Genomic DNA, 144,179 nt, shown 5'->3' with positions numbered 1-144,179 from the left:
ACTTAAAATTATTATATTTCACATGCAATATTTGCGGATAAATTGAATCGTGTAAACCTATATTGAAAATGAAGTAAATTTGTAGAATAATTTAGGAGAAATATCTGTACACAGACGAAGAGACAGAAGGCATGCCAAAAGTACCTTTTCAACACTTACGCAAAATCTCGCAGTCATTCATTTAGATATATATTTTGATTGCACAACTTTGTGGCTTCATATTTGGTAAAGTTCTTATTTAAACAACTTTCCTGGTTAATTCAAGCTATGCTAGTAATTTACCTCAGTTAATGACTAGTTTGACTTGATGTCGGTCATCTTCAGATTTCTATTGAGGTCCTTGCTTGTGTCCGGTTTCTTCTTTTGGTGCCCTGATGGTGGTGCGTTTATGATTGGTAGCGTTGCGTCAAATAGGGTGTGCGTTCTGTAATTCGATTGTGTAATGATGATACGTTGTGGATTTATTTTTGTATGTCTGTATATTTCGAATTGATCTAGTGTGTTCACGGTTCATTAGGTAGGATTTCCATATCTGTTTCTATGTAGTCGTAGTTGTGGCTGGTGTCAGTGATGTATTCTGCATGTGTGGACTTATTGTGTGGTTTTGTTATGGCTGTGATATGTTCCTTGTATCGTGTTTAAAAGGATCTCCCAGTTTGTCCGATGAACTCGTTACAACAATTGCATGTTAATTCGTACACTCCTGGTAGATTGTTTTCGTTTATTTGTCTTGTTTGTGTGTTGAGAGTTTTTTGTGGTGTGTTTTATGATCTGTATGCAATGTTGTAATTTAATTTCCTGACTGAAGATGCGATCTTATGTGTGATTTTGTTTCCGTGTGTTAGTGTGACCATCACAACACATTCTCTTCGTATTCCGTATACTGAATGAATACGTAGTAGAGGAAAATAGAACTTAAGATGATGAAAATAGTTAAAAATTATTCTTGAAAAGAGACTTAAAACTTAAACGACTTGTGATAATAATGTTGATAATGATGGTGGTGGTGATAGTGATGATAACGACGAGAAAACGCTAAGGAGATTAACATTTTACTCTTACAATGATACAAAACTTGGGGAAAGAATACTGTTTGAAGAAACTTAAAATTTATTGGATAAAAGTGCATCCCTGTTCCTTGAGCGTAAAGATACTCACATTTTCATTTGCGTGGTAAATCGAGATCCAGCCGGCAGAACGAGAGAGGAATTCTGCTGTACCGTATTCTGGTCGGTCTCTGCCTATTAGATGCACGTGCGGTTCCGGAACACGCGCGTGTGTTGTGTTGCATAACGAGTAGGGGGCAGCATGTAGGAAGTCGAGCCTAATGATAGTATTTAGTGTGCACTCACTAGAAAAAATGCTTTTGAATAATTTTTTATTCAGCGGGTTCTTGTACAAAAATGTAGTCGTACCATACGGTCGTATAGTATAAAATTATATGAGATTTTTTACCATATAAAATCCAAGTGACACTGTTGGCTAGAGGGTTGGGAGATGACAGCGAAAGGCATTTCAAACCAGACGTGCGTATAACAGAATTCCTCGTCAAAGAGAAGTTCAGCGCACAGAAACGCGGAGCCCACAATATTCATCACAAAACAATAGTCACAATTAGTCCTGCTGTTCCGTCACTCTTGTAGCTAATTTTTTGTCCTTGTAAGACGTGAACAATAAAAAATTAGACGGACAAATAAATTGAGTACATATATCCAAAACCTCTCTAAATAAGAATATGAGATAAAATGATAGATTTTGAACTATACGTGACAATAATATAAATTAAGAATTTATAAGCTGTTTGAATACTAACCGAAAATTCTGTGCAAAATCGTCAGTCAAAACTTTCATGAATCAAATACTATTACAATAAATATAATTTTAAAATTTGACAACATGATACGAGATATCACGTTCTTATACCGTACGATTGGTATAGAAAACAAACGTGATAATAATGGAAATTAAACATTTTGTACACTCTGTGAATATTGACCTAAATTCTGTGCATAATCGTGAGCCATAAATGTTTACATGTATCAGGAACTAATTGGTGTAAGTTTATAGGGTAAAAGTTGGTAATATTGTGAAATGAGTAATATTGTGATATTATGTTTGAGAGCTTATCATGGTTTTTACTGAGCGAGAGAGGGACCAGTGTTTTTGCAGCAACTTGTCCATGAACATTCCTTTAATACGTTGACGCAAAAAACCGATCTTCCTCTCGCTCAGTAAAGTTGTAATAAATTCTCAAAAAATCTATCACAATGTTACTCATATCACGATATTGCCAACTTTTACCCTATATACTTTTAAAATGTCACATTGTTTAACATGGTATGAGATTTCACGTTCTTGTACCACACCATTGAATTAGAAAAATCTAAAGTTTTGAGCTAAGTAACGATTTCTTCATAATGAAATTTGATAGAGGGGAACGGACTGCTTCCCTCGTAATATGCGGGCAACACTTCTTGCGTTGTGGTCGGCAAAGATTACGTCATATAAATGCAGTCCACAATGCACAGGAGAGGGACAGACAGAGAGGATACCCGAACTACTTACCTTTGAATGAACAAGTGATGAAGGGGATAAAGCGTGCCTTATCCCTCCGCCCTGCTTGTGTATTAAGGGTTTGACTCAAGGAAATACCGCTGACATATTTTCCTGTTAGAGACTGAGTGAAATATAGATTTATAGTACAGTCGGATGGATTAGATCAGGATGCAGAACTGGAGAAGATAGGGGTGGAAGCATGAGGAAAGAGTTTGTTCCCCTTCCACAATCCCCCGGCCTTGTATTACGTATCTGTGACGTCGGCAAGTACACTAAATACATATTATTTCCTCTCCCCTACCATATCCAATGACGTGTGTGGGTGAAAGGAAGGGATGTGTCACGTGTTCCGGCTTGTGACGTTTGCCACAATTGTAGCATACTTTTGCACCCCTGGATTCGATCAATGGAGAAAGTTAATGACCAAAATCGAAACCGAAATCTTCCGGCTTGAAACAAAACGACTTAATCACGAATCTACCGCGCACCACATTAGTTGAAAATAAAACATATCAACTACCAATTGAGCAAGTGAGACTTAAAGTTTTCTGCTGATTTTATCTCAGAACTATTCTGCTGGGTCCGTAATGTAATCGCAGTTTTAATTGTATTTTTAATATGATATTTGGAATCCCCTGTTAGAGGTGAAAAGAAGGCCTGATCCCTTATCTCCACCAGGTTAATTAAAATTCTAAATACTAATCCGTGATTAATGGACGTTTCTTATCATGGTAATTTATTAAACGTATGTTGTTGTCTAAGAGGAGTTATTTGATGAAGTTTATAGAGCTTTCGTGAGTTATTCTATCAATTAATGGCAAATATTCTATAACAAATACGTAGCGAGATGATAATTGAAAGGTTTCTGGCAGAAACAGCCAATGTCAAAAAAATTCTGAAAATGAGATATTAGCATTCGCCTACTGTAAGAACAGAAACTGTATTTTTCTATATGCATAATGTATTCTACAAAAACAGCCATAGTTATGCAGTTAGACGGCCATGAAATATTGGTATTTCTGTAAAAAGGACCAATGTCAGTTAGCTTTCCCGTGATATTTTATGTTCCAGCACTGCTCTTCCACCAGCAAAGTTGCAAGACATAAAGCGATAAATACATTCCTTCAAAAGCCAGAAAATAGGCTCTTATAGAGACAGATGGAGAAGAGTCCACACGAGACAGATGATGGTGGTATTGATGTAGATGAAGAGGAGAATAGCGATGGAGGCATTGAGTGAAAACATACAAGTGAACTACGGAATTTAGTTATTCAATCCTACATGAAGGCTAGTGAAGATCACCGCTAACTAAAGTAACTTATATTGTTAAATATATTTGCCTAAAATTTGGTAGAGAAATGCATAAAAGTTTAAGGATAAGTGTGTTTACAAAGTATAAGGATATATTTTGTTTCATGAAGTAAATAAATAAGATTATTTTTAAATGGTTATGGTTTAAATGGTGTTTACAAAGTATAAGGATATATTTTGTTTCATGAAGTAAATAAATAAGATTATTTTTAAGTAGTTATTTCAGGAAAAAAGAACCATTGTCAAGATGTTTCTATTTTTAAGGGTGTAATTTTTAATTTTCAGTGACAACACTTCTGCAATATTATTTGTGTCTTTTGAACAAAATGTATGAATATATTACCAGACTTCATTGTGCCTTACAATCAAATTTACACTGTATTTTGTTCCTCTTGAAAATTTTACTATTTTTATATTGGTTGTTTGTGCTAAAAACCATTCAATTTATTACTTTATTCAAGAAATTAAAAATTAACATTTGGTTAGCGTTCATACAGTAATGATTATGAAATTTATCTTAAGGAATCAGTAGTGTAATAGACCCATCAAAGTACTGTAAATCGAAATGGGTTTAAAATCCAAAATACTTCTTCTGAATTTAATACCCTTAGCTGTGACTCACTTAATAACATTACAATCGAAGACCTACATTTTTCGATTTGCATTTTATTCAATCTAAGTGCGGTATTTCCATATGAGAATATCATACTAAATGAGTCTTGAGGTTGCTCAATTACAATTGCACCGAAAAATTGTGTCGGACGTATCTCCACAAACATTTCACAGTGTTTTTCATGAATATCTCAAACAATTGTTTTTGGCACTTAGACCGTTTACGAACATAGTTCTTCACTCACCAAACATTGCTTCTGTTTTCAGAAAGTAGTTGCAGATTTGTTTCTTTTTCTATGAGGCCGGGAGGGGAACATCCCTATGCACCGCGTATCTGTTGTGCGCCCCAGGGATGAGAGTACCATTCCACCCCAACAGCCCCCCCCACATTCCCCCCTCAAACGGTCTGAGGTGTACGCTACCCCTTCCGATTGGCCAACGGTCTGAGGTGTAGGCCACCCCTCCCGACGGGAATATGTGAGTGGGTTCCGCTAGCTGGGTCACCAACTACAATGCTAATTGCAGATTTACTTTTCGTCATTATGGAGAATGACTTTTTGTCCCTTTTCATGTGATATCATATTAATTGATGGTAACTAGAGTGCATAACTACTTGTGATGACCTGATTTTGGTTCAAAATAATTAACAGAGTACTAACGAAATGGGCCAAAGAGTCCCATTTTTTAAGTAGATGACAGTGGTTGTGGGTGAAGGAAGTGGTAATGATAATAGTGATGACGATATTTACAGCACTCATACAATTTTTTTTTTTTTTTTTTAGTCATTCTATGTGAGTTAATTTGTGTTGGTATACCTATCCTTAAACACACACGACGGTCAGGCACTATTCAAAAACGTAATACACCATCACCTTTAAGAAATTCTTTTTGTGCTGATCTATTTTCCGACTTTCTTCATATTTTCAGTGTTCGCCGCCCTCCCCCTATCAGAAGAACCCACTCACATACTCGCTCCCCGCCAAATGCGCCACGGGGCACTCTCACACACCGCACTTGATATGGAGTACGTGTGAAACCCAATATTGCTTACACGCTCGCGGCTAAGATAACGTATGTTCCAAAACTTCTCATCTGAGCAACTCAATACAAGCTGCAAGCAAGAGATCCACAACAGAGATACCCCTGTTTCCTTTCACTCCTTGTTGCTTCTGTCTTATTTGTAACAAGGAAATGGATTGCTTGTCGTGTCTCTGCTTAAAAAAAAACTAGACTAAATGTAACATTTTGTCATCTTTTAGTGTCATAAAAAGCTTCTCAAACGACTATGAAGATCCTAAGATGGTTTTTCATTTTAATTTTTTTACAATTATAAACTACGACATCATAAAATAAAATTATGCCGGATTTAAATAGTGACGTATGGTATTTAAAAATTGACAAATGCCTTATATGGGTTCACCATAACATAATATGAATAACAATAGTGATGGATGCAGTGGAACCGTGTAGAGTGTAGATAGTTCACCTACGGATGCTTGCTGAACTGTTAGAGAATGTAGTTACCAACATTGAAAATCATACCCTTTAGCGAACGTCAGAGAATGTGGTGCGACGGACGCAATTCTGATTGGCTGAAGGTGGAGAAAACTACCAACATTTTCTGTAACATGGAGGGAGATATGTCCGATCATCCAATAGTTACTCTATGTTTCAGAAGTGAATTAATAGATTTTGTTGTTTTATTCAGAAGTTATAAGTGATTGAAATGGTAAACGTTCATATAAATCACTCTATATAAATACATCGAATTACTTCTTCGAAATAATTACAGAGCTTTTGGATTTCGTCTTGACATTGTTCTTTCAGATTTCACATTTTCTTGGACGTTCGAAATCTCTCAACCCTTTATACGGTTGTATTGTGCAATCAGTATTGGTACACTTAAGTTGTCCATACTGTAGATGTAATAACTTGAAGTTTTTTGTGCTTCTTTTCATCACATAAGGTCTATATATTTAGTTAAACTTGTATATCCATGTAATGTATTTTCTTGAAATACATTAACCCTTTGAGGCATAGTGGCTTAATTTGAATCTACCACACTTTCTGTTTTGCTTTATTGTCTTAAAGTTGTACCATAGTGGCTTCAAATAAAGCTCCTCCTAATTTTTATGCAAATTTATTAATATACAAATTGTTTGCAACGTTCATCTCTATTTTATGTATTTTATTTCATTTCAACAATATCCATATCAAATCTGTTAATTAAGCTTCTGTGCCTCAAAGGAATAAGCGTCTTAAAACTCGCATTTCCGCAGCATGTATTTTACTCTTTATCTCTTAGCAACCGACGAACAGTTTCATATGCGATCTAATTGCTTTATATACTGGTTTGTGTTTTTTTGCGATTTTATAAGTAATGTTCTAAGTTATTTATTATCCGGCACTAAAATTTGTTTAGTTCCTATATTTAAGTTCCTATTAAAGACTACGTTTTCTACTGTTCTCAGTGGTCTTATTTGATAATTTAAATCGTTTTATGATTTATATATTTCAATAAACTGTAGTTTCGTAGTCTTGAAACTATGAAAATTCCATTGATATAAATTTTAATACTGTACTCGATATCAGTTGAAATATAAGATAAAATAAAAGAACACAAATGAAATATATGCATTATTATCTGAATAATCTCAATATGTTTGTGATTTTGGCTAGGTTTATTATGTGAGGATTAGTCTTGCTTTCCAGTAAGACTTTGGTATTGTTGTTGCTTCTAAAATTCAAAATGTGGTTCCAATAACGTTATTCAGGCTCTCTCCCATTATCTAAGTTCTACGCTTGGCATGACAAGCGAGTCTATGTTCAGCCATTTTTCATGAAGCTTTGCATTCAATTTCGTGTGTTTGGGATACGGAAAATATTTGCTTACTAGCGACAGGACAATTCTGTGTAACAAAGACTGTTGTGTACTTACAGTATACTTTCCGTGGAACCAATGTATATAATATTAAACATACTGAGCTGGAATTTAAACCATGTTTCAGTTCAAGAGAGTCAACAACTTTTTTCTCATAATCGACATTCATGTAACAATACTCTCCTTCAGGTCTTTCAATATGATACACAACGCAGGTATAAGACACATGTAAGTGAAATAGAGACAAATAGCTGTCTATGTAGCAATCAGTTCTCTGGTTCCGAGGCAAAAGGTGATATGTCCATTTTTGGCGAAAATGAGATTTTGCGATATGTTGCAAATTCTGATTTTATATTTATGGTGGCAAAAGATAACATGTATATTCTATTATTTTCCTCTTTAACCCGTTCTTATAAACATGAGTACTATAATTTTTATACAGTCGTTCAAACTTAAACTTAAAGGTTCGCTCCTGAAAAACAGCAAGAAATTGAAGGGTTCAGAACCATAGTGGGCCAAGCTCCATTTATTAAAAATGGAGAAAGCAGGGTTAAAGTTAATTGAAAATCATAGTTTAATGAAGATTGACATATAATTTAGTTTTAATGTCTATACGTTATACTACTTGCTATGTGTTTATATGTTTCCATTGAATTATGGTAATAAGTTCATTTTAACTCTTGTTTTATACGGTTTTAGTAAATGGCGCTTGGCCCACTATGGTTCTGAATCCTACAATTACACATATTATTTTCTTGGAGCCATAGAATATTATTATTTAAATAAGTATTTCATGTACATATTTGGGTCCACACCTGTGGGTTAACGATTAGCGCGTCTAGCCGCGAAACCATGTGGCCCGGGTTTGATTCCACGTCGGGGTAAGTTAACTGGTTGAGGTTTTCACCGGGGTTTTCCCTAAACCCAATATGAGAAAATGCTGGGTAACTTTCGGTGTTGGACCCCGGACTCATTTCACAGGCATTATCACCTTCATCTCAATCAGACGCTAAATAACCTAAGATGTTGATAAAGCGTCGTGATATAACTACTAAATAAAAATAAAAATACATATTTGGCGTTAATATTTCAAAGCAGTCGCTGATTTATATATAAGAGGTTTCTTTCTTCAATCCAATGGAATGTACTTGAGTTTATGTGATTGAAGCCATGCTTCCCCTTCTATGAGTGACGCACAGAATTTGTAGTTGTTTTTGCCACCGTAGATGTTGCCCTCATTGGAACATGGCAGGTACACTACACAGCACCGTATTGTGATGATTAATGAAAACATGATGGAATGCCAATAAGGAAAATGGGAGTATCCCACGAAAATTTTCCATTAATTATTATCATGCCTTCTCTATCACAAATTTCATTTGGTCGCGTTGGGATTCAAACCCAGGTTATGAGCGTCGTAAGCCGACACTCTAGGCGTTTAGCGTTAGCCAGAAGGTTCAAGGTATTATATTTGGATTTATCATTCCTATATAAACATACTATCAGACACTATCAGTTCTTTCTCAGATATAATTTTCTTATAAACAGGAAGGCGTATCTAGTTTTCAAAATGTTTTAAATTGTTATACTAACCCTTAAAATAATACCGTTGTAACTACCAAAAGTTATTCCGGGGCCGGGTATAGATCCCGGGTATCGATCCCGGGACCTCTGGTTGAACGTACCAGCGCTCTGCCAACTGAGCTACCCGGGAACTCCACCCGACACCGTCTCAATTCTTCCCTTTATATCCACACAACTTGCGTGGGCTGACGAAACGCCAGAGACCCACATCGAGTGCACTCAATCTCTGTGTGACTTGGAATTGTGGTTTTCTGTTAACGTACACAGCGACGTATATATATGACGTATATATATATATATATATATATATATATATATACAGTGACGTATATATATGACGTATATATATAATATATACGTACAGAGTGACGTATATATATATATATATATATATATATATATAATATATACGTCACTGTGTACGTTAACAGAAAACCACAATTCCAAGTCACACAGAGATCGTGTGCACTCGATGTGGGTCTCTGGCGTTTCGTCAGCCCACGCAAGTTGTGTGGATATAAAGGGAAGAATTGAGACGGTGTCGGGTGGAGTTCCCGGGTAGCTCAGTTGGCAGAGCGCTGGTACGTTCAACCAGAGGTCCCGGGATCTATACCCGGCCCCGGAACAATTTTTCCCTTGAAATTATTCAAATCTGCTTCACAGGGAGCTTTACCTGAAAGACTAGATTTACCAAAAGTTAGTTCTCAGTTAATGCAAGATAAACATTTGAAAGTCGTGTGAAAACTCAGGATTACCAAGTATGAGCCCTGCATCTTAAAAACTGTAGAGCTATCTTTAACCATTATTTGTGTACATATAATAACTGTATATATATATATATATATATATATATATATATATATATATATATATATATCCGTAGCATACCGCTTGGTAAATTAGGATTCTCTTGAGTGGATATTTAATAATAATAATAATAATAATAATAATAATAATAATAATAATAATAATAATAATAATAATAATAATCAGACATCGGATTCTAGGGCAAATGCCTATTTTGTTTCTTTAGGAGAAAAGTAAAAATAATTATTAATATTTGTGTTTCATGGAAATTGAAAGGTATTCAAAGAGTTTTATAGTGCCCTAAAATATCCTAAAACGGTTATTAGAGCCTAATTTGTTAATATTCGCCTAAAAATGCCTAACTCACTGTAAAGTTTCGCATTTTACTCTTACTTTTTATAATTTATACATGCATTCACTGCGAAATTTAAGGCATTTAAAAAGTGGAAAGTTTGCTTCACACCGGCCATGAAACCATTGATAAAGGAAACAAAATGTTTTGAATCTCACGACACTCGCAATAGATTTCACCGAATTTAACATGTTTGGAGGCATAAATGCCGACAAAGAACCAACCTTAGTTTTGAAGCAGGCAACAATCACAACATGTGCTGCTACCGATTCAGAGATATACTATACTATAAAAATGACTGTTTTCGGTCTGAAACCGATTAGCTGTACTGCCCTTCAGAGTGTCATAAAATCACAATTTTTGGAGAAAGAGTGTTTTTGAAATATTTATGAAAAGTCGTAAAACTGCGAATTAGTAGGGTAAACCGTTACAAAATATTTAAAAGAATGGCCCTCCTAGTGTTAACACTACCAGGAAATGCAACAATAAGTGGAACTTTGTATTTTTGTCCAATTGAATCTCAATAACAACGGTTCATTTGGATGCTCGTTAACAGTTGCTCTTTCCCTCACCTTATTTGTGTTGAGAAGTTTTGAGCGGTAGGACGTTTTCCTGTGAAGTTTAACGCGATAATGCCGAAAAATATAAGTGTAAAATCTACATTGATCCGGCAATGACTAACAGAATGTTCAGAATTCACTTATGATGGAAAAATAATATTCTGCAAGATTTGTAGCAAACAGGTATGTAACAATAATTGAAATATATAAATTCTATTAATTTTAATGAGTAGGCCTATAATATTTATACATTGACTGAGCTATCCTGAGGTATAATTCTTTTTAAGACCACTACACTTTAACCTTCTAAATTCCGATAGTTAATGTATTTGCAGGTCATTAAAATTTTGATTGTTCGAACCCACTAACTTTGTGATAGAAATACGGCAATACAACAATTAGGATTTTATTTCAATTCAGTTTACTTTACATTTTTAGATTTCGCAAGAAAAGAAGTGCCACCTAAAGCAGCATGTGCAAGGAGCGGCTCATAAGGCTAAAGCTCAGCAGAAAAATCAACTGCAACAAACTTTACTAACACAGCCTACTTCATCCAATCTCAGCAGCAATTTCTATGCTGATTTAACCAGAGCGTTTGTTGCTGCTAACATTCCCTGGAATGCAATTGAAAATCCGGTTTTAAGACAGTTTTTACAAAAATACTGCAAACAAAATATCCCATCTGAGTCGACCCTAAGAAAAAATTACTTAGACAGAATATACAATGAAACTTTAGCTTCCATTCGGGAGGATATAGGTGATTCTTACATATGGGTCTCTGTGGATGAAACCTCAGATCCTATGAATAGGTATATAGCAAATATGGTACTAGGAAAACTTGATCCTGATGGACCTTCGATTCCACACCTCGTATGTGTTAAGGAACTTTCGAAAGTGAATAGCCAAGCCATTGCTTATTTTGTAAATAAAGGCCTACAGTCTTTATACTTAGGTAATATAGACGATTCTAAAGTTCTGTTGTTTTGTACTGATGCTGCCACATACATGGTTGCTGCAGCTCCACTTCCTAAAACATTTTATCCTAACCTCACGCATGTAACCTGTCTAGCACATGGCCTTCACAGGGTTTCTGAAACAATCCGGAATGAATTTCCTCTTGTCAATTCGTTTATTTCTAACACAAAAAAAATGTTTTTTGTAAAGCCCCATCCAGGATTTCAATATTCAGAGAGAACTTTCCAGATATCCCACTCCCACCTCAGCCGGTTGTTACACGATGGGGAACCTGGATTCAGTCAGTGGTGTATTATTCTAAGTATTTTAAAGAAGTGGTCACAGTTATTGATAAATTACCTGAAACTGATAGTGCAGCGTGTGTGAAAGCAGTGAAAGATTGTCTGAATGACTCACGAGTGAAAAACGATATTGCCTACATAACATCAAACTTTTCTTTCATACCTGGAAATATTGAACAATTAGAACGTGAAAAACAATCTCTTTGTAGCCAAATAGCAATAGTAAAGGAAGCTCAAGTGAACATACATTCTGCTTTGGGCGAAACTGGGAAAAAAGTTAAAAATAAGTGGGACAACGTATTAAATAAGAATGTAGGATTTTCATTGTTGGAAAAAGTATCAAGAGTGATATCGGGGGAAAGTGTAAACGTTCCAGTAAGTATTGATGTTTCTATTGTACCTAATTTAAAATTTGCGCCTCTCACATCAGTTTCGGTTGAAAGAAGTTTTTCTGCTTTCAAAATGATTCTCAGTGACAAAAGGCAAAGGTTAACTGTGGAGAATTTAGAAAAAATTCTGGTGGTGTACTGTGCAGATAATTATAATAAAGTCTGAGCATGGAACTGAATTTCAATAACTTAAAATGAGTAATCTTGATATCAATAATCATTATTTCATTAGTTTCAATATATTAAATTTGTGCAGCTCTGTTTATAAATATAATATAGTATTCTTTTTTAATGTTTAAACATACTTTTTTGTGCGTATTTTAGTGTATAACTAAAAATTTCAGTGAAAGAAATAAGTATGATACCTTGATGTGCCTAAAATGCCTATTTTCATTAAAGTAGAGCCTAATTTTACTAATTTTGAGCTTATTTTAGGCGCCTAAAACTGCAATTTTTAGTGCCTAAAAATCCGATGTATAATAATAATAATAATAATAATAATAATAATAATAATAATAATAATAATAATAATAATAATAATAATAATAATAATAATAATAATAATAATAATAATGACGATAATAATAATAATTGCAATAATAATAATAATAATAATAATAATATAAACCCTGCAAACTTTACACTTGAACTTAGAGATACGACAGTTCTACTGTTTGATAGAGGATTGAATAAATATTACAGAACTGTCTGTAACTAAAAATTCAATTTTTGGGAGTTGCAACAGTATTATTTTAGGGGTGAAATATACTTCACCAAAAATGGTAGAATTTCAGTCTAAGTATGCATTCTCTAAATAAAATAAGTAAATTCTATTTTCCTGATGGTGACTGAAATAAATTTAATATAATATAAAAAGCGAAAATAGTATTTTAATTTTACGTTTATGCCTATTCTGTTTTCTTGTATTAAAGATTTTCATTTCTATAAAATATGGAAACTTCATTTTATTGCAAATCGCACATCAACTCTAGCATAATGATGAAGATTTCCGAAATCTCACTTGAAATATTTGATCACCGTAACAGTGAAGACGTATTTTATCCTATCATTCCAGTCATCAAACGAAATAGTCATAGCACGCGAACATGCCGCTCACTGATTTTGTTAATTAAAATTTGGGTCTGCAGTGAGCTGTAGTTATGTTGCACAAGTAAATCAATCTAAATTTTCCAATGTTATTAACAGAAATCTGTATAATATGTAATTCTACCTAGCGAACATTTCAAATCAATTAAAAGTTCGTATCTGATACGCAAAATCAAAAACAAAATTACACGCATTAATTTATAAGCGCGTAAAGTAATTCTTTCGGAAACAGAACTTACATCACAAATTTATAAAGAAAAAAATTGTGTTTTAACGTTAACGTAGAAAATTATAAATTCCATCAGTCGCTATAGATGAAACAATCAGTACACATCCCTGATTTAACTTATTCTAGTTACTAATATATTTACGTTAATTGTAAACATTAATTCGAATATACTTGCTACAACATCTACTTCAGAAGATTATTTTTTATACATCACTCTGTAAAAAACCATTCAGGCTCCCACACTGTGCACTTGTTATTCTATAATGTGTCCAATCTTATATCATTCAACTCTGCTATTCATAGCCCCATAAAATGTGTTTTAATTCATCAGTCACATGACTTTGCATCCCAGTATTTAAAATATATTTTTTGCTTTACTTCTACACAAATAACCAAAATTTAATTATGTTTCATATTAAGGAGAAAAGATGATTTTAATATGATGAAAAACCAATTAAATTTCCTTTTTTGATTTAAGTACACTTCGATAATGAAACATACAATTATATATTATATAAACTTTAATTCACATTCATAACATTGTCAGCTACGACGCTATTTTTAAAGCTCTAGTGCCCAGAGTTTTCTATGGGAAGAAATTGTTAAATGTTGTGGAAAACCAGTAAATATAAAAATAAGTTTTATTTGATGTATTCTTTTATATGTAAAAACATATTACATAAACTTTAAAGCACATTTATGACCTTGTTAGCTGTTGTGACGCCATTTTAAAACTCTGGCGCACTAGACCTTTAAATGACATTAAACTTTAATTCAAATTTCCAGTGAATTCAAATTTTTTGCTTTATCCTCATGCAAAAAAGTTACACATCTTCGGAACTATCAATGCTACATGCACGGTATTTAGAACACATTCTTTAGATTGTTAGGAAACTTTTGTCTGAAAAAAAAATGTTGTTTTGTTGCATTTGAAAAATACCCCTCAATATAAAAGTACCTTTGAAATTAGTTCTTAAAGAGTAACCGTTTTTTTAAATACTTTGAAAGTCAATATCAAAATTAAGCTCCATATATTTTAAAGACTATGTTTTTATGGTAAAATGTCAAAGAGATGCTGCATTTGTCTAAAAAATTTACTGAGATACTGTATATTCATTTTAGTGAGTTACTGTATTGTGTTTTTTTTTTTTCAAAAGTTGGGCCTCAATTTTATGTAAAAAAATTAATCCCGAATTTTAATTGTTATAACAATGCTATTTCTTTTTTCAAAAAATGAAAAATATGCATTAATACTGAAAAATGATTCAAATTATACGATTTTCTCCTCTTAAATAATATGTTTACACGAGCAGTTCTTAAGAGAGCAGTTGCATTAAATTCTATTGTTCTGTAAATCTACCAGACTCTATGCTTACTACTCGCGGTATATCTTATTAGCTACCATTACATTAGAAGAGAGTGATAGCTATTGCGCATGCGTTACACTGATATTTACATTATAGCTACAACAAATCGAATACATTGAAGAGGTGTGTTGCAGTTGCATTAAATTCTATGGTTCTGTAAATCTACCATACACTATGCCTACTACTCGCAGTATATCTTATTAGCTACCATTACATTGGAAGAGAGTGATAGCTATTGCGCATACGTTACACTGATATTTACATTATAGCTACAACACATCGAATACATTTAAGAGGTATGTGATCAATGTCGGTAGTTTGCCGCAAAGGAATGCCCGTATTTACTTATTTGTAACGTACGTTGAAATCACCCAGCACTCAAGATATACCGCGAGATGTGTCTTATATTTCGAACTGAAAAAATAGTTAGGGATATGTGTATTGCTACAATGTTTAAATGAGTGAAATTTTAATAATTTCTGACGGTCCAGAATCTTCTCCATTTGTTTGTTCTTTTTCTATGAAGCACATAGATATATATTAGATTCTATACTGCTTACAAACAGCTTCCCATTCAGCACAGTCGAAGAGTTAAATATTTTTTTCCCAATATTATCATAAAAATTCACGTAGCTTGAAGTAATACGATGATTATTGCTAGCAATTTTGAAATTTTTGTGTCACCTTGTGTAATATACTGTATAGTGTATCTGTGAAGTGCTTCGGCATAATCTAGGAGATAATTTCTTACACAAAAGCTATTAAGGGGTTAGGTACAGCTTACAGTAGTAAAATTTTTGGAAATATTCAACATTTTTTCCTCTATTTCTGTATCTTGTACAATAATGAAAATTGGTATGTATAAAACACAGTCCTTTTGCTATATGAAAGAAATATTTTACGGTTTAAAGAAATTATTCATTTTTTTTTTCCAAAATTAAAAATGATGGTAGTTCACTGTGCAGTGATGAAGCGTTTCCCTCATAACTCATAAACTTGTTAACGTTTTCATGTTCTCTCTCTTTTATTTTATTCCTGAAACTCATGTTTACAATATCATGCTCTTTCAACTACATCCCTTAATAATAAATATTTTTTTTTGCGTTAGAAGAAAATACTGATATGTTACCATTTTTTTACATTAATTTATTTTTACCGGACAATCTATCAAAGATAGAGAAGTATTTTGCAATAATATTGTAGATATGTTATGCATAAATACACACAAAAAATTTCATCACAGAATGTTGAATAGGTTTTGAGTTATGAGGGAAACGCTTCATCACTGCACAGTGAACTGCCACCATTTTGAATTTTGAAAAAGAAATGAAAATAATTTTTTTAATCGTAAAAATACTTTTTATCGTATAGCAAAAGAACAGTGTTTTATACGTGCTAATTTTCATTATTGTATACAAGATACAGTACTGTAGGAAAAAATGTTGAATATTTCCAAACTTTTACTGGTGTAAGCTGTACCTAACCCCTCAAAGTTATGTGTAAACTTGTGTCCAAAATCATACTTGAAACAGCAATACTTCATTTTACATATGGGACGTACATACTTTGAATATCAATCGAACTGTTGCTCCGCTGGTTTATTTTATTCATGCTCAGTATCTTATGATGAATTAAACAAATCCTGAAATGACTGACATTGTTTTGTATAGATAATGTGAGAGCAGCTGTTCGCATTTACGAGAAACGAGACCTAGAATGTACGATTTGACATCATAAAACATTCAGCAGTGTTTATCAGCATCTCAGAAAATATGTATAATTAATTGCAAGGTGGAAAATATGGCTCATTTTGTACAATAGAATATGTCTCTTGTGGACTATGGATATATGATGCGTCTGTTAGCCCTACTTGGTCTCCTTTCTAACAGATGTCAATACATTCGAATTTGTCTTATACGTATTATGATATATTTAGTTAGTGATGACTTTTAGTTTATTCTACCCCGAACCTTTCTCGAAACTTTGCAATAGAATATCATTGAAAGATTTGTAACAATTCCTCAAATATCAAGAATATTGAATCGTGTACGACGGTCAATACTGCATCGTGCTGCGAGCTATGTTGTGACATGTTAATCGGATTCGAATATCCACTCTGAAACATTCCATACATAAGTGTCAACACATATCTATCAGAAGGGCGCCTTCCAAAGTTTGTTCAAATATTTCACAGATATCTTCTTGTACAACTAAGAGATATACTTTCAATTAATTTAAAATCAATTTTAAAACTTGATATTCGGCTATCTCATTTGAAAAATTATTTTAGTAAATCATTTTAAACATCCCCACATTACCAACTTGTGATCGATATAGGCTAGCAACATCAGTCAGTTGATAGGGTAAACATTGGTAATTTCGTGGCAGTGGTTATTCGTGATACTTTTTCTTTGCTCTTTTGTGAACTAACCAATGGTGTTACGAGATCCAAATTTCCGCCAAGGGATTGCATATGTTGTCCAGTTTCCAGAAACATACAGCTAAGCTTTGTGTGACTATTGTAGTTGCTCCAGTGAGCTTTTATGCTTGGAAAGAGTTAGTTTGCGTCGACTTCTCAGGCGTACACATTTTGTGGATGTTTATAATTACATTACAGCCTTATTACTAAAGGTAAGCATATGATATCTGGTACAAAGATTTATTGTATCTTCATGAAATTTTAGGAAATATTTTTGGAATTTTAGATACTTACATCTGTAGTCACCATATAGGCTTAGCTTTACTCATAGAAACCTTAGCTGTTTGAGGCGAAATTTTGTTGAGCATTAAGTGTTACATTTTATACTATTTTAAAAATTGTATTACAATAGGAATTTTAGAAATCTGAAGACAAGATGTGATAACAAAAAAGAAAACGGAGACGCAATGGGTTCAGTGTACCTTCTGTTTGAATTGTTATCATGCTAAGTGTCAATGATAAGTGCTAGATGACTTACTTCCAAGAATTGTGACAGAAGATGGAACATGGCTCCACCATTTTGGACCGGAGACAGAGGAAGACAATGGTGTGGCATCATGCAAATTCACCAAAGAAATAGAAATTCAAAAGTACACCTTCGGCAGGAAACGTTATGGCTACTGTGTTTTTCGATTCAGAAGGACTCTTGCTTGTGGACATCATGCCACACGGAACCACCATTAATTCTGACGGGTATGTTGCAACTCTCAAGAAACTTCAAGTTCGACTGAGTCGTGTTCGACGACATCGGGAGAAGCAGGATGTTCTGCTATTGCACGACAACGCACAGCCATATGTCAGTCACAAGACCACAGACCAGATCAGAAAATTCGGATAGACAACACTGAAACGTCCTCCTTACAGTCCTGAATTGGCACCGTGCGATTACCATCTCTTTGGTAAACTGAAGGATCCCTTCGCGGAACGAGGTTAGAAGATGACTCCCTTGTGCACGCTGCTAAAGAGTGACTCAGACGTGTTGGTCCAGACTTTTACCGTGCTGGTCTACAGGCCCTCGTTCCTAGGTTACGTAAGGCAGTTGAAAGGGACGGGGATTATGTGGAAATGTGACATTCTATTCCTTAAGGATGCATCTACATTCTGTGAAAATAGCAAAGCTGTAGGATAAAAATATAATTTTTAAACAAACGTTATGCATTACTTTTGGAGTTACCCTAGTAATATAGGCTATAGTAAAGTCCGTAATAAAAGTGTTAACCCTTTCAGGGCAAAGAAGATCCCTTTTCAATTTCAATTTTTACTTTGATTTCATTCTTATTATGTGTTGATATTTATTTCTATGTTTTCTTGCTATGAATATTAGACGGAATTACTATGTTTGAAGTCTTGTAACAATAAATGAGAATTTCAGTTCACTTTAATGAACTTTTCCACAATACTTCTACCACTCACGAAATTATCAATGCAATATCACGAAATTACCAAGGTTATCACGAAATAACTAACCCTTTAGCTTAAGTTGTAAAAGTGGTTTTTGGCACATATTCAAGAACGTATCCAATCTTTTATGTCTTCAGATATGTACAGCAAGTTATCGGAATAAGGTTATATTTACACATTTGCATTTTAAATTAGCTTTCATGAAATTATCACGAAATTACCAATGTTTACCCTATATGCTTTTCGTTTTTTTTACACTCTCCTATATCTTAATAATTTTTATCAGTAATTAAATATTGATAGAATTTTGTACATAAGTAAATGCCATTATAAAATATGTTTATTCAATTTTCGTTGAGAAAGACTTTCAGTATGAGGCAATAATGAAATATAACTAATTTATTGATTTGGGGCAGGAATTTTGTAGTCTAATATTATTGAAATAAGAGTTAAAGAAATGTTGCTGAAAGCTGAAATTATCAGTCGGTTGATGTATAGATTTCTACTACTTTTCACATTTGCTTTATTTTCTTTGTAATCTAGCCTATTAATAGATATTAATTTTATTGACACTCTAACTGTGCAGCAAATTCGAGTTACCAGGATTAGTAAAGATTAGGTGCAACGGGGATTTTCAATAACAACGATAGATCATAAGAGAAGCTAGAATGTTCCTGTAACTTACTTTTTAAATCTTTAGTGTTTAAAAGAATCGCCATTTTTATGGCAGTTAAATACAAGTATTTCTCCAGAATTGTCTTGTTTGCCTTGATTTCGAGAAGAGTTTTTTTCCTCCATTTCAAATTCTGCCATTAGCTTAGTAGCCAATTCTTCCTCCTACAATGTCTCAATAATTTCTAATTGCCAGGATTACTTCCTTCATTATTTTCATCCGTGATAAGCTACATGAAACAGAAAAATACTTCCTCCTAGATATAGTAGACATTATCTCGATGTGTAATTTGAATTTTCTAAACGTGCAGGCATCGAATCTTTTATCTTTGCGAACTAGCGATGACAATGCTAATGGCATGGAAATCTATCTTTCAGGTAAATTCCCTGGAATCAGACTTAAATAATTTCAAGAGAAAAATTGTTCTGGAGACGGGTATCGATTCTGGGATCTTTGGCTGAACACACCAATGCTCCACCAACTGAGCTACCCAGGAACTCCACCCGACATCGTCTCAATTTTTAGATAGCCTGCCCCGGAACAATTTTTCTCTTGAAATTATTCAAGTCTGCTTCACAGGGAGCTTTACGTGAAAGCCAGATTTGCATAATATAGGCTATACGTTACTGTAGTTACGTTAACAGAAAACCACAATATTTCAAATCATACACAGTTTGTTTGCACTCGATGTGGGTTTCTGGCGTCTTGTCAGACCACTCGAATTATTTAGATATAAAGGGAAAAATTGGGACTGTTCGGGTGGAGTTCCTGGGTAGCTCAGTCGGTAGAGTATTGGTCCGTTCAGCCAAAAGTCCCGGGGTCGAAACCCCCAATTTTCCCCTTGAAATTATTCAAGTCTCCTTCACAGACAGTTCTACCTGAAAGCCAGACTTGCATAATATATCTTACTGTAGTTATGTTAACAGAAAACCACAATATTTCAAGTCACACAGTTTGTGTGCACTCCATGTGGGTTTCTGGCGTATTGTCAGCCCACTCGAGTTATGTAGATATAAAGGGAAAAATTGGGACTGTTCGGGTGGAGTTCCTGGGTAGCTCGGTCGGTAGAGTGTTGGTCCGTTCAGCCAAAGGTCCTGGGATCGATACCCGGCCCCAGAACCATTTTTATCTTGAAATTATTCAATGGCAATGGTACGAGGGTTATTCATAAAGTAACTTCCGTTTTCATGTAGCGTGCATAACAACAGAAACAGTGGCGCCGCTCTTGCGGTGGAGTGTACCTTGAAGCAGTACGCGTCGAGCAGGGGTAGAGTCAAGGTCGTGTCTTTGTTCCTCTCTGAGCCACGTGGTGTCAAAATGTGTGCTGCAATCGCAAGTCCCGCCAGGTGCGAGGTACGACCTGTAATAAGATTTCTTGTGGCCAAAAACTGCAAAGGTAGTGAAACCTATCGCCAACTTTGTGAAGTTTATGGGCCAAACGAAATGAGTGAAGGTGGTGTAAGACAATGGTGCCGTATGTTCAAAAATTGGCGAACCATTGTCCATGATGAAGAAAGAAGTGGTCGACCGAGTATCGTCATGCAGATCTCATTCGTTTGGTTGACGAAAGGTTAGAGCAAACCGCAGGTTCACGATGTCGGAGCTTAGTGAGGATTTTCCACAGATTAGTCGTACTTTTCTGTACAAAGTGATTACCGAAGATTTGGGCTACCAGAACTTTCTGCCAGATGGGTGTCTAAACTCCTTTCTGAGCAACAAAAGACTCAGCGGATGGGAGCAGCACTGCCCTTTCTTGAGCGTTACGAAAGAGAAGGTGATGCTTTTCTCGATCAGATTGTGACAGGAGATTGTGACAGGAGGTATGTGAATGCAGAAATAAAGCTTCAATCAATGCAGTGGGGCCATACTCACTCGCCGAAAAGACCCACAAAGTATCGTCAAACACTTTCCACGAGGAAACTCATGGCAACTGTCTTCTGGGAAAGAAAAGGAGTTTTGCTAGTGGAGTTCTTGTAGAGGAATGTCACAATTAACGTTGAGCGTTACTGTAACACACTAACAAACTTGAAAAGGGCCATTCAAAACAAACGTCGTGGCATGTTGAGCTCTGGGGTGATTTTCCTGCACGATAACTCCCGGCCGCATTCAGCGCGTCGTACTGCAACCAAACTGGGAAGTATTGGATCATCCTCCCTATAGCCCAGATTTGGCGCCTAGCGATTACCATTTCTTCATGCACATGAAGACGTGGCTTGGCTCGAAGCGCTTTGACGATGACGAAGAGTTGAAAGCTAGCGTCGTAGGTTGGCTTCAGTCGCAGGCGGCCGAATTCTACGATTGCGGAATTTCAAAGCTCGTCAAACGCTACGACAAGTGTCTCAATGTGACTGGAAACTATGTGGTAAAATAAAGTAGAGTGTATACTTTCAAACGTATTGTAACCCAATAATGTAACGCCATTCACATGTTTGTAAAAAATAAACGGAAGTTACTTTATGAATAGTCCTCGTACTTATCTAAGAAGTTATAAATTAATCGGAATAGGGTAATAGGGTTTGGCATGTAATAAATTAGGGTGGGCTTATTTACGGCACAAGTTTTATCGTAGGTCTACATGTTAAAACAAAACAAAATAAATAATAATAATAATAATAATAGTAATAATAATAATAATAATAAAATAAATAAAATGGGGGTGTACGAATAGCCCAGAAATCGAACAATGTTCGCATGTATAATTAGTATATTATTATTATTATTATTATTATTATTATTATTATTATTATTATTATTATTATTAATTATAATGATACACGTGTAGCTTACATAGCATATATGCACTCAGGTTCGTCAATTACACATACAAATATTCAAATTTATTGCCTTAGGAGAAACAAAAATCATATAATAATGTAGATTGTATTAAAAAAATGTTTCCTTCTCATTATGGGACATAATATAGAAAAAAATATTGTGATGCTGCAAAAAAAAAAGTAAGATGTACGAGTATACACTAATTATGCTAGATTACGTGAAAATGTAGTAGGCCTCATTTTCTACATATCTATTACTGAAATAGTTTTTTTCAGCATTCCATGCCTGTCTGCAATGATATATCTTAAAATGTGCAGGAATATGAAATATATAACAGTTTCAGTGAAAATAGTTCGATATTTGAAATCAAGAGCAAAGCTGCCAAACAGTTCAATAATCGGAAGACAACTTTCTTTCTTCGTCGATTTTGCATTATGCAGAATGTACTGAAAAATGAAGCGGTAAAGTTAGTATCGACTGAGATATGTTTAGCTAATAATTATATTATATATAATAAGTGAGAGCCCTTACGTTTCTTTTCTATTGCGGCCAAAATTGGACGATCACAAGAGCTCAATCAAGAAGAATAGAATCGGCAGAGATGAAATACTTATAACTTTCTAGCATAATACTTATTAAGAGATCACGAAACCAATAATGTCATTATGCAAGAAAATTATATGTTCAGTGCATCACAGACATAACCAAAGGATACAGAAATAACTGGAAAGAATATTTACAATATAAGCCAAGAGTGAGAATGGCGAAATCTGCACTTCTCTGCCAACCTAACGGAAGACGGAAGCATGGAACGACCACTGGATGGATGGCGTAATATGTCTTAGGGAATCGGAACTGATCAACCGGCCTAATCCATAATATCGATGATCATTATATCAAACTTAATATATATTCTTTTGCCAAATCCATGCACTTTGTTGTTAATAGGTTTATCGTTACTAGCAGTGAAAACATTTTCATACACGTGATATAATCACTGAAGAAAGAGTTCTTTAAGAATCTACAGGGAACATCACTATATGCCACAAATAACGGTCATCAATCAAGTTGATCCGGCAGTGTTTTGTCATCGACAAAACGCTGCATCATTCGGTAGTTAGTTATGGTTTTCATAACTTCATTGGCGTACTTATTTTATTTACCAAATCATATAGAATTCTCATATTATATAATATTATGGAATGAACCCGCACAGAGCAATAAATGTGTCAAACTAGCACTACACAACAACTCAACTGCGCAGGAAACCTCTTTTCAGCTCGTAAGACTCACAGGGTCGATCTTACTATGCCGGAAAAACAGTTAAATAAGTTTCGGATGTTTTCGATCTATCCAATCGGCTGACAATCGATATATTTGAACATTTTTGGTACTTTAAAATACATATTTTCGAAAATAGAAAATACCGTCACTCTTTATAACAAAATAATAGGTAGAAATAATGATATATATTTGTGTAAAATCGAACATACTGTATTTATATAATAACAAATATCAAAATATGATATTTATATAGCAAAGCAGTGGAATTTATAAATTTAGTTAATTACCTTAATTTTGGGATTATACGAATACTTTTTTTTGTATATGTATTCAATTCTGAAAATGGAAATCTATCTTCTTATTTTGGCGTTTAATAAATGATTTGATATATGCATATATTTGAATAATTGTTCGCCAAATAATCTGTGGACTCATATATCATTGGTAACCGAAATGTAGGAGCTGAAAAGCATATAAGGAAGTAGGCCTGATAGCCATGTTCTTGACACTTTTGAAGATATATGAACATATAGAGCACTTCCAATATAATATACACAGTAGCTGAGTAACTAAGTGTTTGTAGGCTGATCCATGTAGAATGGGAGATGATATGTTATGGATATTATTATTATTATTATTATTATTATTATTATTACTACTATTATTATTATTATTATTATTATTACTAAAATAATGGCATATTATTATTATTATTTTTATTATTATTATTATTATTATTATTATTATTATTATTATTATTATTATTATTATTATTACTAAAATAATAATGGCAAGTTACTTTACATGAAATCTTCAACATAATCGTAAAACAGATTGATAATGAAGTATTATACGTTGATATGACGTCGTTAATTTAATGAACGGGGAAAAAGCATTAGCAGAATGCGAGATGCGACCTTGACCTGGGAGCGAACGAGCGTGGTGTAGCGCAGCACGATATTGTGGGCACAAGCTGTGTTCCATCACGTCTTCTCTCCCAGGAATCACTCGCTCTCTGTATCGGTAGCAATAACCTAAGCACGTGGATCGTGGCCCACACGACCAACTTATATTCGATAAATTACAACACAAGGAAGGTCTTCAAGTACGGTTTAATATAGCGTGGCTCAGAGACCCAACCCTTTCCCTCATTCTCGACTCTGATACGTGTGAAACTTACTCCCAGTCCCTTGGTGTTAATATACAAACAGAGCACCTGACTACAGTCTCGATTAATTAACAGTATTCCATGTTTTGTAGCCGCTTTAAAAACACAATTGCACTGTAGAACACATTGGGTGATTTCACCTTTAAATGGATATTGATTAGTCAGTTAAGGGGATTTGAATGTACGAACGCACGGGACAAATCATTATAAATGTGCCAGTGTTTAAGCTATAAATGAAAGCCTACTGAAAGATTCAGTCACAATTTTCATGTAATTTCTAAGAAACTGTAATAGCCTACTGTACATCATTTAGGAATATATATTTTTTTTTTAAGAATTAGGTGCATATTTTTCTTTGAATACTGTTCCTTAATTACTCTATCAAATAAATAAATAAATAAATAAATAAATAAATAAATAAATAAATAAATAAATAAATAAATAAATAAGAAATAAGTAAGTAAGTAAGTAAGTAAGAAAGGAAGTAAGTAAGTAACTAATAAATAATTAAATAAATTATTCTAAAATTTGAATTTACTGCCTACCGTACCACGAAAACAAATAACGTCATAAAGTTTGTATTGACTTTCAGAACTCAAGTAGTTTAAAAGTATACTGTTGTATAAAGTTGTTACGCTATTCATGTGAGAATTTAAAATTATTTTAGAGAAATTATACATTTGATGAAAGTTATTTTGCATAATGGAATGAAAAAAAAAAACAACTAATCACTAACACATTATTATAATAGTATTTTTTTTTCAAATATTTCTATTTTAGGAACTACCAGTAATAAAATCGAAATCCTTACGTAACTTGTTTTTGAGGTTAAGCATTCATACTCATGTACGGAAATTTAAACGTACTATTCACATTGTTTGTAATAGTGAATAAAGATAAAGTATAGGCCTATACATAATAATAATAATAATAATAATAATAATAATAATAATAATAATAATAATAATAATTAAAGTCATTGGGAATTAGAAGATTGGCCGTTTTCGGTTTGGGTGTGTCATTTTTGGTAAGGATACTGAAGTCTCTTTTCCTTTCCGGTTTATAAAAGTTGATATGAATTATAATTTATTACTTTCGCCCTAATAAAGTTATCTGCTTATAAAAAATTGTGACCAATTAGGCCTATTTCTTATATGCATGGAAATAAATTAGATTCTTTTGGTAAGTCTGTATTTCTGTTTAATTTTGTACAGTAATGAAATCATGCAATGGAACTATAATTATGGGCTGGTAACAATTAACATTTAACTATAATATTAAGCTACCCTATACTGTATTTTTTACCTATACTGATGTACAATAATTATCACACTCATTGAAATAGCTAATTTGTTAAATTATATTCCGAAATAAATCTTTGTTGGATAGAAAAATTCTGGAAAGGATTTCCTAATAACCTTAAGTATCACCACTGCTAACATAGCCATCCATCACCATCATTATCACAAAAATTATCACCCAAAAATTACTGCCATTTAATCGTTCCGTTCTCATAAACTAAAAATTGCCAAACAACAATTATTAGACATCCATTAAGGAGTTAGGTACAGCTTCCAGCAGTAAAATTTTGGAAATATTCAACATTTTCCTCCCATTACTGTATCTTATGCAACAATGAAAATTAGTATGTGTAAAATATTGTCCTTCTGCTATATGAAAAAAATATTTCTACGATTTAAAAATAAAATATTTACTTTTTCTTTTTCAAAATTTAGCAGTATTTTCTTCAAACACAAAATAAAAAATATATTATTTATTCAGGAATGCAGTTGAAAGAGCATGATATTGTAAAGATGAGTTTCAGCAATAAAATAAAAGAGGGAGAACATGAAAAAGTTAACAGGTTTATGAGTTATGAGGTAAACGCTTCATCACTGCAGAGTGAACTACCACCATTATGAATTTTGATATATATATATATATATATATATATATATATATATATAGTGTTTTACACATACCAATTTTCATTATTGTACAAGATAGAGTAATGGAGGAAAAAAATGTTGAATATTTCCAAACATTTTCTGTTGTAAGCTGTACCTAACCCCTTAAGTGACCTAAGTCCCTGCCTGTGTATTCAGATTGGCCACACGTCTACTTAACACAGCAAAAGGCAAGTAAGGGACGCTCATTCAGTTCCTAAATAAAGAAATATTTCTTCACTTCCCTGCCGGGAATCCAATTAATATCAATTTTATTTCTAGCCAGCAAGCTACAAGTTGAGCCACAACTCAAAACTTACTTCTTATTACTCAGCTCTTGTATAAGATATTAATATTGTTAGATAATATATCAACTAACGAAATAAAGTTGAGAGTTTTAAGTACTAATTGTTAACACAATGAAGACACCAGAGCAACTCAGGCTGAATGTGTTTGAACAGGCTATCCAGTCAATCATTTCGCGATGATTAAATTTTTGCTGTTAATTTTAATTAAAACAGCATTTATATACCGTGTGTATAAACTTGAGTAAATCAGAAATTAACTTTGTCAAATTAATATGCTTAAAACCCATTAAAGTCGATTGAAAACTTTGGCGTGAACTTCAAGTCGGGTCAGAGGCGAACCGAGCCCCAAACTATGATGTTGCTTATGATACATTCCCATTGGTGTGGGGGGAAGAGTATCGTACTCCTCAGAGCCCATTAGGCTTCCACGCCTCCAGGGATGAGGCACTGAACATGGATCTACTCTCTGAGAAGCTGGCGTACCAAGTATTTACACCGTCATGAGAGCTATATTGCATTAACTGCCTGCGAACACAAATGTAATCACACGTCTATACTTTTTGGAAACCTAATACCGAATCATATCACTCGACTGAAACTGATTTCAGGCATAATAAACGGTGTCACGTAAGTGGCACTTTGAACATTGTAATCAGTAAATAAGAAGTAACAAATGTTTCAGTAAATATTAAATGAATATATTAAGCGAGGGCATTTTTTATCCTATCCATATTTTGTTATCTGAAAGATTTTATTGCAGCTATTACAATTTCTAAAATATTTTTATAGAAGAAAATTCGTTGCTTAATTTCCGTGTATTTTGTAACAACAAATTCTAGAAGAGAAGATTACAACAATTTCATTCTTGTCGACTTTTAGAAAACAAGAAAAAATGTTAAGAAAAATCGTCATTTAATTAAGGATATAACACTTTACCAACAGAAAAATAATCTGATTACATGTATATGTGAATAGTCATCTAATAAATAATTCTTTAATTATAAGTGTTACAAATCTGAAGATTCATCTTGTACGAAACTGTAAAGGGGGGAAATAAAAAACTATAATAAATTTCCTACTTATTCACGGATTTTTCTCCTTTTTACCAATATAGGCTAAGCATTTTTTTTTTAAGTTCGTTACACATATTAACTAGAATTCGATGAAAAATAATTGAACTGTACCTTCTTTCTGCATTATGCTCAATTACATATCATTAGGTTTGCACATTGGAACGAAATTTCAGTTGTGAAGGCTTTGTCATGACTTAAAGGAATGTAATTATATTATTGTAATTTTGGCCTAAATGTGTAATTTTGGAATTGAAAGAAAGTATATAACCTACTGTTTCATTTCGCACTATTTATTATTTTATGATGGAGGAAATAATTTATTCATTATTGGGGTAGAATTGAACTAAGTAATGAATTTGTATTATTTTATTAGCTGTATTTCAGGGGTGTTATAATTTAAATCGAGCCTTTAAAAATTAAAATTGATTCTTACATACTAAGTAACAGAATCATAACCGCACTAATAAGTTGGGAAAATACGCTGTAAAGAGACAAACACTGAAAAATAGCAGCACAAAAACAATTTTCTCTGAGCGAAAATATAGGGTAAAGGTTGGTAATATTGTAATACGAGTAATATTGTGATATTTCTTTTCGAGAATTTATTGCAATTTCACTAAACGAGAGAACGACCAGTTTTGTGCAGAAACTTGTCCACGAACATTACCTTAATACGTTGACGCAAAAAACCGATCTTCCTCTCGCTCAGTAAAATTGTAATGAATTCTCAACAAGAACTATCACAATATTACCAACCTTTAGCCTATATATATATATATATATATATATATATATATATATATTGTTAACAAAACAAAATAGACATTCGGTGACATTGCAATGATCATTGTTACTCCTCTGAACAATTTGTTCGGACACTGAAGAGGTTATCATGATACAATCGATACTCGAAGGAAAGCATACGTTGACGCAATATTGTTTAGAGTTGACAAGGTAATCATTTCTATGTCAGAGGATTATCTCCAAACAATAGTACGGTACTTACGGTAAAAAAATTATATTAAATATTTCCAATGGAAACCAAAATTGTGACATTTGGAAGACAGGAACCAATTAGGAGAGTAATCAGCATTGACAATATTTCAATTGAGTAATTAAATACATTTAAGTGTTATTATTATTATTGTTATTATTTACTTGCTTACGACTTTTAAGAAATCCGGAGGTTTATTGCCGTCCTCACATATAAGCTCGCCATCGGTCCCTATCCTGAGCATGATTAATCCAGTCTCTATCATTATATCCCACATCCCTTAAGTCCATTTTAATATTATCCTCCCATCTACGTCCCGGCCTCCCCAAAGGTCTTTTTCCCTTCTGCCTCCCAACTAACATTACATGCATTTCTTGATTTGTCCATAAGAGCTACATGACCTACCAATCTCAAACGTCTGGATTTAAATTATTATTATTATTATTATTATTATTATTATTATTATTATTATTATTACTACTTCTACTACTACTACTACTACTACTACTACTACTACTACTACTACTACTACTACTACTACTACTACTTCTACTACTACTACTACTACTACCAACAGTACAGTTATTTCATTTGTATTGTTTATATTCAACTGTTTTTACATTTTGTGTCAATATTATTTTATATCTCTTGTAATTTAGAACATTTTATGTATTGCAACAAACTGTTGCTCATGACATTAATAAATGATTGATTGATTGATTGATTGATTGATTGGTTGGTTGATATGAAAGCTCTTCACACTCAACTTAAAGTAAAATACCCTCGTAGTCTCCCTCTGTACAAATATTTTTCCACTCGTGGCAATTTTAACATCTTCACGTATTTTTTCCAAGTTATAAAAATATACAAATCTTGGTCTTTCCAATGTATGCGTCCATGTACTAATTATTCGAGAACTCCTTATATTTTTCTCCCGGTGTTCTTTCTACACTTCAGCACTTTAGCTCAGTTTTTAATACATAATTATGTTTTGTTCTCTATAGGGACTGTAAACTTCTTAGTTACTCTTGTCTGTTCTAAACTGTAAAACATATTTTATCGAACATTTTATGTTCTAAGATAGGTTCTGTTCATTTCTTTTTGCAATTATCCAAGCGTCAGAATTATAAATCAGTGTTGCAGCAAATCATCAATTGCATACAAGGAAATTTTACTTCTCCAAATTAAATTATCTTTGAAAATGTTTAATAAACCATATTATCACCTACATGCATTATGAATTCTACTGCAAATTTATTTTTATATAGGTGTTAATCGAATTTATTTGTGGCCCTAGTTATTTAAAATCACCAACTCTTTCAAATGTAATGTGTTAGTGTTGTAGGGAATTGCATGAAGGTGGAATCAACGAAGCTAATAAATATTTTGTCTTGTTATTACTTTTGGGATCTGTCTTTTATGTCGACCTAGTAATTAAGTTTTATTCCATACTTAGTGTGGAGTGATTTTTACTTCCCTGCACGCCACTTCCTGCTTTCTTATTAGCTGTGCAGTATTGTAAAACACGTCCAACGAAGCGCTTTGAGAATGGAGGCCTATATCGTCGGAGTTACTCCCGGGAGAACTGAGGAGTCACCCACAACTGTCTACTCCTACGTTGTAACCCCGATTACAGCGCCACCGACATCTCTCCCACGCACTCCCTAGTCATCCCTCGGGCTCTCTTTTTCCGTACCTTCCATCGCCGAAGGCGTTTGTTGTGGGAATTTCGATCGAACAGGTACCGATCACGAGACAGGGCAGAACCCCGAACCGGACGCAGCCAGAACAAGTCAGAGTCCCTGGAGATGAACCGGCATGGGATTTATACCAGATGCGAGTGAAAGAAACGAAAAACAACGGAAAACAAATAAAACAAAACACACAAAGTTTCCCATAGTGTCAGCAAGTCCTGATTCTCATTCTCTTGTTCCAGAGATGAGTTCTGTTTTCCTTCCTTTTTCAAATGACGGAGTCCAATCAGGTAACTTCTCTTTCTAAAGTGATCGCGATTCCATCTCCAACAGACTGTATAAGAATTTAGTTAGGGAAATGGATGTATTTAGGTCAGATATATTCTGAGTAGACAGATTTACCCTGTTATAATGTTAAATCTTTACTCCAACATCGCGATACTATATATTTAAAAAAATATAGCATTTGTAGTTAGATAAGTATTTTGAAAAAACCACCTCACCTGTTTACGTAACGGTTGTATGTCTTTAAACAGCCTGAAGGAGAGAAATGGACAAGTACTGTACTCCAACCACGAGAAAGTATCTGCGGAATGAGACGAAGCGGGGTAATGCTGTGAATGATTGTTGATGTCATAAGATGTAATAAGGTCACACACGTGGGTACTCGTATCTCTATTGGCTGGCTCTCACATCACAAACAATAACATTGATACATACATATTTATACTACCCTAGTTACAAAATTAGATCACTGTTAATCTCCTGGTCTTTTAATCCCTCCATACAGGAAATAACATATCCAGGAGAGCGCATGGTTTTTAAACTGACGTTATAACGATAATATTATCTATCTACTTCGCCCCAATAGAAGACGCAATAGTAAGCACATTCCTTTCACGGTTGAGCTCCTGGTTGGAGAACAGTAACAGCCCGCTTAGCGGTGATCAGTGCGTCAACTCTCAGAACTAAAAATTTCGCTATTTACGCCACATTACTATAGATGTAAATTATTGGTCTACTTTGTAATAAGTGCAGGAGCTGTCAATCATTCTAATTCATATTTCACATCTTCTGAAAATATTGCTATTTTATCTTCATAATATGGCTCAATATCAAATAAACTGTAATTCGTTAAATTATACGTAGGCTATCTGGCGCTATCTCAGAAACAGATAGATTGAAATATTATTTTGTTGATAATGATGATGATCATCATTCATTCATTCATTCATTTAGTATTCTGCCCAAGGGCAGACACATAGACTGCAATATTATTTTGTTGTTTATTGTTTATTGTTTATTGTTAATAAAATAACATTAACAGAAATACAATCTTAGTTCTTCCCTGAAGGAGTAAAAAACTCGTGCTCAGGGAGATATCTAAACACAAAGATAAACACAAACATAATTTTTTGACACAAACTGGGTCAAGAAAAAAAAATACAGGATTAAATTAAATTTAAAAATACAATTTCAATTTTAACAATTTAAGTCATACAAATACATATACATATTAAATCAATATTTATTCTTTAAAAATTAAATTCCTAACGCTATTTTTGAAATTCCTGATATTAAAATTTTGCAAATCTGGATATTTATGAATTATTTTATTGTATAACCTTGGACCAAAGTAGGTACCATGGCTCAGAGCTGTGCTTGTGAAACACTTTGGTTCCTCTAGTCGTATAAAATCGGATCTTTTAGTTTCATATTTATGATGATACAACTTGAATTTATTACGATTTTTATGTATGAAGATTAATAAGGCAATATAATAAATCTGTTTAATTTTCAAAACATTAAAATCAGTAAACAAAAGCTCAGATGAATAATCAATTGGTTTATTAAGGCATATTTTAATGATTCTTTTCTGAATAAGTATTAGTGGAGTGAGATTAGAATTACAAGCATTTCCCCACCCTAAAATTCCATACTGGAGAATGGATTGAAATAAAGCTAAATAAATGAGACGTAAAATATTAATTTGTAAATATGACCGAAGTATAACAAAGATATAAATTGTTTTACGTAATCTATTGCATAAATATGTAATATATTTGTTCCATCGTAAGTGTTGGTCGATCGTAATGCCTAAATACTTAACTTCTGAGGATTCGGTTAATATGAGACAATCACAATTTTGAGAAGAACAATCTGAATGATGAATTTTGAGCCTAAAGGAAGATTGAGGAGCTTGAAGACCACTGGACCTTAGTGAAAATGGAACAACAGTTGTTTTGGATGTGTTTAAGGAAAGAGCGTTTGAATCAAACCACTCTTTAATTACCTGTAATCCATTACTCGCATTAATATAAGTGCCTTCCCAAGATTGTTCACCAAAAAGAATTACGGTATCATCCGCATATGAATATATAACCCCATTATATTTGCGTAAATCTGTTAATAACAAATCATTTATATAAATCAAGAATAAAATTGGACCAAGAACTGTGCCCTGAGGGACCCGTACTTTTATGTTTTGAGTAAAACTAAAATCATTATCAATTTTAGTTACTTGATTTCTGTTATTCAAATATGACTTAAATAAACTTAGAACATGACCATTAATGCCTAACAAGTTTAATTTCTCTAATAAAGTATCATGGTCAACGGTATCAAATGCTTTTCGAATATCCAAAAATATACCCAAGCATTTATTCCCTCGGTCTAACTCACATATGATTTTGTTTGTAACACATGAAATAGCGTCATCTGTGCCAAGTTTATTTCTAAAACCGAATTGATTTGAAGAAAGTACGTTGTATTTCTCCAAATAATTTAATAGACGACTTTTTATGCATTTTTCTAAGAGTTTAGATATACATGAGAGTAAAGATATTGGTCGGTAATTGTTCATGCATTTTTTATATCCTGATTTGAAAATAGGGACAATTATAGCATTTTTCAATTTATCTGGAAATTTAGCATGTAAGAAGCACAAATTAAATACATGAACAAGCGGTTTAGCCAAGAAAATACTGAACAGTTTAAATATTTTGGAGGGTATAGCATTTTCACCAGGGCTTATGTTATTTTTTAATGAGGTAATATGTTTAATTATTTCACTTTCTGTTACAGGGAACAGAAACATAGAAGACTGTAGTTGTTTCATATTATTACAAAAATTACCACTCTTCCTAGTTCTTACACTAGAAGCAATTTCAATGCCAATATTTGAAAAATAATTATTAAACTCCTGAGCTATTTCAAATTTGTCCGTAATTAATACACCATCTTTATTATACAATTCCGTAATATCATCTTTCACTTTCGGTTCTAAGTTAGTTGCCTCTCTAATTGTCTGCCAAAATTTTTTAGGGTCAGTTAGATTGTTTTCTAGTTTTTCGGAATAATAGCTAATTTTCCTGGATTTTATAACATTTGTTAGAATATTTCGATATTTTTTGTATTTATATTTAAGTTCAGTATTGAATGGTTCTTTATGTACTTTCTTAGCTAGTTTATCTCTAGTTCGTATAGACCTCACGATACCAACTGTGATCCAAGGCTTTATTTTTTTATATTTACTAGATTGTTTAATAAATTTATTCGTAGTATTTTTACTAATAACCGTATTCAAAATTTCATAAAAATTATCAAGACTAATATCAGGATTCTCGCACTTAATAACATTATCCCAAGTTTCATTTTTTTATGTCAGATAACACATTTTCATAATCTATTTTTTTAACACATGTAGATAAATCATATTGCACAAACGTAGTGTTATTAATGAAGTTAATGAGAGCAAACGTACAATAATGATCTGTCAATGCACTACAATAGACTCCAGAATCAAAATTGAGAAAATTTGTACAACTTTTAAAAAAAATATGATCAAGACACGATAACGATAACTGTCTAGTTGATAATGATCATTCATTCATTCATTCATTTAGTATTCTGCCCAAGGGCAGGTCTTTCACTGTAATCTCAGCTTTCTCCAATCATTCATATTTTCTGCCTTCCTCTTTGTCTCCTTATATGATCCATATATCTTAATGTCGTCTATCATCTGATATCATCTTCTGCTCCGAACTCTTCTCCCGTTCACCATTCCTTCCAGTGCATCCTTCAGTAGGCAGTTTCTTTTCAACTAGTGACCCAACCAATTCCGTTTCCTTCTCCTGATCATTTTCACCATCATTCTTTCTTCACCCACTCTCTCCAGCACAGTTTAATTTCTTATTCTGTCTGTCCAATTCACACTTTCCATTTTTCTCCAAATCCATTTTTCAAATGCTTGTATTCGCTTCTCTTCACTTCGTCGTAATGTCCACGTTTCTGTCTTATACAATGCCGCACTCCATACAAAGCACTTCACTAGTCTCTTCCTTAATTCTTTTTCTTGAGGTCCGCATAAGATGCTCCTTTTTCTATTAAAAGCTTCCTTGGCCATTGCTATCCTTCTTTTTTTACTTCCTGGCAGCAGCGCATTTTACTGCTTATAGTACACTCCTAGTATTTGAAGCTGTCCACTTGCTCTACTGCCTCATTTAGAATTTGCAAGTTTACCTTCATTATTTTTCTTCCTATGACCATGGTCTTCATCTTATTAGCACTTATCTTCATCCCATACTGTTCACAGCTGTCATTTAGCTCCTGTAGCATATCCCTTAGTAGCCTATCATCTCTTCTGTTTTTTTAGTAGGTCATTTTACGACTCTGTATCAACATCTGAGGTTATTTAGGGATTCGAATCCGGGCCACCTGGTTTCGCTGCCAGAGTCGCTAACCGTATCTCTTCTGTTAACAAAGCGATTATTATTATTATTATTATTATTATTATTATTATTATTATTATTATTATTATTATTATTATTATTATTTGTAGACGAATAGAGTTTACATACATAATTTTAAATTTAAACATCAGACCAGAAACATTGGCAGACAAAGGACCCTGAATTCTAGAAAACAGAAGTTTCTGAATGTTTCAAGAACGGTGTAAGTGGTATATAAATTTTGAAAAAAAGTGATAACAAACTTAAAATTAAAACTTAAAATAAAATAATGCCCATAAGAAGATTAATCAGATACACTTCATATTACTATAACAATGAGACACACACACACACACACACACACACACACATATATATATATATATATATATATATATATATATATATATATATATATATATATATAAATGTTCAAGGAAACTTTGATAAGAATTGTGAATATATTTCCACTCAAAAATGGCATTTTATTCTTCCAACAATAATTCCTTTCTACAATTCCCTTAAACGCTCTCGTCAACAATTGGATTTTCACTCAACACAGTATTCGTTATAGCACTCCACCGACGACAATGACAATTTACTTGGACTATTACGAACAACAATCAACTGTTGATCTTAACTAATATTTACAAAGCACTATTTACAAATCAGAACTATTAGTTCTCAGTTCACAGTTCTTCTAGCTCAGTCACTCGAGTTCACCGTATCTCGTACCACAGACCTTCAGAGACAGTTCACTGTACTCGAACTCAGGTCCCTCCAACTGCGGTCCACTGCACTCGAACTCAGGTCCCTCCAACTGCGGTCCACTGCACTCGACCTCAGGCCTTCGGATGCTGGCACAGTTGCGGACGCACACTCGAGCCGAACTCCGGTACACAAGACTGGCTTGCTTGCTCTGGCTTACTCACTGACTGGCTGACTAATCAACTGAAAACTGCTCGAGTTCGCTGGCGTTTCTGCTTTTATAATCACAGCGACGTAGCCTCGAAAGTTCGACGCGTCTCCAGAGATTGCACTCCAGAAAAATCCAGAGCCCTCTCCTCTCTACCAGCACCAGATGCGCGCGCACTCTCGTCGAGTTGACGTAATACACCCCCTCTCTTTTCTCCGCCGCGCGTCGTCCCAAAGTGCTCCGCGCGATCTTCTCTCTTGCGGGACGCTGGTCGTGAGTTCGAATCTCACGTCGCTGTCACATTGCTCCCTCCTTAGGGCTGCTCGTCCCGGGCAGTCCCTTGGTAGGCTGCTAATCGGTCCAGATGCACCACCATCATCTTCCCTCGAGGTTGTCGCTGGATGCGGTACACCACGTCGTTGATCCGGGTCACCACGCGGTATGGTCCATGCCAGGCACGCTGCAGCGTTGGTGATTTCCCTTTGGTCCTGGTAGGTCGATACAGCCACACCAGGTCGCCCTCCTGGAATCCTGCAGAGTTGGCTAATCTGTCGTAGCGCACCTTCATCCTGTCACTGGCCATCTTGACGTGCTCTCTGGCCAGTTGATGAACTCCATTCAACTTCTCGGTGAGTTCTGCCACATAGTCAGTCGCTGGCTGGTCGGCGCTGGGTGGCGTGCCAAACAGCAGATCACAGGGCAGGCGCAGATCTCTCCCGAAGACCATGTTTGCCGGCGTCATCCCTGTTGTATCGTGGACCGAAGCTCTGTAGGCCAAGAGGAACAGTGGGACTCTGGCATCCCAGTCTCGCTGATGGTTGGACACCACCTTCCGCAGGTGCTCCTCCACGGTTTTGATGTATCGTTCCACCATGCCGTCGGACTGTGGGTGGAGGGGAGTGGTCCTGGTTTTATGCACCCCCAGACGCTTGAGCAATTCTCCCATTAGGTTGGATTCGAAGTTGCGCCCCTGATCGCTATGCAATTCCCGGGGCACCCCGAATCGGCAGATGAAGTTGTCAAGCAGCGCGTCGGCCACCGTCGAAGCCTCTTGGTTGGGAATCGCGTACACCTCTGGCCATTTTCTGAAGTAATCCATGGCGACTAGCAGGTAGCGGTTCCCGCGATCCGTGACCGGGAACGGTCCAGCAACGTCGATGGCGATCCTCTCGAAATGAGCTCCCACGTTGTACTGCTGCATGGCTCCCCTGCTGCGTGTCCTTGGTCCGCGACTGGCTGCACAGTTGTCGCATCTTCGGCACCATTGTTCCGTGTCGGTTCTCTGATGAAACCAATAGAACCTCTGCCTTAATTTGTCCAGCGTCCTGTTGGCTCCCAGGTGGCCTCCAGTCACTCCAGCATGAGTCTCCTCCAGTACTTCCTTCACCTTGCTCCTGGGCAGGACAAGTTGTTCTATGCTGGTCCTTCCATCGCCCGACTCCCAAATCCTCTTCAGGATACCGTCCTTGACAGTGAAGTATTCCCACTAGGCCCAGTAGCTCTTGTAAGTGGTGCTACGGTTGGCGATATCGGCCCATACTGGTCTCTGGCCGGACTCCACATCACGCAGTAGCTGTCCAATGTTTGAGTCCTCCAGCTGCTCCCTCTTTATGGCGGCGTTATCCCATCCTGGGCTCGGCTGGGCGGCAATTGCTCGGACTGCGTGGGCGCCATCCCGCTCTTCTACTTTCAGGCAGTGTTTGCAGCCATCCGGGCACGGACGTCGTGATAGGGCATCAGCGTTGGAATGTTTCTTCCCTTGTCGGTGTTCAGAGGTGAAGCTGTACTCCTGCAGACGTTGAACCCAACGGGCGGTCTGCCCCTCCAGATTCTTGAAGCCCAATAGCCAGGTGAGTGCAGAATGGTCTGTCCTCAGATGGAATTCCGCACCATACAAATATTTGTGGAAATGCTTCAGGGCTTCCACAATGGCAAGAAGTTCTCTACGCGTCACACAGTAGTTTCTCTCAGCCTTGGATAGTGTTCGGCTGAAGTAGGCAATCACCCTCTCGTGCCCGTCCTGTTCCTGAGAGAGTACTCCGCCGATGCCTACGTTGCTAGCGTCCGTGTCGAGCGTGAACTTCCTTCCAGGGATGGGATATACCAGAACAGGAGCAGTGCAGAGCGCCTCTTTCAGCGACTGGAAGGATGACTCCGCTTCGTCCGTCCACTGGAATTGTCGTTTCTCCTCGGTCAGCTGGGTTAGAGGCTTAGCGATGTTGGCATACCCAGCTACGAACCTTCTGTAATAAGTGCAGAGGCCGAGAAAGCGGCGCAGCTCCTCCTTGTCCCTCGTTCTCGGCCATCCTCTGACGGCTTGTAGCTTCTCCGGGTCCGTGGCCACTCCATTGGTCCCTACTACGTGCCCCAGGTAGCTGACCTTCTTCTGGAACAGATGACATTTCTTCGGGTTCAACTTCAGCCTGGCTTGTCGCAGTCTCTCGAACACATTCCTCAGGTTCGACAGTTGTTCGCCGAATTTCTTGCCGACCACGATTACGTCATCAAGGTACAGCAAACAGGTGTCGTATGTCAGGCCTCTCATTACGGACTCCATTAGTCTCTGGAATGTAGCCGGGGCGTTGCAGAGGCCGAATGGCATAACGGTGAACTGCCATAGTCCCTGGCCTGTAGAGAATGCCGTTTTCTCCTTGTCCTCAGGATGTTGCGCCACCTGCCAGTATCCTGACTTGAGATCCAACGTCGAGAACCACTCTGCTCCGGCCAGGGTGTCCAAGGTTTCATCAATTCGTGGAAGCGGAAAGCAGTCCTTCTTGGTGACGTCATTCAGTCTTCTGTAGTCCACGCAGAAACGCAGGTCCCCATTCTTCTTCTTCACCAGCACCACAGGTGATGACCAAGGGCTGTCGGATTCCTCGATGACCCCTCTTGCTTTCATGCCCTCCAGTTGGCTGTCAATCTCCCTCTGTTCAGCTAGAGGGACGCGTCGAGGAGGTTGTCTGATTGGACGAGCATTTCCGGTGTCGATGCGGTGCTGAACTTTCTCCGTTCTCCCGTAGTCATTTTCAGACAGACTGAACACGTCCTGAAATTCTGTCAGTAGATCGTGGACTTGTCTTCTTTCTTTTTTTGCTTAAATTCGCCGGCAATTCTCGAGCCAGCTCTTTCAGCGATGGGTCTAGATTTGGACGTGGTCTGTGACACTCCTCGTTTTCTGCCAGCGACGTCACAGATACCACCGGCTCGACGTTACCTAGTACAGTACCACTAGGCACCTCCTTGTGCCGATTGGTGACATTCAGGACCCTCACCGGTACCACCTTCTGATTCGGGAGTAGGGATCTGGCCAAATAAACTCCATCTATCGGAGTTGTTTGCGAATCGAGGAGCAGGTTTCTCTTAGGTTGTCCGTCCAGTCTTGCCGTCACCATCATCTCTCAGCCTGCCGGGATTATCACGGCCATGGGTTGGTCTTCGACGTCCCTCAGGAACATTTCATCCTAACCAAAACGGAGGATACGGCGCCGGACGTCCACCGTTGCATCGAAGATCCGCATGGCGTCGAGTCCCAGGATGACGTCTTCAGTGATGTTAGCGACGAACACCCACATCTCTAGTCTCCTCTTTCCCAAGGTCAAATCCAGGAAAACCTCTTTTTGAATGGGCAGGCTTTCGCCTGAGGCTGTACGTAGCTCATATCGGCGCAGCGGCGTCCTCCCAGGTAGGCCACGCACGACTTCCGGTCTGGCGATGGTGAGCGACGCCCCGGTGTCTACCAGTACTCTGCATGGGCGGCCTCTTATCCATCCGTCAGCAATCAGCCCATCGTCGCATCTTCTGTTAACTGTCTTCAAGATCAGCCGAGGGGATAGTGATGACGGCGCCGACGTGCCCCTCATCGCATCGGCCCCTTTTAGTTTTCCTCTTTGTGACCAGATCGGTCACAGTCCCTCCTCAGGTGTCCAGGTTCGCCGCAGGACCAGCAGGTGGGCACTCCTCGTCTTCGTCGCTCGGGTAATTTCTGTTGACGCTCCTCGACGTCGGCCGCCGCGACGCTCCTAATCCGGTGCGACGTCGAGACGTTCGCCGTCAATTTGGCTGCCTGCATCCTGAGGGCCGCTGCCAGAGCTGCGTTGATGGTGCGATGCTCTGCTAAGTGTAGCTGATGTCTTATTTCCGGGTCTCGAACTCCGCGCCCGAAGGTGTAGGCCGCCTCTCCAGCGATGAAGTCAGTAGGCAGGCCCCTGAGGGCCTTATGGGCAAGTTGTTCCACCGCCATCGCGAATTCTTCCAGGGACTCGCCTGACTGTTGGACCCTCGTTTTCAGTTGGGTCCTGAATGCTGCAGCAAGTTGATGGTCACCATAACGTCCCTCCAAGACCGTCATTATCTCAGCAGCTGTCCCATTTTCTGGAACGCTGTGAAGAATCTCCGACGCCTGCCCCTGAAGCACGGTCAACAGCTGGGTAGTCTTCTCCGCTGGCGTCCACCCATTATGTGCCGCGGTGGCCTCGAACTGGCGACGGAATATCGCCCAAGACGTCGTACCGTCGAACTTCGGCGTCTTGACGTTGCAATGTCTGGCTGAGGGCGATGGTTCCACATGGCCACTAAATGAGGTCCTCAATTCTGTCGTCGATCTTTCCACGGCCCGTTGAACTTCCTCGGCAATTATCTGTTTCTGTTCTCTAGCCTGGCGATCCACCAACGCGAGAATGTGCTTGTTTCCTCGGCGTGTTTGTCCATCATCTCACTCGTCTTGTCAGGCAACTCGCTCGTCTGCTCTTGACGACGCTCGAGATCGCGGATTTTGCCGTCGAAATAGTCTACATGCTGTCTCAACTCGGCTACTGTCTCGTTTATAGTTGTAAAATTCTGGTTTAGTTTATCCAAATCGGCCTTAAGTTCGTCTTTCACGATGGCGACAATTCCATCTACGTGGGCCGAAACGCTTTCAATTTGCGTAGTGACGTAATCTTTCACTCCGCTTATATCATTTTTCATCTCAGTTTTCACCTCACTTATGTCACTTTTCATCTCCGTTTACACTTCACTTATATCGTTCTTAACCTCACTGATGTGCTTGTTCATGTCGTTCATGTCGTCTTTCATTTCTGCTTTTACGTCACTTATGTCCTTTTTCATTTCAGCTTTCATTTCCTCGATGGCTTGCAGGATTTGCTGTAGGTTCTCCATTGTCGATAATGTCCCGATTCTGACACCAATGTGAATTTATTTCCACTCAACAATAGAATTTTATTCTTCCAACAATAATTCCTTTCTACTATTCCCTTAAACGCTCTCGTCAACAATTGGATTTTCACTCAACACAGTATTCGTTATAGCACTCCACCGACGACAATGACAATTTACTTGGACTATTACGAACAACAATCAACTGTCAATCTTATCTAATATTTACAAAGCACTATTTACAAATCAGAACCATCAGTTCTCAGTTCACAGTTCTTCTAGCTCAGTCACTCGAGTTCACCGTATCTCGAACCACAGACCTTCAGAGACAGTCCACTGTACTCGAACTCAGGTCCCTCCAACTGCGGTCCACTGCACTCGAACTCAGGCCTTCGGATGCTGGCACAGTTGCGGACGCACACTCGAGCCGAACTCCGGTACACAAGACTGGCTTGCTTGCTCTGGCTTACTCACTGACTGGCTGACTAATCAACTGAAAACTGCTCGAGTTCGCTGGCGTTTCTGCTTTTATAATCACAGCGACGTAGCCTCGAAAGTTCGACGCGTCTCCAGAGATTGCACTCCAGAAAAATCCAGAGCCCTCTCCTCTCTACTAGCACCAGATGCGCGCGCACTCTCGTCGCGTTGACGTAATACACCCCCTCTCTTCTCTCCGCCGCGCGTCGTCCCAAAGTGCTCCGCGCGATCTTCTCTCTTGCGGGACGCTGGTAGTGAGTTCGAATCTCACGTCGCTGTCACAGTATATAATATTTTTTTTGATGTTGAATACCTAACGTTTTTAATATGTCCGATGTAAATTTGGATATACTACCCCTACTACCAGAGAGTAGTCCCATGACTGATCAGTTATTTAGGAGGTACAACGTAACGGATGTACAAGTCAGGAAAATTGAGATACATTTTTAAATTTAAAAGCGGGTTTGGGGTCAAGGGATGGAAGAGAAAATTCAATTATCAGTGGTTTTGAACTTCCCTCTTGGAAACTAAATCGACTCCTTTTTCCTGAAAATATTGTCCACTGCAGATATAAAATTACTCAAGGTGGAATGTTTTGAAATCATCCTTGGTAGTGTGGAGGTAAATATACTTTTCAAGTCTCGGAGATTGGCTGATTCAAATGAGGCACAGGCAATGGATTTTTAAGGGAAATGAAAATTCATAGCATGACTGTCTTCTGAAGAAAAGCAAAGGTGGTGCTCCCGTGCACGTAAGAGAAACTTGTCCTTGAATGAGACATTTCCAGATAATATTTGTCGGTCATTTCTAGCCCACGTAAATTTTGGGAGATATCACTATTATTGACAAATCTCAGTGGCCTAAAACATATGGATTTTTCCCGCTCTTCTCTTGCTATCTGTATTATACGCTAGAGCCCGATCGCAATCTCGTGCCACCAACATGCGAGAGCTTCTTTCTCAGGCTTCGAAGTGGGGGATTCTGTGTGTGCGGTCGACTGCTTACTCATACAGCGTACTGTTCAAATACTCCCCCTCCCCCCCAGCAAGACTCTTGGGCGAGTCCATGTAAGTGGATGCCAATTCGTCTTTCGCGCAGGTGCCACGATTTTGCGATCGGGCTCTACTAGCTACTATCCTAGATCATATATACCCAGATTGGTCGGCCTTATAGGCTTCCAGGTTAACAACTTTTGTCAGGTTTATTACGCTGCCATCTAGTTGTTACATAAGGAGTCACGTCATAATTCCCATTTGAATTGCATTAGCGACTGTACTGCCATCTCGTGTTCGTTTACGGCGGACGGGTGGCGATTCTGGCGGTTGTTCTCTTCAAAGTGCTGCCGATTTTAACATAGCGATGAGTTATCTGTTACATATATGATCTAGGCTACTATCTATCTATTATCGTCGCATTCATAGGACACTCCTTTGATACTCAAGTTTACTACGCTCACCATATGTTTTTTATTTTACTCGTGTTTTTCTTTTTCGCCTAGCGAATTATTATTATTATTATTATTATTATTATTATTATTATTATTATTATTATTATTATTATTATTATTATTATTCTTATTATTATTATTATTATTATACAAAAAAGTTTTATGGATCAGTGAAGAGAGAAGTCGAGATCAGCAATCACGTCTTGTCTTCACCTTAGAAGCTTGATGCGTATCGGATGACTTGTAGTAAACAAAACAATCATCCAGTGTTGCATGTAAGATCTGCGAGTGTTTATTTGCGGTATTAATACAGTGATCATTAGGCCTAACTTTTTGACTTGCCGACTTTAACCATTTGAGTGAGACGATAATACACTTTACACGGAATAATTTTATTTATAACATTACCTATCTACAAGAACTGAATAAGCCCTCAAGAGGAATTCAAAAGACAGCAAGTCTCTTATAATTATAATGCATACGCCAATTGGAGAAGATTATGGAACTCGTGTTTTGTGCTGAACACGAAGTATCCTTTGACGTCACGGGCAGTAGTATGTTTGAAACATTGTAACAGAGTAAACATTCGGTTGCCACATGTTTCCTATTACTGTTGTTCTGTTGTTGAGAATTATTTACTTTCTGATACATAGGTGGATGAGGAACTGAAGGGTGAGATTAAAACAAACAGCCTCGCTTTCATAACATAAATTCCCCCTTTATCAGGCCATTCAAGTCTATGTGGAGGCCAAACATGGTTTGTGTTCCTTTCATATCACAGATAGCGACATGTGTCTATAGCGGCGGTTGGAAAGAGGAGCTCATTACATTATGGTTTGTCTGGTGGGTTGCTGTTTGAACAGAGTTCTGCATTGGAACGTCTCCGTGTAATTAAGTAAATACCATTAGTGTTGACAGTTATTGGTCGTACGATGTACCACATTTTTATACAACGTAATTGTGAATGATAGATAGTGTGTCTAGTTGTAGCCTACCAACTGTGCTGGCGTCATGACATGATGACGTGACGTTCCTGGTTTTGGGAAAGAGGGACGTAATGTATTGCTTCTAGAATACACTTTCATTTGATTTGAAGCCAGAACGTACGAAAAATGATTAAGCGAGAAATGCAATTACTTTCATCAAAAAGAAATGGTTAAATACATGAACGTAATACTTACTCCCTATTCATATACAGTATTTTAAGTGAGGGTTTAGACGACTACACTGGTCAGTGGCCGTTTATCGCAATTCAAACACTGTCCTCTTTTATCTTCCCACACACATCTCCATATCTCCATTTAGATAGACAGGCAGATAGATAGATAGATAGATAGATAGATAGATAGATAGATAGATAGATAGATAGATAGATAGATAGATAGATAGACAGACAGACAGACAGACAGACAGACAGACAGACAGACAGACAGACAGACAGACAGACAGACAGACAGACAGACAGACAGACAGACAGACAGACAGACAGACAGATAGATAGATAGATAGATAGATAGATAGATAGATAGATAGATAGATAGATAGATAGATAGATAGATAGATAGATAGATAGATAGATAGATAGATAGATAGATAGATAGATACTTTATTAATGCTGAAGACATTACAAATAATGCATAGCAACGTCAATAAAAACATTAAAAATTCATATAACGGAATTCATCAAGACTATATAAAGTGTTTAAAGTCAAATAATATGTCTTGAGTTTACGTGTAGGAGCATTGATGGGCAATTCCCTTACATAATTAGGTACACTATTAAAAAGTTTAACTGATACTGTTTCAAAACTATTTTGAGAAGTGTTGAATTTGTTTTGTTTAAGACAAATGTTTGAACAATTTCATATTGGATAATTATCTAAATTAGAACGAAAAATGTATTTAGACAAATCATTCTTCAAATAAACAGGGCAACTCAAGGCATATAAAGACGTCATTGTTCATATACCAAGATTGGAAAATAATGATCTACATTGGGTGCGAGGAGCAACACCTCAGAGCCACCGGTCTCAAGTTGCGCTCAGGCGCGGGTTCGATCCCCGCATGGGCTGATTACCTGGTTGGGTTTTTCCGAGATTTTCCCCAACCATAAGTTGAATGCCAGGTAATCTATGGCGAATCCTCGGCCCCATCTCGCCAAATACCATCTCGCTGTCCAAATCTCATCGACGCTAAATGACCTCGTAGTTGATACAGCGTCGTTAAATAACCAACTAAAAAACACCACAGATAATCGTCATAGCTCTCTTCTGTAAAATAAATTTTTTTTTAGACGAATTAAGGTTACCTCAAAGCAGAATACCATAACTAATATGGCTGTGCCTATGAGCATAATAAACTGAAGTAAGTGAATTATGACTGAGAAATTCTTAACATAATTATTCTTTACTTATTTTGTCTGCAATAAAGTCAATGTGAGATTGCCACTCCAAGTTTGATTGTAGGTAAATACCTAAAAATCTATTCGAATTACCATGAACGAAATTGCTTCGATTGAGACTGAAATTGATTTTAACAGTCTTATTATTATTGAGACACAACTTATTAGCACTACACCATTCAATAGTTTCATCCCTTCTGAAATCTAGCACATCATAGAAAACAGGTTCTACTTCCCTTATCTTTCGTGTCTCATTCCTATCATACATTTCTTCTGTTTTATTTCATGCAGCTGCTCTCTATCATTGCAATCTCTTATTTTCTATAACTAGTTAAATGTTTTATTTTTAATTTGTTTCCGCTTTCCTGAATTACTACATTTTATATTTAGGGTATTGTGAAGAATTTGCGCGCCACACTATTTTCTAGCAGCAGCATTTGTTAAACTCGAGTAGAGAAGATCTTTTGTCACATCGTTACAGGTACCTAGATGTTTCTGATGCATTGATTCTATCAGACATTCGTTTTTTATGTAATTCTATTCATCGATTTACCAATGGCAAGATGGAGAAACTGCTATTCTCAGGAATTCGATTGTTATTGTATCAAGAATAAGCACGTGATCTAGCACAACGTCAGCTGTGCATTCATAAACACTAGTCGCGTGATACCCCTCTTATCTCCCTGCGGTAGGCGTGAAAGCATGCTGGGAACGGGAGCATACGTCATCTGCACGAGATCGTCACGCCCGCTGGTTTCTGCGCACTGAGTTTTCCTTGTCGGATGCCTATACATTAAATTATGCCCTAGCAATACTACTATGGAACTAATTAAATCAAATAATAAGGAACAATGCTAACGAAATAAACACGCTGGCATTGGACACTGCATGTTGTTTATGTTTAGTCAACTTCCGAAGACACCAATAATGCGTCACTTATGAGGCAAGTAAGTCAGGAGATAATGGCTACTCCAGTTCCTTTCCCCCTCCATTGCAAACATCGCTGACTAGTAACATATTACACTTATCAGACTTCAGATGTAGGGTAAACCCGGGCAAAGCGAATAAGCTAAGAATAAACAATGCCATCGGCTATATTTTGGTGCTCCCGAAATAAAAACTTCATGACATTGGTTGTGACACATGTTGTCCACATATCTAAAAAACAGCAATTTGTGTCCCGTACTTACGGACAGTGATATGATTTGAGAAAGAAAATATAGTTAATTATTCGCTTAGCCCGGGTAAACGGGCAAGGCGAATAATTAACCCGGGCAAAGTGAATATACCTATAACATTTTCACGTTTCTGTTCAATTTTTATTCACTGATAATAAAATTAAATCAACACATGAACACGATGTTAATGAGTCATATTAGACGATAAGAAATTTAAATTACAACCCTTTACAGCACGTTAGATTAGAACAAAATACAAATTTGAACAAGTCGACGTTTCACTGGCACTGAAGGCTTGGATTTCTTCTGCTTTTGCTTTTGCCCATAAGTTACTTCTCTTTCAACGTTTTTAATCTGTACAGATGTAAGAGCTTCAGAGCGCTGACATTTTCTTCGTTTAAATCGTATCTTTCGAGCATCCACTTTTGGCACATGGTCTAAATCAAAAGAACTGACTTTGGTTCTCCTGCTGACGATGTTGAGGGCTTTTGTTTACCCGGAACTGAAAATCTGAGTGTAATTGATGTATTGAATATTCCTTCAATCTCTGAAGATAACGACATCACAGAGGTGGTTGATTCTGAGTGAGCATTAATTGTTTCTTCAGCCGCTGAAGAAGCTGGCACCGCAAAATTTGTTAAATCTGAGCCAGCTGTCGTTTCGCTGATTTTTATCTCAAGTGGGCGATCTGTAAGTTGATCCGGAGCAAAATCTTCATCAGCAAACACGTTATGGTTGTATGGCCAGATAGCAGAAACATTTATTGGAAGATTTTATTTCTTCAAGTACTTTCTTCATGGCTTCTTCAGACCATTTGGCTTGTTCCGTCTTCCTCTTGAAAAATTAAACCATCTGAAAACACATTACGATCTTTTTAAGTAAAAATTAAGATCATTGTTACTGCTTTATAGTTTAATTAGTGTGACTTAATTCCTGCACTATGTAAAATGATCTAATACGCTTTATTACAATAGACAAATACATACAAAATACAGCTAACACTTATATAGTCAAATGAAGGTGGCAGGGCAAAGCGGATAAGTTATCCACTTTGCCCTATTCACTTTGCCCGCAGACGCCATTTCGCTTTTCATTTAAGGTTTTACAAACATAAGCATCAATAATCTTCTTCGTAAGTACGACACTTTAGAAGTAATCGTATCGCCCATATATTACTATCACATAACAAAAAGTTTCTGCAGTATTGTGTGTTGTACATATGTTTCTCTTACCTTGAAATATTTTAAGAAAACAGTCAATTTTCTTCAAACACACCCTTACTTTTCCTCTCACTAGCTAGAATCACGAAAAGTCAGTTCCAAAAGCAAAATCTGGTTGGGATTCTTCCCCAACATAGCAGAAAGCGCTACCTGTTGGCGTTTCTAAGAAATAGGCATTATTCTCTTTGCCCGGGTTATTCGTTTTGCCCGGGTCTCCCCTACTGTTATGCTTCCTGTGACATCATCAAGTGAGATGTAGGTACTGCTTGGTAATTCACTAAACTTTATCCTAAATTAATTAATGCGATATAATGAAAGTGAATGAAGTGGTGGAATGGCTAAGTGTAGGAGAAAGAATCGTTTCAGTATAAAAGAAAGAATAGCTTCAGGCCAGGTGAGTGAGTGCGAATGTCTGCAAGATGAGGTAGGCCGATTATTCGTTCGAAATCGGTAGATGTAAACCTTTTGACACGGAAGTTGGTCGCCGTTCAGAGATTATGTCCCACCTCGAAATAGCTCGGGAATCGTGACATATAAAAATGTCGCTGCTACGCATTTCCTTCATCCTCGGACCTCGATGCTTAATATTTCCCATGTGAACCTCGCGTTAACCCGAACGACACAGATAAATTCACTCTGCAGGAGATCGACCATTTTCCGTGTCAAAGGATGTACATATCATCCAGAATTTCAATCAGAGGTGACACTACATGTATAATGGTTAAATTAGTACCCATCTAATGAGAACATCTGGATTATTACACTTGCTACCCTTTACCTACACTCATCTGGAACCATTTCTCATCAGTGTTTATTTGCTTGCATGTTTCTTTTTCTCTGTTGTTATTGTGTTATTTATTTATGTTCTTCTATATTAGTTTTTTTTCCACACTATAAAAAACTCTATACCTGCGTATGTTGTTTGTATTTTTGTTCCTTTTTTTTTCTCTAATTTTTTAATTAAACTAAAAAAAAAATGGAGAAAAATGGGAGTATAAGGGTACAGTACATCAGTTATTCATAGATTTCAAAAAGGCGTATGACTCGGTTAAGAGAGAAGTTTTATATAATATTCTCATTGAATTTGGTATTGCCAAGAAACTAGTTCGATTAATTAAAATGTGTCTTAGTGAAACTTACAGCAGAGCCCGTATAGACCAGTTTCTATTTGATGCTTTTCCAATTCACTGCGGGCTAAAGCAGGGAGATGCACTATCACCTTTACTTTTTAACTTCGTTCTAGAAATTGCCATTAGGAAAGTTCAGGATAATATACAGGGTTTGGAGTTGAATGGGTTACATCACCTTCTTATCTATGCGGATGACGTGAATATGCTAGGGGAAAATCCACAAACGATTAGGGAAAACACGGAAATTCTAGTTGAAGCAAGTAAAGCGATAGGGTTGGAAGTAAATCCCGGAAAGACTAAGTATATGATTATGTCTCGTGACCAGAATATTGTACGAAATGGAACTATAAAAATTGGAGATTTATCTTTCGAAGAGGTGGAAAAATTCAAATATCTTGGAGCAACAGTAACAAATATAAATGACACTCGGGAGGAAATTAAACGCAGAATAAATATGAGAAATGCGTGTTATTATTCGGTTGAGAAGCTTTTGTCATCTAGTCTTCTGTCAAAAAATCTGAAAGTTAGAATTTATAAAACAGTTATATTACCGGTTGTTCTGTATGGTTGTGAAACTTGGACTCTCACTTTGAGAGAGGAACAGAGATTAAGGGTGTTTGAGAATAAGGTTCTTAGGAAAATATTTGGGGCTAAGAGGGATGAAGTTACAGGAGAATGGAGAAAGTTACACAACGCAGAGCTGCACGCATTGTACTCTTCACCTGACATAATTAGGAAGATAAGATCCAGACATTTGAGATGGGCAGGACATGTAGTACGTATGGGCGAATCCAGAATGCATATAGAGTGTAGTTGGGAGGCCAGAGGGAAAAAGACCTTTGGGGAGGCCGAGACGTAGGTGGGAAGATAATATTAAAATGGATTTGAGGGAGGTGGGATATGATGGTAGAGATTGGATTAATCTTGCTCAGGGTAGGGACCAATGGCGGGCTTATGTGAGGGCGGCAATGAACCTCCGGATTCCTTAAAAGCCAGTAAGTATAATATAGTATAGTATAGTATAGTATAGTATGTTTGTGTATAATGATTTATTTCAATTTCCCTTTTCACTTCACTCCTACATTATTTTAGTCCTTTCTTATTTATTCCTTCTCTTTTTTCTTCTTTACTATCTGTAGTATTTACAGTCCTTGATGAACTGTACTAAGAGCCCCAAAACAATTCGGACATCTCTTTTTCATTCCAATTATTCAGTTCATTGATCGATAGGAGTCGCAGTTTCTTAAGAGCAGCTTATAAACGCTGTTATGTAATGTATACAAACAACGGAAATTACTGTACATACAAACACGCTAATTACATAGGTATTTAGTGTGAAATCCGTAATTGTGATTTATATGGACTTACGAAGAAAACAATTACACGCGCAACAATTGCAAACTGCGGATATTGACTCTTGCATAGAGGCACTTCCTTTAAGCGAGCTGGAGCCGAAACTAAACACAGTTAATTAGCAGAATAAATGCATGACTGTAATCTTTGTTGTGTAACACATCGTCATGTAATCACACTTCCCTGTGCGGGCTCTACCTCAATTTGTGTAATCCACCCGCGTACTCATTATCAGAAATGCACCGTAATTAATACCCAATAACCTCCTAACCTAACGCGGGACAGAGGCTTGGTCATTTGATGTTGAATCACCACAATGAATCCCCCCCTGTGAAATAACATTTAGTCATTGGATCTGTGTTAATTAGGACCAGTTCATTATGATTACACGATAGTGGCATCATCACTATGATGTCATAAATCCTCACAAGCTATCCCGCCTACTTTATTTACATGCTGGTACAGTAACCAAGGTTCAAGTTTTGACTTCGAAACTCTCCGATCCGATACTTTGGAAATATCCATTAACGTTTACCCTTCATAGTGATCCTCAGAAGTCTTTACTGGTGTCGCCTCTCCTCTATGTGCTCTGATACAATTCGCCTCTCCTATGTGCTTAGCATTTATTCAACAAAGTACACGACTGTTAATGTGTATGGAGAACAGTGCAGGATATGTGTTTAATGGCATCAGCGCAAACTGAATGTCCACACATAAACCTAAGTGAATTAGAGTCCTAATTCTGTAACCAGACCTAAGTGAATGATGTAATATCCGTTTAAACTCCCTACACACTTTCTTATACGAAATAAAACACAGTGGGTTTCTTGTGCACCCATTTTATTTCCTTGGATATAAATGACACTTTTATTGTCCACTACTATGCTATCGAACTCCTCATGCTGCCCATAAGAATCTCGAAACAATATCTTTTACATAAAACCTCGTCATTATAATGAATAAGTGTGTGAAAAGTTATATGACTAGTTGTTAATGTTATTACATTAAAAATAAAAATTAAGTACTTAATGTTATTTTGAAACGTTTACACGAACTGTTATTTCGTTTAGTGTTTCCTATGTCAAAACAGATCACCGCCTCCTTCATTTTTTGTCTTGTATACTTATAGTCTTAGTTTTATAACGAGATTATGCACTCATACGATTACTAAGAACTTTCAAATGTAGAAAATTTACTAGATTATATTAACCATTCGTCCGGCAGGCTACTTAGATTGGCAGCATTACTAATTTAAGGAATTTCATGTTGTGCGAGTTGTAATATGCCAATTTTAGTAGAGCCCGATCGCAAACTCGTGGCACCAACATGCGCGAGCTTCTTTCTCACTCTTCGGAATGAGGGGTTCTGTGTGTGCAAGCGACTGCTTACTCATACAGCATACTGTTCAAACAACCCCCCCCCCCTCCCAGAAGGACTCTTGGGCGAGTCCATATAAGTGGATGCAAATTCGTCTTTCGCACAGGTGCCACGAGTTTGCGATCGGGCTCTACATTGATCAGTCTATTGTACTTGAAAAATATGGCGCTATGATGATTGTTGAAAATGACTGAATTTTTAATAAGGTATAAATGCTGCGTGGCACAGTATGAAATTTTCCCAATCTAGGTGAACAGTTATCAAATTTCAGGCATAGGTGAATATGAATTCATGTCTTTTAACATTTGGAGAATGCTGTGAGAAACAGCTTTTACTGTTTTATTAACTGCAAGCTATATTTAGAAGGATATGAGCAAGGAGTTGTTTTAACAGATCTAGCTCCGGTTCAGTCGTAGACAGAGAGGCTTACTATGTGGGTGAATAAGTGCCAATTGTTAGTGATTTATTGTGTTGTGAGACATGTTGTCTGTTCAGATAGGTACGTTCTTACTAATGTAACTTCGATTTCAATTTTGCAAATTATTTTTCTTCTTATATTACAGTTTAAATATTACAATTGAAAAAAATATATAATGTGACTTTTAGTATAGTTGGTCACGTCCGGTTACAACAATTTTTTACCATTTAATACAGCATCATTAGAGTGTTGAATCCTTATTTTAAAGTTTGCGCGGCAACTTTTTACATTTGGTTTAACAGTAGAAAATAATAATGAAATAAGGAAAATGTTAATCACTGTGTGAATGTTGAGCCTGCAAAATTATTCACATGACATCGAACATCAGGTTAAAAATACATCGGGCACATTTTTATCTAATCTTAACAAACTCACCGTGGATCAGAACGCAAATCTAATAGTTGAACGAAATTAATAATTTCTCTGGCATTATAGCAGATTTTTTTTAAACCTTTGTACAGCCTTACAGGTGGCACATATTTGTTGTGTAAAACTCTGATACGTTTGCACAAGAAAAACTACCCCTTTATGGCGGGTGCATTTAGACAAGATTAATAACTTCTCTTATTTAACAGATTTTTATGAAAATTTATACAGAAGTTAGAGGTAACATATATATTTTTGTCTACGAAGTCTGATTTTGTTTCTATAAGAGGAACTGGTCCTTTATAGTGATGAATTTAGACAAAGTAAATAACTTCTCTCCTATATAATATATTTTTATGAAACTTTATACAACAATTAGGCCTACAGGTGGCATACAGATGAGATCAGAGTTTGTACACAAAATAGGCCTATATATGCTACCAGAACTCGATAAAAATCTGTTAAGTAGGAGAGAAGTTAATTTTGTGTAAATGCACCCCTATAAAGAGCTAGTTCGTCTTATTGAACCTTAAATATACAGTAGTTTATACACAAAAAATATATGCTATCTGTAAATTCCGAAAAATATTTCATAATTTTGTCTAAAATCACTCCCTATGAAGGGGTAGTTCCTCTTACTCAAACGTAATCGGAGTTTGTACACAAAACATATGTGTTACCTATAAGATCTGTACAAAGTTTCATAAGAAGCTGTTGAAATCCAGAGACGTTATTAATTTTGTCTATCTAGGTTTGTGTTTTGCGCACTGTGCGCCGTCTAACAGACGAGTGTTTATTGGTAATGTAGTGCAAATTTTTACACTATCAGCAAATTGTGATGAAATTAAAATCTCTAAAATTAATCAGAAACCTGATACTTCATTCCCTATTGTATAGGATCATAAACAATTTGCGCATTTGTGTCACAATTTTGTGTAGAAATACCTAATTCTTTTGTTGCTTTTGCTCTAGAGACACTGTTAAAAGAAGAAGCTGTTGTGAATGGGAGGAAAGATTCAAAGAAATGAAAACCTGTTAAAATATTTAATTAGTAAGAAGGCTTAAATTAACTTGCCCATTGTAATTATTGAAGTATATCTGTCCACAATAAGTAAGTAATCTCTCAGACGAATGTTTAGCACTAATATCCGCCAAACAAAAATTATGTAATGTAAGGTCAAAAAAGGTGTTGACTGGAATTTTTTTCATTTCTGGTCAAGAGGAAGGAAATCATATCATAACGTTGCCTCCATCTTCGTCTCCAGGTGCTTAAAATGAAGTTCCTACTCGTTGTGGCCATTACAAATAGCTATCTACTTGACAAGGCCATTTTTGTTCACATAAGCCAATCTTCTAAACGTTACGTTGTGATTTCCCTTTTTGATCACGAGCAATGGAAAAATTATAGTCTACGCCTCTTGCAAAGAAATTAAACATTGCATTTCTTTTATGTTTTCAATCTTGTAATGCAACCCACATTTTCCCCATAAATACATTGCGGGATATTTAAAGGGATATTTAAATTGTTGACACTGATTTGAATTAAGAAAAATACTGTTTATAAGTTTAATAACACTCTGATTGAGGCTTTAGCTGATAAGTACATATATTATCAGACATTACAATATGTGTCAGAGGAAAAACTATTCTTTGCATGCATCTGAAGTCTGATTTGTGTAATATGTAGCTAGCTAATCGGTGATGTATGCAATGGAAGGAGAAAGAAACTGGTCACCCTACCCCATTTTATCCTGGAATAGTTGCCTCATAAGTTGTGCCTTCTTGGTATCATTAGTGAGGTTCAGCTATGTCTTCGGACAGTTGACTAAACAATAACATCTGGTGTATGAATGTCCACTGTCCTTGGGTATGAGATGACTTGTAGAGGTTTGCACTGGATTTCTTGAGGTATCGAGGTCTGTTGCGTTCTTGGAATCTGAATTTGGCGAGAAGATGAACAGTCATCTGGTTGATTTTTCACATGGTAATTTTTGAGATAGTGTTTTGCCTGTTGTGTATAAGTAGTATTGTAGGAATTTACAGTTGTTAGGAACTGCGTGAAGGTAAAAGTTGGAAGAATTAGATTAAGATTTGTGAAAAAGAGTTCTGCGTTCAAGACTTTAGGATAGGATGTGTTGATTCTAGCGGTTTCTGTAGTAGAGTCCTTTCGTTTGCAGAGTGATAAGGGAAATCATTGTGTTCTGTTTTCTGAAGTCAATATTGTCACAAAATCATATATTGCCCAGTGTGTTCTCAGATTCAATGAAATGTTACTTAGGTGTTTGTAAGAATATTACAACTATACTTTTTATTGAGTTATACAATAAATTAAGCAAGCAACAATTAAGACTTCATATCAAGAAAGGTTTTACCTACAATGTCAAACTACTAATAAATAATATGCATAAATATTTTCATTACGTTCTGAGAAATAGTTTTTTATATACCCTCATTTAATCCTCCAGTGGTCACGTGGTTCACAATAGTGATCCAGCACTTAATTTTTGATTAGTGATCAGAGATATCGGCACTTATCGCACTGGGTACATTTTCTTTGTAAATTTCTTTACTCCCTCAGTTTTTCGTTGTAATTTACAGGTATTCAGTAAAACTTTTTTGGCGCGTAATTAAGTTGGTGGATTCTTGGATCACGATTGTGCTCCCTGGAAACTTCCTTAGCCTCTAAATTAATATTATAGGTATATTAATTTGTCCTACAGAATTTATCTGTAATGTTGACATTTCTTTTTTTTTGTGTCAACATTACAGATAAATTCTGTAGGACAAATTAATATATCTATAATATTCTCTTAGCTAGCAGTGCATAATAACTGCGGATTCCCGGCCAACAAGTCACTCAGCTGAGTGCGCTCCTAGTATAATGGCAGTTGACATTGGATACACCTCAGCATATATATGCCTAACTTGGAGTCAGGCCACAAAGGGAAACATCGAAGGAGGAAGGTTCAGTCCGCTGCTGTAGATTAAATTCGGCGCAGCTCAGTGGTCAGAGCGCTTGGTACGTAGGACCAAGGACCCGGGTTCAATCCCCGGTGCTGGAGCAAATTTTTCTCCTAAAATATTAACTCTAAATTAATGTTTTCACAATATTTATTATAATAAGTATTTGGATAAACAGTTGTTTTGTGAATAATGATAAATGAATGCAGTTATACCTTGTTAATGAGTACCGTAATAATTAATAATTAACCAAATTTACAAAATAAAATAAAATTACAGGTATAAATATTAATTTAAAATACGGACCATAACACTGATCCCTCGACCACTAACGTTGCATTTGAGTGTGCGTCCACTGGAGGGTTAAATCAATAAAGAAGTTAATGAGCATATTAGAAACATGACGACCCGCTGCTATAGGTATACGAGTAGTAAACTGAGCAACATAATTCCAACCACATTGCAAAACAAATTCTCGTTCGTAATGTCGTACTCATACATATCCAGCAGGAAACGTAACTCCTTTTCATAAAAACTGAATGTCTCCATATTTTTGTGTTTGTTCTGTATGACCCTATTGTTGCTTCAGGCTTTCTTACACTGCATATACAGCGTGTTGTGTATAAAGTTCTGTCATTATAAAACTGCATAATTGCCGCTTAATGATAAGAAAATAAAAAAGTTGCACTGTAAAATGTTCATCATCCGTTGCTGCTCCAGTGTTAGCTTATCTGGCTATTCCAGTATACTTGGGTTCGATATTCATCAAATAAAATGAAAATTTTTGGCAGATTTTCGGTTTAATATCCTTTGTACTCGTAGACATTAATATAACCATGATTTTAATTTCAGTGCTTAGGTTAGTAATAGTGGAGCTCTGAAATGTTCGCCTACCCCATTCCAGTTCTTCAGGATAGCTAATAGGCCTACAGGTGAAAAGTTCAAAGATACGAAAGACATATTCCTGAAATTGTATCCAGCTTGCATTATGAAATTTTGTGGCTTTACAAACTAAAATTCTTGAAAAAAAATATTAATCACAATAAAATCCTACAAAATTTTCTTCTCACTCTCAAGCTGAAAAATGATATAGACAATTTCAATTGCACCATTACGTATATGTCTGATGTATTAACTAAATTGAATTTAAGCTTATTATGTTCTAATGGAAGTTTCTGTATTTAATAAGTCAACAGGGTTGCTATGTCTATTCACTATTGTATAGAAGGATTTACTAGAAATGCACTTCTGTTTTAATATACATTTTTGAGGAAAGCTTCAAGCCTGAATGTGCTGACTATTACATGAAGTACTACTTGCTTATTGTGTGGTTGTTCTAACTATTAGAAACGCAGTCCATTTTACAAGGAAATTAATTTCAAATCACTACTTAAATTACATACTTATACTCTAATGAACAGTCCTCATTTCGTCAAAAATTTGTAGAAAACTCTGAGGATGTCTTCTTAATTAGTCTAAAAATCTCTCCTTATCAATATTTTTGGTCAGAAATGTATGGTACTTGATCATTTATTTCTATTAATCTACTGTGTGAAATTTTATTCTTCCAGCATTTCGTTAATACTTTACAAGTCCCAAATCATCCCTTCTATTGAGGTATTTACCTATGTTTATCTATTCCAAAAAAATTTCGAAAAATATATTATATATTACTCGTATCCTACAGACGTAATCAAGCTGTCATAATAATACAATCGAGGTGCGTTGAATACAGAGCATAATATAAAAAATACAAATTCGTATTACAGTTGAAACTACCGTTATTAATAGACTTCGTTGAATTGCCACACCCAGCTTGCAATCAGGTTGCCGATGTACGGTAGTATAGAAGAGGTGAGCGACCTCTCGGTCTCGTAGTATAAGTAGTTCATGTTAAGAGTTGTGACCGGTCCAAATAGATGGAGCAGCTACAGCTAATGTATACCTATGTAAGCATTTGTTTTTGCATTACTCTGGTTGAAACAGTCAAAGCTTAACATTTGTTCAGTGCAGACAAACATTCAATCGAACATGCCACAATGAGAGTGTTGCTGTTCCAAATAATATTTTCTCCTGGAATACTCTTACCCCCGCAGCCAGTCTTGACCCGTTGGAAATCGTTGTTGGATACTGTTAATTATTATGCAGAATATTACGGCAAAATAATGGAGGTAATGGATGCATCGGATAGCACAGGCAGTTCCGCTGTTGCAGCTGTAAAATCATTGCCTTCTGAACAGCTATTGGAAGATATTCTGTTCATTGATTCTAATTTTAAAATCGTATCCAAAAGCATCATCCTATTAGAATCGTCTAAACTACAACTCTCAGAAGCCCTTACTATAGTGGATAAAGTATCACAAATCGTTATCCAAAATAACAATTCACTAATTTCAGAAAAAGTGAAATGTAAGTTGAGAAACATTAATGCTAAAAATTCTGTCTATTTACAACTTCGTACTATAAATGATGTACTATCAGGTCACGACAAGACGTCTGAAAATGGTGTACTAAAAAGTAGTGTCTTTCCGTTCTTCAAATATGCACCTATTACATCGTCTGATGTTGAACGTACATTTTCCCAATATAAAAACTGTTTAATTTACTATCGGGGGAGGTTCACTTTGGCAGTCGCTCAAAATGTACGTAACTCTTCACTGCACATATTGAAGGTTGATGTGAGTATATTACATTAAATTTTAAGAGTTAATATATCTCACTATAAAATAATTATGTATTTACATGTTTAGACATTTCCTACTTCAATGATTATATTATATTTCTTGATGATATTATATTTCTTGAATGAAGAATACAAGTTTTATTGTAACCGCAGTATACTGCTCAGTGTTTACATCAGAGGCATACTCCCTCCGTCACACGTCCCCTTCTCATACAGTCTATACCGCGTAGTAAACCTTACGATTCTCGTGGCAATTCCACGAAGTCTAGTTATTAATTACTTAGAGGTTGATGTTTCATGTTGTAGAATACTATTATTTTTCATCACTACACTATAATATCATCTAATTTACATCACACTCAACATGTTAGGTTTGATAAATTTGAATGAACAAATATTTTAGCGTCTTTTTAAATGTCAAACTGTTTGAGGTAACGAAGCATATCACGTCAACCAAGGTAGACAACTTTTTCAGAACTTGTACAATACTGTCCTGAGGATGGAATCTTTTAAATATTAAAAAACAACGTCGGAGAAATTAGCTTTCACATTTTAAGGTAAAAAGTTTTCTACAATTCAATGACCGTAAGAGGCTAAAGTCATGCATAATAATCAGATTAACAAAGTATTTTCTTGCCTTATGTTATTCAGAATTATATTTTAGAATAATATTTCTTATTTTTTCTCATTTTTTTTTATTAACATGTTCACGTTATGTGTAAGAAACTTGACTAGTTTCTTGTTCCACACGAAAAACTTTTTGCAGACCTCTGGTGGTCGTATCTTAGAGGTGTAATAATGTGTTGATAACTGTAGTAATATGATGAATTGGTAAAATTAGGGCTGAGAAAGTTCCTGAGAAACATATGCATCACTTGAGCTTACACTTGCATTGGCGTTTTGTACGTGAACACGTGGAAAAATCGTTATAAAAATCTTCTAACGTTTAAACTGCTAATGCAAATAAAGGTGCAGCTTCAATTTTATACAATTTTTATGGTGTTGTAATGCATTAATTAGAAATATTTTAAGATGCTGGAAATAACATTTATACTTCGTTCCATAATGTCTGACAGAAGTGAACATTGCCGGCAAAGAGGAGAGAAGTATAATGTTAATGTCTATTGAATCAATGGCAGAAGTCTCATTCCACGATTGACTTGAAGTTGGGCGTTCTGAAGCTTTTTATCCCCGCCCAACTTCAAGACAAACTTGGAATGAGACCTTTGTCATTGATTGAATAGCAATAAATTATACTTCTGTCCTCCTCAGCCGGCAATGTTTATTTCTCCTGTCAGACATTTTGAAACGAAGTATAGGTGCATAGCTTTTTCTTTACGCACTATTACATATTATATGAAAAAAATTCGTACAAAATTTCAGCTTTCTAACATAATTGGCTTTTGAGATATGCACAATATATACAAATTTATCCACATATTTCTAAGTAATCTATTATTATACGCCGTGAAAAATGCATGGAATTGTGGCTGCAGCTGTCTGTGCATTTTTAGTTTAAATATTGATAAAACTGTAATAATACAGTCCATGTGCTCCCTTTTCAACAAATATTTCGAAACCTTTTGGACGGTACTATAGTTATACAGAGCTGTTAAAGCAAAGCTGCACGGAAAAAGTGCGGGCGTCTGGCGGTCCACTGCTAGCGCGTTGACGGACGAGTTCGCATCCGTGTCTCCGGTACTTGTGCATACGTAGCAGTCTGGCGTGTGCGCATTGTCCTCTGCGCCGCTTATGTTATCTATGCAGTTATTTATTAGTATCAGTTGGAGAATATTGTTCGCGCCATTTACACGTATACATTGTCATTCTTAAAGGTGTGTAAACGTTAATATATATAGTTGAGTGATTTTTGTGTGTTGAAGTGTAATGCCAAGCAACAAATATCCATTACGTGAGCGTGTTTTCATGTACAATGCGTATATAAGAAGCAAAAAATCCTGTGCGAAGACAGGATGCAAATTTATAAGAAAGTTTCCAAACAGACCAATGCCTACTGTGAATGCACTTCGAAATCTCGCTAAGCGATTCAAAGAAACAGGCTGAGTACAAAACCGAAAACCAAACGCAAAATGTTTTGTTCTTACAGAGGAAAAGTTAGATGAAGTTGGTGAAAGGTTAGAACATATTCCGCAGAAATTCCTAAAACGTTTAGTACAGAAAACTGGAGTATCTGTGTCCTCTGCCAGAAATGCAACAAAATTATTGAAACTGGAGCCATACAGAATTCCACGAGTGCACACATTAACGGAGACAGACCCCGAGAAGCGAGTACGATTTTGTAACTGGATATTAGAGAAGGTTAATTTAGATGAAATTGATCCGAATTAGATTTTTTTCTGACGAGGCGTGGTAAGTCCAAATTATTGCACATTTATTGTTATACTGCTTCGTATACACAAGTGCCGGAGACACGGATGCGAACTCGCCCGTCACCGCGCTAGCAGTGGACCGCCATACGCCCGCACTTTTTCCGTGCAGCTTCGCTTTAACATCTCTGTACTTGTGTTTATTCACTGAAGTATATAATCCCGCTACATCTTTACAGGTCTACATATAATCTGTTTGCTAGTAGCGGGACATTTGGACGAGATGAAAGCCACAGTGAATACTTTTGCATATGGCCTCTATGTTCAGGAGTATGAACCGTACCCTCATATTTACTTCAACTTACATAGAAGGAAATATAATTATATTTTATTGTCCTTAAAATTCACCGAACGCGGATTCCTTCAACTGATAAAAGTTGTACTTAATAGCAAGCATAGTGACAATACTGCCATGGTGCACCGCAAATTCGAATGGGTGTTTTTAGGAACTCAGGTAGGAACGCCAATCAGGGTGTTAAAAGAAAGCATTCAATATTTTGAGAGGTGATAGTATTCAACAAAACAAGAAGAAAAGTTAATAAACATGGGTCCTAAATTTAATATCTTCCGAAATTTGAGTACTTGTTCATCAACATCATAAATGAAATACTCAATGTGATGTTCATTACAATACTGTGAGGAGTGGTAGTATTCCTCAAAACAGGAGAAAAAGTCTAAGAAACTTGGGTCTCAAAATTAAATTTTGTACGAAACAATGACTTTCAAACAGGTATTGTATGAATAGCGCAGAATCTATTGTGAGCTCTTTGCTTATTTTTACAGAGAATACAGTATCATAGTATCATATGGGAAATTCAGTAAAAAAAAGATAAAAAGATGTGATTCCATAATACGTAAAGTAGAAGAATGCGTTATAGTGAATGGAAATTACATTGAGCATCTTCAATGATGCCGATGAACAAGTACTCGAATTTTGGAAGATGTTATATTTTAGGACACATTTTTATTCGACTTTTTATTATTTGTTTTGGTGAAAACCTCACAATATTGATTGCTCATTTTTTTTAGTGGAAATCACATTGAGCTTCTCCTATGATGTTGATGAAAAGGTACTCATATTTCGAAAGATATAATTTAAGGACACACGTTTCTGAGAATTGAAGGATTCAGATCCATAGTGGGCCAAGCGCCATTTATTAAAAACGGAGAACGCAAGGGTTAAAGTTAAGTGAATATCATGGTTTAATGAAGAATGATATATCATTTAGTTTTAATGTGTATATTTTATATTATTTGCTATATGTTTCCATTGAATTATGGTAATAACTTCATTTTAACCCTTGTTTTCTACGGTTTTAGTAAATGGCGCTTGGCCCACTATGGTTCTGAACCCTTCAATTATTTTCTTGTTTTAATGAAAACTACCAACTTTCACAATATTGAATACTCTTTTTAAACTGCACATCTCCTATGATGTTGATAAGTAGGGCCTACTCATATCTCGGACGGTATTAATTTAAGAACTCTGTATATTATAAGATTTTTCTTGTTTTGTTGAATACTTCTAATTTCCAAAGTTTTGAATGTACATTTTTTTGTAACATTCTGTATAAATTCAAGCTAATATTTAGTATTGGATTTGAGTATGGTTATTTAAAAATTGGAGTAAAACTTTAGCTTAATAATTTTTTCTCTTTTTTTCTAAGTATAACTACAAGATACAAATGTATTGTTAAGTATAGAAACTTCAAAACATCCTGTTTTATTACATCTGTCGTGAAATACGGAGTGCTCATCAGAATCTGTAGGACAGAGGATTTTAAAAACATTGTATGTGATCTCATTAATGATGGAAGCCACACGTTTAGACATTGGTCGCGGCTGTGAAAGCCTGATCTCGCGTTAAATAGAGGGATGAGGTCGACACAGTGTGGATGTGTGGAGCCGTGTTGCGAGGCTGTGTCCACACAGGCTGCATCATTGGATTGATAGGAAATGGAACTTTTATCCGTTGTACGGGAACAACGATGCGATCCATATGCAGCCACACGCTTCTATAAACTATTCATGGACACTGCCGATGGTCTGGGCAACTCAAAGAGTTCCATTTCGCTTTTCTCCCTTCACCTTTTTATACCTGCGACTGATGTAAGGACCATAAACAATGAACGAGGATTGCTTTGGAAAGAGATATGTCAGAGTCTACCAAATTTACGTGATTGAGATGAACTTAGCGTTGCAAAGAGTTCCAAATTTAACGTTTTCGTCTGTAGCGGTTTTAGCTGGTAGATGCAGCAAAAATCTGAAACAAACTTTCTTCCCTACGTTGTTGAAAATAAAATTTCTTAGAAATGAATGAAAGAAAGCAGGAACCACATTCTCGGTCGGGGTGACCCTGCTCGAACGGTATAGATTTGCCACCCCTATTTAGTAATTTCCTTAGCCAAGCATGCTAAATTTTAACATCAATGCATGAGGCATTCAAACGCCCAACTGATTAAATCCATTAAAATTGGAACTGGGAAATATGCGCTGAAGTTGAAAACCTCTGAAAGTTTCGTCGCAATATTCAGTGGATGGAGCAGATATTATGATTGCACCTCAATTTAAGTTAATCATCTGATAAATTTTGTCGTTGGAATATTCTCCAACCATGTAATTATATTATACAATAAAATGGCTTCTGAAAGCCTCAGACTTTAATAAATGTTTGTAAATTTTCTAGGCATAGGTGAACAAGTTTACGATGAGTTACAGCGAATAAGATAACACCTTACTCATATTTAAAACATTTTAAATTATGGTTTATTTAACGACGCTCGCAACTGCAGAGGTTATATCAACGTCGCCACTGTGCCGGGATTTTGTCCCGCAGGAGTTCTTTTACATGCCAGTAAATTCACAACAAGAGTGTAATGTGTCAGTCGAATAAGAGCGGTAATGTAGACGTGTGTGGTGTCAGCGAAAGAAATAAAGGCAACGTGAGCAAACAGCTGGGAAAAGTTAAGGTGCAAAAGAAAGACGATAGGGATAAGAAAGAGGGGTTAGTGGTAAGAAGTGAAAGTATGGAGAAGGTAAATAGAGCAGATAGAGGAAATAAGGCGGAGAGCAGCAAGGACAAACAAGCATACACTCTAAGGTAATGGTGTGTCAGTGGAATGAAGGATTACTTAAGGGTGCAGTGAATATGGATGAATAGCGTTTAAGTATTAGAAGGGTCATGATGAGTTTATTTAATTAGTAGAATGAGTAGGACATACTGTAAATATAGGAAGAGTAGAGGAGCTAAAAGTAGAACTAGAATAGATAGGTATCAGTAGGACAAGGAAGTAATATAGATAGATGTAAAGTAAATAATAGAGGGTAGGCCTAGTTAAGACTATAGTTCAGTAAAATGATTGTAGTGATTTGTAAATAAGTTGGGTCTGTGAAAATGCAGAGTAGAAAAAGTAATTGTTAAGTTGTATTAGGAATAGGAAATAGTAGAAGGTAGGATTAGAAGGAAAGAAGGAATATTTATTAAACGCAGAAATATAGGAAGTGTGGTGAACGAACATAAAGACATAGTGGATGAACATTAAATGATGAAGAGATGTCGGTCATTAACATCGGGTATTGTGCAAGTTGTAAAATATGGAAGGGACTGCTGGCCCGAATACTGATATGTGAAGGGACAGCAGGACCAATGATTTGAGTGAGAATAAACCATACCATACCATATTTACATGCCAGTAAATCTACTGACATAAGCCTGTCGCATTTAAACACACTTAAATGTCACCGACCTGGTCCGGATCGAACCCCCAACCTCGAGCATTGAAGGCCAGCGCTATACCGAGTACGGTACCAAGTATGTTTATGAAACGAGAATAAGGCAGTTTCACAATTTTCATACGAGCGTCTTAATTACCATTATAGGCAAGATTCATACAACTGTTTTTATTCGACCATAGTTAAATATATAAGTTGTGAGGTTTTACAAATATCTTACCTTGTTACTTTAGTGATAATGAACTGGAGAACATGCGTGTATTTTCAGCGTGTTCTCGACTATTCCAACAGATCACACCAGTGTGAGTGTCTTTTCAGCTTGTTCCCGAGTAGTGCAAAAGATGGCAGGCGTATACGCCGTATTTATTGATTTTTTGCAGGGAGGTATTTTTGTATGGAGATTTTAACCTCACATCAACAAACATTTAGACACAGGACATGAACTCAATTTATTAGAATATTAAAATTGTCATGAACAGAATTTATTTAATTTAAATACATATTGTTGATTGTCCAGTTTGTGAAATTTATTTGGGAAACGACTCCCAGTGAAATGTCTGAAGTTGGGTTAATATTTATTTAAGTGTTTCGATCAATGTCACTTTCAAAACTCGCGCCTGCCATTTTGGATTGGTACTGTCAGGGCTTGTAGGATGTTGAGTATAAGATATTAATCAATATCACATATGCTTAGTTGGAAATCGACAGTTGCAGTAACATAATGAATATCATTACGTTAATATATGTCATTAAGATACAGTTACGTCACATGTAATGAGCGTATTATACTGTAGTATGTTCGAGCAAAATAATATTATAATTATATTTCCCGTTAATATTTCTAAATCGTATCAGCAATCACCATGACTGATGATAAGTGTAGTTATTTTAATTCTCTTCCAGAGTATTTTCTCTTCGTGATTGAATTCTCGCCTCTGGTTTGTGACTCAATTTCACTCGGATTGATCAAATTACGATAAAATGTAAAATATGCAGAGAAGAAATGAAATGAAGGTAGATGTAGAATTTTGAGTTTTTTGGCAAGCAATAAAAATTGCTCAAAGGTACTGAAGTTTCCTGAAGCATTCAAATTTTTCTCTTTTCCCATTAATTTTCTCTAATTTCAGAACATTTCCTCACAAACTGGTCCTGTATGCACCATTTTGGATTGGAATGAGTAGATTGGACCTTGAAACACCACCCATCGACGGACGTGGAAAAAAGTGCATTGAGAATTTATTCATGTTTATTCCATGTTTCCAATCTTCAAATATTTTCCACAAGGATGGAGATCTTGCATTGAAGTTTGCGGCCTGAACTCTGAGCGTAGTTCCCTATTTGGAGAAGTATTGTGAACATACCTATCAACAATTACTCTCCTGTTTATAACTGATTCGAAATTCAAACTCTGGATTTCAGATGCACAAGCAAAAGTGATGGCTAATGGGTTGGACTGTTTCTGTCCAATCACAGTGTACAATATTTTTTTATCAACATAAGAGTTACATTTACACGAACAAAATTCGAACAGTAGGCCCATCTATAAAATCATTTTGTAACCAAATTGCCTTGATTCAGGCTACTTCACGTTATGGAATATGCCCTTAACGCCGCTGTAAATAAGTTGTTATATCCACATATCTACTGTACCGTATGTACATTCAGACATTCAGTATTCATTCATAGTGTTCTACCCAAGTCAGGTCTTTTACTGCAAACCCAGCATTCTCCGAAATATTATGAGTAAAAATTATGATTAGAAATTATAATATGCAGTAAAATCTAACGATGTACTAGAATATACGTTTTGGGTTCCCTCGAGAATAATTTCTAGACCTGATTCACAAGGCCGCAAAATCTCATAATAGATAACTGAGCCACATAAGTCGGAGAATGAATCTTGTAAATTACGCGCTGACTTATCGTTTACAAATATTGTCAGTAGACTATATTGTTCTCCAGTTGCACTTCATCTCGTGGTTTACCCGTTGTATTTTCCAGTTCATGCGACTCAGTTGCTAGATTTACGATTACTGTGATCCAGGTTTAAAAGATCTCCCAACGGACACCACAACCACTAAAGTGAATGCTGTGGAATTTTTAGCTTTTAGCGCATAATGTAATTCTTATGCCTGCCTAATTGATGTCCTCGCTACAGTCAACAATAAGGAATTTACATGATCGTGTTAATATTTTTTGATGGATAATATGTACCGGAGAGAATTGAAGAAATTTATCTTCTGTCTATATGACTGGATGGTTATCCGTTGTCTTGTGATTGTTCTGTAAAGTCTTTGCGGTGGTCCTGCCTTGTGCCAGTCCTACATCCAGACAGGCCGGCAATGTAGGCCTATAGCTGTCTAATGTGCATTCAGAGACAACACTTTCTGTCCCATACATCGCAGTCGTCTGTAAGTCTGGGTACTACTATAGGGAAAGTAAAACGGAGAAAGAAAGAAGGAAGGCAGAAAGAAAGGAAAAACAAAATGATCTGTTTGTAGTAGATCACTGGCAACACTAATGGTATTCATACGCAATTGTATAACGTACATTTTATTATTTAAAATTTAAGGGTTCAGAACCATAGTGGGCCAAGCGCCATTTACTAAAGCCGTAGAAAACAAGGGTTAAAATGAAGTTATCACCATAGTTCAATGGAAACATATAGCAAGTAATATAAAGTATACACAGTCAAACTAAATGATGTCAATCTTCATTAAACTATGGTATTCACTTTACTTTAACCCTTGCGTTCTCCGTTTTTAATAAATGGCGCTTAGCCCACTATGGCTCTGAACCAATTATTCTAAAAATTAAGTGTAAATTTGATAATATATTATGTTTTTATGCACTGTTTCACACTTTAAAGTTCTGAAAAAACGAAAAAAAAAATGTTTAGTTAAGACGTGAACTAATTTCTGTTTATCTGTAATTTTACATATGAGTTTAAAATACTTCTAGCTTAGCTGCAAGACTAATCTAACAACTATTAAAACCAATGTGTTAAAATAAACCTGTAAACAAATTTTTACCAAAGGGTAAGGTCATTTTGAAACTAGAGTAATTTTATCATTTATATGAAAGTGAATTTTTTATTCTGGCCCATTAGACGCCCAACAGAATATTTTATTTTAGGATCACTAATGTCTTCGAAATTAATAGCTTCTTTATTCTGAAATATATTCCATTTGGGAGCAGAAAACTGTTTTATTGTGGAAAGAAAAGAGTAAAATTTTGTTTCTAGTTTCAGTTGCCTTGTTTCATTATTTTCTACATACAGATTAACGATAATGAAAATAAAAAAAAAAAACGAACAGATACACATAATCAGTAAGTGCAACTATACGGACAATGAACTACTAAAAAAATAAGAAGATATATGCAGTAATATTACAATTTTTATAAGCGTTGCTGTTCCAGTTCTCATATTTTTGGCTCAGTAATTTTAAGTATTAACAGATATTTATTTCTAATGGATTTAGCACAGATGAAACTATTTCTGCCACTCATTGGTCAAAATTTACTTGATCAAAAAGTTGGTTATTATTTAACGACGCTGTATCAACTACTAGGTTATTTAGCGTCGATGAGATTGATGATAGTGAGATGGTATTTGGCGAGATGAGGCCGAGGATTCGCTATAGATTACCTGTCATTCACCTTACGGTTGGAGAAAACGTCTTGATCACAGAGGAAATTAAGAATGACTAGAACAGATTAAATTATATACTTTGTAGGCAACATTACAAGACACAGATTAAAATCTTATCAGTAACTACTGGTAACCAAAATGAAGTCACATGGAATTCTAATGTAGCTATAAAATCAAACTAAGAAAGCGGGACTTTCACAGGCTGACAAAACACTAAGACGAGCAGTTTTAAACTAATGCAGGCTAGGCAAGTCTGTACAGGCAATTGGAATTAAATCCCTTGGTTATAATGATGATGATAACTATATTTCTGTATATTCATAGTGGCGGTTATTTAAGCACAAATTCTACTTAATGTCCTTAATTTTCTTTCGTATTGTTTTAGACACGGACATAAAAAGCTAAATCATCGGGCATTTTATTCAAATTTCATTTTATATATATATATATATATATATATATATATATATATATATATATATATATACAGTATATATACATATACATATATATATACAGTATATATACATATACATATATATATATACAGTATATATACATATACATATATATATCACACCGTCGTGATGTAAGATACTTCTTGTTATTCACATACTTTCAAATCTCATATCTCACCAATTCACATCAGTAGTACAGTTCCTGACTTGCTACTGGAAGACAGAACTCTCCGCTTTTGTAAGTTAAGACAGGCATTCTTTATTCTGAAGTTCGGCTGGAATCTTAGAAATATCTCATGTGGATGTAATGGGAAAAGTATGTTGTTCTGTAGTCACACCACACAACAGATAGCAAGATCCCCAACTCCACTCAGCGGGAAATCCTTCTAGATGCAGCGACATCACGCAATATTTGTTGAACTGTCTACTTTCTATACAAAACAAAGTAAGGAAACTAGTGTGATATACATTTATTATTAAATAAATTAAATTAATACTTCATTTTGAGTAATCATGAATATGAAAATAATAGCATAGCAACACATTCTAAATACTTGGTTGCATAAATGATAACTTACAATGCTAATTAGACACTACAAGAAGAATAGCCTCCAGAGTCCTGAGTCATTTGTTGTTTTATTTTTAAATTTCAATATGTTTCTACAATTCAAAAAAGAAGTATCTGACATGAGAAAAAATGCTGAAAAAATTCTGCAGATTACATTTAGGGCACAAATACTGATATTATATACTGTACTTCGGGTAACTGCAAATATATCTTATATTACATACGTACATACATACATACATACATACATACATACATACATACATACATACATACATACATACATACATACATACTTACGTAATTGTTCTACCCATGGGCAGATCATTCAATGCAAACCCAGTATTCTCAAATCTTTCCTATTTTCTGCCTTCCTCTTAGTCTCCGCGTATTTGATCCACATACCTTAATGTCGTCTATCATCTGGTATCTTCTTCTACTCCGAACTCTTTTTCCGTTCAACATTCCTTCCAGTGCATATACAGTATACTATGCTCTCAGCACTCAGGAAGATAGATATAGGCTAAAATACAGCAAGAGAAATTAAAGACAAGATTTTTAAAGTAAATATGTGTTCGGATGGAAGGTTATGAAAGTTGTCCAAAATAAAAATAAACTTCCTGTAGTCCTTAGTAATTTATAAATCAGTTATATTACCGGTTGTTCTGTATGGTTGTGAAACTTGGACTCTAACTTTGAGAAGGGAACGGAGATTAATGGTATTTGAGAATAAGGTTCTTAGGAAAATATTTGGCGATAAGAGGGATGAAGTTACAGGAGAATGGAGAAAGTTACACAACGCAGAACTGCACGCATTATATTCTTCGCCTGACATAATTAGGAACATTAAATCCAGACGTTTGAGATGGGCAGGGCATGTAGCACGTATGGGCGAATCCAGAAATGCACATAGATTGCTAGATGGGAGACCGGAGGGAAAAAGACCTTTGGGGAGGCCGAGACGTAGATGGGAGAATAATATTAAAATGGATTTGAGGGAGGTGGGATATGATGATAGAGACTGGATTAATCTTGCACAGGATAGGGACCGATGGTTGCTTATGTGAGGGCTGCAATGAACCTGCGGGTTCCTTAAAAGCCATTTGTAAGTAAGTAAGTAAGTCCTCAGTTTGTCTCAAATCGGATGCTTTCAGTGTTGGACGTTCCCATTCATTTTGCGTTCCAAAACGATGCTGAACAGCTGTAACGGGCCTTAACTTACCAGCCACAACACGCATGGAACATTTTTCTGCGTTATCGAAATTATTTACTGACCTTGGACAGTCAAGGTCACTAACTGGCGCATGCGTTTCAGTATTTAAGTGGTGACAGTACTTACCTATTCTTCTAACTTGTCTGTCTGAGCTCCCATTGTTGTCTCCTGGTCCTTTGTGACATTTTACGTAATATATGTGGTGTATTACTTGCGGAGGCAGCTCTTATAGCATTTTTTAATTCATCACTGTTTTGGTAGCGATTTGCAGCCACTTTTTCTTTTATGTATCCCCATAGGCCTTTTTTTCTGGTGTAGCCAAATCGTGACTTCGTGGAGGCCATGATAATGGCGATGATGATGTTGGAAATCCACGACCAATCCACCTTCCTCAGAAGTTGTCGTTTAGAAAATCTTGAATAGATAACGCGAAATGGGTCGCCACATCATCCTATTCCTATCATAACTGATCCATAACTCCTCTTTCAGTTATTTGGGATATTAACCAATCTCGAAATACTCCAGATAGGTTCTTCCATTAACAGGTCATTCCAAAGATATGGCTCAACATAATTTACAGCAACACTTCCCCACAAAATAACATGTGGTGAATCGGTTCCAAATTCTACGTAAAATGTGGATTTTCCTTTGCTACAAAATCGATATTCCGATCGCGATTGCTGCAGTAAATCTCACACTGATCAGAAAAGAAGACATATGAAGGGTTCAGCTCCATAGTGGGCCAAGCGCCAATTATTAAAAACGGAGAAAGCAAGGTTTAAAGTTAAGTGAATACCATAATTTAATGAAGGTTGATATGTCACATAGTTTTGATATGCATACTTTATATTACTTTCTATATGCTTTATTAAATTATAATAATAACTTAATTTTTAACCCTTGTATTCTTCGCTTTTTATTTATGGCGCTTGGCCCACTACAGCTCTGAACCCTTCATATTATCGTCGAGATAATGTTGGGAATTTCTGTAATAAAGCACATGCTTCGCTACGTTTGTTAATATCACCATCACTAAGTTCATTTATAAGACAAGGTCGAAATGGTCTCACCTGTAAGTCCTTCTTTATATGTCTACGCGTTGTTGTTGCCAAAATATTAATATTTGTTACTAGGGGTACGATGACTTATGACACATCCTGTTTATATATTTCTTGAATATTTCAACCCATACTCAGTAACTAAAATGATTACAATACTGAGAGTTCTGAAGATCTATTGCTTTTCATTTCATAGTTTATTTTTTGCACGTCAGAGACTCCGGCGATCTCACGAGACGTTGTCTTGCAGAGATGTCTGCAGTGTGAGTTTAGAACCCTGGACATCAGATAAATCTCTCCGTAATGTAAAAGAGCTATGTGGGTGAGGAGAGAAAAACGTGGCAAATAATTTTCCTGAGTAAACCAGGGTTCTTTTACGTGCCGTAAATCTCAGGTACAGACTTCTAATTTCACTTGGCTATCAAAGAAAGCCATTCTAAGAATTTTTAGTGCCTTCTAAGTATGATTTGTCCTCAGCGGGACATGATCCCGCGATACGATAATCAGAGGCAATCAGGATGAACATTGACCATAGAGAATTGAGATGCTCAGAATAATAACGGTAGATCACAAACGATCTCCAATTTTTTGATAGGTGTACGACTATATCAGTTAGTCCTGTCATTTACCTGTAATTTGGTGAAATATCAAATTAATTTGGATATGCAAAAACTCTCAAATTACACGTTAAAATAGTCCTTATTGGGAAAGAAATCTTTTTCGGTGTATAAATGGCATATCCCAACTGTGTAGGCTTTTGTTTGAGTCCACTACAAGTTCATGGCGTTGTAGTCAATATGATGACGTCCAGTGACTCTTTCACTGGAGGAAACAAAATTTTTCATATTGTTGCTCTATGGATTTACTTATAAAAGTGAAATTTCTCGATTCAATCGTACATAGATTTTTCGTAGTAGGACACTCATACATGGCATCGATAGAGATTTTTCATCAGTTGGGAATAAGAAAAGATAGTGCACTGTGTGTGTACAGTCCCCACCAATGATGAGATGTCACTTAAGGAGCAAGAGTAAAAATCCCTTTCGCTCTTTATAGAACGAACAGGGATTATTTTGATATTCAAAAAAATTATTTATTCCAAATTTATGTTCAGAAAAAATATGTTGATTGTGTTCCTCTTGTTTTGCGTAAGGTTCCATCCATCATTGCAAAATATAATGATCCTGATAATCTAAAATACAATTCATATTATTCTGGCATTAACTTATATCCAATTGTTAATTTTAAGATCAGAGGAATGTGAAAATATGGAAATGGAATTGGATTAGTTAATTTGGTGTTTAAATAAAGAAAAAACTCATCATTATCCCATTTATTTTAATTTAAATATATTAAGCTAAACAGCATGAAAACAGACAAAAATATACTAACGGCAAAGGCTCAATAATTTGCAAGAAAAGTTCAACACCATATTTAACAAATCCCGAAAAAAAATTAATATTAATTGAAGGGTTCAGAGCCATAGTGGGCCAAGCGTCATTTATTAAAAACAGATAAAGCAAGGGTTAAATTAAGTGAATACCATAATTTAATGATGATTGACATATTATCATTTAGTTTTAACGTGTATACTTTGTATTACTTGCTATATGTTTCCATTGAATTATGGTAATAACTTCATTTTAACCCTTGTTTTCTACGTTTTAGTAAATGGCGCTTGGCCCACTATGGTTTTGAAACCTTCAGTTATTCACAGAGCTTTAAAAATACATTTAAAAGTCAGTTTTCTCGAAATAAACTTCGGTTGGGATTTGCCGTTATTATTCTGAGTGTCTCAATTTACTACGATGATTATTGTGAAGATGAATTTATCATTGCAATATGATGGTTATTTTGACGATTCTGCTACTAAAGTGATCACGACATCGGAACTTCAGACTGTCATGCAGACGGTCCGGGTTAAATTAAGCCTGGGTTATTTCATTGAAAGATCCATAGTGACACTTGTGATGGTAAAGGCCGCAGTTGGGATTTTTCTTGGGGTTCGCCCGTTTCCCCACATTAAGTATCTACATCATTCCGTCAACATGTCTCTATTCCGCCATCTTTCCATATCATTCCCGAATGCCGACTGGCGACGCACGGAGTGTCCTGGCTTAGGAACGAATGGGGTTGCCTGCTCGAAACTTGGGTACGCAGCGAACCTTAGTGTAATCAACCGGTGTGGGTTCAGGAATGCGCCTAGCTTGGGGGTCAGTGCAATAATTCCAATAAGGTCGCAGTGATGGGTCGTAATACTTCTGTCTTTGAAGTTCTAAAATAATATACTATACCGAAAAATACTGATGTCGGCTGCAAAAAAACAATTAACTTTTAAGATAATGTAAACTGTTGGTTTCTATATACATATTAATGGCGTGATACAGAGATTGATAGATTAACTGTAACCTACATACAATAGCAATGTAACTATCAGCATGTAATTTTAAATGTATCCATTTGAATTTGGCTGGAAATGTTTCGAATTAGCCTATATAACACTTCGTTTTTTTTTTAAGTGTTCATAAATAATTATGTATTGTAAAGTAATGGTGGGTGTAAAGTGTTGCTTACAGGAATGCAATTTTATGGTTTTAATTTCGAGATAATCTTAAATCTTTTAAATGTTTTAACTGTATAAATAGTAATATTTTATCGCAACTTGAAAATGCCTTAGGGTAAGGCGAACACTTTCGTTATATGAACTTTTAAAAACATACAGCTTCCACTAAAAGTTCAAGGACATCCTTTCAAAACCCTCTGATGTTTACAGGCCTACATCAACCAAATGTCTGTGAAAAATGAAGTTTATTTTACTGCAAACCCAATCTCTCTCTCCAGCTTTCAAACTGTGGATTATATAACAATTTTTCTGTTATCAAAACTTATTGGAAAACTACATTTTGTGTAGAAAAAAATTAATTACTCCAGAATGAGTGTACAAAGATTAATGAATTTTGGGATAAAGTTATATATTATTTGTAGTCTTTCTTCCACATCCCAATAACCTGCCACTTCACATCCACACTCACTGAATTTCGACCCATTTTTAGTTTTTCAAGGAAGAACTCTAACCTTTCCACACTTGTAGCAAATCTCCATAGGTGATTAGTAAAAATGAAGGCAATAAATTGATTTACCAGTATTACCAACTCCCAGTGTTACCAACTTCCAGTGTTACGATGTGCGTAAGTGGCAGTGGCGGTCCCGAGTCAATTTGTAGTGAATTTGAAACACAAAATAATTTTAGAAAATTACAATTTTTGCTAAAGGAGAAGGGAGAAAAATGTGGATTATAATGCGTTAACGAGCTGTCATTTTTTTACGCAAAAAGTAATAATTGCACTAGAAAGTTTCAGATATGCCTAACTTTGTTCCTAAATTCATTGATCTAATTAAATCCGTTGTGGAATAATTAATTTTTTCTTAAAATATATATTTTCTTAAGTTTTCATAACAAAAAAATTGATGTAATACTGCAAAGTTTGGAAGATAGAAAGAAAGAGTTTGCAGTAGAAAAACATATTTCACAGGCATTTGATTCCTGTGTAAACATCAGAGGGTTTCACATAGCTAAATATAAGGACAGCAGTGAAACATCACTTTTGAAGGAGTATCCTTAAACTTTTGGTAGAAACTATAATTCATTAGACTGAAAAATGTTTGTATCCATAGACACTTTAGTCCAAAATAAAGATTGTTATTGTGAGATTACATTCTAAGGTGAATACTTAACACAGGACAATACTGATTATTACTTTGGCAATTAAGAAACATCCGGGATTACAACCCAGAACCTTGATTTCTAAGCAGCGCTAAAACTGAACCTTGAGAGTTGCGCGCAGTAGTCTATGTCTGACGAATATGTGATTACAGCCACTGAACATGTTATGGGCACAAGACGCACTATTGCCATGCTGATATAAATTTGTTTGGATTGTATTTCAGGTGTCATGGATGCGGAAACGCGATCTGCACATCCTGACATCTAGCATCTTCACATACACCGGAGATGCGAGATTTGGGGTGATACACCCCGAGGCCTCGGACGAGTGGAATCTGCGGGTTGAGTACGTTCAAAAGAGAGACGCCGGCATTTACGAATGTCAAGTCAACACAGAGCCTAAGATCAATATGGCCATTCTCCTCACTGTCGAAGGTAAGGATACGAATTATTCCCGTCACTACCTTTACGACACTTGCCCGTAATCACTACAGAGAGACGTGGACGAAACGTTATTTCTACAAATTTGATACCGCACCGAATATGAACAATGTAGTTCGCGAATAAATAACAAACATTTTTGCAATAAAAGAACTCCTCTAGTACATCATTATATTATTTAAAATAAATTTTGGACAGGAAATAATTATGTCAAGTGAAATATTAGTAGTTAGAGCTCATATTAAATCTATCTGTCCAGAAACAACGTGGTAGCAAAATTTTATTTCTCATTACTTTCTCTATACTTTATAAATAATTAATGTTATATATATTGTTGCAATAAATAACTTTATTGATACACTATAAATGTAATTTGAACGAATTTGAAAGAAGAATTATTTATTTCATATCTAATATTATTGTTCAGAATAAGTAATGATTGGTCTTTTCCGTTGCTGCTTATGAAATAGTAAGTCACAGTTTTTCTAAGAATGGTTCTATCTTCATCTTCGAGTGAAAAAATGGGAGTGAGAAGGCTATCCTACTCGTTGGGGTCGTTGCTTGTGTAGTTGTTATTCGACAAAAAATACATTATGTAATTGGATTAAGTGAGGTGTTATATTGGTTACATTTGTATTAATCACAATAGGCCTATTGCGTTTTTTAGTCAGTGTATGACAACAGTAAAATAAAGGATATTGATTCCGTTTAACTAACTTTACATCGAATAATAATAATAGATTACACTAGCAGAATAGCTATTCGTAACGACTCCAATGAGTAGCATATCTTTCCCAACTCCTTTTTCAGCTGAAGACTAAAAAAGAGTCTATTTCCGAGACGTTGTGAATTTCTTATTCATTAACAGCATTGGAAATATCCCAACCTATACTTATTCTTAACAACACATCACTGATTGGTCTCTCTCTTAGATGAGCTAATATTAGTTAAAGCATAAACTTATGTCTCTTTGGCCAAAATCCGCGACAACACAAAAAATATAATGCTGTGAACCGTCCTCCAATTTTACATAAAACATTAATATTTTTAATCGCCGAAAATTGGTGAATATTCCTGATATGATCTACTGACTATTCGAGAGTTCTATTTAATTTTGTTTTAATATACAATTTGAGATGCAAATATATTATTTATCAAAATAATTTAAATTTCACAGAAATATCTTCTAATACTAAATAAGTAAAGCAAGTTAATTACTCGTAATATACATTTTGTACACAAGCAGCCACTTAGAACCAAACTTTTGGAAGGAAAAATAGTATAAAATAAAAATAGGCTTATACAGGGTTGTTTCCGATCTCTGATAACGAATTTGAATGACATCATATGCATCAGGAGTCACACGACAGCTCAACTGTGGCGCGAGGTGACAAATCAGTAGTGAGTGATCTCGATTTCCTTGGGCATTGCTACTGTGATACATCGTGCACTCTGACTATGAAATCACTCATTACTGGTCTGTCACCTCTCGCCGCAATTCAGCTGTCGTGTGATTCCTGACGCACGTGACGTCATTAAAATTCGTTATCAGAGATCAGAAACAATCCTCTGTACAACAATTACAAAATTTACGTAGTATTAGACTCTATCAAAACACTATTAATTGAAGTTCGACATCCCAGGAAAATACATTTTGTCCACAATTTCGATATTATATCCTCAATTCACGTCCATAATATTTGGTAGAATTTCGCAACCTTGAATGACATCTTCTGAAGAAATTGTAAGAAACACAACTATAGATTAAATTAATTATTATATACAACAATCTATTTCAATAAGTGTATGATTTGTTTTGTATTAAACATATTTTTTTGCTTACAGGATATTTTTAAGAGTATATTATTTTAGTTGGCCAATGTTATATTTATTTGTAAATGTTACTGAAATCTATTGCAGTCTCTCTCAATTGTAATGCGAGATACGGCAGATGGAAGTGTAGAACCACTGTCTTGCAGAATAATGTAATTTTAACGTTAGCATTTAACAATATTTAGAAGAAGTTTTCGTAAAAGTCAAATTCATTCAAATTAAATTAATATGAACTTACTTAGTTAATACAACTTACTCGAAATGCTGCTATTAATGTAGATAATGTAATGTAAAGAATAATGTGGGTTTAAAGCCTTCAAGTGCAAGATTTCTATCCGAAATTCCTAGTTTACAATATAAGCCTATGTGTAATATTTCATTTCATATAATATTAAAGATCGGATTAATTCATTGCGTTACGTACACATTGAATTGATAACTTAGTAATGATAAAACATTGACTAGTGTACCAAAGAGACTTAGTTCAGGAACCTTCGATAAAAAAATGAACTGGCATGGTTAGCCAAAAGAGACCATCTTGCAGAAATAACTACCGTGTAAGTTTTCCATAGTTTTGATATAAATTTAACGTATTTGTAATATTTGTAATTTCAGGAAGTCTAATTGAACGCAAAGATTACATTAAAACTGTAAAATACAGTACATGACAATATTAATTTTATCCATAATTTTAATCTTGAGTTATTATGGAATACATACTGTATATGTATACATATCCTATCAATATCTTCACTGGAAGCTTTCGAGGTTTCTAAGTGATAGTCCTTTCAATTAAAAGTGTTTAAATTTGTGTGGAATGTATATATTTTTATAATAGTAATTGAAAATTGTGCTCTAGACTGCATATGGATAGAGTTTATGATCTAAAAATAATTAGTTCCTTAGTCATAACTTCAGTACTTATTACGTTTTCAATATCAAAATTGCTGATTCGAAGATCTGGAAGAAAGAGAGATTTCTTGTAACGAAATTCAGAAACGGAAATTCAAACATCTAGTGATCTAAATTTAAAATATGCAATAAAAATTCCTTATAGAATAGATATTAATTGCAATTGATTAATGAAAATTATTGATTCATCAGAAACAGGTTCTATTTTTAAGATTTAATAGTTATGAAGAGACCTACAGAGATATGTGCAATTCTCTTATATAGTACAGCAATAATTTTCCATTAAATTTAAGTTGCAATGAAATTAAATAGGATGCGACAAAAATTCCCCATATATACAGGGTGTTTAAAAAGTGTCGCATATTTTTACAGGAGGTAGCATAGGTCGAAACTAAAAAAGAGTTCCTATAAACATGTGTCCGGAACCAAGTATCTGTTGAGATATGGGCCATGCTGTATTTTGGACTATCATCGTCATTCGTTTAAAAACGAAACAGTGGTGCATTTTTTGAGATTGGATAGCATTCCTCAACAGAAGTAAACAGAGACTGTAGTACTTAGTAAACAAAGGTTCAGGATACTACAAAGTTTATCAATTTATTTATCTTAGTGAGTATGTACAGTAGAGTAAAGCTTCCTAAATCATTGATACTCCTAATTCCGTGATACGTTTTTTTTTCACTCATTGTTACGGAGTTGGGTATCTTGCTAGGAAGTTCACCGATGTCACAAAGGTAGGGGAAAGATGCACTCTACCGAGAAAGATGTCTGGCGCTATGGTCGAACGGCAGAGCTTTGACTGCCATTCAGTTTTTAAAAAAGTATCACAGGATTAGGGGTATCACGTAAATAGACTGTAGGTTGTCTTTCTGTTACTGCACAATGTGGTACCACTTTTCTACGCCTCGTGCGACAATATCTAACCCGAAGGTTTAATGGACGATGAATTGGTCGAGGAGGTCCAGTAGTATGACCTCCCCAATCACCTATCCTAAATCATTTGGATTTATGGCTATGAGGACATTTAAAGACATTGATGTATATCACACCCATCGATAACGTACATACATTATACGAGCGTGTATCCAATGCATGTGAGCAAATCTGAAAACAACCAGATTTGATCGCAAGAGTTAGTGACTCACTGAGAAGAAGGGCTTAAGGATGTGTAACAATGGATAGTAACCACATAGAGTACCTTCTGTAGTGTCTACTGTCTACGTAACAGACAGGTGGGTATTGTAGGTCACAATATAGCATTGCCCATATCTCTACAGATATTTGTTTCCGGACACATGTCTATAGAACTTTTTTCCTAGCTTCGACCAATGCTACCTCATGTAAAAATATGCGTCATTTTTTTTAAACACCTGTATAGAAAATAACTCTCATATGTGTTAGCTATTTGTCTGTATCATATAATATGGTAAATCGATTCAGGTATGAAATTGTCATAAAAGTAAAAAAGAAAGTGTGTGACTATTTTCTATAAAAGAATATGTTTTCAATTATTTTACATCAATGACTAATTTATTTCGTTAATATTTATGTGGATAGGATACTATATGTACCTTGAAAAATAATAGCTCTTTTAAATTTCATGGATATCGTATGCAAAATAAAAATGTTAAATGTACATACAGACGCATATAAGCAGTGTTGACACATCTTGTATAAGTGTCAATAAAAGCTTTTAGAATATGCCGCCTTTTTTAGAATTATTTAATGCCTATATTAAAGCCATTTCATTATACTTCATTTTAAAACAATATTTTACAGAAAATAATTCTCGTAAATCCCAATACGTACGTTAGAACAAGAGAATATATTAAATTAGCTTTCTAGCAAACATTCATTGTGACGAAGAGTAACTAATATTCTATTTGTGACCAGCTTGCCCCATTATTTTAATTATTTCTAGATACATACCTTCGCCTGTATATAATTTTAATCCTTTGTAAAATAATAGCATCATATAGGCTATTTATAACCGTTAGATTATCAAGTTATTGTATTATACTTTTTTTTAGAATGCTGGAAGTTTATAAACAATAAAACATCCAATTAACGTCAAAAGAATGAAGAATTCTAAATATAGGTAAATCTTCCAGGTCTTTCAGTAACCTTACAGAATACTATAGTAATATTAACTCAATGTGTCTTTTCCGTAACATTCTATACATTATACTTTAGTCCTGTTCCATCTATTAAATTGAGAAAAATTCATTCTGACATCGGGAAACGAACCCGGGACCTCTCAGCCATGCGCATTGAGCTCTCTTTCCAACTTAGCCACGCTGGGACACGAATCACGGTGCAGGCCGAATTTTTCTCATTCATCTCATAAATAGCCTAGTACTTGCATTTAGTTTCTGTTGTTCATAAATTAATATATTTGAGCTGTAAGAAGTCATAAGGTAAATTATTCATTATAGTAATAAGATTTGTTCAATGTATGTCTTTCTGTTCCTTTTCTCAAGCAGACACGATCTTATATTTGAAATTAAGAATATTATTAATTGTTTTATTGTGTTATAATGGACAGGCAGACGATCATAGCATGAGTTGTATGCAACAACCCTTATGTTGTATATTTAAATTTTATACTTTGGACAGTATTATATAATTTAAACCACTTTCATCACTTCCTTTATGTCAATAATTGTATTGTATATATTTACAATTTATTTGTTTTAATAATATAAGTTATTGAATAATAATTCTCCAATACTGAAAAAAATAATTGCACAAAATGGGCACATTCTAAGTAGGATCACAATTTTAAGATTGTTATTGTTAATATACTTTAAGTAAAACAAACTCCACTTCATCTATATTCACAAAATATCTCACAATGATTAAAGTATCATCCTCACAGTAGACACTGAAGTATGTACATTGTTTCCTATTATTTGTAGAGTAATGCCCTGGTAATATGTAGTTGAGTTCTTGGTTCCCTGTTTTCTTCAGGTAGTTTGGTGTGCGGCCACTTTTCCCTGTATTGGTACAGTATACTTAATCAAGTAGATAGTGTTGATCGCTCTCATGCTCTCGCTAGGAGCTCAGGTCTAGTGCTGTCACTAAGTTCAATCATAAAACTTGACTGAAACGTGTTAAAAGGAGCCACATTTGGCTGTAAAACTTGCAACTAATTTGAATGTGAATGGATGAATTCTTCGTTCATCACGTATCCCATTATAATTCTCAAATATATGTGTAAAACTGCTAACAAACTTCTTTTTCTCTTACTGATACGAAAGAAATTATCCGATCAGTATTATGATTTTGGTACTACTTGAAAAAGTTATTAGCATATTAACACTTTTCTATGTAAAGTTGTTTCGTTTACAGCAATGTAGAATTTGTTTCCCTACAGACAATTCTTTTACCGTTGATTCATAGTAGACGACTCTGTTATATTTAACTTCATACTCGAAAGATAACACGAAATGGTTTCCATAATTTAAAAGACAAGGATCGTATCAACGATCTGTAACTGACACGCAAAACAGTGCATATACAGAGAAAACGTTAACGATACAACGGGTTCATTCATTGAGGTAACAGAACCATGTGTACATGTTCATGGTACCTATCATAATCGTTTGTCTAATACTTTTAATTAGTGTTATTCATGTCATCGTGTCGAATTGTGACATATCTACTCATAATCCAAATAAAATAATATACATCAGTAAGATTAAATACTACAATATATATCTCGAAAAAATAATTGAGATTCAGCAAGTAATAATGTAACTTACATAAAGAATCGTCATTCACGCGGGATGGCGAGAAACAACTAAACATTTCCAAAATGAAAGAAAAGTAGCTTCGAAGTTTAAATATTCTCTAAATGTAGCCCACAATAAACTGCAATATCTGTTCTGCAAGGAGATCTGTATATACAGGACGTTTCAGCGAAACAGTGAACAGCACTTCACCAGTTGTGTCGCACTGCATATCGCCTTCCACCGAACCTCAGATCCTGTCCTTCCCCCCACACAGCAAGGCACAATGCTGAGCCTCTGCACAGTCAATTTGTTGTTTGCTCCTTCAAGTACTACGTAATTTGGTAGTCTTCTCTGTAACTAAAAGGTAACAGTAATTATTGTTAGCCGGCATCTATTTTTCTCTCTCTCTTTCTATCTATTTTTCTCTTTTTCACGTAAAATTTTTCTTTATTAGTTTGTTTGTCTCTGTTTTTGCTTCCCTTCCAGACACGCCCTCTGAAATCCTTGACACTTCACTTGGGTCTCGGGCTTCGTCCGGCATCTCCAAACAAGGTTGACAACTATCAGCAACAAAAAGAAACCTCTCTGCTGCTTGATGCTGCTACCAATAGCTTCCATCTGCTTGCTTTCTTGCCTGCTTGTTTCTGTTCCTTCCTGCAAGCATACGTTTTCTTGATGCAAACTCATGAGGATTGTCTCGAGGAAGTTTTACAGTCACACAGTTACAAGAAGCCTCCTGCACTTAGGAAAGAGAATCCACACAGACGTCTGCATTTCACTCCCCGTGCGATGTTAATGTCCATGAATAAACAGACTGATATCCAAGCATCCCCCTACACCTTGCACTTTCTCCTCGATCGCGCCCTTAAGACAAATATTTGTTGTTAATGCACATTCTCTGCACAAAGTTAAACTTTTAATTTTACAGAAATGCATTTGCAACTCCATTAGGTCATGCAATGGGACTCTAGCTAAGGTGCAACTAATAAGGAGTTCTAGGAATGGGCATGTGATATGAAAAATGAAGTGTACAATTAAAACTTTTAATGTGTATATTCTTATGTGCCCGTGATTATACAGAAAATCCTTAATAATTTAATTTAGTTTTTCGTCATCAAACACATTAAGTATTTGTTATAATATTGTTAAGACTTAAAATACTAGCAGAGTACTTAATGATGGCTAGTTCACTAGCACATGTAAATGTGATTCTTTGGAATATACTCGTAATTTGAATTGCTAACGTTCTTCTTATAATAGCAACTAATAATTTAGCAAATTACATAGCAGTAGAACAAAAAACAAAACCATATATCAAGTTCTCTTGGTAAAATAAAATTTGATACTTCAAATTACATCGCATGATTCTTTTAACTCAAATGGAAATAGTTTTGTGGAGGAAATTTTACCTAATATGAATAGGCTAATCCTTACTTAAAACATCAAACTCAAGGCTGAACCAACTGTGATGTGTCTGCAACCAGTGCACTGGAATGACAGTTGATATTGTTGATTATTACCAACGAATCCAGAAATTGTCTCTGTTATGTAGGTTAGATAGAATTCATATTAAAAAAGAAAAGAATCAGACTATAATTTTTTTCAGAATTAATTTGCACCCAGCTAAGGTTTCAGTGACATGTACAGTAATATCTTTAATACGTATCTGGCGAGTCGTTTTCTGTGGAATATGAATTACTGCTCTTAATAATTGGATGAGAAGTTCAGGAACCTGAAGTACTGTATGAACGAAGTCGATTAATTTCTGTTCAGGCGTCAGGAAAGTTACCAGGCGTTACTCTCTTTACTCAATTCTCTGCTTTGCTAAGAGAAGACTTCGAGGAGAGGATAAAATGCTCGATAGAGGTTGCAGAAACTTGTGGTGGATAAAGATGGAAAATAAGTATTAACGAAAATACAATAAGACAATAGGCTGCAATATATTCTAAATTAAAAACGTATTAACCATCGAATTAAATAAACAAATAAGTATGTAGCATAAATAAATATTGGGGGTTTGTTCTGGTGACAAACGAGGTAGAGGATTGCAGAAAATGTATATGTATATGAATAGTAAAAATTAGATTTTATTTTCAAATATAAGAATCTAAATATTTTCATTGGAGAATGTAACAACATTAATGATATACTTATTTGTATCAGATATTTACAAAGGTTACTCTTCTGTTTCTCATGTAGCTGTCAAGAATACTAATGATATAATTATTTGTATCAGATATTTACAAAGGTTACTCTTCTGTTTCTCATGTAGCTGTCAAGAATACGGGTTGAAAACAGCAAATAATAAAACAGAAACGCTTACAATAAGTAAAGTACCACTTCGATGTAAACTGGAAATCCACCACTGTGGAGTAACAGTATGTCTGACTGAAACGAGTGAGACTTCGTTCAAATCCTGGTTGAGACAATTTACCTAATTGAGGATTTTCCCGAAAGTTTCCCTCAACTAATTGAAGAAGAATTGCTGGGTAACTTTCGGTGTTGGTCCTCGGACTCGTTTCGCCACCATAATTACACTTTCCCGCTTTCATCATCATATGCGTTTCTCGCCAATATTTCGGGCTTGCTCTAATGTAGTCGGTTGCATGCCGCCACCGAACTTGGACCCTTGAAATATGGTCATTAGTTGCTGATGGTAGTGCTATGTTCCGTGGGCTCTCGCTTTGGGCTCGCGGTAGCTCGTGGAGCTGGCCGGGGTTGAGGAACTGCGGTGAAGCTTACGCGGTAAATTAAAGGGATTCTGTAGGCTGTACGGGAGTCCGGTTGCGGCCCGCAGGGGAATCTGTAGCGCGGGGACCTTAGGCATCCCGGGTAGTAGAATGGGCTCACTCAAGCGGCCTACATGCGTGCTCCTCTTCTCAAAGGGTAGAATAAATGTAAACTGGAGATAATTAATAAAACAATTGAACAAGTTATTAACTTCAAATATAGAGGAACTGCAAGCAATGCAGAACTGAATAAGAAAGTTAAACATCACACTTACTAACAAATATCATAACCGGATACCTGAGTGACACAATACAAAGGAACAAGTAGGTAGGGAAACCAACGTAAGAATATATACACCGTCGTCAGACTTACAGTTTTTCAACTTTATGCAGCAAAACTAAACCAGACACAAGAAGACCAGTTCAATAGTTAGACTCTACTGAATTGAGAACGCAGAGAAAAATAGTGGGAAAACTTTATTTGATCAAGCAAGAAGTGAGGAAACAAGAGAAGAATATGAGATACATAATATTAGATGTTGTGTACGGAGAAGAAGAATACAATGAAACAGCCATATTTCATGAATGATTCCTAAAAGATTACCAAGAATAGTAGGAGACAACAAACCGAAAGAAAGGACTCCTGGAAGACCAAGAAGAAAACAACGGGCTAAACAGTCTATCCAAAGAGAAGGAGAATATAATATTACTAGCTATTTAAATCCTCTGAAACCCAGTTCCGTCCAAAACCTTGCGAAGACTGTAGTATAGCTTCATCGTAAGGTTAATGTAGCAGATATCCATCTCGTGGGACACCTCAGTAAATGGACAAACAACTTTTGGATTCTTATACAGAAACTACATATAATAATAATAATAATAATAATAATAATAATAATAATAATAATAATAATAATAATAACAATAATAATAATAATAATCATAATAGGGTCTAATAATAATAATAATAATAATAATAATAATATTTATTTCCAGAAAAATACAATAAAACAAAATTGTAAATTTACAAAATTCTAGGACTCCTGTGAAAGAGAGAGTTCTCGTGCTCAGGGGAGGATTAGATACATAATATAGTTACAAGAATAAATTACAATAAAATAACATTTAAAAATTAATAATTACTCATACCAAATTGGTTACATACATTTTTATGCCAAACTGTTGGAGGTAAATAGATGAGGGTATTTCTCTATTCATTTGTTTTAAATTTTAGAGCCGATATATTAGTACTATGGTTGAAAGCAGTGCTCGTTAAACACTAGGGTTCAAACAAACGTATTGTATCTATGCTTTTGGTTTTGTGTTTCGGAGGTTATGAGCTGAAATGGTGTGATTTTTGTGTATAAAATTTAATAATTTATTGACATCAATTTGATGTATTTTCAAGGCTTTAAATTCTAAAACAATTTTTCGGTAGGATAATAGGATATTAGATATATTTTTATTATTCTTCTGTATAAGAAATCTAGTGAATTAAGGTTACCTTTATAAGTACTACAGGTACTACCCAATCCTAATATTCCACATTGGGTTATAGACTGAAATACAAGGTAAACTGTGCGTAGTACATACATTGATAAGTAATTTGATAAATGAACAAAGTAATATATAATTCTATGTAATTTGTTACAATGGTAGTTGATTTGTGTGTCTCATTTCAGATATTTATCAATGATGATTTTTAAATATTTAACCTCTGAAGATTCATTTATAATTGGACATTTACAGTAAATTGCGGAATAACCAAAATTGCGAAGTTTAATTTTTAAGGGAGAATTAGACAATTTATAAGATTTACTACGGTAGTTAATAAAAAAATGAATAACTGTAGTTTTCGCAGTGTTAAAAGAAAGAATATTCGAATCAATCCATATATTTATTAATTTTAAACCATTGTTTGCGTTAAAATAAATGCCGTGCCAAGTTTTTCCTCAAAACATTAATACTGTATCATCTTCATAGGAATACAATACATCTTTGTGATTTTGTAAATCAATTACTAATAAATCATTAATATATATCAAAAACAAAATGGGACCAAGAACTATACCCTGAGGGACGCTAATAATATGTTCACTAAGAATATATCATTCACATTATTTTGAAAAACATACAAGAAGTTGTGGAAGAGTAGAGAGGGGATTACCGAAGTCTTATAGTATAGACTGCATTGGACAAAGCATATTTCAACAATGTTTGACAATACAGTATTGGACTAGCAATAATGTACAAGCAAAAACATACATTAATAACGACAAAGACCTCCAAACTCTAAATTTGAATGACAGTCGAAAAAGGATGTAAATGGAATTAGCTCTTGAAGCCGATGATATTATGTTGATCAAGATTACATTGTAATAAGCATCATTTTTGTGCTAGTATACTTTGCATTACAAGTTCAAAGTGAATTTCTGCTGAATTGAAGGATCGTTACGAGATTTCGTAAATTTTCCAATAATCTGTATTTGTCATTGATTACTTATTGCAAGTGATTACCAATAAACAATGGACAATAATGCCGGATAAAACAGCGAAAGCTTTTGTAGTGTATTTTGATATCCGTCGTGAGGGTGATATAAAATTGAAGTAACATATAATTTCGAGAAATTTTATTATATTTTGTTAGTCAAGAGTGATTATTTTTAACAATCTTCAATTTTCGTTTAATAACACTAGAGCAGCGATTTTTTTATCCTATTAAAATTTGTGAAATTAAATTATGTGTATCTCCCTTTCGCATTTGATATTAACGCAATACAGGTTCAATTAGTTGCAACCGAATGCGTCTGAAACACAAGAGCAGGAATTTGCAGATTATACTCACTATATCGAATCCAAACGTCCAGTTTTGTTGATTCTGACGCGAACTATAGCAATATTGCTATCTAACTGATACCCTTGCAATAACAGTGACGACCTCCTGCCGGTGACAGGAGTATTATTCCAAAACACTTTGTGTTATTTGTCCTCTACTGATACATGCCAGCGGAGCATTAACGACTAGGACCGTATGCAGGGTTTTATGTCAAGCATTATTTAATTTACATAGCAGAGAATTTCAAAACATTAACTGCACATGCATTAAATGGTATATAATATATGCAACCAATATAATCGGGAATGACATGGGTTCCGGTACTATTATTAGTGTAAAAATAACAAGGAAAATATTAACTAGACAGAGGCTTGTCAAAGAATATCATATCATAATGTTTTTGGGAATTTGCTTCCAGTCATTAGGGAGCATACTAAGGACTTTAAAAGACAATGTGAGAAGAACAGTGAATTAAAATATTTTAAAGTCATGTAAATGAAGATTTAATCACAAAAAACCACAAGAAAGGAATACAAAAATAAATTTATAAGCATTAATACAGAATGAAAAACAAACATTTCAATAGTGAACACAGAATGTTTAATTAACGCCAGTTATTGGACAGTGGAAACATACTAAACGACAAATTACAAAATTTAAGTTATCTTAAACTATATTATTATTATTATTATTATTATTATTATTATTATTATTATTATTATTATTAATAATTCCTGTGGTCCCTGAGAGGTCAGCTCTGCGGTCTCTTACGCAAGCATTCCAGGTTCGAGTCCTGGTCAAGACTGGAACTTTTAATTTGGGCTTGAGGCGGACAAGTTAGCAGATGGGGACTTTCTCGGCGATCTCCCGTTTCTCCACGTTAGGAAATAACATAATTTCGTCAGATTTGTATTTTGTTATCATTTCATAATACGTACTTTCCAAACGCCTAGTGGCGACACGTACGCGGCGCATCTAGGGAGAAGAGAGCTTATCTGTTCGAAATATGATATTCAGCACACCTTAATGTAGTCAGCTGGTATGGGCTGGGAATGCGCCTACCTGGAGGGTAAGTGTCATAGATGTACCAGATCGTAGCACTGCGTCGTAGTATTAACTCCCAAATACAATGCGATACAATACAAATTATTAGTATTATTGAGTGTCTATACACAGGAAAATTCTATTAAATTCATGTATGTTTAAGTGATAATTCAAAACATTAGCATAACGCATATCACAACTGAAATTTAAAGAAGCACATAATATTAAGAAATGTTTTGCAGCAGAACTTCCTACCAAGAAATAAGGAGAGTGGAGAATGATGGTTGACTTGAGTTCCAAAAGGTATGAATTTAAGATAAATATTTCTACAGGAAAGACAGAAAAGTCAAATGAAATAACTTAAGTTCAGTAATCTGTAATTTTCTTAAAATTTTCTCGGTTTAAATTGTTCCAAAACTATTCAAATTTACCAGGATGAAATATTAATTATGTATTGATGTAAAAGGATAACAGTAGTTTGCATTTCGGAGGATCGAAAAACGAATTATTTTCTAATTGAGTTGACGCACTATTTTTGTAGTTATTGTTCGGTAAGATAAAGAGACAAAGGAAGTGATATGAAATTAACATTAATGAAAACCAGTTCTTGAAAAGGTATGGAATTTATAAAAATATTTAAATTTGAAATGTTGAGACCAATTTAAGCCTGAAACAGTAAAGAATGACTTCATTACATACAAGAATTGCAAAGCCTTCACATTCCAAATTGGCTTGATCGGAAACTTTAAACAGCAATAAAGGCAAGATGCTCAGAAACGTACAGATATGGAAGAGAAGCTGAAGAACCTTGAGAGAGATGCTGGTACAGCTGGCCTGAAGTTAAATGCTACAAAGACAAAAATAATGAAGCAAAAAGTCAGACAAAACTTGAAGTAAAGGATAAGGATAATGAAGCAAATGCAGCATTTATACAACTTTATCCGCTATGGAAAGCCACAGAAATTTCAATGCGTTACTAAAATCCGCAGCTTCAAAACAAAATGTAAATAAAGTGATGCTCTATGAATATGAAAATTGAAAAGTGACCTCAGAGATTATATACAGTCTACAAGTGTTTATAAACGGAAGATCAAACGAATCTTCTGGCCAAATGTAATTACAAATGATGATTATTAGAAACAAACATAAAAAGAACCTATAGACATCCAAATAAAGAGGAGAAAGTGGAAATGGATTAGATACACACTACGAAAAGTCCAGAATTCCGTGCAGAGTCAAGCTCAATTTTGGAACCATCCAGGTCATCGGAAGAAAGGAAGATTACGAAAGTCATGGAGACGGTGTGTAGTGGAAGAAGCAAAGAAGGAAGGCAAGCCCTTTGGAGTACTTGGAGTTTTGGATAGAAATATGACATGACGCTGATTGCACGAAGGCCTATGCTCTGATAAAGAATAAAAGAACATAAAACAAATAAGTGATAGATAGATAGACAGACAGACAGACAGACAGACAGACAGACAGATAGATAGATTTATTTGTTCCATAATATTCTTACATTTGCTTTACAACATAGAATAAAGAACATGTCCAATTCTTACGTTTAACAATAAAATGCAATACATATAAAATGCAAATATGAAATATGTACAGAATGAATACCTTAATAACAATAATATTTTATACAATGTAATATGTTTACCATTTAATATTATTATAATATTTACACAGTACTGTGAAATGTCAAGAATTCATCTACAGAATAGAAAGTGTGAGATATTAAGTAATTTTTTTAGTTTTGTCTTAAATAATGCAGGGTTTTGGCTATAATTCTTAATGTCTTCAGGAAGACTATTGAACAATTTTATCGCCATGTTACGTACTCCCCTTTGAAAGCATGATACATTTTATGATGGCGTATGAAAATCATTCCTTCTGCGGGTATTTATACTATGTATGGCTGAGTTAGTTGGAAAATTTTCTTTATTACATAAGAGGAAATTTATTGTAGAGTATATGTATTGATTTGTTAAGGTTAGAATCTCTAATTTTTTAAAAAATAATCTACATGATTCTCTAGCCTTTGCTCCAACTATTATTCTAATGGCTCTTTTTTGTAATAAGAATATATTTTTACTATCTACAGAATTTCCCCAAAATATTATTCCGTAGGACATAATGGAATGAAAATAGGCAAAATATATTGTCTTTAAGATACTGCTGTTTAGAAATTGTTGTGACGACCTAATTGCAAAGCATGCTGAGCTAAGTTTGGGGGTTATTTCTTTGATAAGAGGCAAGTGATCGATGTACTGTAGGACAGTGAATTAATGTTTTATAATATTATTGTAAAAGTTGTACTACGAAGTAGATTGGATGGAAAACTAGTCTGAGGAATGAATTCTTGAGAGTTTTTGAATTCAGACATACTTCAGGATGAGAGTATTAGAAGTTAATCATACTAGTGCTTTATTATTTTAAGCAAATATCTTTTTTATTAAAGACCCCGAAAATTGAGTTCGGGGTGGAAGAAGATATCAGATGACAGACGATATTAAGTTATATGGATCATATGAGGAGACAAAGGGGAGAACAGAAAATAGGAAAGATTGGAGAAAGCTGGATTTGTAGTGAAAAGACCTGCCCTTGGATAGAACACTATGAATGGATGATTCAATGAATGAATTAACTACTACTATAGTACTTAGGCACACAAAGAAGCTCAATCAGGCAACTTGTCTCAACCAGGATTCGATCACGGATCCACAAATTTCGAAATCAGACACGCTGACCACTAGTCCAATTCGGTAAGCTTTAAGGACCGAGGAGTATAACTACATACATAAGGAACGGAATAAAGCCTCAACCGTAATTGTGGAGAAAGGTTTTAAAGTATATCTTGTACGGTTAGGACCCACTCCTACTGTAAGATTACCGGATCGTTCTGTAAGAATATTTGTATCACACAGAGTTTTCATGAGAAAATGTCTAAAATGATCATCGAAAAGGCCTCATAATTTGGAAATATAAAGTAAAATTTAAGATTAATTACTTAACTACATTTGTGAAGCTTGTTTCCAAAACGTACCAAATCTAACTGGAAAAATTTTACAGGAGAGCAAAAAACTTACTGAAGCTACAATAATTATTGCAATATATCAATATTTGATTTAGGATTTGTCTGTACCTCTTTGAAGTTTTTATAGCAAATGTTGAGCTATTCCGCATTATATTCCAAAGTTACTGGAAATTTAATTTTGAATTTGGTACGTTTTGGCACAAAAACTCGAAAAGGTTTATATACAGTACATTTAATATCTAAATAATGTACAATAATAATATATTTTGTGTCATTTGGCATTAATTACTGTGTTATTTGACATATAAGACAACATTTAGAATCAACATCTTGTCTCAACAGCAACAAAAGCAAAACGTATCATACATCATAGTGAACGTCAGTAAAATTAAAATAGGTGCATGTGATGACAATGTTATTTACTTTCACGATTCTCGTAATTTTAAAGGTTTGAGCCCTTGGATCTGTCTTTTACGCTTTTCCTGTCTGAGTATATCTACTTAGTTTACAATTAGTTCACAGACAACGTTTCCTTTATTTATCAGTACATTCTGGGACGTCGACATATTCATCTCAAACATCAGCATCCATTTTTAAGAGTTCACCATAAAGAGATATAACAATAAGCACAAAAATTCTACACACATTAACACACCACGCCCAAGGCAGCTATTACTGAAAATGTAAGAACATGACTATATTCAGTCCCTGCATTGGCTGGCTGCATTCATGACGTAACAGCACACAGCCACATCATTGAAAGAGGAGTAGGTAAAGCATGCTATGAAAAATGAAGCGGATATAGTATGTTTTCTGTAAAATGCAAATTTAGACGACCTCTACATACGGGATTGGATATTTTTTTGACAAAAATTATTTCTTATTCAGATGCCGAAACCTAGTAGGTATGCGCTGCCACATGTAATTCCTTTTTCGAAAATTGTGGATTTGTTTGTTACCTTTTGGAAACAAGCTCCGCATTTATAAAACGAAACCACTGTTACAACCCTGAAACACTCATCAGCCGACAATTTTAATTAGAATAATTGACTAAATAAAATCTGTCCATTTATAAATAATGTTTTCTCCGAATTCAAAAACACGTTTTCTTAACTACTTTTCCAAAATTTAATTTTAGACTTGCTTACTTCAGACGCAGTTAATTATTGTGATGAGACAAACGCTACTATTTGTATTCAGTTAAAAATGAACTTTCCTTATGAAAATATTTTAGCAATGAACGGAAATGTTCGTTAATTATCGGTATTGACATTTCAGTAATAAACTGCTGGCTAGGAAAGAAATTGTAATCTCATTGTTTTTATTGCAATCCAGAACAACATGGAATTAGCATAGGCCTACATGCTGATTTTTAATGTATGTAGAAAACATTCCAATTACCGGTCGTGATTGTTGTGCTCTTAACTTTCCGAAAATGTCAGCACTAAAATAGGGCCTATATGTTTTTAATGATATTCAAGTTTTGTTAAGTAAACCAGTGTGTCGATAAGATGAAAAGCATATGTAAATACAAACGTAAAACTATAAATTTCACAATGATTATGAGAGAAGAAAAATTCGCTCCAGCGCCGAGGATCGAACCCGGATCCTTGGATCTATGTACCAAATGCTCTAGTCACTAAGCTACGCCGAAGTTTAAGCCATAGCACCGGATCGACTCCATCTCCTCTAATGGTTTTCCCTTTGTGGCCTTACTCCATGTTCAATTTATTTATTTATTTATTTATTTATTTATTTATTTATTTATTTACATGTTGACATATTAAGTCAACTGCCTTGTATGTAATGCTCCTGACAATGCAAATTAGAAATTTTTAAGGGCCTAAGAGGGAAGAAATTGGCAACTCTACCTCATTATCTCCTGTCCTAATTACCTCACAAGTGTTGCCTTATTGGTCTCATTGATGAGATTCGAACCAGTCTTCGGACTGCTGCTGATTCATATGTGCTTGTACAAAATCTGTGGATGTAATGTAAAGGTAAAAATAAGACTAAAATGTTCATTGCGACTTTTCTCGCGAGTGCAAAATTTCAGAGTTATGACGCATAATGTCCTACCTTGCTAGGCATAAAAAATGGACCAGTAAAGCCATCGGATGTGTTCGCCTACATAGCGACTTCGGTACATGTTTTTTTATTCTTACAACCCACTTCAGTTGATTCCGACCTGATAGGACTTTGTTTACTCTACGTACGTATATTTAGTTGAATGGCGCTGTTGTAGGTCTTACCGTCACCACATCTCGTAAGTACACATTCATTCTGTCAATAGTTCAGTAGGCTTCAGTTGTGTACAGTACGATAGGTCGTGCAAGATCAGTTACTTGGCCAGCTTGTTTACCGAACCTGAACCTGCTGGACTTCTACCTTTGGGGCCTTCTGAAGGAGCTCATTTATGCCACTCAAATTCCGAACGTAGCAGAACTATAGCAGCGAACTCAAAATGACTGTAAACTGTTCGAAATGTGTTGAACTTTCCAAGATCGTTACATACCCACGTACCGTACAGTAAACAAAAGCCTATCAGATCAGGATCAACTGTAGTGGGATGTACGGTGTACGAAAAACAAATATCTACCACAGTCGCTATGTAGGCGAACATAACACATCCGAAGACTTTACTGCCCCATGCTTTTTTGTGCTTAGAAATATAGGGCATTATGCGTCATCCCTAGAGCCTGGATATTAGGCAAAATGCCTTTTTTTAAACTGAGTGTATAAGTGAAAGACCTATTAGAGATAAACACGTTTACACACATTTGGGGACGATAGGTCCAATTTTTATTTTGCCTTCTTTGCCTATTTTAGCTCCCGTAGTCTATTTTAAGGTTAAATGCCTTTTCTTTAGCTTTTTTACGTCGTTATTTTACATTTTATATATTTTTAATGCATTTAAAATAAACCACACATAAATTATTAAAAAAAACGAATGTACAAATTAAAAATACGTAATCACCTCACACAACTATTTGCTGAGAATCTTAATCCCCTGCAATACATATGTTTCCAAGAAGTCATAAACTTTCCTCCCCTACCGATTCCATCTTTTATGTCACTCAACAAAGATGTTTGAACAGTATAACCTTCAGTGCTCAGGTCACTTCGGGATTTACCAGTGAAAGAAAGGGGATGAGGGAAATATTAAAAGCAAGTCTTCAGGTCCCGTTACTGTTGTCGCTTACACGCACAATTCACGCGTGCTTTGAAGTCTCTAATCCCTTCTCACACCCCTCTTTTTGAGACAATACAAAGTCGGTTTTTCCCGATCTCTGAAAGAAAGTAGAGACAGTCCATCTGAAATAAGTTGTTTTAAGTATGCTCCAATCACTTCAGTGGAAGTAGAGAGATCTTTTTCCACCATGAAAAACGTTCTCTATGACAGGCGGCTCACTATGACAGTTGACAACTTAAAAAAGCATTTTGTTGTTACTTGTAACCAAGGAAAGTAAGTACCGTATGGGATAGTTTATTAAGTATTTGTTTTTTTTTGTTTCCATGGATAATAAATGCCTATTTCACTGCCTGTTTTTACTATTTTAGTGCCTATATGCCTTCTTATTTTAACAAAAATAAATGCCTAACATTCAGGTTCTAGTCATAACTCTAAAAGAAAGGGTTTGCGGGAAAAATTGCATAAAATATTTTACTCTTATTTTTACCTCTAAATTACTCCCACAAGGTTTATACAGGTACTTACGAATCATCGAGTAGGCAAACTCGTTTCTGACTCTGCCACTTGCGTCGCCTGCAGGCGTTCGGGGGAATGCTATGGAATGATGACGAACTGTAGAAATGTTGACGGAATGATGTAGCATGTAATTTGGGAAAACGAGAGAACTCCGAGAAAAACCCCAACTGCGACCTTGTCCGCCACAAGTGTCACTGGATGTTTTCAATGCAAAATCTCAGGCCTGACCGGACTCCAACCCGTAACAGGCTATCACGCTGAAGGTCTGACAACTCAGCCATCGCAGGGGGCACTTCTGCTACTTGCCCTATACATACTTTCTAAAGAAATTCTGTGCCCATAATTTTCGTCACAATTTATCTACTCCCTCTACTCGCTTTGTAGAACAGATTCCCAACTCTAAATATATTTCTAGGCTGAGGTGGAACTAGAGAACTTATCTAGATTCACAAGTATCTATTGAATAGTCTTTTCTGTAAAATGAAGAACTATAATGACATTATGGGCCACGAGACTGGTTTATTTATGTATGTCGCATTAAAAAGGTGGTAATGCACATGACCTATAAGAAATTAATTGACGCGAAAAATATATCGCATTGTAGACAAAGTATTGTACAAACAAATGTTGTTACTTCAAAGATTAACTGTACGTGTGACAACAGCTAAACCTAATCCGCCAAGAAAGAACAAATAATTATGTATACAGTAGTATAATAATGAGTCCTGTTTCTGAAAATTTGTATTGCCTTCAAAATGTCAAAGTTTATTGGCACAATAAATTCTGACCTATAAACTGGCTAAAGGCATACTAACATTGTTTTCACTTTTCAATCTTATAACGGAAATATATTCAATTAGAGTTAGTCGTAGCTTTGACACAAAAAGCTCGAGTCCTCTCTTAATAATATGAGAATCGATCCTTTCGTAACTTGTAATAGATTCTTTCATAGGAAAAATGATGTTAAAAAGTAATTCTTCAAATACTCTCTTGGACCACTGCTGTGGAGTAACGGTTAGCACGTTTCACCGCGAAACTAGCGGGACCGGATTTAAATCCTGATTGGGACAAGTTACCTAGTTGAGGTTGTTTCCTGGGTTTTCCCTCAAACCATCAATGGTAAAAAAGCTGGACCCTGGACTCATTTCGCCAGCATTATCGTCTTCATCTCACTCAGACGCTAGATAACCATAGCAATTGATAAAGTGTAGTAAAATAACCAAGTAAAAAGGTACCTATTCTATTTTCCATCATTGTTCTCTCATTACCTTTATTACTATTGTCCATACATAACTTAATCAGATCCAGCTAGTTTCTGTTCAAATTTTTCGTAAAGATTGTTCTATTTCTAACATTATTGAACGGAATTGAACAGATTACATCAGCTGCTTATTTATGAGGGTGACGTGAATATGATAGGAGAAAATACACAAACGATTAGGGAAAACACGGGAATTTTACTTGAAGCTAGTAAGGAGATAGGTTTGGAAGTAAAGCCCGAAACAACAAAATACATTATTATGCCTCGTAATTAGAACATAATACGAAATAGAAATATAAAAATAGGAAATTTATCCATTGGAAAGGTGGAAAAATTCAAATACCTTGGATGAAAAGTAACAAATATAAATTACATTCCAGAGAAAATTTAACACACAATAAATATGGGAAATGCCTGCTGTTATTGGGTTGAGAAGCTTTTATTATCCAGTCTGCTCTCCAAAAATCTGAAAGTTAGAATTTGTAAAAGAATTATATTACCGGTTGTTTTGTATGGTTGTGAAATTTGGACTTTAACTTTGAGAGAGGAGCAGAGGTTAAGGGTGTTCGAGAATAAGGTTAACTTTGAGAGAGGAGCAGAGGTTAAAGGTGTTCGAGAATAAGGTGCTTAGGAAAATATTTGGGGATAAGAGGGATGAAGTTATAGGAGAATGGAGAAAGTTATACATCGCAGAACTGCACGCATTGTATTCTTCACCTAACATATTTAGAAACATTAACTCCAGACGTTTGGGATGGGCAGGGCACGTATGGACTAACCCAGAAATGTTAGTTGGGAGACCTGAGGAAAAAGACCTTTGCGGAGGCCGAGACGTAGGTGGGAGTATAATATTAAAATTAATTTGAGAGACGTAGGATATGATAGTATGGACTGGATTAATCTTGTTCAGGATAGGGACTGATGGCGGGCTTATGTGAGGGCGGCAATGAACATTCGGGTTCGTTAAAAGCCATTTGATAAGTAAGTAGCAGCTAAGTGAAAATTATATTCTCAGTATGACAGTCTTGAACAGAAGGAATCTGTTTTTATTTTCACAACAAATAGTAAAATTAGCAATATATGACTGGTAGACGAAGGAAGATGTTTCGCAGTTACTTTATTGTATTATCCTTATGTTTATTAAACATAACTCAGTATTTATTCTGCGGTTATTTACGTACTTGCACACAATTATAAGAACGCAATTTGTGAGCTGATGTCCTCATAGTTGGGAACATTGAAGTATCTTTCTCTTGCGGGAGAGTGCCATGTATCCCACGAAAATATTCGCTTTTTTAAAAGATGGCTCCTGAATCACTGCAGGCAAGACAAGCCTAGACACTATTTTCTGCCTGAAGCAGATTTTACAAAAAGTAGTTACAAAATTCCAAGTTCTTCACATCTTTCTTGATTTGGAAAATGACTATGATAGTGTGTCGAGAGTGAAGTTTTTGATAACGTTAGATATTGGAGGAAGCTGGGGTAAATTTAGGAACCGTAAATCTGATAAGAAGAATGTATAAAAATTGTAATACTGCAACTAAATTTGAAATCAATCTCTCATCAGACTTCAAAACATAAAAGGTTTCGCTCCAAGGATATTCCGTATCTGTCACTCTCTTTTAGATGTATATGTAACCTCGTTTATGACACAGGAATCCACAAAGTATAGGTATTGATACTCATACTGGAAATGGTTGTAATTCATTCACTTTTATTAACGAATGAGAAAACTTGTATGTACACATACACAATGGAAGTTGAACGTTAATTTAGCTTAATCCGATTTAGAAGTTGTAGAGGGTTAGGGGAAAAAATTGTAGTGTGATGTGGGGAGTATCAGGGTAACAGATTAACCTAAATACTTTTTTCAGTAGTTGATAGATCAGAACATTGTGTTTCTGACGTAACAGCAATCCGTTGCCTCAACAGCACCTTATGGAGACGTGACGTGTCGAGAAAAAAAGAATGCCCTTTTCTAAAGTATTCCAGTTTTTGAATGCGCGTATTGGATATTGTATAGGAAAGGGAAGTAATTTTCTTTGAAAATGCGATGGTAATGATAAATTTTATTTTTCGTACAATATTGCATTCTACTTTTAATTTTTCAGGCGTTTCAGCAGTTGCGTCCACCGGGTCGTCAAAGTTTGCAGTTCCTTCAGTATTCCTCTTGAAGCTCTCTCTTTTCCATCGCTTAACGATTTCTCATCTCCACATACTGCGGAGTCTAGACTTCTTACGTCTTAGGGACGATACAAGGAAATCACTGTCTGTTGTCATCTCTCTTTATTAATTTTCTTGACATATCCATTCTATCTTAGAGCTCTTGCCTCTATCCGATTACTTACAGGCGACTCCACGTCCATTTATGGAATAATGGAAAGATCGGAAAATTCTATATTTGAAGTGAAAGACCTGCCTTTGGGCAGAACACTATGAATGAATAAATATATTCATTTAGCAGGCGGTCCAGACTTGCTGCTATCATATTCCGTCCAAAAAAATCACTTCAACGCCATCGGTCTTCGTCCTATGAGGCCCAGTTTTCATAATTGACCATTTTCCAGTGTTTAGAATGTTAAAGCGCAAGAAATAAGCATTTTATATTAATGAAACATGGTTTTGGTATACGAATGTTGGCTAAGAAAATAGTCAAATGACATTCACATACGTAATTTTCCTTAGTCACAACATGACATATAGAGGGTGTCTGATGTAAACCGTTTGCCACAAAAAAATTCATATTGAGAAAGTAGCATTTGTGTTAAGTAGAAATAATAAAATTCAAACTCGCAAGGACATGATTTTACAAAAGATTTATTTTATTACGTCATAAGCATGTTTATAATAATACAAAAAACCGGTATTAGAATTTTTTGACTTGCACATTTTTATCACAGAAAAGAATATTACATTATTATTTCGCAGAACATAAAAATTAATAACTTCATCAAGAATTATAATTATGTCTGGATATATAAAAATTGGAGATTTATCCTTCGAAGAGGTGGAAAAATTCAAATAACTTGGAGCAACAGTAACAAATATAAATGACCCTCGGGAGGAAGTTAAACGCAGAATAAATAGGGAAATCCCTGTTATAATTCGGTTGAGAAGGTTTTGTCATATAGTCTGCTGTCAAAAAATCTGAAAGTTAGAATTTATGAAACAGTTACATTACCGGATGTCCTGTATGGTTGTGAAACTTGGACTTTCACTTTGAGAGAGGAACAGAGATTAAGAGTGTTTGAGAATAAGTTTCTTAGGAAAATATTTGGGGCTAAGAGGGATGAAGTTACAGAAGAATGGAGAAAGTTAAACAACACAGAACTGCACGCATTGTAGTCTTCACCTGACATAATTAGGGACATTAAATCCAGAAGTTTGAGATGGGCAGGGCATGTAGCACATATGGGCGAATCCAGAAATGCATAGTGTTATTTGGGAGGCCGGAGGGAAAAAGATCTTTGGGGAAGCGGGGACGTAGATGAGAGGATAATATTAAAATGGATTTCAGGGAGTTGGGATGTTATGATGATAGAGACTGGATTAATGTTGCACAGGATAGGGACCAATGGTGAGCTTATATGAGGGTGGAAATGAACCTTCCTGTTCCTTAAAAGCCATTTGTAAGTAAGTTTGTAACGACAGACTTTGAAATTTTTACTTCTACTGCAATATATTGTCTGGTCTAATGCAAATCTATTGCTTACGATCTTTAAAGATATCCGGTTTAATCAACTGGTCGAACACACGCTCATATCTTTTTGGCGAACACTGGTAAGACTTCAACAGCACAGTCGTTTTGGAGCCTCGTTCACAGTGATGTATTTCCCAAAATGACAGTTTTTTATATTTTACTCGCCAAATGTGCACTCTGGATAGTCTCTGACGAACAAAGTGGTCTACGTTTCTCGGCACTAGTGACATCTATGAGCCCTTCATGGAATCGAGACGAATAGCGACAAGTTCAAGTGTCCTGCCATTGGACAAAGATAAAATAATACTAAGCGATATTATCCAGTGTGAATTAAATTAGCGACAAAGAAATGATATTTCGGTGAAATTAATCTTGAGTTATCGCAGTGGAGTAACTGCAATTTGTCTTGAAGTTGGGTAAAATCTGAGAAAAAAGTGTAATCAGGTAATCAATCCACGCCCAAGAACAGTATCAAATTATGAGACAAACTCCTTAATCCTAAGATATTGTTCCGGCCTTCGAAATTACAATAATAAAATTGTGTAATTATTGTCACACTCACATTCACATGAGCGTCTTAGTCAAAATAACTTCAAGAATAAGTTCGCAAACCTCTGTATAAACGTACAATTAATTTACTTCGGATATGCTCATGTTAAACTGAAAATAAAATATTGTCCTTTTCCTTTTTTTTAATTTACTGCAAAACTGCTAAATGAGTTACTACAAATGAGCATTTTCAAACTATATATTAGACACATACATTTAACATTACAGTACACAATGAAAAATAAAAAGGAATGGATCTTCTTGAATGTTCACATTTTGTTTCTTTCACTATTATGCCCAATTTTACAGCAATAAAACGCAACCATTCATTCCAAGCATTTATACCTTGTTGAATCCACTAGAATTTGACATGGGTTCGCATCTGGAAGAAACAGACTCCATCTCTATAGTCTGTCTTCACGTTTTAAACCTATTTCATTCTTTTCTTACTGTGCATGGTTCAATGCTTCTGGTTGGTACATTAGCTACCTAGCACGCATGAGTACTTAGAATCATTGAGTAGAAGATATCTTAGCTTTGCATGTGTAGTTGGTAGTGTTGAGAACAGTATTAGTGGCACGCTGTACTTAGTAGAAGTTTGCACACACCCCTATAGATTTCTTAGTGAAACGATACCTACAACATTTCGACTACCCTTCGACAAATCGGGTCACAGTGTTACAACCTAGAGAAAACAAGACATTATAAATACTTATACAAGTTTAAAGAAACTATTGGCACATTTGGTAGGAAAATGCATAGAAGGTTAATGCGAATAAAAGTGTAGATATTGCATGGAATGCAGAGGACGTTTGAACACTACAGAGTGTGACATTGTATGAATTCTACATTTCAGAGGTTGTAAAGTTTGTTGAAATATTTTTGTACTAACCGCATAACCATTGACATCGCAAGTTGATAACTGTTTTTATTATAAATGAAGAGTTTAGGTGTACAATATTGTAATTTAAAAATAAGGTCTTAATTATTTAGAAAGTTTCTCCAGGAAATGTCAATTGCTTCATTATTAAAACACTTAAATTTTGTCCACAGATGTTTCGTCCACTGTTTCTTACGTACCTTTGATATTCCGTCCACTATAATTTTTCGTCCTCTGGTGTTTTGTGTCCACTATTATTTCGTCCACAGTTTAAATGTCCATTGTGCTATTTTGTCCTCTGAAAGTTTGGTCCACATTTTATTATGTCCTACATTTATCTTTGTTCTCTTTATTAAGTTGTCCATTTTATTGTTTCTGCAGTACACCGTGTCCAATATTCTTGATTGTCCATTTGCATAAAAACTAATACATTATTACTACTATACCACTACTACCACCACTACTACTACTACTACTACTACTACTACTATAATAATAATAATAATAATAATAATAATAATAATAATAATAATAATAATAATAATAATAATGAAAATGAAAGTGGTAAGTGTAATTGTTGTGGACTAGCATGTCCTGCCCTTTTATAGTTATCATATAGGGCTAAGCCATTTAAAATGTTTCTACTTGCTTCAAAATTTAATACTGTACCCATGAACTACATATTTCCATAGAAATTAACATTATTATGCTAGAAAACAATTAAATACATTTCCATAGCAACCCTTCTTATTTAAATTGCATATTGAAAGTATCTGTTAATAAAAAATGAACAAAATATTCGAGGACAAAATATTTAGTTGGCACAGAAACTAGTGGACAAAGAAATATTGAGAAAAAAATTGACACAATAATTCTTGACCGAAATATTAATGGACAATTTTTTTGGCGGACGAAATGTTCGCTGGACTAATTTCCTTGGGAAAAATGGTGGACAAATTTTCTGATGGACTTACTGCTATGGACGTATCGTCCTGGACGCCATAAAATATGTCACGCCACATTATTTTATTTTATCTACAATAGTTTCTCTCTTTCTCTTAATAACATATCCTTCCTTGTAATGAATACAACTTCTTCTCCTTCTATTTCTCATTCTTCTATTTCTTCACATCTTCCTCTTCTCTTTCTTCTTAGCACTGTTCATATGTTTATTTTTTCTCTTCTCTTATTCACAGTTCGTCGTCGTCGTCCTCCTCCATCACCATCATGGTCACATCATCATCACCATCATCATAATTATTTCTATCCCTTCTTTCTTCTGTGTTGTCCACGATGATCTAGCAGTTATCATGATAGTCCCTGGATTCGATGTTGGCGAGTTCAAACCCTCCCGAGGGAATGGATATTAAAAAGCCATAATATCTTTAGCATGGCTCTCTCCGAGAGGAAGTAAATGTATGGAACCTTGCCGTAGATTTTCGATATACGCAAAAGAACCCTGTCCATGGTAGAAGTCCTCAAGAATAATTTTCTCCAATTTTTCGCCCAAGATGAATTTCGAAACTGAATAATCCCTGCAGTAGACACATACCTAAATAAAATATTATTAGTAGGCCTACTATAATTCTTCCGCTCTCCCTCGTTATCTTGCTTCATATTAAGACAAACCACTTTCATATATTCTAGTATGACATGCTTTACCTTCTTCTCTTTTTCCTATTATTGTTTCTCCTCTTTTCCTTGTATTTTGCTTTACTTCTTCTTCTTCTTCTTCTTCTATTCCTTCTTTTCATTTTCTTCTTTTATCTCTTATTATTCGTGTTTCACCTCTTCTTACATGCATCTTTTCCTTCTTACTTTTCTGTATTTCACTTTCCTCCTTTTCTCTTTTAAGTTTACATAATTATCCATTCCTTTCCATCCTCCTCTTTTTCTTCTTCTTATTCTTCTTCTCATTTTTTTACTTTCCATTCCTATATACTTACTCATTATTCTTTTTCTACTTCGCTTCTTCCTCTTCTGAGTCTTCTTTCTGCATCATAAGTTTCTTCTCCTCCTTTCTCTTTGTCCTTGTGTTTAATACTCTCTTATTGTCTCCCTGATCTTCCATTTCCTATTTTTTTCCTTCATTTGCAATACATTCCTTACATTTTTATAAATAGTTAAATCTTTGTTCTTCTGTTACCTTCCTTTGTAAATCTATTAGTCAGTTCTCTTATTTTGTTTCTTATTCTTTCATTCTTATCTTTACTTTCATTCTGCTGCTCTCTTTTGCCTTTTTTTCCTTTCCGTATCCTTTCCTTCGTTCCCTTGGACACTTGCTCCAGTACTTTTCATTCTCTTCTTCTCTCAAACATGTCTGATAGGAAATTAAATATCCACAGTAAAATTCTTAATATTTACCACTTTATTATCACTAGGAGGACTACCTCCATGTTGAGGATTTTTACCAAAATGAATTATTATTCAACATATAATCATAAATGAAATAAACTTTATAATTTCATTTATGATAGTTATATCATTAATAACGTATTATTATCTACGGATTTTTATGCAAGTTTCATAATTTTATATGTTGAACGAAAATGAAATATATTCAATTTCATAGTAATACAATTATTCCAATTGGAATAATTTTATCGTCAATTTCCATATTAGGTTTAATTTTATGTACACTAGTGATAAATATCTTTTAAAGGTTTTAAGTTAACTTTAAACTAATATCTTTGAATTTCTTCGCATTATTCTTATGTTGTTTTTAATTATCTTTCGCGTTCGTATCTTCTTTTATATATCTTCTTTCTCTTCTTCTTGCCCTCTTCTTATTTCTTCTCATCGTTGTCATCCTCTCCCTTACCTTCGGTCCCATATAGCCTACTTGTGTGAATAAATATTTGTACATAAACATTTACTTAAATTGCTTACCGGATTTTGTACCCGAACTCTTCAAAGATATGAAGTCATTGCCAATAAAACATACTTTCACTTTGAAAGACTTAAAATATTTCAATAAACTTGAAAATATCAGGCACCTCAACCTTTCTTGTATATCTTTAAAAATGCCACTTTTTTATTTCGAAATTCAAATACTGGAAAGTTCTGTGTCATTTTACGTGACAGTGTACTGTCAAAGGGCGGACGTAAGCATTCCACATCGTCAGGCAGGTTTCTTGGCGTCTGACATCTTGCACCAGTGGCGCAAAGATGTTGGTGCGGGGTGCCAGCAGCCTCGCTTCTTATCGATATTCGTGCTTTCTGTGTGATAGCGGCTCAGGCGAACATCTGGGGACCGGAAGATGTTTACGTGAAGAAGGGGAGTACCATTAGCCTCACCTGCTCCATTAACGTGCACTCGACGCCGCCCGGCTCTGTTCTGTGGTACCACGGGGCCTCCGTCGTGGACTTCGACTCGCCTCGAGGCGGCATCAGTCTGGAGACGGAGAAGACAGAGTCCGGGACCACAAGCAAGCTGCTCGTCACCAAGGCGGCCCTCACCGACTCCGGCAACTACACCTGCGTCCCATCCAACGCCAATCCCGCCAGTGTCTGGGTCCACGTGCTCAATGGTAAGTGGCAATTCTAGTTACAAACATCAATGCCTCTCGCTTTTCGTTGTACCTTTCGTTATCTAGCATGAGGCGCCGGGGTTGTCACAGTAAATTCACACAAAAGAACTTATATTCTTTGCTAAATTGCCAAAAACATCTAACAAAATCAGACAAATAGTGCTACCAACCAAAATTCATTTAATTTCAATGAAAATTCGATACACTGTATTTCCTTGATTTGGCTAACAATTTCTCGAGATAACTTTTATAAGCATAAAATTAGTCTTCAAAATTTAGATTTTGTTTTTCGTCATTAAATAAACCATTCCTGGTCTTCAAGAATCATCAGATGAATCTTTGTACAATAAATAGCTGCACCATATGCAAAGTTCCATTACTTTATATTCCAAAACTACAACATTGCGGTAAAAATAAATGAATGCTTCATTGTTAATACAATGCTTAATATGTACTTAGCATTTATTTGAATAATAGTAAGAGTAAATTCTTTAAAAATTTAAGATAGTAAAATACCAATGAAACCAACTTTATTAGGACCTTTACGAATATGAATATAAACAAAAAACTTATCTGCCAAAGCATATATTATAATAATACTATTAAAACAAGTAAAAGTTGCTAACTTGTTATTTTAGCGATAATTTCGTTTACAATTCTAATTTACAACGTTGAAAATAAAACACTAAATTTTCAGAAATAATGACATATTTTATAAATATAGAATATTAAAACTATTTTCACTTAAGGATCTTTAAATCTCATTCCTTCATGTTATGATTTATCTCAAATAATAGTGAGAGCGACGGACAATGTGTACATGTCCTAGAGTTAAAATAATTCTCACAATCTTAAAAACGTTACAATTAAATCGACTTTCATGTATAAATATTAGGAGATAATCCAAACAATAGATAACAGACGCATTCCTACAAGTAACATCTCACTTCATACATATAAATGAAACAAAGGCAGCTATGTCGTTATTTGGCTAGTAAAATGTTAATTTTTCCCTCTATTACCATGACACTATCGGAAATAAATTCACTAGCCATTTACTGTATTGTTCTCATGATAATTTCGGAAACAATGCTAGTACAATCAAAATATATAAGTAAAACTTATGCAAACGTAACGACGATACTATTAAGATAAATAGTACACAATGCCATGGAAACAACACAGTAATTATTTTTCACCTGTTCTTTTTGTGACATTACAATATTGCCATATTCGAAAAATAAAAGAACAGCGTCCTATCCATTTGAATATCACGAATAGAAACAATATATTATCACAATTTCTGTTCATGTTAATGAGGAAATTAAGTTGCTATCTATGTGATAATGACTGGAAAACATTCCGAGCCACTAGTGTTTGCTAGGCCTACATAGGAGCAAATCTGATTGAGCAAATATAATATATCTGGCATGTAATAGTTTGGAAAATAAAATTGTAGTTAACAATATATTTGCATGATTACATTATTTTTTTAATTTTCATTTGACTTTGCAAAATTATCTGTGACTTAAAATATTTTCAATATTTTAAAAATGCCTTATGAAGAATGTTAAATAAAGAGTAGAAATACATTGGCCAGTCCGGAAGTGTAATGATTCATAAAAGCTATATCGTATAAAACAAAACAAAATACTTTCTAACCGTTCATTATTTGATAACGGATTATGTGATGTATTACTGTGTTATATTTTATAGTCTCATGCAGAAATACATTTTATGAAATACGTCGGAATTTTGTATTTTATTATTCGTGGGTTCTTTTTTAGACAATCCACTCATAACCTTTCTGCATAAAGGAATAGTTTTGGAAAGAATATTTGAAAGAGTGCTCGCAAAAAACAGGCTAACCATCATTCGGTAATAATGGAGAAAATTTGACTTTTGAATTCATTGAATGACAAAAAAAAAATATTTCCTCTGTTAATATTTTTGTTATTAAATAATGCAGACATTTCTTTTGCCATAATATTTTTGTTATAAAGTCAATTTTCTTCCATTATTACCAAATAATGGTTAATCCATTGTCGCCATCACCGATTTATTTTATAAATTATTGTCTTAATAATACTCTAATTCTTCAACTAGTGTCTTATTCAGGACATTCCTTAATGAAAATCTTGTAAAAATATAATTGTTACGCACCGTAACTGAACAACAAATTTCACCTTAAGATATTCAGTCTTTCTTGACAGTGTTTCGAAATTACCCAACATCTTATTAATCCTCTAGATTATCATTATGTTTTCCTGTATTATTTGACCATTCTTTTATATCGTTCTTACTATAACTCAACATTTTCGAGTAAAATGTAAGCTATTTTAAGGATATCTTGTATTTTTATAACATTGCTCATCACATGTCCTTCAGGATACGTTAACTTGACGGAACTGTGACATTTAGCAGGACTGTGTTGTAGCTGGAACGTCTCTATAATAACATCATCTATGTCTTCGTCTGTATACTTGGCAAGGATGAAGAGAGTTGTATTCTAACGACATCTACTTGGATCATTTCTTAGATATCACTCCAATACTTCCTGTTGAGAGACAAGATTTCTTATAAAATGTAGGTCATCGTCGTTTAGTATCTAATACAGGGATAGTAAGGATTTTTTCATCTATGCATTTTTTACTAGCCTTATTTTCACATGCTGTACCATGGCATCTAATTTCTTCCTTCATTGTCTCGAAGTACCAGTAATTAAAAAAAAACGGGTTCCTCGTAAAATAAATAAGTCTTTAATATTCTTGGACTTCTTATTTCATGTCATGACTGAACACGTACTAAATGTACACAAAAGGAAGTACTAGTACGAGTGTACATGCAATGAATTCCCGTTCAGTGTTTAAAAATCTATCTTGGACTATTATTAATTAATAAAGAAATATTTATTTTATAGAAATAATAGAAATTCTATAGATACTTAAATATACAATATCATTTTGTTATATTTTTATTTATCAGTACATCAAAATTGGGTTTTATGCCGTTTGGCAGTTGAAAGGAACAATACTGACGTAATGAAACATCAGTTACAGATGTTCGATGCCTGCCTTTATTAAAGTTGATTATAGAAAACAGTTGCTCACAAATATAAATGTTGAGCCAAACATAGCAATCATTTTGACAGCCAGCCTGTGTAGTCATGGATATTATTGCTGAGGTTTGGTCTTGTAAAACTCAACCAGCCTAGTAGTATTATTCAAACGGCCTTAAGCCCCTAGGTCACATTGAAGATCAGTAAGTTCAAGCTGTTAATCGTTAAATGTTAAATTTTATGTTTTATTTAACGATGCTCGCAACTGCCGAGGTTATATCAGCGTCGCCTGTGTGCCAGAATATTGTCCTGCAGGAGTTCTTTGACATGCCAGTAAATCTATTGACATGAGCCTGTTGCATTTTTAGCACACTTAAATGTCGTCGACCTGGCCCGGAATTGAACCCGCAACCTCGGGCATAGAAGGCCAGTGCTATACCAACTGCGCCAACCAGGCTGACCTGTAAATCGTATGACACTGTTTCAACTGGTGTTGAAGGAATTTATTTTGATAAGTTTAAACTTCTTTCCAATTAAGACAAGATCTTGGAACCTACAATTAAATTCATTTTGAATTTCTATTAATATTTGCACATAATCGTTTAACATGGCTTCATCACGAGCAGTTTCTATCGTTGGAAAGTGAGTCATATTATCTTCCGGAAACTGACTTACGAAAAGTGTTAGTTTACGACTGTAATTACGTAATTTATTCAACATATCAACAATGAGCTGGCCTATTCTCTGAAGAGAGATATTTAAATTGTTGAAGATTAATAAATTCTAACGTACCCTACGTCATGTAATAATACAACTTTCAACTCAACCTTTTTACTGCGATCTTCACCAACAAAACCATCCTATCTCTATGCATGGACTAGTAATGACGCATTATATTATGTTTTCCTCTTTCTTTCATACTTTTGTGGTAGATAAGGCACTGAGTATTGATACCAGCTGCTGTGAAATAATAAGCCTTTTCTCATGCAATATTGAAGAATTTGCCTGATGATCACTTTTCCGTCTTTTAGATTCCTCCATTATGTAGCCGTAGATAGGCAAAGTGAAAAAGCTACTGATAATACACACTACACCAGATAACTGCGTGGACTATCCTCTACCTATAGCAGGCCTACGTCATTCCGACGTACCTTTCCGGCGAACTGTTAGACGACTCTCCCGCTCAATGACCGCCATTTGTGCAAGCCTGATCTATAGGCTAAAACTGCGTCAAGTAGAAAATTTCCTCAACAGAAATATTTAGTGGTGGCAAATTCTGCATAGCCAAATGACAACCTATAGACATTGCCTTCTTTTTCACAAAATTCAGAGATTTCTGTCACTTTGGTGTAGAATTGTCCAGGAGAAAACTATATACGTGCAAATAACAGACATGTAATGGTCTGAGCCGGAGTCACTCTTCCTTAGGAATCTTGATGTCGTTTTCTCTCGACACATGATATATGTTTCTAACATTCCTAAACAGCCTTAAATAAATTTAATTAACCTGTTAGTGTATATAATTGCAGTGATAGTAAAAAGCTTACCAATTCTGATTACCGTCCCTGTATTAGTGGTTTTATAAGTTATTCGTTTCTCCATGCTCTTCCATGTTTGTCATCAACGCTCAATGATTTACGTACTTGACTCCTTTTCTTCTTCCTGAAATTTTCTACGTATATGCAGTACATATTGAGCCATCTGTTTTTACCATACATACCTCTATAGAACACTTTACGAGCGCCTCGCAAACTGCTTTTCTAACCTTTCAACAACATCCTTCTCACATTTCATCTTTCCTTTTATCTCATTTATCACACTCTAAACTTAATATGCTTTTCGTTCTTGAAGAGTAATCCACTTTGACAGTTTCAAATCGGTCTTTATTCTCTCAGATTGCAAAGAGTACTTAACCTCCTGAGTCCTGAGAGTATAATATATTATAACATACTTCATAAATGAATATGATGTAGGCCTAAGATGTATGTGTAGAGATCCGAAGTATAGTATAATAGACCTACATTTGTGCCCTAACTGTAACCTGCAGAGAGATTTTTTTAAGTGTAGAATTATATTGAAATTTAACACTTAAGTATTCGCGAACTATTGTGTGACATTAGTACTTACGTGGGGGTCAAAGTGACCCCAAGCAAAATACGAATTAAAATATAAAATTCATAGTTTCACGTAAACTTTTTAGCTCATATGGGTCACTACTTGCCAAAATGTTCTGAAGTAATAGTTTGTATCTATATACACCATAAACGTAACACTATAATACTTGTGGACTGATTTGTAACATTAGTAGTCGCGTGGGGGTTAGAGTGATCCCCAGTGAAAAACACGAATTAGAATTTGAAATATACTGGTTCTATGTGTCTCAGTGAAACTTACAGCAGAGTCTGTATAGGCCAGTTTCTATCTGATGCTTTTCCAATTCACTGCGGGCTAAAGCAAGGAGATGCACTATCACCTTTTCTTTTTAACTTCGCTCTAGAATATGCCATTAGGAAAGTTCAGGATAACAGACAGGGTTTGGAATTCAACGGGTTACAACAGCTTCTTGTCTATGCGGATGACGTGAATATGTTAGGAGAAAATCCACAAACATTAGGGAAAACACGGATATTTTACTTGTAGCAAGTAAAGCGATAGATTTGGTAGTAAATCCAGAAAAGATAACGTATGTGATTATGACTCGTGACCAGGAACAGAGATTAAGGGTGTTTCAGAAGAAGGTTCTTAGGGAAATATGTGGGGCTAAGAGGGATGAAGTTACAGGAGAATGGAGAAAGTTACACAACGCAGAACTGCATGCATTGTATTCTTCGCCTGTCCTTGTTAGGAACATTAAATCCAGACGTTTGAGATGGGCAGGATATGTAGCACGTATGGGCGAATCCAGAAATGCATATAGAGTGTTAGTTGGGAGACCGGAAGGAAAAAGACCTTTGGGGAGGCCGGGACATAGATAGGAGGATAATATTAAAATGGATTTGAGGGGGTGAGGTATGATGATAGATAGTGGATTAATTTTACACAGTATAGGGACCGATGGCGGGCTTATGTGAGGGCGGCAATGAACTTTCGGGTTCCTTAAAAGTCATTTGTAAGTAAGTATATACTGATTCTATGTAAATCTTCTAGCTCATATGTATTATTACTTTCCATAATCTTCTAGAGTAAGAGATTTCACGTATATAATTACAAAAATAACACTATACTATTTGTGGACTAATTTATGACATTAGTAGCCTAGAAAATTTAAATTAACGCAACAAATGACAGTGGTAAACTGAACGTTATCATGTAGTCGTATTGCCGACACCCTTTCAGGAAGGTCAAAATGACCCCTACGCGACTACTGATATGTTAAAAATAAAACAACAGATGTCTCAGAACTCAGGAGGATCCATTGAACGAACTATCTCTCTGATCGGCAATTATGCTTTTACTTTCCTGCTTTCAAAGATTTGTGGAAGGCAGTGAAATGTACACTTCTCATTAATTAACTAATAATTGGCACTAATAAGAAATGGCGGAGCTACAGTCTTGTGACAGAAAACCAAGCCACTGTCTATCCCATCCATTTACAATTACCTGAAGCATTATGTAGTGTCAATGATGATCATGCACTCCTTGTGATTCAACGAGACGGTAGTCTTTAATTAAAGCAGGTTTACATCATGAGAAGTTGTTACACGTTTTATTACACATTTTTATTACTGGTAAACTACAGTAATGCTGCTGTACCGTCGATTGTACAAAGAAATGTACGTAAACAAGATACTTTCTAATAGAGCAACATTGATAATTTTTGTCATCGTTTGAATAAAAAGGAACCGTATCGGCTGAAAAACGTCTCAAATGGGCCTCCGAATTTGAGGGCAATATAAGAACGAGCAGCTTATAAATATTGGATGTGCGTTCTTAATATTTTAAGGTGGATTTTTCATATGAATTCCAATATTTCTACATATTTTAAAGGAACATTTAATTATATCTGAGAAAATCAGGATGTCATAAAGTTCGTGGACATGTGTTGTTTCTCAAATACCCGAAGTGTGGCGGTAGAAATTGTAAAAGTTTAATATATTTTGAATGTAAGTTAATGAAAAAAAAACCTATTTGAGTACAAATTTAGTACATGTTGTGTTATTGTCTTTCATATTACAGGATGAAAATCAAAATTCTGGAACATTTAAAAATGAAAACACTGATATTAATATATCAGTGTTTTCATTTTTAAATGTTCCACACTACAGCTCCTTAGGTGCGTCATCTCGTTTACGACTAAGCCAGGAAAATACATCTTCATAAAATCTTTTAATTTTCTCCTCTTCAAGGATATGCTATCATGACATCAGTTAAAGGAAGAAATAAATACTTTGTCCTACAGTCCTGCAAATAGTACATGTATTAATGTCAGAAACGCTGTAAACACATTTAGGCTAAAAAAATGGACTTGTGTGGTTTTTCAAAAAACCGATTTATTTGAGAATGAGTGTGATATGAATTTTTTTGTTAAGAAATGAAGATGAATGCCTCTAATCTATGTGTAATCTGCAGGATTGTGGTTAGAATTAGTGTATCCAAGTTCCATCACACGTTACAATTAAAGGGTTCAGAGCCATAGTGGGCCAAGCGCCATTTATTAAAAACTGAGAAAGCAAGGGTTAAAGTTAAGTGAATACAATAGTTTAATGAAGATTGACATATCATTTAGTTTTAATGTGTATACTTTATATTACTTGCTATATGTGTCCATTGAATTATGGTAATAACTTCATTTTAACCCTTGTTTTCTACGGTTTTAGTAAATGGCACTTGGTCCACTATGGTTCTGAATCCTTCAATTCTAATCATAAACTCATAACTAAGCTTATTATTATTCAGTCAATTAGCGATTCTTCAAGTCATTACCCATTCTGATCTTCGATTCTCTGTTCTCGTATGTAAGATCCTTCGGAAACCGTTTATAACAAGTTTACAGTTCAGAGTGTCATTGAAAATTAAATGCAAGTTACCAGCTTAAATGAAATCTTATTATTATAATATTAAATAGATGCTCTATTCCCCATATCATCTTGTCAAACTTCGACTGATCTTTCTTGTGGTTCTTCATCCCCAACACATTTTCCAACAATTTAAGTATACCAATTTACATGTGAAAATTGGCATGGTTCATACACGATATCACACTTTTTGCACATTCTTTATACGTATTCTACAGGTTTTATACCTTCTGCTGCCGTCAGTGACTTAATGACTCAGTGAGTATACTTGAATAAAATTTTATTGTATACTCACTATAGTTGACAGGTAATCATGGAAAACAAAATTTACATAATATATTACTTTTCCTGATGAATGCTGTGAAACTATAGCCTAGTTTAGTACGTACTCGTAGCTTACCATATTATTTCTTTTTAAGTTATTTATCTTTTTTAATTCGTTATTTAACGACGCTGTATCAACTACGAGGTTATTTAGCGTCGATGCATTGGTGATAGCGATATGATATTTGGCGAGATGAGGCCGAGGATTCGTCATAGATTATCTGAAATTTGCCTTACGGTTGGGGAAAACCTCGGAAAAAACCCAACCAGGTAACCATCCCAAGCGGGTATCGAACGCGCGCCCAGGCACAACTTCGGATCGGCAGGCAAGCGCCTTAACCGACCGAGCTACGCCGGTGGCTAAGTTATTTATTAGCCACTGTATTCGTTAAATGACTCTTGGCAGAAACTATTAAATTCTATTCTTTGAAATACTTTAAAATTCTCTATTTCTACAATTCTATGTTGTTGGAAAGCTATAATACTCACTAGATAACCGCTTCCTAACTAGAATCTACTTAATGAAATGAAGTTCCCTTTATACAACTTCAATATTCCGTATTGCATTCGATATTGTTACTATTCTGAAGTAATAATTTCCAATGTTTGCAGTGGCTTTGTTAAAATCTGCAGATACAGAAGTACACAAAAGTACGTAAAAAGTGATAATTAGTTTACTGCAGCTCTTCCATTATCTAAATACATTTTTAAGTGTTTATATTACCCTCACTGGAAACACTGTTTAACGCTCGTTGTACTCTCTATGCAGAGCAGTCTGGATTGATCTAATCATTGTTTATTTTGTGGGTTGGAGTAAACCTCTACGCTATTAGCAAAATAAAACCTCTTTTAATTATCCGCATGGTTACAGGAAAAATACTTCTCATAAGTAATGGTGTTTATAAATTTCTTTTAATTCCACAATTCTGTATAAGAAAAAAATAGTTATCGTAGTAATGAAATATACATTTTGTTATTGCACGTTCATTTACGAAAAGGTAATTTAAAAATGAAATATTGATATAATTAAATTAGTCAACTACTTAGAATATTTTACTATGCGTTGTATTTATTCTTGTTATTGTAATTCCTTAACTATTACTTTGTGCACTATTAATTACATTTACCTCAGCGAAATATTAAAATTATGTATCACGGCCTAATTTCTTCGCAGTGCAGGGAGTTAAATTGCTAAAGAAACAAGAATAAAAAAAAAGTACGTACTAAAACTTCATGAAAGTCTACAAAAATGGTTGAATTAAAGATCAATGCCTAAAACTAATAGAAATTCCATAAAACAATAATGTAAGGGATAAGAAATCTTACAGCTAAAGATCGACATTAATGCATTCTTGTGACCACATAAACAAGGATCTTCGTCTAGTGTGAGAGCAAGAGGACACACATCATTCAACACGACGAATCTCAGTGCGATAATTTCACAGTCTTGCGAGATGTTTTCAAGACTCGTGTTTAATTTATTCTTTTAAAGGAAATTTGAATGTGTAGGAATTATATTGTCTTAAACCAGAGATTTACGAATATCTGCAATTTTCAAACCTGAAAAAATGTACAGTTTTAGAAAAAAGTTTGTCGCACGGATATTTTAAAAGTCCCAGAAAGGATGCAATGAGCATGATCAGATATATGTATGTATGTATGTATTTTTTTAACCTTGTTTATAAGCATGTTCCATTACAAAAATGCAATGTATGTTTGTATGTATGTATGTATGTATGTATGTATGTATGTATGTATGTATGTATGTATGTATGTATGTATGTATGTATGTATGTATGTATGTATGTATGTATGTATGTATGTATTTATTAACACTACAATTGGGTATATACCCGGTAGTAGTGATATATAATATACAATAATAGCAATACAATTACAAAATAATTACAGCAATAAAAGAAAAATAAATTAAAATAAAATAAATCTAAATTTATTTCCAACTATAAATAAATAGATGCTATAAACCTAGGACTATAAATAAAAACTATTATATAATTACGCCTAACAATGAGCAAAAGTAAACCTAACTTATAAGTACTTCTATTTCACTCAACTATTGCCAATTTTACATATCAACTAAATTACATATCATCTTAATTAATTACATATCAACTTAATTAAATACGTGACAACTTAGATAATTACACTTCACCTACAATTACATTTTGAGTCTAATCTTCTCAACCTTTCCTTAAATGTATTGATTTTGAGAGGACCACCCTGAAAGATTGCCGCAGGTAAGCTGTTCCAGTCTACTATTGTGCGGTTAACAAAGGAAAATTTTGCCATGTCCGTTCTTTGTTTTCTACATTTAAACTTCCTAATATGATCTGACCTGCCTAAGTATGATGGTGTTGCTAATCTAGTGTGGCATGTTGGTGCTGTCCTGTATACACTGTGATAAGAAACTACCCTCTGTTCACAATGAGAGATCAAGAACGAATGAGTCGCACTGGGTCTGTTCTCTTACCTTCGAAACACGTGTTTATTCGGAGGGGAGGCGGAGGTTGAGGTACCCTCTCCCTATGCACAGAGCACGAGTACTATGCGGCACACACTGTGATAAAGTTTTATAGTTATTGCTCACCGTTTTCCCTTTCATTTCTCTGTTTATGAATTATGCTTAACTTTTGGACACTAATGTACATTGTAACAATTATTAATTTACGAGTGATCGTGAGAGAACAAAGATTGAATAAAATGACGTGAAACAATAAGAGACATATTTAGAGAGAGAAATCAAGAACAGAGGTGAAAATAAAGATGAAATTATGAGGCATTGAGAGAGAAAGGATTAAAGAAATGAGGACCAAACCTCGAAGGAACACGAACGAGAAAATTGCGAGGTAAATAATAATTATTGTATCAGAGATAAGATCAAAAATAAGAAGAAATAAATATAAAACAACACAAGTGAGAATGAAAAACCAAACTTTTGTGGAATATCTACAAAGCTACGAAATCACGTGGGGAAAAAATAAAAAAAACTAAAAGAGTTATTGAGGGAAATGTTGACAGAACTCTGAGACAGGAGTGACGATAAAACCTCGTAATAGATTAAGATAGAATTATTAAAGCAAATAGTACTGGTAAGAACAACGATTGGAATTGATGATTATTATATAATTAGAGAGAATTTCAAAGACCAAAGCCCCAGAGAGAAACTACAAAAGAAAAAAGAGAGAAATATAGGGAAAGAAAAGAAATTGATAGAATAATGATGCAAATATGAAACACTGAGAGAAACAGATATGAAGGAAATGGCGATGAAATGAAGAAAAATTATTCTCAGAGAAGTTTTAAAGAAATAATGAATGAATAATTACAAAGTGAATATAAAAAAGTCAGTGATTAATTTACAAAAGAGAGAAAGAAAGTCCAAAAATTCGGGGATAATTGTATGACACACTTAGAGATTCTGAGACAGTTTTAAGGAAAAAGCAATGAAATGGCGAGAGAAAGAGAACATGTAGAGATTGGGAGAAATAATGATAAAATCATGATACAACAGAGAACGAATGAAGGAATGACGATATAACCACGAAGGAAATTTGAAGAATGTTTGAGTAAATATTAATTACAGGACAACAAACACACTAGTTTAGAAAGAAATAATGATTAAACTACAAAGAGCAGAGAGAGAGAGAGAGACTGACACACCAAACATTCATGGAAACTATTGTAAATTAACTAGAGAACGTGACACACAGTAACTGAGGAAATGGTGATAAAGCTGTAAGAAGTAGACTGGGTGCAGAGATTGAGAGAAACAGCGGTGCAACTATGACAAAGTGAGAGAACAATAAGTGAAAGAGATAAGATGAAATCACGAAATAGCGCCGGGAGACAAAGATTTGAGGAGAATAATAATTGAAGTACAAGAGACGAAGCAACGATGAAGAGAAACAATGACAGAACCACAAAAGAGAGGGACTAAAACAGTAGAGATTGAAGAAAATAAATATGAAACTACAAGAGATTGAAATAACGATTAAACTATAATATATACTATTAAAGACAGAGATTAATATACATTAAGAATTGAGGGCCAAATAATTTGAATAGTTACAGATATTGATAGAAAAGTGAATAGAGATCATAACAATATAATCAAAACATGTGTAATATCAATCTTGCGGCCTCACACTTACTTGACAAAAATCGGAATATTCGACAATCAATTAAATTAAAAAAGTACATTTATTGTCGGCTGTAGGAGTAGAACAAAGCAGGTTGAACATTCTAAATAAGCAATGATAAATAAAACTGAAGGTTTAATAAAACAAGTAATAAGGCACAGAGAGGAATACAGTAAAAATAATGCCCATATATTATTTAAATTCAATTTCGTGAGACAAACATAGAACGAAAAAGACAGGAATATAGAGGAAAGATATTGCTGAAATCTGTCTTGCAATATGGAAGCGACATTTTGGTTTTAAATACAGATTTAAATAGGAAATGACTACAGTAGCAAAGATCACTTAAGAAGAATTGCAGCAATTAATAGATTGGAAAATGTCATATTATTAATATACCGTATTAGAGAAAATATGAACGCCAAGGAAATTAATGACAAGTAGGGGAGGGTGGGGCATTATGGGGTAGCGGTGAAAGACAAGTTATTCAAGCCACAGGCCCAGTTGGTAGTGCTACCTGTTGGGACAGATTAGAGTTCACAAAGATAAGTCCACACTTGTAGAGTAACGTTTAGCGCGTCTAACCGCAAAATCAGATAGCCCGGGTTCAATTCCCGGTCGGGGCAAGTTATCTGGTTGAGGTCTTTCCCGGGGTTTTCTCTCAACCCAATAGGAGCAAGTGCTGAGTAACTCTCGTGTTGGACCTCGGACTCATTTCACCGGCATTATCACCTTCATATCATTCAGACGCTAAATAACCTAAGATGTTGATAAAGCGTCGTAAAATGACCTACTAAAATAAAAAAACATTGCCAAATATAATGAAGTTGACAGCATTGGCAGCCATTTTCAGCTACTTGAATGCAGTCAGTTGATAAGAATTCGAAATTCTGTGGTTTTACGTCCGGGTATTATATATTTATGTGGATATTCAAGTCGTGTTGAGGTAATTATGTTTCATTTCTTTTAAAAGTCATACGTAGTACTTGAAATTGTAGATTTTATAGATGTGTTTACCAGTGCAACAATTAATATTTTATTAAACCTTAACTGAATATCGGCAGTGTTGATTTAAAATGGCGAGAATGGGATAAGACAAGGTTTTCGCGAAGGGACATGTTGGGGCAATACCTAATCTTGCCCCATGTCTACAGTAAATTTGTCAAAGGCGATTACTTTTCTTTACAGATAGATGGGAATGGTTAGAACCTACAAACAGGAGAAAAATAGAAAGAAATGGTCGCCAGAATCAATGAAATTTTTCATTGATTCAGTTGTGTGGGGAGAAATGGGTTATAAAAAAAGTAGCAGACTTCTTTAAAGTCTCACAGTCTGCACTCGGAATATACAAGTGTGATTAAAAAGTAGTTACGATTCTGCCAAAACATAGTTAAAAGATATTTTCTTCAAAGGGTAGGAAGCAAACTGGAGTCGTGACATCCGCAGAGAGGGGCAACACGTTCACTATTGAAGTAAGTTTTAATAGAGTGGGGACAAGCATGCCACCTAATTTTATATTTCCTCGAGTCCGTGTAAATAATCAATTGATGAATGACTGCCCACCCGGAACAACGGCTGAATACCACCGAATTGGATGGATGCAGACCGAAATATTTTTTTCTTGGTTCAAGAAGTGTGTTACAGCCTGTGGACATAAGCTCAACATATAAAAAATGAATTGCAAATGAAAATGGAAATGAAGGCTTAGAGGGAACGACAAAAGAAGGACAAGGTGCAGAAAAACATTACTTTTATCCCTGAGCTCACTGCAGGCCTAGCTACAAAAGAAAAGGAAGTGAATCGCAAAAGTACACCTAAGAAATCAGTTGATCTAAGCTTGTGAACTAAACGCAAGAGCCAAAGATCACATTCATCTACTTTTTCATCTGATAACTCTGATACAGAATGCTTATATTGCTGATATTTGTACTCCGGGTCAACTGAAGGATGGATCCAATGTTGGAAATGCCAGAAATGGGGTCACTGTTCTTGTGTAGGCGAGGTGGATGAAGACGATGAGGTCGTTCATCCTTGTGCACTGTGCGAACAATAACGCCATCTTACCCCATCTGGTGGGGCAAGATGAAGTTTTTATCATTCTTCAGAGAAATATTTCTTTTTATACTATCTAGTAAAATGTACCGTTAAGTTATACTTAAAAGTGTAACAATATACATATATCTTTCTGAGGTTAATTCAACGTGTTTTTCTTTTAATTCTGCAGTGCTCGGGAAAAGTGACATAAGTCACTTTCCGCGAACCTCTTTTGATAATTTATTGACAACTTACGGAACATCTGCTCGCTTGGAAAAAAATACGTAAGTATTTCTCCCATTACAATAATTCATACAGAAAAAATCAAATCGACATAAACAAGTGTAAGTTGTCAATAAATTATCAAAAAAGGTTTGTGGAAACTGACTTATGTCACTTTTTCCAAGCAGTGCAGAATTATAAGCCTCTAAACACTAAATCCCCCGTCTTGCCACACTCTCCCCTACAATTCAAAGAAAATAGTTAAATTGATTTTGACACCTTTTGAGAATGCTGGAACAAAAATGGCAAAAGAATACTGTGAGTCAAAATCGCAAGTGAAAAGGGGGGAAAACGTATAAAAATGGATGAAAAACTTGTCGAGGAATATGGACAATAGGTGCCTAAAAATTCAAGATGGACAAGACAGAATGATTTCGAAGATATGCACGGAAAGACGGTCACTTGCTGTATAATCCCATATAAGAGAATAAAAGAGACATTATTAAATGAAATGATTATTTAATTACTGGAAAGGAACAAAACTGTGAGAATTATGTATTAAATCAGAAAAGAGAGAAAGTGAGTGAGGAATGAGAGAAAGTACGATACAACCAAGTGATAATATAAGATCAAAGGTTGACAGAATTCACGACGAAGCAAATCTAGGTATAATAGAATGAGGAAGTGTTGATTGAGGGTTTTAACAATGAAACCAGAAGAGACGTTAAAAGAACGAAAGTTGAGAGGAAACACGATGAAACTGCGAAAGAGACACAGCAAGGATTGAGGAAAATAATGATTAAAATGCCGTAGAGACAGAAAAGAGAGAGATCACAATAAAACCACTACGGAAGAGAACCGGGGATTACGATATAAAGCCCACGAGATAATGGATATAATGTGTGTGGCGTAAGTGATGAAACATTTATTCGGTCCAAAAACTGACCTTAATCCGACGGTAAACAAAACTGCGATATGAGACTAGTATAACATGAAAAGAGTACTGTGGAAGGAGTGTTTTGTTCCATCTGTGAGATTGTACGTACTAAAAACGAAACCATGTGTCAGAGTGTAAATAATTAATATTTCCATTCTATATGCAGTAAACATGAAAAAACAATAAAAGCAGCATCTTATTAAAGATGAGTTTAGCGGTCTAAAATGTTCAATATTTAGTCCGTCTATTAACACATCAGAACATAGTGAACAGAAATTTATCAACGATTAATAACTAGAAACAATTAATTTTTTGCAGTGAAGTAAATACTATCTTCCTAAATTCCTTCTGTTGCGCTTTTATAAAACAATAATTCAGCTAGTCCTGCTGCTCTAACTAAAAAGTCTGAAAACAAACTAATAGGCCTAGTTTTTAAAATAATGTTCTGTACTCCAACCAGGAGAATGTCTCAGGGAAATGAGACTCAGCGGGGTAATGCTGTGAAAGAATGTTGATTCCATAAAATGGCATAAGGTCACACACGTAGGTACACGTATCTCTATTGGCTAACTCTCACAGCTCAAACGATAACACTGATACACATATACTTATACTACCCTAGTTACAAAATTAGATCACTGTTAATCTCCTGGTCTTTTAATCCCTCCATACAGGAAATAACTATTGCAAGAGAGCGCATGGTTTTTAAACTAAAGTTATAACGGTAATATTATCTATCTACTTCGCTCCAATAGATGACGCAGTAGTAAGCACATTCCTTTCACGGTTAATCTCCTGGTTGGAGAACAGTAGAATGGAAAATTTTTAACCTAACCGGATGGTATTTGGAGAAATAGAGAGATCAGAATTTTCTAATCAGAACCAGATGTAATAAAATTGGGAATATAAAAAATAAAAACTTCATTGGTTTGAACATGTGTTGGGAGAGAAGCTGTTTTGTTATTAATAATAAATTGAATGCAAGGAAAATCTGAGTGGTGGTAGGCCAATGGGCAGATCTAAATTGAGATGGAAAGATCAAGTTCTCTTGGACCTAGATTGCGTACGAGAAACTGAAGCTAAAGCAAATTATGAAACAGAATGGAGAAAGCTTGTGAATATTATTTTATTAATAGTTTTCTGCCCAAGAGCAGGTCTTTCACTGCAAACTAAGCATTCTCCAATTTTTCCTATTTTCTGCTTTCTTCTTTGTCTCCGCATATGATTCATATAATGCCATCTCATCTGATATCTTCTTCTGTACCGAACTCCTCTCCCGTTCACCATTCCTTCCAGTGCATCCTTCAGCAGACAGTTTGTTCTCAACCAGTGACCCAACAAATTCCTTTTTTCTCTTTCTAATTATGTGAATATGCCAAAAAAAACTATAGCAACCCGCTTTTTATTAAGGTTCAGATATGTGGACTTCAACTCAAATATGTAAAACAATTAATATCGAAACAGCAAAGAAGAGTCTGATTACATAAGAAAGAACACTGTAATAAATAAAAATAAAAAATTGGGAAAGAAGTATGCACATGACCTCAATTTAAATTGAAATAATAATAATAATAATAATAATAATAATAATAATAATAATAATAATAAATTTTAATAATAATAATAATAATAATAATAATAATAAATGTATGAACATATTGGAAAATGCTATACTAGTTTTTCAGGTAAAACTCCCTGTGAAGCAGACTTGAATAATTTCAAGGGAAAAATGCCATCGATCTGGCCCGGGATCAAACCCGTAACCTCGGGCATAGAAGGCCAGCGCTATACCAATTCCGCCAACCAAGCCGACTGATGATGATGATGATTATTATTATTATTATTATTATTATTATTATTATTATTATTATTTTATGCTCCTTTTCATTGCATTTCAGTCGACCAAAGCTATTTTATTTATTTATTTACAATCGATGTCTCTGTCTACCTTTAGAGAAAACGTTCAGAATTAACTTAAGTGCCTGAATGGAAGTGTGGAAACTATTCACTCTAAAAATCTTCAGTCTCGGTTTTAAAAATGCTACCTGAAAATAGAATTCACTTCCATTCTTGTTTTCAAATTATCAATTTATTGATAACATTATGTGGAAGAAATAATTGTTTTCAAATTGTTCTAAAATTACAAATCTACTGTATTCAGATGTGTCGTATTCGATGGTTAGGAATTGCCTTCCAATACAAAGTCTTGATCTTTCTTTTTTTTTTTTTTTTTTTTTTTTTTTGCATATTCTAACATCATATAATAGATACACATTATGACATCTTCCGACTTTCATAAAACCTAGATATTATCATAAAATAAAATTTACAAGAAGCTTCAGATGTCATCAATTTTTTAGGCTAATAATTTCTGAACCATAAAATTGAAAATTTTTACTGTCTCTCTATCCCCTTTTGTGTCTTTCGGTGTTTTACCATAATATACTAGGTGTGTAATTTAGTTTTAGAGCAAATTTGGTGAGACGATCCAGTTAATATTTTCGAACCAATTAGAAACACCCTGTGTATATATAATTGGTCTTTCATGATTTCAACATAAATAAAGTCCTAAAACCTGTCTTAAGAATAGCATTTCACATACTTCATGTTATCACTATTTCTTATGTTTAAAATATAATTATTTTCGCATTTCACAGTTGCTTTGGATGAATTACTATGAAGTCTGGTGGTCTACATTTGTTTCAGTTTTCTTTGCATCTGTATATTCCATTTTTGTGTATTAACATCATTTTCAGAAATATATTTCGAAATTGTAATATGTAAAAGTGGAGATTTTTGCTACTTGTTTTGAGTTCTATTTTTGTCCGTACCAGACATTTTGTTGAAACGCGTGTTGCCTTTTGCATTTCACCTACGTATAGTACCCTCATCAATATAATATAGGCTAAATTTATAAATAAAATAAAAATTCATGATTTGTTTAAAATACCTACCTACAGCAATATCACAACTGCCAATAGTTTTCCGATAATTTAATTGAGCTTAACGAATGTTTCTTTTCATGATAATTATTTAGAGGCAATAGGTCGAGAAATATTCATCATATGACAAGAAACAAGATTTTGAAAGCGAAATTTAATTACTGGTGAAAAATATTTAGCACATGTGAAATTCGACTAGATATTTCGTATGTGAACAATTGGATCCTACTGAATGTGTATAGTAAATATATTTACTGTGAAAGCCGAGTTTATAAATGTATACCAATCTTCTAGAAATGAAATTCATAGCTAAACATTTAAAGTAATAACATCCAATCACTTTATTGTGATATAGAGTTTATTTATATATATATATATATATATATATATATATATATATAAATCTGCAATCAGCTTTCCTTCTTCCACCAACACCCACTCTTCTATGATTTTGGCCGTCGCAGGATATCTAGCGTTGACTGTAAGGTGACACCAGCAGCAATCCTTACGTTGACGCTTTTATACTAATACATTTATTTATTCTAGTGTTGGTTGGTGTTAAATCCTCTGGAGCTACAGAGTTACTTATCTCTTCGTATCAACCTCTAATAACTTCGAAATAAATAATCGAATCGAAAGCAGAGATGATAGAAACACAAAGCTCCTTGAAAGGAACAGATTAACGTGGGCTCAAATATTATCAAATGCCAGTTTTTAGCACTGTGTTTTTGACAATCAGTGTAGCACAATTCCCATTGGTCAGTTGAATATCAATAAGCTCGTTCATTTTCTGAGAGGTGTTCGTGTGGAATTATCAGCAAGATAGTAAACAAGAAAAGAAGCTTTGCTTTTAAATATTTCCTTCAATTAGGCTAAGCTAACTCTGCTTACGGAAAGAATTACTGTCCAAGAGCAAATTGCTATGCCTTACAAATAAGGTTATTCCTATGTGTACACGCCATTATTTTAGGTCATATTCTGCAAATTTCTAGGCCTAAATTTATTGTCACACTTTTCATTACGTTCATAGTTTCTCGCCTATTATTTTACTTAACAAATAACATGGCAATATACTGTACATGAATCAAGTGTATACGTTGTTAGTTATATATGAGCATACAATTTGAATGTTTGCATAGTCTGCTGAAAGTTGTAGTTAGGATGTCATGCTTAAATGCTATATGCATTAAATTCATTCAATGCATACTTCATTCATAGCAAATGTAGTCCATGATCTCTGCTATGTATGCGTGGTGTAACACACAAACGGAATGCGAAAGCGATTACGATGCTGAAAATGTTTATTTCTCTGATTTTTCACTATATATTTGTTACAACATCCCAGTACACTTACTTCCTCTTCATACTTCGTATAGATAAGGAAACTAGAAAATTACAACAATTATATTCTTTATTAATAACAGGTTGATGTAATATAAATCATAACTTCCACCATAATAATTATTTTGTCTGTCACGCAAGAAGCTCTAGATCGAATCCCAGACAGGCCTGGAATTTTTCTTTTAAAAGTCCATAGTGACACTTATGGCGGACCAGTTCGCAGTTAGGTTTCTTCTTAGGATTCCTCCGTTTTCTCAATATTGAATAGACCACAGTCTAGTATATACAGTCACGAAATTCAATACGTAGGGAATATTTATTTATTTTTTTATTAATTTTTTTACTTATTTACTTATTTATTTATTTATTTATTTATTTATTTATTTATTTATTTATTTATTTATTTATTTGTTTATTTATTTATTTATTTAACAATTACATATGCATAAAAACGTTACATTAAAATGCCCCGAAAGAGCAAAACTCGTGTTCGGGGACAGTTCCGTTACATAGATATACATACTTTGTAGACAAAATAATTAAGAAAATGGTCACATAAAGATGATAATCCATAAATAGTTGCTAACCACTAGGATCGCTACTATCGCCTCATTACAGACAATGCGAAATAGTACCGGCACAATCTATTGTTCCTAGTACCCTCAACAACTCAAGCTTCGTGACTGTACAGTATATATTAGACTGTGGAACAGACATTTTTGCCGCAATGTCTCTCTCTCTCTCTCTCTCTCTCTCTATATATATATATATATATATATATATATATATATATATAAATTAATCTATCAGTCAAATACAATCAATGAATCAATCGAATACAATAAATGTTAGGATAAAGATGAACGAAACTTTCATGGCCGGTTTCTAGAAACTTATGAAAGAACTCTCTAATAAACTATCTCTTAGGTAAAATTTATGCAATGGAAAAGTTTGTTTTCCTACAAAACCAACAAGTTAAATTTGTCCTTTCGTAATTAATCCATAAATAGGTTATTTCCAAAATCTGCCAGTAGAGCAATAATAGAACAAACAGGAAGGCAGTTTTTGGTATATAACATTTTATTGAATTGAAATGTGTGATTAAGAGTGAATCTTATTGTTTCAATTTATTCTGATTACATTAATAAATAATAACTTGATAGTAGGTTAGTATTCAAATAACAAATCACATACAGGAATTAATTTATCAAATTGAATTCAGTTTCTTATTTTATAAGGGCCTGATTGTATCTGTTTTTAGTGTAATTTGATTGTATCCTAATGTGAATACCATCAATACAGACTATGACATTCGAAAAGCCAGAAAGGTAATGAAATTCATTAACGGCGATTTTGGCTTTATCTCCTGTAGACATTGTAATTTTTTATATTGGCTATACCATCAATTAAATATGTAATTATTTTAATGAATCTGCATATTGTTGTGCTTGAATTTTTAAATAATTTGAAAGCTTCCTGTGGCATAAAATCTCACAGTTGGTTCGTGGGGGAAATTTTCAAGGATCTTCTATATTTTGATGCAATATTGGGTTGAATTCTTTCTGTGGATTTTGACAAACGATATCTTTAAAAAATCCCACTTACGAGTATGATTCGAATGGGTTACGTCTAAAAAGTATATTAGGGCTACATAACTAACTAGAGATGCATAATAAAATAAAAAATGAAATAAATATTAGGGTATATTTCTCTAAGTATCCTTGGTCTCACAATTCTTTCAAAAGTTCGTATAACTTCTTCAGAAGAAGAAGTAGAGTTACTTATTACATCCACATATTTTTATTCTGTTCATTAAAATATTGGAAGATCTAAGAAAATACACGAAAAAAATCAACATGGGACCCTGGTTAACAGTTCTTTTATGTCGCATGTATCTTGAGATTGTAGAAACACTTTTACAGAAATGTTCATATTTGTCAAGAGGATAAAAAGTTACCCAACGTTCTAGAAACCAGCCATAAGTCTTATAATATGCTTTCCCGAATATTGAAAATTAGTGTAGCCCTCTCCATTCGACTACAAGAAGTCGCTGAGAACAGAGATCACTGGAGTGCATATTGAATAAACACTCAAAAGCAGTACTTTTCAACGCAAACTCATTTTCTCAAATTATACTTAAGAAACATAGAATTCTGAGTAACACAGTTTAAAAGAGTACAAATATGTAATAATAATAATAATAATAATAATAATAATAATAATAATAATAATAATAATAATAATCACGACCAGGGATCTAATACAGAACAGTTTCTTCGCAGACTAACGAGCTAACCAGTCAGTTATCATGGAAATACAGAATGCATTAGTAGTCCTATATATTGTTGAAGTTGGTTGGCATATATATAGCGTGCATTAAAATTAATAGCGAAAACTAAAAAGGTTGAAAGTATACGATAATGAAAGCAAAAAAGTTCCAGTAAACATGAGTCCGCAAACGAGCCGTTTGCGAGATAATTGCGAATATTTGGTTCCAAGCCGCCACTGACTCTATTCGTTGTAAACATCATAATATGTTTTATTGCGCACAACAAGCGGTTCGCGATGTGCTCTTTTTTACAAAACTGAACATTTCCAAGAGGTGGAACACCTCCTTTAACGGGTAAGAGTGTAGAGTGAATTGTAACATGTAACGTGCTGAAGTAGTGTTGTATTCCTTGTTAATTAAGGTAAGCCATGAGTGAAATTTGAGCCAAATTGGATGGGGAAGTAAACGGAAAGTCTTCATTTCAAATACAGTTGTACTAACTATGGCGATATTTCATAATTAAGTCAGTGGCGACTTGTAACCAAATAGCCGCTTGTAACCCGGACCCGTTCGTTTCACTGTCAGACGCGCTAACCTTACTCCACAGCGGTGGACTGGCGTAAAGACTTAGACTGAAGCCGCAACTTAAAGTAGAAATAATTCCGTATATAAAAATTATTATTCTTAGCCAGACGTGTATCCGTAGAGACTATGTACCCCGAAACATGTCAGTTTATTCTGCATAGTTTATTTATTAAACACGAAGGAAAATGTTTATCTATATTGACTTCTATTATTCGTTTTGTAAATAAAAATGTAATAGCACGTTAATTTTTTACCAATACATAATTCCCGGATAAATTAACTGGTAGACACGGAGTAAGGAAAAAATCCAACAAATAGTTTACGAGAAATCACTGTGTTCAGAAGGGTAGATGAGATCTACACAGCATACCCAGAAACCATTTTGTTTAATTCAGGAATGCTGAAAACAAGTATTTCAGCGAAAATCAGAATTGAATTCTTTTGCTGCTTCACTATACCTATGTATATTTAGAAGAAAATAAAAATAAATTCAAAAGTTACGGTACCAGATTAGATCGTTCTTTGTCCTTATTTGGCTGCAAAATGCCGATCTATTACAATTATTATTGGTAATTCTTTATGACTTCATGACGTATAATCTATCGTTTATATTAAATCATTGTATAATTTATTTATTTATTCGAATGACAGGTACATAGATAACTTATATTTGACCTAACACAACCTCAAGATTAAAACAATATAACTTGATACAACTTAAAATTAAATCTAATAAAGTAACTAAACAAAATCCTTAAAGAACTAAAAACTAAGAACTAAACTGAGGCATGAGGTTTCTCGCTTCCCATATCTCGCACATTCTGTCAATGATTTCAGAGCTGGGCAGCGTTGGAGATGTTTCCTATTCATCGCTTCTTGAAGGACACAAAGGGGACAGGTTGAATTTTGGGTGCGATGTAGATCTACCTCCTCGCGGTGGACCCTTACTAGAGACAAAAAGATCTACAAAATGACACACAACCTCGAATCATTGTATTATAACTGAGCGATTTTAAACGCCTACAGCTGTGGATGCTAGAGGATTAGAGACAGGCCTATGGATGAACAGAGAGGAGTGACGTTTGGTTTCCGGAAGACGGCGACAGCTGTTATGATACCGGATTGATTGATTGATTGATTGATTGATTGATTGATTGATTGAATGAATTTTAAATGTTGTAAATGCAGTGATGCATTTCTAAACAAAAAAGTGCCCTGGTTCTGGGATTTGGATAGTACCGGTAGTAGTTGTCCTCGTCGTCGTCGCCGTTGCCTTCATCATCATCATCATCATCATTATCATCATTATCGTCGTCGTCATCATCACCACCATCACAATTTCCACAGGAATATTTCCGATATGACAAACGAAAATATTTTGGTTCGAATCTAGATATAGTCTATAGGTTCTTTGGTCTGCGAAGTAGACCTGATTATGAAATTGTTTAAGTATGAATAAAATATGAATTTTTAAAAGTGAAAAATTTGGCGATAATATAAAAATCATAAAAGTGATCTGGCGCCACCCGGCTTCGAAGAATAATGCCTTGGCGCCTCCAGGGCCCGCCAGGCCTAAAATACATCCCTGTAGGTATGTAGGGTAAAGTTGCCTAATTCCGTGATACCCCTAATCCCGTGATACTTTTTTAAAACTTAATGTCTGTCAAAGGTTTGCCGTTCGATCATAGCGCCAGACATCTTTCTCGAAAGAGTGCATCTTTCATCTACTTTTGAGACATCGGTGAACTTCATAGCAAGATACCAACCCCATGATAGTCAGTGAAAAAAACATATCACGGAATTAGGGGTATCACGGAATTTACTCTACATATAGTGCAATATCGCTAGAATAACAGTAGTGAACCTTATAAGAATGTCCTCTAATTACGTAGCACACTCACCGACACTGCACCCTATTCCAATAATCGCGGAACCACAATGTTGATTTTGCTCCATTGGAGTTTCCGGAGCCTGCCGGGTCTCCGGTATGTAAAACCGACTGCTAGCTTATAACAACCGCATGCTGATGGTTACCCGGTATCTCATTACATGTTGCAGGAGAGCATCCGGCGGCAATGCAGCACGGCGAACATGGGGCCGGGTCACACATCGAGGCTGGGCCATGGTGGCTCCCCCTGCTGGTCGCCACGGCAGCTACCGTCTTCTGCAGCAGATGCTGCACGGTCAGGCAGCACGGACTCAGGCAGGCCGTGTCCAGATGATGAGTGCATGGCCAGCTATGAACGAACAAAGGATTCAACGTGGAACGCGTCTCGAAAAGTCGCTCGTGTTGATGGACACTTTGCAAGTGGCGAAGTAACTTTTCTGTTACGTTACATATATTCTGTTAAAACAGTGACATTGCTTTTCTGAGTGACGAACAATCGTAGAGGTGGAATTGTACGGTGGGTTGTGATAAGTATACTAGGCTACGCCTTAGTTTCTTAGCAGCCAGTGGCAGTAATTTATGTTAGCACTTGTGGAACAAAAGCTGCCAGGAAATAAGATGTAAAAGTGGCGTTATATCCTAACGCTGCTGATCTCAGAACGTGGCTCGGCAGAGCCAATGAGTGACGTGCGTGAAGCTTTACACAATATTATACGACGTAGGTATACCATAGAGCGTTGAGACACAGAGATCATCTATAAGAGCAAAATATTTGGTCATTTATTTTTCAAATGTGTGAATATCGAGCAGAGAGGAATCAGAAATTACTGGCTAAATCTATTCGTTACATTCCGCATTGTGTTAGATTATTAAGGAAAATTATATCCTAAATTAATTACGTAGAATTTCAAGTGTTTGCCGTTGATACAAAGTCCGAAACGGGAATGAGAAATATAAAATGAATTTTCTCTTCACATAACAAATTTTTAAAACATGTATTTTATTATTAAAACAACATTGCAGACGTCCTTTATAAACGCAGAGGGAAATAAGTCCTTATTTAAATAAATTTCCAAACTTTACAGATAAACAGTTCAAAACCAAATATAAAACATCCAAATGTTGCAACATGTGTACTTGTGCCTCTTGGAATTTAATCAATCGGACTACATGAGAAAATACAAGCAGAAATTTATGTAGTCAAAAGCAGCATTAAATGATATAAATACATAAAATAACAGGATTCGTGGAACGCAATTTGCAAGACTCGATGTTCGTGTGAAGTAAATAAGAAATGCTGCATGAGATTTGAGGTTTTAACGATTATTGGGCTGTGCTGAAAAATTTGGGTTCCTCTACTGTGTGTTGACAACTGTCTTTTTTTTAAGTTTACGCTAGGTGTTCAACTGACTTCAGTTGTACCCATCATGATTTGTCAGATTAGATGCTTGGAAAACTTTCATTGCTGTTTTGTTTCTTCTAGTTATTTCGGATACCTGGCCATAGTACCTATTTCAGTCTTCAAGTTCAAACTCTTAGGAAGGAACTTGTAGTTCTGAAAAGTTGTAAAAATTATGTCCGAAAATTACGGGTGAGAAACCCAAAATTTTCATCACAGGAACACTGTGTGGATTTTCGTAAGAAAGCATGAATGTCTGATAGTTGAGGCTATAGCGAGGGATTATGAAGTAGTGATGCTGTGTAACAGTTCTGTGGCATCGCTAAGTATTGAGTGAAAGAAACATTAAAGACGCACACAATTTGGCATGACCGTGGTGATAATTTTGTAGTTTATTGTCCAGTTTTTGTCTCGAGGTTAAGGATATATTGGAATTTAGTAAAGGTTCTGTAAAGCTGTGAAATTGTCTTTTCGAGAACGGCAATGCATCACTGCACCAACATAAATACAGAGACTGAACGAGAAACGAAGTAATAACGGAAGGATGTGCAATGCTGCAGCAGCGAGAGTTAGTCTTGGCAACACCACAATGCAGTCCCGTAATTGGCAACGCTGCGCTCCGCAGACATGCGAGTAACTCGCTGCCTCGGCGGCAGAAACAGTGTGCAATTATATTTCACGTTCGCGACGACAGGAAGGAAAATGTTTTTATGCACGAGTTCCACAAATAAATTGGGGCAACGCGATAATTCGGTGGAGGGGAGAAGCGACGTGTGAGAAAGTGAAGTTGTGGGATGGGAGCAATGGCGTCCCAGGTCCCAGCAGACACCATCTAACCAGATTTTTTTTCCTGCCCATTTTTTGAAGTCCCGTTAAAACAAGAATTTATTTTTGTTTCGAAGACGTTGACTGAAATGTTGCTGACTCTCTTTATCCACACAAATATTAATAACAGGTTCCTAGAATACACATGAAATATGAATTTCATTTCTGCATCTGCATAAATCACGACAGATTTATATGGATGTAAATAATTCATTAATGTAACGATATTTGTGTTAGTATATTATAAATCACGGGTATTAAATAGATTATTGACTCGGTATGTCACTAATGATACGTAGGTCCTAATGTAAAGGCAAGCATAATACATTAATTAAATAGTAACTAGGTACACACAATCTGTATAATAAAAGCTACATTAATTAATGAATATAATGTTTAATTTATACAAACCATTATGCCAAATTATCCCCCTTTATTCTCAATTCCAGCTTATCTTATAATTTTCAGCGGAGCTTGGTTCGATTCCCAACAAGAGAGCAGATATTTATTTCCTTCTTGTAGGGATATAATTATTAAGTTGCCTTAAGATGATTACGTCATGTTGACTACATGACGAGGAAGTCCCACAAATTGTATCTATTGTTGGATGACAAAAGTGGAAACGGAACTGAAAAGACCTTGAGGATAGTTAATGACTGTAACGATTATACATAATTAAAGTAATCTATTCTTGTTATTATTCTAAGACTAAACTATACAAATGTATTCGTTATGGAAACAGACTATTCTGTGATGTATTCTATAAATTTTGTAAATTCAGTGAATTGTTCAATATGTAAACATACTTTTCAGTGACTAATTTCATACATTTTTTTAAATATGAAAACACATTTTTCAATTGCGTACTGCATTTAGTAAATTTTATTAATTTATTTGATATGAAGGTAGATTTTCAATAAATTACATAGACGTACCGCATAAATTTAATGAATTCCATAAATTTAATTAATATGGAAATAGATTTTAAGTTACGTGCTGAATATATTTAATAAGTTCCATACAATTATTCAATATAGAAACATTTTAAAGTTGCATAGTGCATTAATTTATTTAATATGGAAAAATATTTTTCAGTTAGCTTAGGCAGTCCACATATTTCATAAATTCCGTAAATTTATTCGATATTAAAACTCACTTTTTAATGACGCAGTTCACGAATTTCATAAATCGCATAAACGTATCCCATATATACTCGTAAAATTAGTATTCAGTTACATATTCCAAAATATCGCAAATTTCACAAATGCGTTCAATATGAAAAGAGACTCCACAGTAACGAATTATATAAATTACATAACTGTTCAATATGGAAATAATTTTCAGTTACGTAGGCCTATTTTATAAATTTAATAGATTCTGTAATTTCTTCTATATGAAAATCGACATTTCAGTGGTGTATTCAATAAACTGTGTCTGGAATTTTACGGAAACTCCTTCACATGAAACGAGAACAATGTGGCCTCTGATCAATACCAGAATTGATTCTGGGATTCTCCAGTCAGCTGCGATTCTTCATGTTTCATTACATTTTGAAGTCACTGGTTTTATTAAAAGATTCCAATCATTTCACTTAAATTAGTATTCAATTTCCCTTTCTCACGTCCAGTCTCCCAGAATGCACACTGCAAGGTGTAAGATATGTTATTCTTAATCTCTACAATTCCGTTGCAACTTAAAACAGTGTTCCAATGTTCGTAATTGTCAAATATACACTACAGATGGAAAATTATCATTAATTCTGGGTGTATCTTATTTCAGTTGGCCTATAATCGTATTGATGTATGAAAGCTTGATATAACCGAGTTTTGATGTTAATTTTCCACTCCGTACAGATACAATTTAATGGATTCGTTAGGGAGACGAGACTGTTCTACTAAACTTCTCTGGTATTACCGTAAATACCAACACACTTAGATAGTCTTCATGTATCAGTGAAGATATGTGAAACTACACAGGTATAATTAATCGAGAAGAATTTCAGGTATGAGACATTAATTCACGGAACTGATTATAAATTTCGTAACGAGACAGCACCGTTTATATTCACAGGAAATGTCATTTAAATATATTAACAGGTGTTGTATGTCCCGGTGCTGATTTCGAGGAACTGAATCAAGTATAAAGACAACCCCAATCACAAAGAACATATGGTAACGAGTGATCGCTGTAGTTTATTTGAGATCCTCTTATTTTATTTAATTGCCCTTTTGTCTTTGAAGAGGGTACAAATGTGTGAAATCTGTTTAGACCCAAGACTTTTATTTATTAGTAAAAGAATATTCCCTCTCCTTCCTTGGCCACCGTCTCCTCACATGATGGTTGTGTTTCCTCACCTTCTCATGGAACTTAAATGCTCATTGAGGTTGTTGTGTTTTACTGATGCACCTGTATAGAAGAATACAAACAATCTGCTGTTAGTATACACTAATTATTACTACATGAGTGAATGATATTTCTACCTGACTCCCACTTATGTATCAGCTTATAATTCCACCAAATGAATGATATTATGTACAGAAAAAAATAAAAAACATCTTTGAAACGATGTACTTTTATCTTACTACTTAAAACCTGTTCACAGTAATCAGCCGGCTGCTATCCACTTAAGGGGTTAGGTACAGCTTACAGCAGTAAAATTTTGGAAATATTCAACTTTTTTCCTCCATTACTGTATCTTGTACAATAATGAAAATTAATATATGTAAAACACTGTCAATCTGCTATATGAAAAAAAAATATATTTTTACGATTTAAAAAAATTATTTATTTATTTATTTTTTTTAATTCAGTTCACTGTGCAGTGATGAAGCGTTTCCCACATAACTCAAAAACTATCCAACATTCTGTGATGACATTTTTTGCGTGATTTTATGCATGTCATATGTACAATATATTGCAAGATCACGTCTCTACCTTTGGTAGATTGTCTGATAAAAATAAATTCATTTAAAAATGGTCAAATATAATTATTTTCTTGTAACACAAAATAAAAAAAAAATATTATTTATTAAGGAATGTAGTTGAATGAGCATGATATTGTAAACATGAGTTTCAGCAATAAAATAAAAGAGAGAGAACATAAAAAAGTTTATGAGTTATGAGGGAAAGGCTTCATCACTGCACAGTGAACTACGAACATTCTGAATTTTGAAAAAAATATATATATATTTTTTTCTAAATCGTAAAAATATATTTTTTTTTCATATAGCAGAAGGACAGTGTTTTACACATAACAGTTTTCATTATTGTACGAGATACACTAATGGAGGAAAAAAATATTGAATATTTCCAAAAAAAATTACTGCTGTAAGCTGTAGGTACCTAACCTCTTCAACTTGGCTTTCTTTTTCTAACTGGATAGTGCAGTCACTGGAAAAAGGTAATCTAATTACTAGACCTCGGATTTTTAGGCTTTAATAGGAAAGGTTGCAACAATTTTATGTAAAAATTCCTAAATATATGCAACAAGAGAAACTATCGAACGATAATAATTCCTAAAACTAGGTGCATTAAAGAACGTATGTTTCAGATACGCTAAAAGAACCTAAAATTCCGAGGTATACTAATTACATACATGGAATTTTCCTCGGCCTGTCGCAGTACACGAATACTCAGTGAAGTTCCTGTGGCAAGATTTAGCACAATATTCTAGTAATGACAGCATAGAATATTATATTGGCAAAATAATATAGATACATGCTTGTCCTTAGAGAGATTCCAAACCCTGATCGTTGTGGATTCGCATTAGGTGTCTCATATCCATGGCAAAGAATTTGGAGTACTTAAAGAGTAATGGTGAAACACTGTATATATATATATATAGCCAAAATTGTTGTCAACTTGAACCGAGCTACTGCACTGATCAAACAGGAGTACAATTCATTCAACGAAAGTTACACGCAACTTGTTGCGAAATTATTTCAGAACTGTACACAAAATTAAGAGCACGTATTTCAGAATTTGATGGTGTGTTTATTATTTAAAACAATAAACTATTCTGCACATTTTGTGAACATTATGTGCCAGGTTCTAAATCGACATGTAAGTATTATTAAACACAAAAGTGCTTATGATGACAAAATGAATTCTGAGACTAGAGTTACAGTTACACTGCCTCGGCTGCTGCGCTACTCGCCAATTCGTACCTTAAATCCCCCCACCCCGCGTATCGCTAGATGACATCACCCGCTCCAACTCAAGGTTATGGTGGATACATTGATCTTTCTTTTGTAAACCACCCTATACTTCATTGGAATTTGTCATGTAGTGTAGAAATAAAATTATAGACGCGACAAAAGTCGTCTCAAAATGTGTCCCTTGACATTCTGGGATGGCATCCTAGAACTGGCCCGAACTTAGAGATATATTCACGTCAATACAGAGGATATAGCACACGTAGTGAAATTTCAAATGTGCTATCGAACACAAACACATCCTGATGACGTTATTGAAGATGTAAATTTAAGTGACGTGCCTAATTTCAAATATGTTGCAACTGTGTCAGGCAACCTAAACGCAGTTTTTCAATGTGTAGGCCTAACTTTTTTCTCACACTTAATAGGGTGTCGTTCTCAATGGATAATTTTAAAATATACCATTTTACTATAAAATCACACAAGGGTTATAGCCTAAGGTTTATGTTCATTAATATTTAATGTGAAACACTGTAACATTTGCGATGTAGAGAAAGTATAGACCTATGTATCTCCTCTCTCTCCCTCTCTCTCGCACTCACTTTTTTAAGGTCATCAGTCAATTGACATAAATTTTTGGAAACCAACAAAAAATATATATTAAGACGTTTGAAAAAATAATTGTATTTTTTTCTGATTGGTAATGTATGTGATATTTTGAGAAGATTTTTGAATATATTAATGATTTATTTAATATTACTTAATTGAATTTCTTTAACATATCCTTTCAAAATAACAAATGGATTCAATTATTTAGTTCGAAATGAAATGTGATTGCATATCTAAGTCAATATATTTCTTCAAACTATGTAGGCCTAATACATTTATTTTTTCTCAAATAATTTTTGTAGTAAGTTGGGTATAATTTTCCATGACTGAACTGTACTTCTGCTCTATCAATGCAGTAGCTCGATTCCAATTCACTAAACCTTGGACTATACGCGTATATACTGCGTTTCAATATTACCTTATAGAGCTCCAAATCTCTTGCCCTGCTTATATAAAATATTACCAACTCTTTATTCCTCAGATGAAATGACATTGGCAATTTGAATGATACATTATATTACATCATGCTCTTCACTAAGTATAGTAATATTTCCCCTTCCTTATTATTTTGGGACTTAGAGCTTCGTATTACAAAATTATATTCAACTCCCGTCCAGAATTTACATCGCTTGAGTCGAGGACCATTATCCACAGTTTACGGTACAGATCAGAGATATGATCCTTCAAGATATATCGACCCTGGGATGAGTTAGAAATGGTGAGTTACAATAATACTCAATTATCACTGTACAACACACTTTTTTGCCCTCTGCATGAAAATAGATGGTTAAAAATAATTTTTGTATGGTTAATTCAAATATGATTTTAGTTTTTCTCCATCACGCACCATTTATCCAGGATTTCAATTCTACTATTTGTTGTTCATTATTATGGAAAACAATTGTCATTCATATATAACAGACAAGATGCCTATTCTATGGATATTTCTGATCTCTGTGTTCGTCCATCTCGCTGAAATGGGTGAAGGATAAGCGAAGCAGCTCCGTCGTGCAGCAGGAAGAAGTAGAGAGCATACCCGCCAGCAGCCACAAATGCATGCTGGTGCTGTAAGAGACCAGCGGGTAAGTGGCACTAGCCCGAGATTGCCCTAGTTGATGACCGCTGATCTAGCTTGATATATCAATTCATAACATATCATTTCATTTGTCTTGTACTGTCATCTGGTGAGATTTCAAGCATTTTTAATGAAGAGTATTGAATCAGGTGAACTATTGTACTGCTATATTGTGTTTTGTGTTTCTGTGCAATTTGTGATATTCTGTCAGAAGCTTCTGTGGAAAAAATCTCGAAAATGTGCAAATGGCTCCAATATATTTTAATATTAATATTAGAGGAGAAAAATTCGCTCCGGCGCCGAGGATCGAACCCGGGTTCTTGGTTGTACGTACCAAGCGCTCTAACCATTGAGCTACGCCGAAGTTCAATCTATAGCACCGGATCGAATCCCTCTCCTCCAGTGTTTTTTTCCCTTTGTGGCCTGACTCCAAGTTCGACACGTACGTTGACATTTTTATATTAAGTCAACTGCCATTATACGACGAGCGCACTCAGTTGAGCGACTTGGTGGCCGGGATTCCACAGTAATATGCACTGTTGCTCGAAGAATCTACGTATTTTTTTTATGGTCATACAGAATACGTCTGTTACGGTAACAGTTAATATTAGAGGAGGAAAATTCGTTCCGGCGCCGAAAGATCGAATGCGGGTCCTTGGTTCCACGTACCAAGCGCTCTAACCATTAAGCTACGCCGAAGTTCAATCCACAGCACCGGATCGAATCCCTCTCCTCCAGTGTTTTTTTCCTTTGTGGCCTGACTCCAAGTTCGACATGTACGTTGACATTTTTATATTGTCAACTGCCATTATACAAGGAGCACACTCAGTTGAGTGACTTGGTGGCCGGGATTTCACAGTAATATGCACTTTCGCTCGAAGAATCAACGTAAAGATTAATTGTTTTGGTCTTACAGTATACGTCTTCGAGCAACAGTGCATATTACTGTGGAATCCCGGCCACCAAGTCACTCAACTGAGTGCGCTCCTTATAATATAATGACAGTTGACTTAATATAAAAATGTCAACTTACATGTCGAACTTGGTGTAAGGCCACAAAGGGGAAAAACACTGGAGGAGAGGGATTCGATCCGGTGCTGTGGATTGAACTTAGGCATAGCTCAATGGTTAGGGCGCTTGGTACGTAGAACCAAGGACCCGGGTTCGATCCGGAGCGAATTTTCTCCTATAATATTAACTGTTACCTTAACAGACGTGTTCTGTAGGACCAAAAAATATTAATCTTTACGTAGACCAATATGTTTTGATACATATGTGGGGAATATACAGGAAAAAAAACCGAACGCATAAACTTGGTCTTTTAGAAAGGCATATGCATTATATTTTAGCTGCAGGATTGGGGACAAGCCTTTTGCTCCTCATCTTTGTTGCGGCACATGTGCAATTATCTTGCGTAAGTAGCTTTAGTGTTCTCGTTAATCAATGTCGTTTATGTTACCAATAATGTGGCGTGAATTCAAAGATCATGTCACTGACTGTTATTTTCGTTTGACAAACTGAAAGGGTATTTTGCAAAATGAAAACATGTCAATCAATACCCAAACCTGATCTCAGACACTTCCCGAAGATTGTACTCCACCTCTTAAGCAACGAAGTGATTGGACCATTAATAAAGGCGAAGAACATGTACGTAGTGATGTTATTCGACAGTGGAAACGAACCATCAAATAGCACAGTACGTGCTGATCCAGAGTATTTCCGTAGGATACTCAGTTCACAAGAAAGAGACTTGAGAAAGTTTGCGAAATTTGCTTAATTACTTACTTAGACTAGTACAATAGTGGAATTTATATGCAGATCTGAACTAATTCTTGGTATGCAACAAATACTTGGGAATAAATTTTCCTAAACTTAGCGTGACAAAAATTAAAGATGAAGTCTTTATTGACTCCCAAGTACGAGAACTTATGCAAGATACTTATTTCCTCAACTCGTTAAGTGATACTGAAAAATATCCATGGAATGCTTCAAGTCAGCATGTGCAAACGTTTGAGGAAATCACAAAGCTGAAGATTATAAAGAGATTGGGAATAACAAAGATGCTTCATTGTATGAAGTGTACTATGTCAGCTAAATTGCAAGTACACTTTCTTCATTTCCATTTACATTTTTCTCTCAGAACTTGGGAGGAAACAATTGATGAACATTGTGAATGTTTCCACTAGGATATTTTACTAATGGAAAGATAGTTTGTGCGACGGTGGAACTGTAGTACGTTGGCACAATATTATTGGACCTTAGTTAGGGGCACTTCGTGTAGTCACAGACATTCAAACGGATAAGGAGAGTTTTCTGTGTACATTACTGTCTGTCCCATTCACGTACTGAAAACAAACTGTGGCGGTATCATGTCGTTCCAAAAGGCCTCTGTCTCTACAAGCAGGAACAGAAGGTTTCATAAGGAATCTGAAGAGGAATTATTTCGTTCTCTTTTACTCAGCGGTTCAATTAGAGAATTTACGAGGGAGGATCGTAAAGTAACGCACCTGCAAAGTCTGACACTGTAGTGTGGATGATTGCCGCCTCAGTGCCTCTTACATTGGGTGGATGCAACTGTCACTGGTCGCCAGAAACGTGCTTCGTCGGCGGCCCCTTTCGAAGAAACTGTACCACCTGGAAATGTTTTACAATCCAATCAGCACAATACACTTCCAACATTTTCCTGTGGATGTCACTTGCTCTACAGACATCAATGGCTCGCTCAGGGTTTATCCTGGCACAACGGGCGGTAACTACCGAGTAAAGATGGCGTGCGTGCTAATATTGTCTACTTGTAAAGAACAGTGAGATGTAGTCCGTTTTTTGTGGGAAAAACAAAAGTCCAAGTGAAATCCACAGGAAAATGTTGGAGGTGTATGGTGCTGACGACGTTTGGGGGGAACAATGACCGATGCAGCACCACCCAATGTAAGAGGCACTGAGGCGGCAATCACCCACACTACAGTCCAGACTTTTCAGCATCTAACTTTCACCTCTTCGGACCAATGAAGAAATTTCTAGGAGGTCAACGCTTCGGTTCGGAATCAGTCGTGCGCAGGTGGCTATGCATTCAGAAAACGGAGCTTTATGATCGAGGTGTACTGAGTCTGATGTCATGATGAGAGAAATGTATCGAGATACTTGGTTCCTGTATTGAAATATAGGTGAAACCTGTAGTTTTCTTGTGCATTATTTCGATTTGCTTATCTATTAAAATCATTGCCACAGAAATTGTTCTGCGTTACTTTTCGATCCTCCTATGTAGAAGCAACATAAGGCATTGCAACTAGTCACGCTGAATATACAGAATTAAAATGGATTATGATCAGTACCGTAAAGCGGGACTACTTGAACACAACGTGACATGTTGAGGCATTATATTTAGTTAAGGGAGAGTTTTCGAAGAAGGGGGCAGCACAAAAATGTAAAGTAACTCGGGTGACATTAGTATCGAAGGTATTTGGAAAGAATCCGGAACCTGTTGTTCTGAGTAAGATCCTGGGAGTGGTGGCTATTTTTAATATTACTTATTTGGACTTCTTAATTAGATGATTGTTAAGATCACTTGTAAGTTTTTTGGTAAAGAATTTGTGAGAATAAATAAATTTTAATAAATCTTTATTTTTCTTTAAAATATTGTGAGAATAAATAAAAGCTTAATTAACCTTACTTTTCCTTTAAATTAATATTATATTATATACATATATTCACAAAGATAAGACTTCTGCCTCATATTACGGGGTAACATGATCACCTAACAAGCATACCAAACGGTTTATGCCTAATAAAACTTAAGTATCCAAGTAACTCCAAAACCGGGGCTATCTGGACGCTTAATATTTTTCTTGTTTAAGTTTGTGAAAGATATTTTCCAATTTTTATACCAGCTATGTAATCTTGTAGGTGCAGTATATATTTTTTAATCGCTCCAATATAAAACTCCCATATTGTACAGCAGTGGCCAAAAAAAAAACGGACCGACCCTTGTAGCTGATTTCAGAGCCTTGTTCACTCCAGAGCGTCGGTGCATATTCCTTGGACCCGAAACCACCTGTGCAGATGAACAACAGCCACGCAGCGGGTTACTGTTTTCGTCTTCATTGAATGGCTCAGGTGCTTGAGGCGCGCCGTTTGCACCGTTTTACGGTAAATGTTATAAATTTATTCTTCTGTACGTGCATGAATATTTTTAGGCCCTCGTCCTTGAAGGATAAAATTACTATACTTCGTTTCATAATGTCTGACAGGCGTCGTAAATATTGCCATCACAGGGCAAGTATCATTGCTACTGAAGCAATGGCAGTGGTCTCATTCCACGTTTATCTTGAAGTTGTGCTGTCTGAAGCGTTCTACCCCCGCCCAACTTCAAGACAAGCGTATAATGAGATGTCTGCAATTGGTTCAATAGCAATTATACGTACTTTCCTACTCCTCTGAAGGCAATGTTTACATCCTCTGTCAGACATTATGGAAGGAAGCATAGGCTACATATCAATTTTAAGCTTTTAATCTTTAGATGAGTTTACTTATTATCAGTTATTTACTAGTTACTAATTTAATAATAACCTAATATTATAGATCAACTGATTCAATATTATATGCATTGTAAGAGTGGAACGAGCTTTCAACTTCATTATCCTATGCTTAAAACGCTTGCTGCTAAGATATTATTAGCGTATTTTTCTTATACTTATGTCAACAATTGTTTTCACAAGTTACACTTACTAATCACAGAGCGCAGTTGAAAACTGCCGTGTGTAACATACAGCTGGACTTTGTTTCCTTTTCAGAAAGATGCACAGAAAATAACTGAAGGTAAAGGTTTTGTTTCAATCATTAAGTTTATGTATTTATCTGTTTCAAAAAGAGGTTTTCTTATATTTTTAATGATCTTACAAATAGATCTGTTTCTTTCCTTATTGAATAATTCATGAATTAATATTGAACTATTTGCTTCCTTGCAATAAAGCCATTGAGATTGATGAATGTACTGCTTGAATATAAATGAAGCACATTTCACCAAAGGACATTCTACTTAGAGATAGACAAAAAATGAGCTACGGAATGTTCAGTTCTGCATGTGCACGAACCACCACTGGTTGTAATTTTCATCCCAAGTACCTCTCTGCCGTCTACGTACTTCTTAGACTGGCTTTCGTGTGTAATACAGCCGTTCGAGTTTTGATCACCGCTGGTCTAATGTTTCTTTTCAAGGTTTCCAAATTTTTTATTTTCCATAAATTTAATAAAATAGAACTTCTGGTTTGTGAAAATGGTATGATCCTTATTAACCATATCCATGGCAACTGAAATAATATAATTTTATTCAGAGGACGTCAAAATTTTTGAACATATAAAACTGCCTTTTTAAATGTATTTATGACGATAATAATGATTTTTTTAAAGTTTTTGCAATTTTTCTCCTTAAAGGGCATAAAATGCACATCCAGTATTACAGTTTTAAACATTTTTAAACTCAGAGATTCTAAAGTAAATTCTAAAGTCTGTATTAGATTATCCCGACTTTTTTTACCGTATCATATTAGCCCTACTTGATTATTATAATTATAAAATGCAATATATTGAGTCTGTAATGCAATGTATATATAGCGAGATTTTATTGCCGAAATTTGAGATTCTGATTCACAGCTAAGGGGGTTATTACTTGAACATGACAC

At 35.0% G+C, this 144,179-nt stretch overlaps 1 protein-coding gene across 2 annotated transcripts; it reads left to right on the top strand.

Annotated features, from left to right (window-relative positions):
* Window positions 1-75,698: 75,698 nt before the first annotated feature.
* LOC138698101 (transmembrane and immunoglobulin domain-containing protein 1-like) lies at window positions 75,699-135,221 on the top strand. Of its 2 annotated transcripts, XM_069823829.1 has the most exons (4): window positions 75,699-75,904; window positions 82,876-82,941; window positions 105,365-105,664; window positions 130,610-135,221. In XM_069823829.1, exons 1-4 carry the CDS (start codon window positions 75,703-75,705, stop codon window positions 130,771-130,773), a joined length of 732 nt encoding a protein of 243 aa, XP_069679930.1. In that variant the 5' UTR covers window positions 75,699-75,702; the 3' UTR covers window positions 130,774-135,221. The 2 variants fall into 2 exon arrangements, with proteins under 2 accessions (XP_069679930.1, XP_069679931.1); XM_069823830.1 differs by lacking the exon at window positions 82,876-82,941.
* The last annotated feature ends 8,958 nt before the right edge of the window (window positions 135,222-144,179 follow it).

This window comes from Periplaneta americana, chromosome 4, assembly GCF_040183065.1.
Source record: "Periplaneta americana isolate PAMFEO1 chromosome 4, P.americana_PAMFEO1_priV1, whole genome shotgun sequence".
In the NCBI taxonomy this organism is placed as follows: Eukaryota; Metazoa; Arthropoda; class Insecta; order Blattodea; family Blattidae; genus Periplaneta; species Periplaneta americana.
The sequence above is the reverse complement of the archived record's forward strand: the minus strand, read 5'-3'. Positions and strand labels throughout refer to the sequence as shown.

Excerpts from the sequence above, each read along its gene's own strand:
- LOC138698101 (XM_069823829.1), top strand. The coding sequence starts at position 75,703 with ATGCGGAAACGCGATCTGCACATCCTGACATCTAGCATCTTCACATAC. Across the intron at positions 75,905-82,875 it reads CATTCTCCTCACTGTCGAAG|ACACGCCCTCTGAAATCCTT; the intron begins GTAAGGATACGA and ends CTTCCCTTCCAG. Across the intron at positions 105,665-130,609 it reads CTGGGTCCACGTGCTCAATG|GAGAGCATCCGGCGGCAATG; the intron begins GTAAGTGGCAAT and ends TACATGTTGCAG.